Source organism: Loxodonta africana, chromosome 19 (assembly GCF_030014295.1).
Source record: "Loxodonta africana isolate mLoxAfr1 chromosome 19, mLoxAfr1.hap2, whole genome shotgun sequence".
NCBI lineage: Eukaryota > Metazoa > Chordata > Mammalia > Proboscidea > Elephantidae > Loxodonta > Loxodonta africana.
This window is the reverse complement of record NC_087360.1, coordinates 72,357,612-72,501,790: the sequence shown is the minus strand read 5'-3', so window position 1 is coordinate 72,501,790 and position 144,179 is coordinate 72,357,612. Positions and strand designations below refer to the sequence as shown.

The 144,179-nt window shown below is 41.6% G+C and overlaps 1 protein-coding gene and 2 long non-coding RNA genes across 3 annotated transcripts; 2 read left to right on the top strand and 1 right to left on the bottom strand.

The window, feature by feature from the left end:
• Positions 1-43,077: 43,077 nt before the first annotated feature.
• Positions 43,078-51,308, bottom strand: LOC135228262 (uncharacterized). Its single transcript, XR_010318663.1, has 3 exons — positions 50,889-51,308; positions 47,504-47,983; positions 43,078-44,789 (listed from the first exon to the last, which is right to left on the bottom strand). It is a non-coding gene; the product is annotated as an uncharacterized LOC135228262 (long non-coding RNA).
• Positions 51,309-51,527: 219 nt separating this feature from the next.
• On the top strand, positions 51,528-90,988 carry LONRF1 (LON peptidase N-terminal domain and ring finger 1). Its single transcript, XM_064272845.1, has 12 exons — positions 51,528-52,173; positions 66,189-66,307; positions 67,911-68,033; positions 70,178-70,327; positions 71,421-71,661; positions 71,759-71,855; positions 73,758-73,872; positions 77,735-77,856; positions 79,821-79,979; positions 80,095-80,257; positions 84,887-85,039; positions 88,278-90,988. Exons 1-12 carry the CDS (start codon positions 51,528-51,530, stop codon positions 88,434-88,436), a joined length of 2,247 nt encoding a protein of 748 aa, XP_064128915.1. The 3' UTR covers positions 88,437-90,988.
• Positions 90,989-99,507: 8,519 nt separating this feature from the next.
• LOC111751296 (uncharacterized) lies at positions 99,508-139,583 on the top strand. Its single transcript, XR_010318662.1, has 3 exons — positions 99,508-105,807; positions 138,815-138,971; positions 139,084-139,583. It is a non-coding gene; the product is annotated as an uncharacterized LOC111751296 (long non-coding RNA).
• Positions 139,584-144,179: the final 4,596 nt, after the last annotated feature.

Here is a 144,179-nt window from a genome sequence, read left to right as displayed (position 1 = left end):
ATAAGTGTTCGTAGCCAAAAGATTCACAGTTCAAACCCACCCAGAGGCACCTTGGAAGACAGGCCTGGCCATCTGTTTCCAAGAGATCCCAGCCTGGAAAATGCTATGGAGCAGTTCTATGCTGCACACAGGGGGTCGCCATGAGTCAGAATCAACTCGATGGTATCTAACAACAATTGTAAGTTTGTCTAATTTAGTTTTTAATAACGGTTATGCTTAATCCCGGCTTGCAAAATTCCTGAAGATTTAACAATGAGCCCTCATGAGCCAGGGCAAGCTGGCTCAAGCACACCACTATTTTTGACCTAGAAATCACACTTCCAGGTATAATTCTAATAGTCAAATATCAGAAACAAACAAAGGGTCCATCAAGATAGAACAAATAAATAAATTGTTGCACTTCCATACCACAGAGTACAAGCCAGCAATAAAAATGAACAAATTGTGGCTGCAGGAACCTCAACAAACGGACTGTTGAGCCAAGTATGAAAGAGTATAGACTGTCTGATTACATACATTTGAAAAAGAGACAAAATTGTTCTACGGTGATAGAAGTCAGTATAGTGTTTTTTCTGGGGTGGCGTGGGTTGGGGGCGACTAGGAAGTAGCCTTAGAGAGGCTTCTGGGGTGCTGGCAAAATTCTGTTTCTTGTTCTAGTTGCCATCTCTCAAGGTGCACTTCGTAAAACTGTATTGGGCTGTTTGCTTGACATCAGTGCACGTTTCTTTTCTGTACATGTGTTTCATTTCATAGGAAAGTTTACAGTAAAAAAAAAAAAAAAACACTTGGGAAGTTATTTTTCTTCCTGCACCTGCCCTCCCCGTAACAGGGAATGTCATGTGATACTCCCTTCTTTAAAGGAAAGGAGTTGCTTTTAAGACAAGTTGATGGGAAAACTGAAAATGAGTGAAGCTGAGTCTCTGGAAGAAAGGAAAAACATATCCTGACCCTTACCTGGGCGCATCTTTCCCAGAGGGTGAAAAATGCTTTCTTTATAAGGAACGTTTATACATAGAGAAAAAATTTATAAGAAGAAATGTTAAATTAAACTTTAGGGAAAGCTGCCAAGACCACCAAAGACAGGGTAAGGATGCGGTCTCTACCGATGTTCTCAGAGATTCCAGACAGCGTGGGAAAACCATGTGGGATTATCACACCAGAAGCTCCATACAGCAGACCGCTTCAACACAGTGTTATATAGTATATACTTGTGTATATACTGTCAGTCCCTGGAGAAGGACATCGTGCTTGGTAAAGTAGAGGATCAGTGAAAAAGAGGAAGACCCTCAACGAGATGGATTGACACAGTGGCTACAACAATGGGCTCAAGCATAACAACGATTATGAGGATGGTACAGGACCAGGCAGTGCTTCATTCTGTTGTACACAGGGTCAGTTCTGACTCAACGGCACCTAACAACGAAGTCAGCTTTGAGATGATATGCCAAATCTCAATTATCCACATTAGCCACGTTTCTCTTTAAAAACCATAGCAACTCTGCTGTCAACCTAGAAAGGCTACAAGGCACTTCCCTCTATCTTTGTCCCAACCTTATGGGAGATATAGAAGCATTCTGGTTACCCTCATTTATGTATATGGAAATGTAAGGTAGATATTTGTTCAGACCCAACTTGGGCCTTCTTACTCCTAACTCAGAGCTCTGTCCACAGTGACATTCTGCTGCCCGACAGAAAATTAAAGATTGTTACTGTAAACACCAATTATTTCCCTGTATTGAGACAGGCTCACATAACTGACATAAGCACAGAAAAGCGTCTCTCACGCAAAACCATACCTCCATGCAGTCGTGGTTTTTCACATCCACCATGAAAGAATCTCATCATGGGAGATCAAACCTCTGTGTTTTTCCAAAGGCCCTTGGAAGGACATCCTGTCCTCCACAGGTCATCTAACCTTTTGTACAAAATGCTTCTAGCTTTTACTAGGACTTGAGAGATGGGCCAGCATCAGTCGAGAAATGACAATATTACTGGAATTCATGCTTATTGAGCAACACGCTCCAGACAGGGAGAACTTGAAAAATAAGATCAGGAAGAAAAATTACCTTCATGTGCTAATGCTACAGATATAAAATGTGTAGTTTGTCCTCAGAGATGGTCTCCAAATGCATTGCTGCTAAGACTAGGAGCATGTTTCCAAATTACATTCTTCAAAAAGCTAGCCCCATGAGCTACTCCTTTAAAAGCAGGTTAGCTGTCCCATGTTGTGGTTAGCTCTGACTCACAGTGACATTATGTACAACAGAATGAAACACTGCCCGGTCCCACACCATTTTACAGTCGTTGCTGTGTTTGAGCCTGTTGTTGTAACCACTGTGTCTGTCCATCTCATTGAGAGTCATCCTCTTTTTCTCTGACCCTCTACTTTACCAAGCATGATGTCCTTCTCCAGGGACTGATCTCTCTTGATAACATGTCCAAAGTACGTGAGATGAAGTCTCACCACCCTTGCTTCTAAGGAACATTCTAGCTATACTTTCCCAAGACAGTTGTCCTCTAAGTTTAGTACACACAGCATTCTCTTTCTCTGGGAGATTCACTATGTACATTTGCCATATTAAATTATCTGAGAAATATTGTGGTTAAAAGCATAGATTACATATGTATTCCAAAACCCATTGTGGTAAAGTTGATTCCGACTCATAGCGACCCTGTAGGACAGAGTAGAACTGCCCCATAGGATTTCTAAGGAGCAGCTGGTAGATTCGAACTGCCGACCTTCTGGTTAGCAGCAGTAGCTCACCGTAGCTCTTAACCACTGCACTATTGTATTTCCCCAAATTATTTGATCATGAAATCACTTTTTCTTATAACAAGCATTGTTGCTGTTGTTGTTAGGTGCCGTTGAGTCAATTTCAACTCAGAAGGAACCTGGGTGACAGTGGAACTGCCACATAGGGTTTTCTGGGCTGTAATCTTTATATGGGAGCAGATCACCAGGTTTTCTCCCGAGGAGCTGCTGGGTGGGTTTGAACCACCAACCTTTCAGTTAGCAGTTGGGCACTTAACCACTGGCCCACCAGGGCTCCTCAGCAAGCATTAATTTGAGAAATGGGCTATGATATTCCAAAATCTCATCCAATACACTAAAGTCGACCTGATGTAAGAGAAACTATGAACTGTTGGCTTTCCACATATAAACCCGTTGCCGCTGAGTCGACTCTGAGTCAAGGCAGCCCCATGTGTGTCAGAGTAGGACTGTGCTCCATGAGGTTTTCCATGGCTGACTTTTTGGAAGTAGATCACAAGCCCTTCCTTCTGAGGTGCCTCTAGGTGGACTTGAACTTTCAACCTTTCAGTTAGTAGCCAAGCATATTAACTGCACCACCCAGGGATTGTACTGTGTGAAGGATTGGCTTAACGGGAGGGTGCTGCTCTTCAGAAGAGGCAGCACACAAGGAAGCTCACTGAATTACTTAGGATGAGGTGCGGCTTAGCGGTTAGAGGCCTGTGCAATTTGATTGAACACTTTAAGGAAAAGAATTCAAAATGACCATGTGAACACAAGGCTAAATTTCCTCCTCAGACCTTGGAATGGTCCCAGGCAAGTGTTACTGAAGCTTAAACTTCATTAGCTTCATGGAAAATCCATTTCTGATTAAAAATATGGTTGACTATATAAAATAGGAACTCAAAGTAAGAGTGTATAAATAAGGTAGAAAAGTATTTCTTTCTTACATAATAATCCAGAGATGGACAATCCAGAGTCAATAAATTTCTGTTCTTTAAAGTCACCTACTTTATGGTATTTTGTATGGCAGCCCTAGGAATCTAAGACACTTTGATTCCTAGGGTAGTGCCTTTGACATCAAGTCCAAGGTCCAGGCAGCAAAATTGAGGAAGGGTGAGAAGAATGGGCTTTCCCTGGGCTTTGGGGACAGGGGCTAGAAATCTGTTTACGAAAACATCGGCCATGGAAAACTATGGAGTACCACTTTACTCTGACACACAAGGGATCGCCATGACTCCCAGTGGACCCTACGGCAACGGCTACCGGTAATGGTACCGTCCAGCGAGACACGCCTACAGCTTCTTCTCACCTCCCATTGGCCAGAATTTAGTCACGTGGCTGCCCTCCGTTGCCAGGGGACTTAAGACACATAATCTCTATTACAGGTGGTCACGTCTCTCAGTGAAATGTCAAGGATTTTATTATCGTGGAAGAAGAGGAAAACCAAAGTGAGCTGGCATTTTTGGTCACTTTTTTTTTTTTTGTAACTTTTAAATGTATAAACTCATAGCTTTATTGCCTAGCATTAATATCTTGTACACTGAAGCATTGAGGTTATTAAAACCTTCAGAGCAGGCTTATCTTCTCTGATCTTGTACAAAATTACAGGCTTTTTGGAAGAAAGCAAAATGGAAGAGATTCAGGGGCTGCAGGGGTCCCAGGTTCTTTGTAAGCCAACGATCCTTTTCCCTTCCCTTGGAGGCCCCAGAAAACATGACTGAGCATGCGGTCAGGGAGACGCCAAGCGAGCTGGGAGCAGACGCTGGAGGCACCAACTGCCAGCTGCGGGCCCTTCCCCACCCCCAGCCCGGAATCCAGGAGAACCTGGGGGCTGAGGGGTGGGGGGCTGACACCAGTTGGCTTCAAGAACCCTAAGGCTTCTAGTTTTTCCGGGTGGCGGAAGAGCAAGAGCTGAAATGCTTTATTGGAGAGAGATTTTTTTTTTTTTTTAAATATGCACTCAGATTGTCTGGAAGAGAGAAATGAAGTGGAGGACGCGCTGAGAAATTTGAGTAGGTTGATTTCGGACCATCTGAGCTGTATATTCCTATTAAGAGTCTGATCTTTCCGCTCCAGAGCCTGTCAGCACTTCAGCCGGCAGCGGAGGATTCCCGGGAACCATCCCCGGGGGTTTGGCAGGCTTGCCGAGAACCGACTGTCTGCCCCTGCAGCCTGTTGGCTTTGGAACCTCTCTTTAAGACGTGCTCTCCTGGAACAAAGAGACCCTGTTTGCATCTTCCACGTTCTGGAAGATTCCGTGCCTTTAAAAGATGGGGTACAATTAATGCCATGCAAACTTGCTATACTCAGAGTTTTGTTTTGTTTTTTTGAAACTGGGTTTAAGGGACATGTGGTTAAAAGTAATACGGACTTACAAAAGGAGTCTGTGTTTAGAGGTCATTTCCAGCCAGGATGTGGCAAAAACCTTTGGTGGTGAAAGGAGAAAAGGCACAGGATATGACCTATAAAGTTTGCTGAATTTATTAAACTATCTTTATAAGAGGAGTGTTCTCTAACAGAAAAATCAGATCAAATCCAAAGAAAATAATTTATAACCAGACCAAAACCAAACCAAACCAAACCCATTGCCATCAAGTCATTCCGACTCCTAGCGACCTTACAGGACAGAGCAGAACTGCCCCCATCAGCTTTCCAAGGAGCGCCTGGTGGATTCCGACTCCTGACCTTTTGGTTAGCAGCCAAGCTCTTAACCACTGTGCCACCAAGGGTTCAACTCACAACTCGTGGAGAAGATAATTTTGGCAAGATTTGAACTTCTGGCAAAGGCCAATCAAAAGTTCAAATAAATGATTAATAGGTTATAACATTTAAATGAAGCACTTTTTAAAAATATGTATAGATGTGGTATGTACAAAACTATAAAGTTAGGTAATCTGGTATTTTTTTTTAAAGAAATTAATGTTTTACAGTACCGATTCGTTCATTCATATGGTGCCCTTGTTAGGTAAGTAGCAATTAATGATCTAGTACGATCTGAACTGATGCAGTCAAGTCCATTGTGGCCCATTTAAATCCGTTCCTTTGTCGTGTGCGCTGTACAAGACGCCAGGGTGGGGATGGAAGTGACGCAGAATTGAGGAGTTATTATTGCTGCCTCGGCAAGTGAATAAGCCCAGGAGGGGGGTCATTCAGAGCCACACGTAAATATAATTCACCACATTTTGTAACTGGTGGTAAGATAACACCTAGAAGCCGTAACAGTACCAAACCCAAACCAAACCCAGTGCCCTTGAGTTGATTCCGACTCACAGCGACCCTATAGGACAGAGTAGAACTGTCCCATAGAGTCTCCAAGGAGCGCCTGGCAGATCTGAACTGCCAACCCTTTGGTTAGCAGCTGTAGCACTTAACCACTAAGCCACCAGGGTCTCCCCATAAGAGTACATACCCCCCCAAAATACCAAACTTACTGCCATTGAGTTGACTCCGATACATAGTGACCCTATGGGACAGAGTAGAACCGCCCTATAGAGTTTCCAAGGTTGTCATCTTTATGGAAGCAGACTGCCACATCTTTCTCCTGTTGAGTGGCTGGTGGATTCAAACCTCTGATCTTTTAGTTAGGAGCCAAGCACTTAACCACTGGGCCACCAAGACTCCTTGTTCTTCTGAGAGCCCACGGTATATTCAGGGCAAAGAAAGGAGTGTGAAGCGAGGAGGAGAGGAGAAGATGTTTATCGATCAGTCCCAGGAAAGATTAAATGCTTGGATGGTCAATGCTTAGGGGGGTGTGGTGTTGGGGAAGCAGACTGGAAAAACTTTCTGGCTTTATATATTTTTAGTTCCATATGCAAAAGAAAGAAAAATTTCCAAAATTCAGTTTAATTTTACGAACAACACTGGGGCACTTAGCACATGCAAGATAGTGTTCTAGACATTGGGGGTGGGGTGGACACAGAGACAAAAGAGATACAATATCTTCCCTTAAGGCACTAAAGTACAAGGCTTAGTGAATTTAGTTTGTCATCAAAGTTTAGTAGGGAAGTTCACTTCTTCCAATTTATTGCAAACTCTACAAAATATCAGATGACAAATTGACTCATAAGCACTTTTAGAAGTGAGAACTGGGAGTCTTCCAGAGGGTTATATAAGACAATAAGTTTTTTTTTTTTGGTAGTTTTTCTTGATTCTGGAAGCTTCAATTACCCTTTCACCTTTGATAACTTTTTAAAATCATGCAGAGATGCTGCCCCACAAATACCTAGTTAAGCAATAGGCAGGTCACTCTTCCGGCCCATGATCCAATAGAGACCCTCTCTTCAAATCTCATGACAGGTAAAGAGAACACAAATGTGCAAAATAAGTGTAAACAAAGGAACAAGTAAGAGATTTCCAGAAGTTAACTTTTTTTTTTAAATTAGATCTAAGAAAACACTACTCCAATTGTTAGATTTATCTCCGTTTAAGAAGATAACCTTTAAAACAGCATGACTCTGGAAAAGCCTTTGAAATGGCCTTTTGTGTACTGTTCAGTGGCGACTTTGCCTCCGGTATATTATGCTACCAAACAGAATATAAACTTCGTACTTTATTACAGATAATATCTACAAAATGTTACAGGCATATCTCTAATACGTTTTGCTGGCCGTAATGTTTTTCTCATGATAATTGTGAGATTGATTCATTGTTTTCCAAGCAGCTCCAGTGTTCCGTGACTTTAACTTACTTAATAACTTCAGGAAGAATCTGAAACTCAAAAATTATGAGGGCTATGAGGGAAAATGAAGGAGTCCCTGGGTGGTGCACACGGTTACGTGCTTGACTCCTAACTGAAAGGTGGGCGGTTTGAACCCACATAGAAGCCCCTCAGAGGAAAGACCTGATGATCTGCTCCTGAAAGATCACAACCTTGAAACCCCTAAGGTGTTTACACACATAGGGTCACCATGAGTCGGAATTGACTGGACAGCCACTAGTTTGGTTTTTGGTTTTGAGACAGAATGGAACATATTCAAGACTACGGGGAATTTGGACAGAAAAGGCAAAAGCAGATTCCATTGCTTTTTGTTTGACCCGTTGCTATCGAATTGATTCACACCCATAGTGACGTTATAGGACAGAGTAGAACTGCCCCATAGGGTTCCCAAGAGTGGCTGGTGGATTTGAACTGCTGACCTTTTGGTTAGCAGCCGTAGCTCTTAATCACTGTGCCACTGAGGCTCCATTAAAAAAAAAAAAAAATGCTATTTTTACACACTTGGGTGGTGTCTTAGATATCGAGTGTTTCTGTAACAGAAATACAACAAGACATGGCTTTAACAAAGAGAAATTTATTCTTTCACAGTTTAGGAGGCTACAAATCTGAGTTCAGGGTGCCAGCTTCAGGGCAAAGCTTTCTTTCTCTCTGTTGGTTCTGGGGCAAGGTCTTAGTCATCAACCTTCCCCTGGTATAGGAGCTTCTCAGCACAGGAAGTCTGGATCCAAAGGATGCACTCTGCTCTGAGCTCTGCTTTCTTGGTGGCGGGAGGTCCATCTTCTCTCTATTCACTTCTCACTTTTGTATCTCAAAAGAGATTGACTCAAGATACAACTTAATCCTGTAGATTGAGTCCTGCCTCATTACCAGAACTGCCTCTAATCCTGGCTCCCTAACATCATAGAGGTAGGATTTACAACACATAGGAAAACTACATCAGATGAACAAAATGGTGGACAATCACACAATACTGGGAATCATGGCCTAGCCAAGTTAACACACATTTTGGGGGGACACAATTCAAATCATGGCAGGTGGGGAAACGTGGTAAAGGCACAATTATATTAAAGGGACTAGATGGAATCTAACGGAAGAGTATCAGAGTCATGTGAGTTTTCTAAGAAATGCCTTTATTGGTTCACAGACCGAGGATAACCAGTGATATTTACCATGCAGTGTAAGAGACCAAAATAACCCAAACCCATTGCTGTCGAGTTGATTCCAACTCACAGAGACTCTACATGACAGAGTAGAACTTCCCCCACAGGGTTTCCAAGGAGTGACTGGTGAATTCGAACTGCTGACCTTTTGATTAGCAGCCAAATACTTAACCACTGTATCACCAGGGCCCGAGTGTAGCAGAGTGGCCTTTTGTAATCCCAGTTCTTCCTACCCTGGAGCAAATACAAAGGGAACTTCCTACTGTTTCCCTGGGCATGAATTGATGGCACCTAAAACACTGCAGAATTTGGTTCTTACAAGGGAGAAAGAGGACACTAAAAGGGAAAAGAGGGCCTTTTTACACTACCATCAGATGATATTCTATGGCTCAAAGAGTGCTTTTACACTGAACAGAAGAAAATCTCTGGTTGACTTCAATGGTGCCTTTAGGTAAAGGAACAATATAGAAAGAGAATAAGGTTACTGTCCTCCTCACTACTTTCCAAGTACCACTGCCCCAACTCTTTACCTATTCATGGCCCAGTAAGGACCCCTGGCACCCCTACCTTTTCTCTGTTGGACCCAGGAAGAGATGTCCTTAGTGATGACATAGGTTCCTAGGGCCATGATCTCTTCGCAGCAAGATTAGACATCGAGTAAACCAGAACCCAACCCTTACACTGTATACACACAAAAAAACAGTTCAAAATGGATCAAGGACCTTAATTTGAAAGCTGATATCATAAAACTCATAGAAGAAAATGTGGGGACGAAGCTGTGGGACCTGGGTTTTTGTGATGGGCTATTAGATATGACAACAAAATCATAAGCAGCAAAAGACAAAATAGACAAATGATACCTCACATTTCTGGAGTCCCTGGGTGGAGCACATGGTTAAGGGCTCAACTATTAGCCAAAAGTTTGGTGGTTCAAACCTACCCAGAAGTGTCTGGGAAATCAGACCTGGTAATGTGCTTCTTGAAACTCACAGCCTTGAAATGGAGCAATTCTACTCTGCACACATAGTGTTGTCATGACTAAGAATCAACTTAATGGCAGCTAACAACAAGGTAAAAAAAAAAAAATGACTTGAAGCACTTAGTAATGAAGATCAAAGACCACAGCCTTCAGTATGGATTACACCTCAACATAAAGAAAACAAAAATCCTCACAACTGGACCAATGAGCAACATCATGATAAACAGAGAAAAGATTGAAGTTGTCAAGGATTTCATTTTACTTGGATCCACAATCAACAGCCATGGAAGCAGCAGTCAAGAAATCAAAAGACGCGTTACATTGGGCAAATCTGCTGCAAAGGACCTCTTCGAAGTGTTGAAGAGCAAAGATGTCACCCTGAAGACTAAGGTGCACCTGACCCAAGCCATGGTATTTTCAATCACATCATATGCATGTGAAATATGGACAATGAATAAGGAAGACCGAAGCAGAGTTGATGACTTTGAATTGTGGTGTTGGCAAAGAATGTTGAATATACCATAGACTGCCAAAAGTACGAACAAATCTGTCTTGGAAGAAGTACAACCAGAATGCTCCTTAGAGGCAAGGATGGCAAGACTGCGTCTTACATGCTTTGGACAGGTTGTCAGGAGGGATCAGCCCCTGGAGAAGGACATCATGCTTGGCAGAGTACAGGGTCAGCGGAAAAGAGGAAGACCCTCAACGTGGTGGATTGACACAGTGGCTGCAACAATGAGAGCTCATTGTTGCATAACAACGATTGTAACGATGGCTCAGGACCGGGCAGTGTTTCGTTCTGTTGTGCATAGGGTTGCTATGAGTCGCAGCCGACTCGACGGCACCTAGCAACAACAACAACATGAGTCGGAATTGACTCAGCTGAGTTTGGTTTTGGCACATATTTGCTTATTTTATATAAGTGATAAGTGATACCATACAGTATTTGTCCTTTTGTGTCTGACTTATTCCACTCAGCATAATGTCCTCTAAGTTCATCCATGTTGTGGTATATAACAGGACCTCATTCCTCTTTATGGCTGAGTAAGACTCCATTGTATGTATGTACCACATTTTGCTTATCCATTCACCAGTTGATGGACATTTCATTTACTTCCACCTTTTGGCTATTGTGAATATACTACAATGAACACTGGTATATATGGGTCTGTTAGCATCACTGCTTTGAGGTCTTCTGGGAGTGGCATTGCTGGATACTATGGTAGTTCTATGCTCAGCTTTTTGAGGAACTGCCAAATTATTTTCCATAGTGGCTACTCCAATTTACATTCCCACCAGCAATGGATGAGGGTTCATTTCTCCACAACTTTGCCAACACCTTGTGTTTTCTTTTTTTTTTTTTTGGATCATTGCCATTCTTATGGGGATGAGATAGTATCTTGTGGTTTGGATTTGCATTTCCCTAATGGCTAGTGTCTACCAGCTGCTTTCTGGAAACCCTATGGGACAGTTCTACTCTGTCCTATAGGGTCACAATGACTCAGAATTGACTCAGCACCAGTGGGTTTGTGGCTAGTGACTTTGACCATTTTTTCACGTGCTTGTTGGTCATTTGAATATCTTCTTTGGTGAAATGTTCGTTCATGTGCTTCACTCACTTTTTTTAAATTGGGTTGTCTGCCTTTTTTTGTTGCTGATAAGTTGTAGAAGTATTTTATAAATTTTGGATATTAGACCTTTACTGGATATATGGTTCCCCAAAATTTTCTCCCAATCTGTAGGCTGTCTTATCACTTTTTTGGTGAAGTCTTTTGATAAGTAGAAATATTTAAATTTTTAATCTGTTATTTGTCATATAAACCTTTTTTTCATGTAGTTTACCTCATCCCCATAAGAATGGCAATGATCCAAAAAAAAAAAAGAAAACACAAGGTGTTGGCAAAGTTGTGGAGAAATGAACCCTCATCCATTGCTGGTGGGAATGTAAATTGGAGTAGCCACTATGGAAAATAATTTGGCAGTTCCTCAAAAAGCTGAGCATAGAACTACCATAGTATCCAGCAATGCCACTCCCAGAAGACCTCAAAGCAGTGATGCTAACAGACCCATATATACCAGTGTTCATTGTAGTATATTCACAATAGCCAAAAGGTGGAAGTAAATGAAATGTCCATCAACTGGTGAATGGATAAGCAAAATGTGGTACATACATACAATGGAGTCTTACTCAGCCATAAAGAGGAATGAGGTCCTGTTATATACCACAACATGGATGAACTTAGAGGACATTATGCTGAGTGGAATAAGTCAGACACAAAAGGACAAATACTGTATGGTATCACTTATCACTTATATAAAATAAGCAAATATGTGCCAAAACCAAACTCAGCTGAGTCAATTCCGACTCATGTTGTTGTTGTTGCTAGGTGCCGTCGAGTCGGCTGCGACTCATAGCAACCCTATGCACAACAGAACGAAACACTGCCCGGTCCTGAGCCATCGTTACAATCGTTGTTATGCAACAATGAGCTCTCATTGTTGCAGCCACTGTGTCAATCCACCACGTTGAGGGTCTTCCTCTTTTCCGCTGACCCTGTACTCTGCCAAGCATGATGTCCTTCTCCAGGGGCTGATCCCTCCTGACAACCTGTCCAAAGCATGTAAGACGCAGTCTTGCCATCCTTGCCTCTAAGGAGCATTCTGGTTGTACTTCTTCCAAGACAGATTTGTTCGTACTTTTGGCAGTCTATGGTATATTCAACATTCTTTGCCAACACCACAATTCAAAGTCATCAACTCTGCTTCGGTCTTCCTTATTCATTGTCCATATTTCACATGCATATGATGTGATTGAAAATACCATGGCTTGGGTCAGGTGCACCTTAGTCTTCAGGGTGACATCTTTGCTCTTCAACACTTCGAAGAGGTCCTTTGCAGCAGATTTGCCCAATGTAATGCGTCTTTTGATTTCTTGACTGCTGCTTCCATGGCTGTTGATTGTGGATCCAAGTAAAATGAAATCCTTGACAACTTCAATCTTTTCTCTGTTTATCATGATGTTGCTCATTGGTCCAGTTGTGAGGATTTTTGTTTTCTTTATGTTGAGGTGTAATCCATACTGAAGGCTGTGGTCTTTGATCTTCATTACTAAGTGCTTCAAGTCGTCTTCACTTTCATCAAGCAAGGTTGTGTCATCTGCATAACACAGATTGTTAATGAGTCTTCCTCCAGTCCTGATGCCCCGTTCTTCTTCATATATATAGTCCAGCTTCTCGGATTATTTGCTCAGCATACAGATCAAATAGTTTTGGTGAAAGAATACAGCCCTGACGCACACCTTTCCTGACTTTAAACCAATCAGTATCCCCTTGTTCTGTCTGAACAGCTGCCTCTTGATCTATGTAAAGGTTCCTCATGAGCACAATTAAATGTTCTGGAATTCCCATTCTTCGCAGTGTTATCCATAATTTGTTATGATCCACACAGTCGAATACCTTTGCATAGTCAATAAAACACAGGTAAACATCCTTCTGGTATTCTCTGCTTCAGCCAGGATCCATCCGACATCAGCAGTGATATCCCTGGTTCCCCGTTCTCTTCTGAAACTGGCCTGAATTTCTGGCAGTTCTCTGTTGATATACTGCTGCAGCTGTTTTTGAATGATCTTCAGCAGAATATTGCTTGTGCGTGATATTAATGATATTGTTCTATAATTTCCACATTCAGTTGGATCACCTTCTTGGGAATAGGTATAAATATGGATCTCTTCCAGTCAGCGGGCCAGGAAGCTGTCTTCCATATTTCTTGGCATAGACGAGTGAGCACCTTCAGCGCTGCATCTGTTTGTTGAAATATCTCCATTGATATTCCATCAATTCCTGGAGCCTTGTTTTTTGCCAATGCCTTCAGAGCAGCTTGGACTTCTTCCTTCAGCACCATCGGTTCCTGATCATATGCCACCTCTTGAAATGGTTGAATATTGACTAATTCTTTTTGGTATAATGACTCTGTGTATTCCTTCCATCTTCTTTTGATGCTTCCTGCGTCATTTAATATTTTCTCCATGGAATCCTTCACTATTGCAACTCGAGGCTTGAATTTTTTTCTTCAGTTCTTTCAGCTTGAGAAATGCCGAGCATGTTCTTCCCTTTTGGTTTTCCATCTCTAGCTCTTTGCACATGTCATTATAATACTTTACTTAGTCTTCTCAAGAGGCCCTTTGAAATCTTCTGTTCAGTTCTTTTACTTCATCAATTCTTCCTTTTGCTTTAGCTGCTCTACGCTCAAGAGCAAGTTTCAGAGTCTCTTCTGACATCCATCTTGGTCTTTTCTTTCTTTCCTGTCTTTTCAGTGACCTCTTGCTTTCTTCATGGATGATGCCCTTGATGTCATTCCACAACTCATCTGGTCTTCGGTCACTAGCGTTCAATGCGTCAAATCTGTTCTTGAGATGGTCTCTAAATTCAGGTGCGATATACTCAAGGTCATATTTTGTCTCTCGTGCACTTGCTCTGATTTTCTTCAGTTTCCACTTGAACTTGCATATGAGCAATTGATGGTCTGTTCCACAGTCGGCCCCTGGCCTTGTTCTGACTGATGATATTGAGCTTTTCCATCGTCACTTTCCACAGATGTAGTCAATTTGATTTCCGTGTGTTCCATCTGGTGAGGTCCATGTGTATAGTTGCTGTTTATGTTGGTGAAAGAAGGTATTTGCAATGAAGAAGTCATTGGTCTTGAAAAATTCTATCATTCGATCTCCGGCATTGTTTCTATCACCAAGGCCATATTTTCCAACTACTGATCCTTCTTCTTTGTTTCCAACTTTTGTTTCTGACTCATAGCAACCCCATAAGACAGAGTAGAACTGTCCCACAGGGTTTCAAAGACTGTAAACCTTTATGGAAGCAGACAACCACATCTTTCTCCCAAGGAGCAGCTCGTGGGTTTGAACCACTGACCTTTTGATTAGCGGCCAAGCACTTTAACCACTGCACCACCAAGGCTCCTAAACAGACATGTATAGAAACCAAAAATAAATAGTGGTTACCAGCGAAGGGAGAGAGCAGGAAACAGAGGAGTTTTGGTTTGGAGTACATTGTAGATATGTTAAGGGTGGAGGGATAGTTTGGAAAAAAGAGCGGAAATGGGTGTATAACTTGAAGAATATAATCGTTATTACTGAGGTGTACATGTAGAAACTGATGAAATGTTGTATGTGTTGTTGTGTGAATATTAAAAAAAAAAAATAGACCTCAACAGTCTCACCATCTTTAAAGACTAAACCGAAGCCTCTCTTGGTCCAGCTCCTCACCCACAGTAGCAGAGACTTCATTGTCCCTGATTTTGAGGAAACAGCTCACAGAACAATGAGTCGGTCTCCATTTAGCTTCATTTTCAGCTGTATATCTGGCTTCCTGCTTTAAGCCCTAGGTCTTCAGTGACCAGTTCTGACACTGTGCTCCCAGAGACTTTAGTGTCTTGAATCTCACTAGGGGCTGGATTTTTCTGCTGTTTACCTCACTCTCTCCTTACTTATAGCAAGCCTTACCCTCTCAATGCCAACCACCCACCCACTTGGGCTAAGCATTTGACTGCCAACTGAGAGGTCAGCAGCTCGAACCCACCAGCTGTTCTTGCGGGAGAAAGATGTGGCAGTCTGCTTCCATAAAGATTATAGTCTTGGAAACCCTATGGGGCAGTACTACCCCATTCTGTAGGGTTGCTGTGAGTCAGAAGCAACTCGATGGCCATGGGTTATTAGTTTCAAATTTGTTCATACCTTTTATGATTTCATATCTGTTTCTGAAAAGCACTACCACTGCTGTACACATCAGTCACTCTCTTTGTCTGTATCAAATACAGGGAGAGCAGTAGGTTCAGAGAATGATGGAGTAAGAGAAATTTTATTATGCATGCCAATAAAATGTAATAAAGGTATGGTTTGATCAAGGCAAACATATATAAAACTGAAAATATTTTTATATGTCTGATACCTACAGTGTGATGTAATGAAAAGAAGATAGACTTAAAAGTCAGACAGATCTAAGTTTAAAATCCAGCTCTGTTCTTTCCTTTCTGTGTGGCCTCTCTAAATCTCAGTTTCTTCATTTGTTATAAAAAGAATGTGAATAGGTATCTTGAAAGTCTGTTGCTGGAATTACAAGTAATAATAAAGCACGTAGTACTTAGTAGGTACTCAATATATGGAAGTAATGATACTAATAGCAACACTGTTTTGGTATATCTCATTTGGAGATTCTCATTCAATAAAAAACTAAAGGGGGGAGCTAAAGATATTACAGTTTTCTTTGGTCTTGGTATCACATAGGCAGAACTCTCAAAGGAAACGTGTTTTAGCCCTGCACGAATATAGTAGCCACTAGTCACGTATGGTTATTTACATTCAGATTTTTAAACTGAAAATTCAGTTCCTCCGTTGCACTAGCCACAGTTCAAACGCTCAGTAGCCACATGTGGCCAGCAGCTACCATATTGGATAGAGCAGATAGAGAATATTTCTCTCATTGCAGAAAGCTGAATTGAGAAGTGTTGGTTTGGACCCAGAGATTCTCTGTAGTAAAAAGTCCCACATAAAGCAATAGTTTAGGGTCAGGCAGCCCTTCACACTGCTGGGAGCAAGCAATGCTTGTTTCTGGCTCCTTTTCACCATCCTATCTATTGACTTCTCAGTCCCTACTCCAGTGCCTCACCTCACAGAGCAACAAGGTACATTTCCCACTGCCCTTATTTGCTGGAAGCCTTGATTCAAGGTATCTGCTCACTAAACTCAGTTCAGACTTTAACATTTGGAAGCATAATGTATAAAGTTTAACAGGGATAACTACATGGTCAAATTCAAAGTAATGATTGAAATGGCAGCTCTCATTATAGAATTTTGGGAGGAGAAATTAGGGAACAGAGTTTTCCCTACACTGTTTAAAAGCCACGGTGTTGAGTGGTCACCTATTTCTCTTACATCCATGGGTGGCTATATCCAGGCTGCCCTAAACAGCTAGATTAAAATATGAACTATCTCCTGTTGTTGGCGGCGTTAGTTGATGTAGGGTCAATTCCATCTCATGGCAACCTTATAACGCGCAGGGTAGAACTGCTCCAAAGGGTTTTCGAGGCTGTGACTTTTCGGAAGCGGATCACCAGGCCTTCTTCTGAGGTGCCATTGGGTGGGCTTAAACCACCAACCTTTTGGTTAGTAGCCCAGTGTTAAACCATTTGTGCCACCCAGAGGCCTAAATTTCTCCTAGAGAAATCATATTTTAGGAAATGGACAAATACGGCAGTTATAGTCAAGTAGCACATTATTTATGGAGTATTTGTTCATTTATTCAGCACATACCATGTATCACGTTATGCTAGTGGAGCCCAGATACTAGTGAGAACAAAGTGATTAAACAGTGAAACCTTGAGGTGGTGCTGCCAGGGAGAGCATTTAATGATGTTTCGCTGCAATTTATTGTGGTTTTAATTGACTTAAAACATGGAGATGTCCTATCTGCCCGGATCCAGACAGGAACTTAGTCTTTCTGCACAAAGTTGCTATGTCTTAATTGTTTCTATTGCCTTAGTAGGGAAGAATACAGAAGTTTGAGTCGGAGAGAGGTGCAGGATCACATAAAAGAGAGAAGAGGCATTCCTGTCGTGTGGCAGCATTTAGCAGGGGTCACTGGAGGGAAGTAACCCCTTTCTATATAACTAGTGAAGACTGTATCTAAAACCAGCACTTTGAACATTTATAACATAAAAGTCTACTTTCTGCATTTAATATATGGGAGTGACAATCTCAGCACAGGACAGCCTGGGGATTAGAATCATGCACAATATACATAAAAGGATCAAGAGAACCTGGAGGCTTGACATAAAATGAGAATGCTGACCAGAATAGAACAGAAATGGTAGTCATGCCTGAGTCATAATGTGTAATGTTCTACAGGAACAACTAAATTGTCAAATCCCAAGTAATAATTGAAATGACTCTCTTTAGAGAATTTCAGGAGGAGAATTTAGGGAAGGGAATTTTCTCTACGCTGGTTGGGTCAACACTTGCTGGGAAGAAAAGGTTATAAATTGGCATCAGAATTCTCACTAAAAAGATTGTTCAGTTCAATTATTAAATGAACTCTATAATTAAATGTAAATAGTTCATGCTCTACAGCATAAATTAGTCTTTTTCAATTAATTATCTTTTTTTTTAATCCTAGTTAAAGCTCATCGCCTTCTATTTATCATATATAGATATTTGAATGGCTGAACTCAGTTGATACTTGGAATTGTATTGTCCTAAACTGCAAGTTGAGGAAAAAGGCATCACACCCAAACATATCTTAATAGGCCTTGTTTCTGATTAGCCAAGTAGCACAACACCTTTGGTATTGGAGGGAATACAGGAAGGTAACACAACGCTTCCAGAATTTAGCGCTCTAGAGAAGCAGACTTAGCTATAAAGACTCACAAAGTATTCCAGTTGGCTGTAAGGGAAGTAGCTACTATTCAAAAGCAAGCTTGTTTAGAGAAAGCCATTTTGTCAAGTGATTAATTCTTGAAAAGCCATTTCAGCAAAAATCAATGCACTGTGATCAACTGTTAAATTACTGAGGGGTTTTTTGTTTTGTCGTTTTGTTTCGATTTAATTTCCCTTCAACTTGAGAACAGTCATCTCACCAACTGAACGTGAGTTTCAAGTGAATTTCCAATTTCAGACACCAGGGTAGTTCTGTCATGTGCAGCGGAAAAACATGAGATTCATGTAATGGCAATATATTTTCTTGGCTAATTTTTGATGACTTATATCCCATCTCAGCTCCTTCCCATACAATTGCCTCTGCTTCTCGAGACAAAAAATACCAAAAGACTTGGTTTAAGATATTTGTCTCTCAAAGGTAGTTTGCTCAGTTGGTTAGTTGATCATTCAGTGAACTGACTTTTAGCAACTGAGTCATCTGGTGAATTGGTCATGAAATGATCACAGGGAATTGAATAGAATCAGCTTCAATTTTTTTCTCATTTTGAATAGAATGTAGCTTGGGAGCCACCACCAAGAACAATTTAAACAACTCTACATGTACAATTCAGTGACATTGATTACATTCTTTAAGAGGTACAACCATTCTCATTCTCCTATTCTGAATTGTTCCTCCATCAAAATTGTTCATCAGTTAAGATTGTTCCTCCCTCATTAACACAAGCTCACTGACCCCTAAGTTTCCTGTCTCATCTTTTGAGTTGCTGTTGTCAATTTGATCCGTGTAGATAACTCTTAAAAGAACACAATTCTCAAGGCAGACATTCTTTACAGTAATTAAGCTAACCTACATACTGTTTGGTTTTAAGAAGACTTCAGGAGATATTTTGGGTTTAAGATTTAAAGATCATCTCAAGGCAATAGTTTCAGGGGTTTATCCAGTTTGAATTCTAGGAGAATTTTAAATTCCATTCTACATTTTCCCCCCATTCAGTAATAGTAGCCAGACAAGATTCAGTTCTTCTGATCTCAAGGCAAAGGAGGCAGTTGTTCATGGAGGCAACTAGCCACACATTCCATTTCCTCCTTCCGTTCCTGACTCTCAGTCTTCCTCTGTTGCTCCAGGCAAATAGAGACCCATTGCTGCTCCTTGGATGGCACCTTGCAAGCTTTTAAGACCCCGGGCATTACATAATGTACTAGAAGGTAGAACAGAAGCACTAAACACATTATTAGGCTAATTAACCAGGATGTCCCATGAAATCATGACCCTGAACTTCCAAAGCAAGCAAATCCCATGAGATGTTCGGTTGTACATAAGCAGGGGCAGCAGCAGCTCTTTTGCTGTTGTTGTTGTAAACATATCTCTCACACAGCATTTGCCCAATCAACTTCCTACAGATATACAATTTATTAATATCAATTACATTAATCAGCTGTGCAACCCTTACTGTTAGTCAATACAGTTTTTCCATCAATGTAAACCAAAACTCAGTGCTCCATAAGCAGTACTCCCCCTTCTTGCTCCCTCCCTCCTATCGCTGGTAACTACTAATAAGCTTTGGTTTCTATACATTTGCTGGTTTTTGTCTTTTTATAAGTAAGGTCATAGAATATTTGTCCTTTTGTGATTGACTTATTTCACTGAGCATAATGTCTTCAAGCTCCGTCCACATTGTAGCATATATCAAGGCTTCCTTTCTCTTTCTGGCTGAGTAGTACTCCATTGTATGCATATACCACATTTTGTCTATCCGTTCGTCTGTTGATGAGCATTTAGGTTGTTTCCAACTTTGGGCTACTGTGCATAAGGCTACAGTGAACACTGGTGTACAAATGCCTGTTCACGTCGCTGCTTTTACATCCCTTGCGTATGTTTAAAAAGCTTCGGTTGGTTCTAAGTGTGGCCAGGATTGAGAACCACTGCTCTAGATCATTCCCTTGTAGTTGGTTCGATGAGGGCAGGTACTGTGAGGGGCTTGTTCATCCCTGCCACTACAGTAGTAGTTGGAGCCCTGGTGGCACAGTGGGTGAGAACTATGGCTGCTAACCAAAATGTTGGCAGTTGGAATCCACCGGGCACTCCTCGGAAACTCTATGGGACAGCTCTACTCTGTCCTATAGGGCTGCTGTGAGTCAGAACCAACTCAACAGCAATGGGTGTTGGTTTTAGAGTGATAGCTGGCACTGAGTCAGAGTCCAATTAGTTACTATTCTATGAAGAGAGGCAGGAAGGAGCTAGAACACCCACCTGGGAAGAAAAAGACCGTTCATCAGTGCCCTGCATTAAGGTGTGGTAAGCCACTGAGACAAAGACTAAGAGGGCTATTCTAAAAGACAGGCCTCAGGATGAAGGGATTAAGATTTTCCTTGAAAATTGTATCTTTTTTTTTTTTTATGCTCCCTCATTGCTACTCTTTACCCTTGTGGTCCAGACAAGATCTCTGAGACCAAATCTACCTCTGCTCCTGATTTCTTCTTTGTCCTTGAGCAGAGTGGCTTAACTTCTAACAGCCTCATTTTTCTCACTCTAATAATAAGAAAAATCAAATTCCTGAGCCAGCTAACAGAATTGCTAGCCCTCTGTGTTGGCGTTATACACTACAGATGGCCTAATAAATAATGCATTGTTTTAAAAAAATGTATTCCATTAATGCCTATGTTCCTATGAGAGAGTAAAGAAGTAGCATTAGTTATACCAAAGCTTCCCCTCCCTTTCTCCTTCACGGCTCAGCCTAGGCGTACTCCAAGACAATGTGAGCTTTCACTGTGTTGGCAAGGGCATTCATAAATGTGTGTGTGTGTGTGTGCGCGCGCGCCCCCAAGCAATTTAAAAATAACCTAAGTGAACTAAGTAAAGTAAGTGTACGCCGTGCTTACCAAGAATATTAAGAAGCAAAGGCCCTTAAATATCTGAATTAGCTCTGGCAGGGTTTCAGGAAAGAAGTGGCTCACATCTCTTGCATAAGACTTACGTAAGAGATTAGATGTGGTGCCTGAACTATTCCAGTTATTGACAGCACAGGGGAGAAGAGAAGTATGCTGTCACATTGTTGTTACTTGCTTAGCTGTCTCAGTTTCAACAAACTAGTTTCTCTGCTTGTAGAAGTAAAGCATCTCTGATTCTTAAAAAAAAAAACCTTAGCTGTTCTAGTCTTTGCCACACAAGCAGATGTAGAAGTAAACCCCAAACACCAAGCTGCAATATAGGCAATAAGTAATTTAGAATTTGGATACATATTTAGGTTTATGAATAAACAATAACGAGAGTAGCAGCTTTGCCATAAAATTTGAAACAAGGCTATGTTCAGCGCAGAGCTATTACATGTAACTAAAGAAATAATTAGATTTTCCCACATCTCATAAAATAGCTCTTCAAAATTTAGCACTCGCAGTTCATTCTCCTAATTATTATATTCCAAAAGAGATATTTATATCATATCTGATTTCCAGATATTTTCTTCAAAATAAAAATGAAGGTCAGACGTGGCCCGGGTCCCCTTCCCTCTATAATAACATTCATCTTGGTTTTCCATTTTTGAATTTTAGAATCAGACCGACCGGCTTAGGTACAAATACCAGTACATTTGTATATGATGCAGGAAAATAACCTAATTACTCTAAGTTTGTATCTTCAACTGTAGAATGAGAATCATTATATCGAAATCTCGGAGTTGTGAGGACTCAAATTAAAACAACCAATGTGTCTTGAGCGCTTACTATGTACTAAGCACGTTTTCAGTACTTTATCTGAAAAATTAATTCATTTAATTCTCATATCATTCCTATGAAGTAGGTATAATTATTATTATCCCTCCTTTCCAGATGAGGAAACTGAGCCCCCAGTAACTGAGTCTGTGAGTGGGATTACAGGGTTTGAGCCAAGGTTGTGAACTCCAGAACCTGCTAGCTTACGAGATAAATACGTAACACTTAGCAAGCCGTGTTATTATTGTTAGTTGCCATCGAGTCAGTTCTGACTCATGGGAACCCCATGTGTGCAGAGTAGAACTACTCCATTGGGTTTTTTTCAAGGGTGTGACCTTTCAGAGGCAGATCACCAGGCCTGTCTTCCAAGGTGCCTCTGGGTAGGTTTGAACTACCAATGTTTCAGTTAGTAGTCCAGCACCACAGGCCCCTATTAAATTTTTCTGAATGATCATTACACTTACATCCCCTTTTTTCAGGAAAGAAATTTTGTAATGAGAAAATACACATGTTCCGTGAATCTCTAGTGTCACTACTAAGCCGGGATGTAGCCTTAGCTGGAGTTTATCATTTACTCTGGTTTTTTTTTTTTTTTTTTTTTTGTATTACCAAGTAAGCCCACCAGGGCCCGGGCACCAAGGGTTACTCAGGCCTCACATGGTTCAAGGGCTGGGAAATGACTCTTCCATACAAAACATTTTGAAAAATGTAAGGTAGGAAGAATTGAAAGCAAATTTAGTGATCTACTAGAAGGAAAAAAAAAAAAAAAAACCCATTGCTGTTCAGCCGGTTCCAACTCATAGCAACCCCATAGGACAGAGTAGAACTGCCTCGTAGAGTTTCAGGGGATTCGAACTGCCAACTTTTTGACTAGCAGCTGTAACACTTAACCACTATGCCATCTACTAAAAGCTGGAATAATTGAAACAAGACTAAAATCTGCATATAGGGGAAGACTCATGCTTTACAGTAGTTGCTGGTGAAAAAGAAGTCTGCAAATATCTCTGGCTCACATGAATTATGATGTCACGATCATTGTTTAAGATGAGGCTTGGTGACAGAGCCATGAAAGTTCTTTAAAAACATTGTGTTGTGCGACAGACAATGCATGTAAGCTGCTAGCCACAGCACCTGCTGGAGCAAATACTGAGTCATCTGTCATTATTTTAGTATCAAATTTTGTTTCGTGATATACAAATATTTGAGAAAGTATGGCTGGGATGAGGAACTCCTAGGTGAGAGGGAGGTTTAAGGTAAACTGCACTGATTCCAAGATCTTAATCAAAGTCAAAACCAAAAAGGTCTTCCAAACCATCTGCTGTAGAGTCAACTCCAACTCATGACAACCCCGTGGGACAGAGGAGAACTGCCCACTGGGCTTCCAAGGCTGTAAATCTTTACTGAAACAGACTGCCACATCTTTCTCTCTTGGAGAGCGCTTAACTGCTGTGCCATCAGGGCACCTTAAAACTGCTGCACACACCTGACATAGGGTTGAAAGTTACAAGACCTCACACTATTTCTGAGACATCAGCTTCCACGGAACCAGCCTATGAGGACTAAGTTTCAGGACTCCCTGTTTCTTGGGACTCCCTTGGCTTTCATGACTACTTAGCATGACTGTAATTCCAGTATAGGTATTTTCCCAATTATGAGGAACCATGTGCAATTAAAAACTCTTTTAACCATTTGCTCTGCTTGCAGATTAGCAAAATAATTACTACTAGGCTCCACTGAGAACTAGTTCTGCCACCTTTGGTTTCTTTTGATTTGAATGGCTTGAAGGCAACATCTAGTCATGGGCTCATTGCTGTAGTCTTGGGATATGAAGTATTTTTACACTTGTTTTATTTAGTATTAGCCCTCCTTCAAAATGGCCAGACACATCCATTGGTAAGGATCACCCCATTTAATTGGCCAGTAATCTAGGACTTTCATCACATGGTCCATAACAGAAATATTTTAACAAAGAACATCATCTTTTAGATTAGAAACAGACCAGCATTGACTATATATTTCATGATTACAATGTTTCCCAAAGTTGGCCATCTTTAATTTTTCTTGCAAGACTATCATTAAAATATCCCTGTCCATGAATCACTAAAATACAAATATTATTATATATAAATCTTATACAAGTGTGACTGAACTCATATTCAGAAACACTCATCATTAAATTTTGTGAAAGCTTTTAAAGGACAAGAGTAAATATGAGTAATTCTCACTGCAAAAAATTGAAAAATTTGCCTTCATATTTCAGATGATTAATTTTTACATGTCTTGTTGATCATGATAGCTTCATTCCATCCCCAACTAGTGTTCCAGGGCACAATATGTCCCAAGGATGAAGTTTTTTGCTAATGATATTGGATATAAATCCATACTTCAAACAGTCTTGATAATTTTTTTTTTTTTTTTTTGGCATTCTTCTTGGAATTTTTCACAGCTTGAGATCATTGTTGTTTTTAACCTCATAATGTAGGTGATGACAATCTTCAGCCGGGAGGTGAAATGTCAATTTTGCCTTTCTTTCCTTGTTTGCTGATAGTTACACTGTTTTATCTTCATACTTTGTGGAAGTCCATTTATGCTGCTAGGAGTCCCTGGGTGGTGCAAAAGGTTAATGTGTTTGGCTCAAGTCCACCTAGGGCACCTTAAAAGAAAGCCCTGACAATCTACTTCTGAAAAGTCAGCCATTGACAACCCTGTGGAGCGCAGTTTGATATATGTCAGAGTTGACTCAATGGTAACCAATTTTATTTGTTATTTGTCCAATTAGTGAAGGTTTGTTTAGTTAGCAGGACTAGGTAATTTAATTCACAAACCAACGTAACTAACCCGCTGCTGTCCAATTGATTCCGACTCATAGCAACCCTATAGGACAGGGTAGAACTGCCCCATAGAGTTTCCAAGAAGCACCTGGTGGATTTGAACTGTCGACCTCTTGGTTAGCAGCCGTAGCACTTAACCACTACGCCACCAGGGTTTCCATACACATTCAACAGCGTTATCTCCAAATAGAAACCAAAAAGGAGTGTGTCAATGAAATGCACAGTGGCACCCCCTCTTTTCCTCAGGTTCTTCCAGTACAGCAGGCCTCACGTGAATGGCTGACATGCAGCCTGAGGGATGGGACCAATGTCAACCTGTATAGTGTGTGTATTAGTAAAGCTTACTTTCCATTGCATATTTGGATGAAAAATAACTATAAATAGTTTTCTATGAATTTTCTTGTGCACACCCAGAGGAGCGTACACCACCTTGGACAGCATTGCCTTGAGTCACAGCTATGGAGTCACAGGGTGCTAAACCTAGTTAGTACTCCTCCAAACCTGGTGTTTTAGGGTTGATGTATACAAAGCATCTCCAGCTCTTTGCACATGCCATTATAATACTTTACTTTGTCTTCTCAAGACGCCCTTTGAAAAGAGCTGGAGATGAAAAACCAAAAGGGAAGAACATGCTCAGTGTTTCTCAGGCTGAAAGAACTGAAGAAAAAATTCAAGCCTTGAGTTGCAATAGTAAAGGATTCTCGTTTAAAATATTAAACGAGGCAGAAAGCATCAAAAGAAGATGGAAGGAATACACAGAGTCATCATACCAAAAAGAATTGTCGATGTTCAACCATTTCAAGAGCTGGCATATGATCAGGAACCGGTGATACTGAAGGAAGAAGTCCAAGCTGCTCTGAAGGCATTGGTGAAAATCAAGGCTCCAGGAATTGATGGAATATCAATTGAGATATTTCAACAAACAGATGCAACACTGGCGGTGCTCACTCGTCTATGCCAAGAAATATGGAAGACAGCTTCCTGGCCAGCTGACTGGGAGAGATCCATATTTATGCCTATTCCCAAGAAAGGTGATCCAACCGAATGTGGAATGATAGAACAATATCATTAATATCACATGCAAGCAAAATTTTGCCGAAGATCATTCAAAAACAGCTGCAGCAGTATATCGGCAGGGAACTGCCAGAAATTCAGGCCAGTTTCAGAAGAGGACGTGGAACCAGGGATATCATTGCTGATGTCAGATGGATCCTGGCTGAAGCAGAGAATACCAGAAGGATGTTTACCTGTGTTTTATTGGCTATGCAAAGGCATTCGACTGTGTGGATTGTAACAAACTATGGATAACACTGCAAAGAATGGGAATTCCAGAACATTTAATTGTGCTCATGAGGAACCTTTACATAGATCGAGGCAGTTGTTCAGACAGGACAAAAACAAGGGGATACTAATTGGTTTAAAGTCAGGAAAGGTGTGCGTCAGGGCTGTATTCTTTCACCATACCTATTCGATCTGTATGCTGAGCTAAATAATATGAGAAGCTGGACTATATGAAGAAGAACGGGGCATCAGGATTAGAGGAAGGCTCATTAACAACCTGTGTTATGCAGATGACACAACCTTGCTCGCTGAAAGTGAAGAGGACTTGAAGCACTTACTAATGAAGATCTAAGACCACAGCCTTCAGTATGGATTACACCTCAACATGAAGAAAACAAAAATCCTCACAACTGGACCAATGGGCAACATCATGATAAACAGAGAAAAGATTGAAGTTGTCAAGGATTTCATTTTACTTGGATCCACAATCAACAGCCATGGAAGCAGCAGTCAAGAAATCAAAAGATGCATTGCATTGGGCAAATCTGCTGCAAAGGACATCTTTAAAGTGTTGAAGAGCAAAGATGTCACCTTGAAGACTAAGGTGCACCTGACCCAAGCCATGGTATTTTCAAACTCATCATATGCATGTGAAAGCTGGACAATGAATAAGGAAGACCGAAGAAGAATTGACACCTTTGAATTGTGGTGTTGGTGAAGAATATTGAATATACCATGGACTGCCAAAAGGATGAACAAATCAGTCATGGAAGAAATATAACCAGAATGGTCCTTAGAAGCAAGGATGGCAGGACTGTGTCTTACATACTTTGAACATGTTGTCAGGAGGGATCAGTCCCTGGAGAAGGACATCATGCTTGGCAGAGTAAAGGGTCAGTGGAAAAGAGGAAGACCCTCAGCGAGGTGAATTGACACAGTGACTGCAACAATGAGCTCAAGCATAACAACGATTATAAGGATGGCTCAGGACCAGGCAGTGTTTTGTTCTGTTGTGCATAGGGTCTCTATGGGTCGGAACCGACTCGACGGCACCTAACAACGACAATATATACAAAGCAAGTATCCTTGAAAGGTTTTCACAGACTTATTTATCTTGCCTCCTCAACAAACACTCCCTGAAAGTTACAATTTAATGCGATGGTGTTTTTCAGCTATTTTTCTCATCCTGGACCACTTGGAGAGGCCTGGTGGCACAGCGATTAGGAGTTCAACTACTAACCAAAAGGTCGGCAGTTCAAATCCACGAGCTACTCCTTGGAAACTCTATAAGGCAGTTCTACTCTGTCCTGTTGGGTTGCTATGAGTCAGAATTGACTCAACAGCAACAGGTTTCATTTATTTTTTTTTTTTTAATACCATTTGGGAGTTTTTCTACACAAGATTATAGAGCTGGCTTGTTATACCTGTGAGCCTGTGGCATGCCAGTAATGGATGGACTGGTCTTAGCATGTGATACGTTTCAGTTTGGCACATACTTATCACTGAAGTAGACCTCCAGTCTGCAGGGAGCATTAGACTGCATGGCCACAAAAACAGTCCAGTTGTGGGTCAAATCTATTTTTACATACAAATACCAGCCATCTTAAATTTATTTAGATAGGCTAGGATCAGTATATTTAGGTTTGATTAAAATAATTTTAAGTATATTTTGCAATAAGAATAGAAAAATTAGGAATCATCTGTCAAGTTTATGCAAATATAATTTTATTTAGTATAGGAATTTTTTATTACATGGTTTTAGAAGCAGTGGACAGTACGTTTTGTGGTTGATGGAGTAGCAAAGTAATAAATATCTCAAGGTCTTTTAACTCTTGATGGGATGGATTTTCCTCTCATTAAGACTGGGTTTTCAAACATACGAAAAAGGTAAAGGAATAACACAGCAAATACCTGAATGCCCATGTCATAGATTTAATAATGTTAACATTTACATCTTTACCTATCTATCATCTCTCGATCTATCATCTATTTTCTCTCCATATATTTACACACACACACACATTTTTCCAATATGCATTGATGACCCTTGCCTAACTGATTATTTCACTGGTGGTTGTTAAATGGTGATTTTTATCCCATCACTTCTGCAACCTTCATTGACTGACATTCTTCTGAAACGAAGAGCTTTCACTCAGCAACTGGTTGTTGTTGTCATGTGCCATCAAGTCGGTTCCAATTCATAGCAACCCAATAGGCAACCGGTAGTGACTATAATTTCTCCCCAAAATGTGGGATAAATGCTAATTTTTTTCACTAGAAAATTTCAGAGTAAGAAGTTGGCATATAGTAGTATCTAATAGTAGTATCTAGTGGAGTCCTGGTAGTGCAGTGGTTAAGAACTCAGCCACTAACCAAAAGGTCAGAAAATCCACCAGTTGCTCCTTGGAAACCCTGTGGGGCAGTTCTACTCTGTCCTGTAGGGTTCCTATGAGTTGGAATCAACTTGACACCAACAGGTTTTTACAGTGGTAAATACTTCTTTTTTCTTTCTCTTTTATTTTTCTTCCTTCCTCTCTTCTTTTTCAGGTATCATTATGAGCTCATAGATTTTTTTTTTAATTCATTGGATTTCAAACAATTACAGTCATTTTTCTTTTTGAGGTTCAAATTTTCCCAGTTTTGACCAGTTGGAGGTCTTTGAACTGACTCTTAAATCCTTTTTTGTTTGTTTGTTTTCATTTTCTTTTTTTTTAATTTGTATTGTGCTTTAAGTAAAAGTTAAACCAAGTCACTCTCATACAAAAACTTATCTACACCTTGCTGTATATTCCTAGTTGCTCTCCCTCTAATAAGACAGCACACTCCTTCCCTCCACTCTCTATTTTTGTGTCCATTTGGCCAGCTCTTGACATCCTCCCCCCGCCCCCCCGCCCTCTCTTCTCTTCTTCAGACAGGAGCTGCCACATAGTCTCATGTGTCTACCTGATCCAAGAAGCTCACTCTTCACCAGTATCATTTTCTATCCCGTAGTCCAGTCCAATCCCTGTCTGAAGAGTTGGCTTTGGGAATGTTTCCTGTGTTGGGCTAACAGAAGGTCTGGGGACCATGACCTCTGGGGTCCTTCTAGTCTCAGTTGGACCATTAAGCCTGGTCTTTTTACAAGAATTTGGGGTCTTTATTCCACTGCTCTCCTGCTCCCTCAGGGGTTCTCTGTTGTGTTCCCTGTCAGGGCAGTCATCGGTTGTAGCCGAGCACCATCTAGCTCTTCTGGTCTCAGGCCGATGTACTCTCTGATTTATATGGCCCTTTCTGTCGCTTAGGCTCATAATTACCTTCTACGTTTGGTGTTTTTCGTTCTCCTTTGCTCCAGGTGGGTTGAGACCAATTGATGCATCTTAGATGGCCACTTGCTAGTGTTTAAGACCCCAGATGCCACTTTCCAAAGTGGGATGCAGAATGTTTTCTTAATAGATTTTATTATGCCATTTGACTTAGATGTTCCCTGAAACCATGTTCCCTAAACCCCCGCCCCTGCTACGCTGGCCTTCGAAGCATTCAGTTTATTCAGGAAACTTCTTTGCTTTTGGTTTAGTCCAGTTGTGCTGACCTCCCCTGTATTGTGTGTTGTCTTTCTCTTCACCTAACGTAGTTCTTATCTACTATCTAGTTAGTGAAAACCCCTCTCCCTTCCTCCATGCCCACTCTCGTAACCATCAAAGAATATTTTCTTCTCAGTTTAAACAATTTCTCGAGTTCTTATAATAGTGGTCTCATACAATATTTGTCCTTTTGCAACTGACAAATTTCACTCAGCATAATGCCTTCCAGGTTCCTCCATGTTATGAAATGTTTCACAGATTCATCATTGTTCTTTATCAATGCATAGTATTCCATTGTGTGAATATACCATAATTTATCTATCCATTCATCCATTGATGGGCACCTTGGTTGCTTCCAACTTTTTGCTATTGTTGAACACAGGCGTGCATATATATATGTTCACGTAAAGGCTCTTATTTCTCTAGGATATATTCCAAGGAGTGGGATTGCTGGATTGTATGGTAGTTCTAGTTCTAGCTTTTTAAGGAAGCGCTAAATCAATTTCCAAAGTGGTTATAGAATTTTATATTCCCACCAGCAGTGTATAAGTGTTTCAGTCTCTCCACAACCTCTCCAACATTTATTATTTTGTGTTTTTTTGGATTAATGCCTGCCTTGTTGGAGTGAGAAGGAATCTCATTGTAGTTTTGATTTGCATTTCTCTAATGGCTAATGATCATGAGCATTTCCTCATGTATCTGTTAGCTGCCTGGATGTCTTCTTTAGTGAGGTACCTGTTCATATCCTTTGCAACTTGGTTTTTTTTTTTTTATTCTTTAATTGGCAATTCTTTAATTGGAATCGACTCGACGGAACTGGGTTTGGGATTCGTTGAGTTATTCGTCTTTTTGTAGTTGAGTTTTTGCAGTATCGTGTAGATTTTAGAGATTAGATGCTGATTGGAATGTCATAGCTAAAAGCTTTTCCCAGTCTGTAGGTAGTCTTTTTGCTCTTTTGGTGAAGTCTTTGGATGAGCATAGGTGTTTGATTTTTAGGAGCTCCAGTCATCTAGTTTCTCTTCTGCACTGTTAGTAATGTTTTGTGTACTGTTTATGCCATGTATTAGGGCTCCTAGCATTGTCCTTATTTTTTCTTCCATGATCTTTTTCGTTCTATATTTTATATTTAGGTCTTTGATCCATTTTGAGTTAGTTTTTTTGCATGGAGTGAGGTATGGGTCTTGTTTCATTTTTTTGCAGATGGATATCCAGTTATGCCAGCACCATTTGTTTAAAAAAAACTGTCTTTTCCCCCATTTAACTGTTTTGGGGCCTTTGTCAAATATCAGCTGCTCATAGGTGGATGGATTTATGTCTGGATTCTCAGTTCTGTTCCATTGGTCCATGTATCTGTTGTTGTACCCGTACCAGGTTGTTTTGACTACTGTGGTATTATAATAGGTTCTAAAATCAGGTAGAGTGAGGCCTCCCACTTTGTTCTTCTTTTTCAGTAATGCTTTACTTATCTGGGGCTTCTTTCCCTTCAATATGAAGTTAGTGATTTGTTTCTTCATCTCATTAAAAAATGTCATTGGAATTTGGATTGAAATTGTATTGTATCTATAGATCGCTTTTGGTAGAATAGACATTTTTACAATGTTAAATCTAGAAGATATCAATGATCAAGGTATGTTTTTCCACTTATGTAGGTCTCTTGGTTTCTTGCAGTAGTGTCTTATCGTTTTCTTTGTATAGGTCTTTTATATCTTTGGTAAGATTTATTCCTAAGTATTTTATCTTCTTGGAGGCTACTCTAAATGTTATCGATTTGGTGATTTCCTCTTCAATGTCCTTTTTGTTGGCGTAGAGGAATCCAATTGATTTCATTTTAATTTTTGATATAATTTCAAACTTACAGAAAAGTTGCAAGAACACTGGAAAAACTTCCTTATTTCAGGTACTCAGATTGTCCGGTTTTCAACACTTTACATTTGATTTATCATTTTCTCTCTTTTGCTGTTTTTTTTTTTTTTTTTAAATTGATGTTGTTTTTCTGGCCATTTGTGAATTATAGTCATGGTGCCCCATTATCACTAAATACTTCAGTGGGCATTTCCTAAAATCAAGGCACTCCTCTATATGACCGTAAGGTAGCTACCAAATCTGGAAATCAACATTGATACCATACTAGCGTCGTCCCCAACTGCTTCAGCCGCCGCCTCACTGAGAAAGGAATCAGTGCTCACGTATTGGTGGAAAGAGGCTGCCTGGAATTTTAACAACACGCAGGCTAAAATCGAATCCTCTCTCTTATTTGTGTTTGCAATCCCAGTAACTGTGTCTAGAAGTGGAACAGTATCTCCCTGAATACACTGGCATCAAGGTTTTGTCAAGGAAGATAATTGAGAGAAGAGAAATTAGCCATAACTCATTTCACTTTTTGTTTTTCTCTGGCAAAATACATTCTTTTCCCATATAAGGATATAAACAACTAAAAATAGTTACAGAGATATTCTTAAAGAGTGAAAGTTAAAAAAAAAAAAAAAAAGACCCCAAGGCATAAGGTCATGCTGACTTAAAAACTACTTTTACTGTACTTGTTGATCTTTAGAACTGCAAACTTAGTTAGAACTTACGTGTAAGTTTTCAGATATTGTAAATGGGCTCTAGATCTTGGTCTGTGCACAACTGACTGCAAGACACTGGAAGTTCTCGTGTGCGAAGTCTTCAAAAAAGTCCTTAGCTCTCAGAGGACTGTAAAATTTGAATGTTGGGGCTTGCTTTTTCCGTGTATTTTGTATTCTACCTCCCACATGCTAATTTTTTTTAAGGCATACTTTTTATTTAGTTTCTGAAAATAGTGCTTTTTAAAGACAAGACCCAATCTGAACAATGAGGCCGTTTAAATACTTACTAACATATTCTTGTGAGATTCTTCAAATATAACTGATACATATTGTTAAACTATAGATTAAACATTATGATGCTTGTTTTCAACTTGAAACACTTCATTCACAGATAATATATTTATATGTTATAGATTCTAGGACTATTCTACTTAAAACCCTTCACATGACTGCTATTTGTATAGTTGGCGTGGAATAGATGCTCACGTAGCACTTCAGATTTAGGGTTTTATTGTTTTTGTGGCTAAAAAGGTTTTTCCTTCTGTTTTCAGTGGTGGTAACAGGAATTTACCAGACCTTTGGACTGTCCTCTCTTCCTTTGAACCCTTCTTTTCCTCAGGTGCTAACCCAAAGGTCATAAATATTATGACATCCTCGTCAGGTCTTGACCTGCGAGAGGTAATTGCCTTGCTGGCTTCTTTTCAGGGGGCTTCTTTACTCAGCAGCATGTATCCAAGTCAGTTAAACCTTCAGGAATAATTAGATCTCCAATCTTCCAATCCCTTACAGCCTCGACCTAGTGGGAGAAGCCAGCTCTGTTTTGATGGCTTGCCAGTTGCTCTGCCTTTAGGGCTAATTTGCTATTAGTCCTCTCATTCTAGTCCCAAAAAGTCGAGTTGATTCTGACTTGCAGCAACACTAGAACTGCCCCATAGGGTTTCCAAAGCGGTAACCTTTACAGAAGCAGGCCGCAGCATCTTCCTCCTGAGGAGCAGCTAGTGGGTTCAAACCACCGACCTTTCAGTTAGCAGCCAGTGCGCCACCAGGCGCCACCAGGGCTCCTACATTCATATTTACTTATAGTGACGTAATTTATTTGCACTCCAAGAATGCGAAAACCAGTTTAAGTGTCTGTTTAAAAGGCCTTGTTAATTTTTTTTTTTTTCCTTGGAAATCCTATTCTTTAGAAGCGATACAAACCCATTAAGAGAACATTCTACGTAAACCCTGATGAATGATCTCAAGTCACTGCTAAGGTTAAATGACAGTTCACCTGCCAGGAAATGTATTTGTTTGGGTAGTTAACTCCCTGGCTTACGTGTGTTTCCAGCCCTCCCATCCGCTGCAGAAGACGGTGAAATATAAGGGATATGACTCATGTAACCGAAGAGGAGAACCAGTCTTTTCCCATCTGCATAGATACGTCCCAGCCCTGCTGCCTTGCACGTATACAACTTGAACTTCTCTACTTCCTGAACTGAGCAACGATTATTTTTACGTTTCAATGACAGCCTATCTCCAAAAAGAATTTGAGGCAGCTTGCAAAATTGATGAATAGCCACTGGAAAAACAGACTTCAGGGCCAAAGCCGGGTTTTATCTGGAAGAAAATTTCACCACACTAAGCACAACAGTTGATCAATGCCAGGAGAGAGCTAAAAATTGCAGAGGAAGACTCATTAATGCTGGTTATGTACTTTTGGGGCTCTGCAATACAAAGGCAGTTTTAAAGTGTATAATATAGCAGGTGACGTCAACCTAGACGAATTGCAATTATGAAAATGTTGGCAGCTTCAAAAATAAAGGACATCCGTGTAAGAAAATATACAAAGCTTGCCTTTCAATAATAGCCACTCCCTGCCTAGATGGGAATTCAGTCCAGCTACAAACAAAATTTTCCTATGAGAGAAAATGTGAGATTGGCTGATTTGTTTTTCTGCCAACCTGAGGAATTACTGTGCCAGGAAGAATTTTCTTTTTTTGGCAGGGGTTAGGGGTGGGAGGGACATGTACACAAAAACAGACAAAGATTTCTCCTAAACAAGACATATAACTTTGGGATAGTAACTGTCATGGATTGAATTGTGTCCCCCCAAAACGTGTGTCAACTTGGCTAGGCCATGGTTCCCAGTATTGTGTGATTGTCCACCATTTTGTCCTCTGAGGTGATTTTCCTATGTGTTGTGAATCTTGTCTCTATGATGTTAATGAGATGGATTAGGGGCAGTTATGTTAATGAGGCAGGCCTTGATCTACAAGATTAGGCTGGGTCTTAAATCAACTAGTTTTGAGATATAAAAGACAGAAGCAAACAGAGAGATGGGGGATCTCATACCACCGAGAACCTAGAGCCAGGAGAATAGCAAATCCTTTGGACCCAGGTTCCCCGTGCAGAAAACCTCCTAGACCAGGAGAAGATTGATGACGAGGACCTTCCCCCAGAATTGACTGAGAGAGAAAGCCTTCCTCTGGAGCTGGCATCCTGAATTTGGACTTCTGGCCTCCTAGACTGTGAGAGAATAAATTTCTGTTTGTTAAAACCGCCCACTTATGGTATTTCTGTTATAGCACCACTAGACAACTAAGACAGTACCTTATCTTCCTACGTGATGTATGTTATTATGGGGGCCTTGAACTGTTTTGTGTGTGTGTGTGTGCTTTAAGGAAAAGTTTACACATCAAGTCAGTCTCTCATACAAGAACTTATACCAACCTTGCTATGTTCTCCTAGCTGCTCTCCCCCTAATGAGACAGCAGACTCCTCCTCTCCACCCTGTATTCCCCATGTCCATTCAACCAGCTCCTGTCCCCCTCTGCCTTCTCTTCTCCCCTCCAGACAGGAGCTGCCCACATAGTCTCATGTGTCTCCCTGAGCCAAGAAGCTTACTCCTCACCAGTATCATTTTCTATCTTATAGTCCAGTCCAATCCCTGTCTGAGGAGTGGGCTTTGGGAATGGTTCCAGTCTTGGGCTAACAGAGGGTCCAGGGGCCATAACCTCTGGGGCCCCTCCAGTCTCAGTCAGACCATTAAGTCTGGTCTTTTTAAGAGAATTTGAGGTCTGCATTCCACTGTTCCTCCACTCCACGAGGGATTCTCTGTTGTGTTCCCTGTCAGGCCAGTCATTACTTCCCACCTCAGGCTGATGTGGTCTTTGGTTTATGTGCCCCTTTCTGTTCCTGGGGCTCATATTTACCTTGTGTTTATGGTGTTCTTCACTCACCTTTGCTCCAGGTAGGTTGAGATCAATTGATGCATCTTAGATGGCAACTTGCTAGCATTTGGGCCTTGAACTGTTTTGAATTTTTCAGAAGAATAAATTTAAAAATACATCCAAAATCTGAACATCCTAGTCCAATTCCTACCATTTTTTGCTTAGACCATTGCAGTAGCCTTCCCACTGGTCTTTTTTCTACCCTCACCTCACTAAAGTCTGTTCTCTGTAGACTACCAGTATAACCTCTGAAGGCAGAAATTTTGTCATGGTACCTCTGCTCAAACTGTCCAAAGGCCTCCCATCTTACTAAATGACGTGACTTTTTTTTTTAACCTCCCAAGCCTCCCCTCAGTCCTGCTGCTCTGACCCTGTCTCCCACCCCCTCCCTTTGCTCTGTTATTCCCACGACTTCTTTAGCCTCACTACTGTACTTCCAACATACTCAGCCTGCTCGTCCTGTAGGTTCTTTGCACTTATGCTCTCTCTACCTGGAACGTGCTTTCCCAGCTACCACCGTGGCTTCCGCCTCACTGCCTTCGGGATTCCGCTCCAATATCCCCTTACCAAAGGGGACCTTCCCTAACTGGTCATCTTATATAAAATAGCACACCCTTCCTGTGACAGTCTCTATCCCTCTTTATTTTTTCCTCAAACACCATACTGCCATCTGACATGTTGTACATGGATTTTTGTTTGTTCACTGTCTCTCACCTCCACAAGAGTGGAAGCTGCAAGAGATCTGACATGTTGTACATGGATTTTTGTTTGTTCACTGTCTCTCACCTCCACCAGAATGGAAGCTGCATGAGATCTGACATGTTGTACATGGATTTTTGTTTGCTCACTGTCTCTCACCTCCACCAGAATGGAAGCTGCATGAGATCTGACATGTTGTACATGGATTTTTGTTTGTTCACTGTCTCTCACCTCCACCAGAATGGAAGCTGAATGAGAATAGGATTCTGATTCTTCCCTTTCATATACCTGTTGTTGTTGTTAGATGCTGTCAAGCTGGTTCCCACTTGAGGCAACCCCAAATGTGCAGAGAACTGCTCCGTAGGGTTTTCAAAGCCGTGACCTTTCTGAAGCAGATAACCAGGTCTTTCTTCCAAGGCACCTCTGGGTATGTTCGAACTGCCAACCTTTCAGCTAGTAGTCAAATGCTTAATTGTTTGCACCACCCAGGGACTCGCGCACTAAGTACTCACTGTTGAATGAACAATTACATTTACCCACAAGCTGAGATATGACATTTGTCTGTGTTTGCCTGAAATTCTAATTCAGCCCAATAACACCAGTAAGATCACGCTGATCAAGAGTTCTAATTAGATGTTGAGTTTTTCTCAAACTTTTTTTCATTATTGTCCTCCTAAGAAGCCTTTTTAGACGTTTTTTCTAATCACACCAGGAGACTTTAATACCACAGATACCGTGTACCTTTTCATGTACTTTATGTGTATCTGTGCTCTATACATAAAGAGTAGTATTTTTCACCCTCCCTCACAAAAATCAGCGGCTGCTAACCAAAGGGTCGGCAGTTCAAATCCACCAGGCGCTCCTTGGAAATTCTATGGGGCAGTTCTGCTCTGTCCTATAGGGTCACTATGAGTCGGAATCGACTCGGCAGCACGGGGTTTTTCGGGGTTCACAAAAATCAACTTTCTTTCCCATTGACAATGTACGATCTATATCTACATTGAGTAGAACTGAGAGAACTAATTTATCACATAGGATGCTAGAATTAAGGAACCCTGGTGAAACAATGGTTAAGTGCTCAGGGTACGAATCAAAAGGTTACCAGTTCAAACCCACCTAGTGGCTCCATGGGAGAAAGACCTGGCAATCTGCTCCCAGAGACTACAGCCTAGAAAACCCTCTGGGCAGTTCTACTCTCTGGGCTTGGTCGGATGGATATTCAGTCATAGAGACATCTTTCCTAGCACGTGCCCCATTGCCGGATCATGTGATCAGTTTGTTTGTCTCGGTGAACGCCAAACTCTATACCAGTGTGATGGTATCTGTCTCACTCAGAGTTGGGGCCCCAGCACCTGGCAGAATGCCCGAGCCACAGGAGACGCTCAGTAAAATTTATAGAAAGAATGGAAAGAAAGGTCTCTTTTGTATTCAAACATGAAGCGTCCTTTTCTTTTTTGTAAAGTGAAGAATCATTTTTAATGTAAAATGCTATCTCTCCCAATTTAAGCATTAAGGAAGTTCAGACTTTTGTATATCTGATGTTCTTAAAATACAAACCTACAAGGTAACTGATGGACACAAAAGGGCTCTCAAAATACTTGTACACATGGGCTGGGAAAATGAAGTGTCACTGATGAGATGTGAGTGAAAAGGGGGCGAGTCCAGGGCTGAAATGAAAAAAGAAATGAGGAAGTAGGTAAATTAACATAACCCAAAATAGCACATACATTTAAACTGTCTTTAGCCTCTTTTTTTTTTTTTTTTTTTTAGCCTCTAGATGCAGTGGAATCTTTTACAAATGAATGCTCGTTTAAATGTCGAATTTCCTGTTTTTAACCTGAGCTCTAAAGAGACCACATGGCCCTTTGATTACAAAAATAAGTAATTGGAAATGTTTTTCGCTGACACAAGAAACCACCCAAGTTATGACTTGTATGTAGGAGGAGTCATTCAGGTTTAATTCCTGAGAGCGACTTCCAAAGCTACAATAATATCATTAATTGGCTTGGAATTTTTATTGTCAGTCAAAATCAGTGTGTATGTGTGTGTTCACAATAACCTGCTAGGAGTTTTGAGGCTTGTAGAGGAAGAAGACGTATATCTATCCTTTAAAAAAAAAGCCTTTCACTGTAATAGAAGGAGTCAAAGCAAGTCAGAGCTCATGCAGGAGGTATGCACAGATAATTATACATTTATAAAGTATACATAAATACTAATTAAAATAAGTACCGGCGTGGTGAGGGGTGACTAAAAGTTATCTGGTCTTAACCACGAGCAGGTTCAATGAAAGAGTATCCTTTAAAGGCGGTGATCTAATGTCAATTTATAAACTTTTCTGACCTAACGTAATTACTATTTCTTTTAGCATGAATGGAACGCAAATCTACATGATTCAAAGTGAGCCCTTTAGATCTAGCAGGAAGCTCTGTATATACCGTTATAAATCTTTACATCCAAAATATCTCAAAACCATGAATTCATACCAGAGACCTATATGAAAATGACCAGATACTCAATTTTTTGAACTTCAAAGGATCTTATAATTCCTTAAATCAAAACCTAACTAATCAGTGGACGTCAGAGACAGCCAGCAATAAATCCTAAAGAAGCAATAAAAGTAAGTGGACTGAGATCTACAGAAACCCCAGTGGCGCAGTGGTTAAGAGCTACGGCTGCTCACCAAAAGGTCGGCAGTTCAAATCCACCAGGCGCTCCTTGGAAACCCTATGGGGCAGTTCTACTCTGTCCTATAGGGTTGCTATGAGTCGGAATCAACTGGACAGCAACAGGTTTGGTTGGGTTTGAGGTCTACAGGAGGCATGTGCTCCAGGTGAGCAGTCTCTTATCACTAGATACCATCTGAAGGAGGCACTGCCCTGATGTGCTGAGCTCTGCAGCAGCCTCCTGTTCCCATCAGTTAGCACGCCATCATCTGGCTACTGCTTTGGGTACTGATGTTATGTAACATAAACACGCTTATGTAAGGAAAGGGAACAACCACCGCAGACAGTGCTGGCTGCTGATAAATGCCCTTCAGCGCTTGCACGTTGGATTGTGCTCTATGTACAGTACAAGTAATATTCCAATTCGTTTGTGCTCTTTGGAAAGTGGCATCAAAATACACTGTGTGGGCTTGTATTATTCCACTTTCTTTAACTGGATCGTCATGTCCTATTACAGGGATCCATCTGGATTCTCACTAGCCCCTAATGGTATATGCTTATGGGATACCTGCCTGAATTTTTTCCCTCTGAAAGAAAATGGTCTCAAATTGTCTATGCTCTGATTAAAGTCATGATTTACCTCCCTGTTAGTATTGTACTTGGAGGTCATTGTCCTGGGTCGCCTCTCTTCCTAGTCCCTTCTCTCAGGAATACACAAATTGCCTGATTGCTATTAAGAACACTGGCTTGGGTTTGCATCCAGGCTTTGCTTCTTACTAACTGTGCAACTTTGAACTAGCTACTTAGTACACCTAAGCCTCAGTTTCCTTGTTTGTAAGATGTGGACAGTAGTACTTATCTCAAAAAGTTGTTGAAGTGGTTTAAAGGAGAGAATGTGTGATGCATAAACCAGTAAAGATGGTTGCTATTGAGTTGATCCCAACTCATGGTGACCCCGTGTGGGTCAGAGTAGAACTGTGCTCCACAGGGTTTCCAATGGCTAATTTTTCAGAAGTAGATGGGCAGTCTTTCCTTCCAAGGCATTTCTGGGTAACTCGAACCTCCAACCTTCTGGTTAGCAGTCGAGCACGCTACCGTTTGTAGCACCCAGGGACTCCATGTGGCACACAGTAGCTAATAAAGGGTATCTACTTTGATCATGGAGCCCTGGTGGCACAGTGGTTAAGTGTTCAGCTGCTAACCAGAAGGGTGGTGATTCAATCCACCAGCCGCTCCTTGCAAACTCCAAGGAGAAATTCTACTCTGTCGTAGTGGGTCACTAAGAGTTGGGATTGCCTCGACGGCAACGGGTTTAGTTGTTTTTTGTTTTTGTTTGTTTTACTTTGATAATAAGGATAATAAGGAATAATGCTTTTGATAATAAGCCACCAATAATAATTGGTTGCTCAGTGGTTAAGTTCTCGGTTGCTAACCAAAAGGTCAGCAGTTCAAACCCACCAGCCGTTCCCTGGGAAAAAGATGTGGCAGTCTACTTCTGTAAAGATTTACAGCCTTGGAAACCTGATAGGGGAGTATTCTACTCTGGCCTTTAGGGTTGCTATGAGTGGGAATCAACTCCACGGCAACAGGTTTGGTTTTTTTGGTTTACTTAGATAATAAAGAGCCCTGGTTGCTCAATGGTTAAACAGCTTGGCTGCTGACTGAAAGGTCGGCAGTTGGAACCCATCAGCTGTTCCAAGAGTGAAAAGACCTCACGATCCACTCTCATAAAGATTAAACCAAACCAAACCCATTGCCATCGGGTCGATTCCGACTCATAGAGACCCTATAGGACACAGTAGAAATGCCCCATAGAGTTTCCAAGGAGCACCTGGTGGATTTGAACCGCTGACCTTTTGGTAAGCAGCCATAGCTCTTCATCACTATGCCACCAAAGTTTCCTCCTATAAAGATTAAAAAAAAAAAAAAAAAAGATTACAGCCTAGGAAACCCTATTGGGGTGGTTCTACTCTGTCCTATAGGGTCGGTATGGGTCGAAATTGACTCGATGGCACAAAGTCACAATAACTTTGATAATAGATGTCCCTGGGTGGCAAAAGCAGTTAAGCGCTCAACTAGTAACCTAAAGGATGGTGGTTCAAATCCATCCAGAGGTGCCTCCGAAGACAGGCCTGGCGATTCGCTTCCAAAAGATCACATCCCTGAAAACACTATGGAGCAGTTCTACTCTGCACACACGGGGTCGTCTCGAGTCGAAATCAACTTGACAGCAACAGGTTTGTTCCGTTGTTTTGGGGGGGTTGTACTTTGATAATAGAATACCCGGTTACATCTGATGTTGTGCCAACAAGTCTTTACAGGCCACGGCAAGGTAGCAGTCAGGAAGCACTAAAGCATTGTCCCAAGCAGGAGCAGAGGCCAACCACAGAACCCCAGGCTGCCTGCTGTGGATCAAAGCCCTCTTCCCTGACACGTGCTGGCCTCGCCTCCCAGGTCATCCTTCACTCATCAGAACCTTTACTGGGCCTGCGTAGCCCTTCCCGGCTCACCGCATGACACTACAGTGTAGAAATCATGCCTGGGTGGAAATCCCGAAGGGGCCCTTACTGTCAACGCGCAGTTGGATCAGGGCAGTGACTTGATGGCCATTACCTCTGCTCTCTTCCCTTTTTCTTTCTCACTCATACCTTTCCTCTGGAGCCCTGCTGCTAATACCATGATCCCTGCTGTCCTGCCTCCCAGGAGTTTAGCCTTTATTTTTTGTTAAGCAAATCACAGGTGTTATCCACTCCTAGGAGCCTGGTGGCACAATGGTTAAGAGCTCAGCTGCTAACCCAAAGATCGGCAGTTCAAATCCACCAGCCGCTCCGTGAAAACCCTATGCGGCAGTTCTACTCTGTCCTATGGGGTCGCTAGGAGTCGGAATCGACTCGATGACAACGGGTTTGGTTTGGTTTTTGTTATCCACTCCTAATCCATACATAAATATGTCGGAGGCCTTCTATCTTGTGTTTCCCCAGCTTGCTTCCTGAGAAATGATGGCTCCCTCACCCAGTATTGGCTGGTTTCTGATCTTGCTAGTGGCCCTGATAACCTGTGACCTCGCGGACAGACACTGTGTAACTAGCTTTACCACCTCTTACCGTCAGATCGATTCTGACTGATGGAAACCCCTTGTGTGCAGAGTGAAACTGTGTTCCCGTAGGGTTTCAAATTGCTGAGTTGTCGGAAGTAGATTGCCAGACCTTTTTCTGAGGACCCTCTGAGTGGGTTCAAATGGCCAACATTTCAGTTAGCAATCCAGCACTTAACTGTTTGTGCCACCCAGGGACTCGGTAACTAGCTCAGCATTCATGTTTTTACTGTCAGTCTATGACAAGGCCAGGCTGTAATAACAAAAAAATATCCTAATAGATCACTTTTGCTGGCTGTCATGATGTTAGTGAGAGAATACTTCATTTCTAATGTTCTTTCTAAAATGACCCACGAATGTATTTTATTTAATGTATAAGATTTTACTTTGTTTTAATAAGGATTCTATTTCAATGGGTAAAACTTGTCAACACTGTGAACCTCTCATTGTTTTTTTTTTTAATTTTTATTGTGCTTTAAATGAAAGTTTACAAATCTAGTCAGTCTCTCACACAAAAATTTATATACACCTTACTACATACTCCCAACTGCTCTCCCCCTAATGAGACAGCCCTCTCCCTCCTTTACTCTTTCTTTTCGTGTCTATTCCGTCAGCTTCTAACCCCCTCTACCCTCTCATCTCCCCTCCAGACAGGAGATGCCAACATAGTCTCAAGTGCCCACCTGATCCAAGAAGCTCACTCCTTACCAGCATCCTTCTCCATCCCATTGTCCAGTCCAATCCCTATCACAAGAGTTGGCTTTGGGAATGGTTCCTGTCCTGGGCCAACAGAAGGTCTGGGGGCCATGACCACCGGGGTCCTTCTAGTCTCAGAAAGACCATTAAGTCTGGTCTTTTAACAAGAGTTTGAGGTCTGCATCCCACTGCTCTCCTGCTCCCTCAGGGGTTCTCTGTTGTATTCCCTGTCAGGGCAGTCATTGGTTGTACCCGGGCACCTTCTAGTTCTTCTGGTCTCAGGCTGATGTAGTCTCTGGTTTATGTGGCCCTTTCTGTTTCTTGGGCTCGTAACTACCTTGTGTTCTTGGTGTTCTTCATTCTCCTTTGATCCAGGTGGGTTGAGACCAATTGATGCATCTTAGATGCTGCTTGCTAGCGTTTTAAGACCCCAGATGCCGCTCTCCAAAGTGGGATGCAGAATGTTTTCTTCGTAGATTTTGTTATGGCAATTGACTTAGATGTCCCTTGAAACCACGGTCCCCAAACCCCTGCCCCTGTTATGCTGGCCTTTGAAGCATCCAGTTTATTCAGGAAACTTCTTTGCTTTTCGTTTAGTGCAGTTGTGCTGACCTCCCCTGTATTGTGTGTTGTCTTTCCCTTCGCCTGAAGTAGTTCTTATCTACTATCTAATTAGTGCATACTCCTCTCCTACCCTCCCTCCCTCCCCCCCCTTCTCATAACATTCAAAGAGTATTTTCTTCTCTATTTAAACTATTTCTGGAGTTCTTATAATAGTGGTCTCATACAATATTTTTCCTTTTGCAACTGACTAATTTCAGTCAGCACAATGCCTTCCAGATTCCTCCATGTTATGAAATGTTTCACAGATTCCTCACTGTTCTTTATCAATGTGTAGTATTCCATTGTGTGAATATACCATAATTTATTTATCCATTCATCCGCTGATGGGCACCTTGGTTGCTTTCATCTTTTTGCTATTGTAGACAGTGCTGCAAAGAACATGTGTGTGCAACCTCTCGTTCTCTCGATGTAAAATCAGAGCAAATGAATTTTGCAAAGTTGACTATGATTTGCTGAAAAACTTTCTTTTTTAAAACTGCTGCATGCCGCACCAGAGCTACGGGATGCTAACCAAAATGTTGGCAGTTCGAATCCACCTGGTGCTTCTTGGAAACCCTGTGGGGCAGTTCTACTCTGTCCTGTAGGGTTGCTATGCGTTGGAATCGACTCCACGGCAATGGGTTTATTTTTTTGGTTATTTTAGCATGCTGCACAAGGGTGGGACAAGATAATATCGTAAGAAAGGAGCAATTACTTAGGATCCTAAGGCAATAAGGTGTTTTATCTCTTTTCCTGAAATATGGTGACTTTCTAGCCTTGCAGTATGTTACTGCGGATATGCTCACAAGTCAAGAGGGAAGAAGATGGGTTTCTCTGTCCCCAGTTTAGATACAGAAATATCTGTCTTTTCCTTAGGTACTGTGCAGTCACTATTTCACAATCAACTCACCATTCCCACCCCATTGTTGAAAACCGGTTGTCTTTTCTTACATATTTTGTGGCATATTTATTTATATTTATATTTTTGGCAACATTAGAAACCCTTGGAAAATGAGTGAACTTCCCGAACTTCACAAAGGCAATTCTCAGAAGGATACAGCTAAAGAGGGCCATTGTCTTCTCCTCTCCAGCCCCTTCCCTCTCCTTTAGGGGCAGTGATTATACAGAATTCACCCATACAATGGCCTATCAGGCAGCAGTTAAAAAGAATGCCTTAGGTCTGTATATGTTGTTGTTGTTGACTGGGTTCCAACTTATGGTAACCTTGGTTATCACAGAAGGGAACGTTGCCCAGTCCTGTGCCATCCTCGTATGTTTGAGTCAGCCGTTGTGGCCACTGCGTCAGTCCATCTCATCAAGGGTCTCTCTTGTTTTCACTGGCCCTCTACTTTACCAAACATGATGTCCTTTTCTAATGGTTGCTCTTTCCTGATGACGTGTCCAAAACAAGCCAGTTGACGTCTCAGCATTCTCGCTTGTAAGGAACATTCATTCTGGTTGCATTTCCTCAAAGACTAATTTGTTCATTCTCTTGGCAATCCACACTATACTTACTATACTTTGCAGTTTAAACACATCAATTCTCCTTCTCTTTTCCTATTTCATTGTCTAGCTTTTGAATGCACATGACGGAACCATGCGTGAAAAGACCATGACTTGGGTCAAACACACTTTAGTCATCAAAGTGACATCTGTGCTTTTTAAAACTTTAAAGAGATCTTTTGCAGCAGATTTGTCCAACGGAATACATCATTTCATTTCTCGATGCTGCTTCCACAGACGTTGACTGTTGATCCGAGCAGAATCAAATCACTGACGATGTCAATGTTTTCTCCAGTTCTGTGTGCACCATTATAAACATCAGACCTTAAAGAAACCAAACAATACAACTAGCACGGCACCTAAAACAGTACCTGACATATGTTGTTGTTGTTAGGTGCTGTCAGGCCAATTTTCAACTCAAGTGACCCTATGTGACAGAATAGAACTGCCCCATAAGATTTTCTAGGCTCAGCTGCTAACCAAAAGGTCAGCAGTCCTATAGGGTCACAATGAGTCAGAATTGACTCGATGGCAATGGGTTTGGGTTTAATCTTTATGGGAGTAGATTACTTATCTGGTCAAGACGCTGCGTGAATTCAAATTGTCAGCCTTTTGGTTAGCAGTCAAGCACTTAAACATTGTGGCACCAGGGCTCCCGACACATGGTAATTTCTTATTCCGATAGTTGTAAAGGAATGAATATCTACAGCGGCATAGTGTCCAGCATCCTGGCAACACATGAGCCACCACAGTGTGACAAACAGACCATGGTTGCTACTTACAGTGAAGGGGTTGTAATAGATATTTCTAAAGTTCCTTCCAGCTCAGGGAGACTGTAATCTCTGAACAAATTTTGATAATTCTGATAATTTTCCAGTGGAAAATGAAGGCAATTTGGGCCCCTGAAGTGGAATCTCATATTTTGTATTTGAAAAAACCAAAACACTTACAGGCTCACCATGGGAGTGGTGGGCCCTGCCCTGGGTTCTTTCCTGTCCTGGGGGAGACGGGCTGCCCTCAGTTGGCTGTGTGGTCTTGCTGTGTTTGGGGTCGGGGGAAACAGACCATGTCCCTGCCCTGAGGAGAAAAAGGGCTGTGTTGCACGGCAGGTCACACTGGGGCCTGGTGCAGGCCCCAGAGGGAGACAGCAGTTGTGGATTGAGGTTGAAGCCCAGGGGTCACTGAAGTGAAGGCATCAAGAAACAGAGGCTGTGGTGAAGGGCGTGTAGGGTTGTAAAGTGTGTAGGGCAGGAAGCGCAAAGGCCTTGAGCTATGAACCTTGGTGAAGAGGCTAGTGAGCCTGGAGAGGAGTGAGGAACAAGGATACCAGGGGGAGGTAAGATCAGAGGTGGAGGGTGGAGGCAGACTTAAGCGCCGACTTCTGCGTCACAGCTGGGACTGCAGATTGTCTCCTGAGCTGTGTTTTGGAGAGCAAGGGAGTTTATGCTTTAAGATGATCACGGTTCCTGACTTGACAATGGAACAGAGGGAGAAATGAGAGAAACAGAGGCCAGGCAGGAGTCTGTGGCAGTAATTCAATTGGTAGATGCTGGTAGCCTGGAACAGGGAGGTGGCAGGGGAGAGGAGAGAAGAGGCTGACTCTGGGTATATTCTGAAGGTAGAACCAAAAGGATTTTCTGGCAGACCAGATGTTCAGTGTGAGAAACAGAGAGGAGAAATGTAGGAAATAAAATTGTACCAGTGTGTTAATCCACCACCGTCTGTCAGTTTGTCATTCTGTAGAGGCTTCTGTGTTGCTACAATGCTGGAAGCTACGCCACTGGTATTTCAAATACCAGCAGGGTCACCCATGGTGGACAGGTTTCAGCACAGCTTCCAGACTAAGACTAGGAAGAAAGGCCTGGTGATCTGCTTCTGAAAATTAGCCAATGACAACCTTATGGATCACAATAGAACATTGTTAGATTTGCTTGCTTTGGACACATCACTGGAGGGGGACGTTGTGTTTGGTGAAGTGGAGGTCCAATGAGGGCAAGGAAGACCCTCAGTGGGATGGATTGGCACAGTAGCAGGACTAATGGACTCGAACATGCCAGTGATTGTAAGGATGACACAAGACCAAGCAGCATTTTGTTCTGTTGCACATAAGGTCACCAAGGGTTGCAGTCAATGCAATGGCAACTAACAACAACAACAACAACAGTATGTTAGTGACTTTTTGTCACTAAGAAGAATGAAGAGTACTAGGTGATGTCTTTAATTTGTGTAGCTATTAGTTCAACAGTGATTCTCTACTATCTTCCCCATGCCCTAGGTGTTAGAAACCCATTGGTGAACATGATGGGCAGGACTTTACATTCTTAAGGAAGAAAAATACATATAAATGTCAGATGACATTAGTGCCAAAGGGTGGAAAATACAAGGCAAGAAAACAGGAAGCACTGGGAGATTTTATTCATCAGTTCTTAGAACTTGCTAAAATAATGGCATGTATTCCTTTGTCTATTTCCGTTTAACATCTTAATATTTGCAAATGCATTCATCTTCTCGATTTGACTCCCAACAAAACAGAAGACAGGATGTTCTTGTTGTTACTAGCTGCTGTCACGTCGAGCCCTGATTGAGGGCAGCCCCATGGACAACCGAATCAGATCGTTGTGACCCATAGGATTTTTTCATCCACTGATTTTTCAGAAGTATATCACCAGTCTTTTTTCTCCAGAATATAGCATATGCATTTAGTATACCTAGATTCTTCAGAGTGTTAAAGAAGAATTCAGAATAGTATCCTCGGTAAGGGTATTGTCCCTTGAGCATTTTCACAGTATCCCTTGTGGGATAACAGTGTAGTTTAACAGTGAGCTGTACTTGGTGAGACAGAAGTCATTGTAAGAAATTAAGTTTAGGCTTCTACTTACCATCACCTCTATTTAACCTATTCAGGTTATCCTCATTCGGGCTCTTTGCTGAGAACACCATTATAGCAATCATATACTGTGTATTTTTAGCATCTTATATAAACTTTCTCACAAATGCCCAGATTATATAACCAGCCACTCCTCCCCCCAGAGGCTTACCTTCAGCCTCTCACAGATCTACAGTAGGGACAAGGAGGGGGGTGTGTGTGTGTGTGTACGTGCACGTGTGAGTGATCCCTATCCAACCACTGAAAAAATTTACGTTCCAGAGTTTGATTTCCCCTCTGCTGAGCAGGGCTGAGAGCTCGCTAAAAACAAGTGTGCTCCTTGGTTCCCTCGTCTATTCTCAGCCTTCATCTTCTGCTGTTACATTTTCATCAGGTGTCACATTGCTGTGTTCCTGAGTCTGGGAGGCTCTGCCTCTTCTCACTGGATTCCGACAAATTCCTGGGGCTCAGCTCCAGAGGTGGAAGGGACCTTAGAGATCCTTCCAGTTCCCTCAGATGGCAAATGAAGCCCAGCGAAGCCAGGTGAGCTCCTCCCAGGTACAGAGGCATCAATACGGTCAGCACCACGTCCGGATGCCCTCTTCGGTATGCCTTCTAGTAAACCAGCAGCATCTCGGATCTTAGCTGTCTCCTGTATAAAATGAGGGCTGTGAAGAGGTGGTCTCAATGCCCCTCCCATCTGTATATATAAAAACACTATTGGTATGTACTGATGAAACTTTAGAGTTCACTGTTTTCAATATATCGTGTAGAATGTTATCCACTGAAATGAACCAGAGGAAGTGGAGGTAATTTTGCTTGGCTCTTTTTCTTCATGGCTTAAACTCAGTCTCCCCTTTTTAAAGATAAGATGTGAAGAAACAAATGATAAATTCACCCATGTAAAAAAAAAGAGGTTCCAATGCACATGTTCGGCTAACTTATGTACAAGGAAAGCCCTGTTACATTACTGCTAAATAGAGTTTACTTTAACTACATCAGAACGGTCTTCTTGTGGCGTGGTGGTGGGGGGTGGGGGACAGGGATAAGCAGGAAGGATGGTGATAAGCATTTTCCAAATTAGGAAACAGTTATGTGTTTCTTGGTACTCTCTTACATAACTGATCTCATTTTAGAAGACAACACTAAAAAAACTGAGATGAAATACAAATCTCCTGATTTCACTGTTTTGTGAGCAAAGAATATCAGGAGAGAATAATGCTGGAAGGAAAAAGAGGCAGAGCTTCGCCCCGTCACTCTCCTCCTGGCCAAGCGCTGCTTCACAGAATTTCCTCCTCTCCCCAGTGAGTCAGAAACCAAAGTCTAAATTTTAGAAAATGAATGAAGAAAGACACCAACTTCTCTCTCTTTTGAATTTAAACAGAAACCACATTCAAGTGCATATCTCTTTTGGGTGACACAGAATAACTGGAGAATGACCCGTCCTATCGCCGAGACTGCCTTGCCCCACACTGACTTGCCGCTTCAGAGGGAAGGTGTGCGAGGCACACAGACCACAGCAGCAGCACAGCCTCTTACATAAATAAGTTACATAAATGCGAAGGAGTTATGTAAATGTATAAACCAGAAAACATCAATTGTAACCATTCACAAATGCCAAGGAGAACATGGCTAGATTCCTCCTACAGCCCCCCCCCTTTTTTCTCACATTCTCATAATTGTGCCATTTTATTTCACAACAGAATTAGATTTGGAGATTTGTCATACCTATGAGGGAAAGAAACTCCAAAGGACAAATGCTACTTCACAGTCTTTTCTGAATCACACATTTGACTTTGGGGGGAAATTCCCTAATACAACCGGAGTAATCTGTATTTGGTAATTTATGCATATGTATCAATGTCTTATACTCCTTGTGTGACCATAAAAACATCTATTTATTAAATATTTACCACTGTACATTGTTGCAAGTTGCTCTTGATGACAAGAATGCACCCTAAAAGTTAATGTTCACAAGCATAGGGATATTTTTTCTGGGACTTACGGTTTCAAGTCTCAAATGAGTGTGTGGGCATCTGACTAACGTCATTGTTTTGCTAATTGAGAGAAGGTAGCAATGTAAAGAGTTGGGATTAGATTTGAGGTTATGATCATGAATTAATCACACTAACCCCTTCCCCCAAATAATTAGGAGTTGCTATTTTTTTTTTTTATAAACCCTGGTGGATACCCCGGTGGCATAGTGGTTAAGTGCTACGGCTGCTAAACAAAAGTTTAGCAGTTCGAATCCACCAGGCGTTCCTTGGAAACTCTATGGGGCAGTTCTACTCTGAATCGACTCAATGGCAGTGGGTTTGGTTTTAGTGGGTTATAAACCCTGGTGGCTTAGTGGTTAAGAACTACAGCTGCTAACCAAAAGGTCGGTAGTTCGAATACACCAGGTACTCCTTGGAAACTTTATGAATGTAGTTCTGCTCTCTGCCCTATACGGTCACTATGAGTCAGAATTGACTGGACAGCTATGAGTTTTATTTTTTATAGGGTTGCTATGAGTTGGAATCAACTCGATGGCAATGGGTTTTTTTTGGGGGGGGCGCTTAGCCATAATTTGCTTTGGGTGCCATGTGAATGATAACTGAACTTGCTTTCCTCTGCACTGTGTTGAAGCAGGAGCCTCAACTTTTTCTCAGTCAACTCTTCTTCCTCATACCTTCTGGGGAAACAGAGCTACACCTTCTCTGAAATTACATGATTTGCTCAGTGTGTAGTAAAAACAAACGGGATTGAGAACGTGGTTTTGAGTCCTAACTGCTGTTGTGTGTAGAGGGGTATTAATTAAATATTAGCCAATTTCAGACAAAGCATGCTCAGGTTAACATTCCAGTAAGCAACTCCCTTTACTTTGGAAATCTCGTGTAAATTATTTCTAGAATCTAACGTAGGAACATAATAGTAGAATGAGAATTAGATGACCTTAAAACCTCTGTAGAATATTAGCCGTGTGATTTGGGGCAAATAACTTCCCCTCTCTGGGCCACCATTTTCCATTTGAAAAAGGACTAAAAGTTCTCCAGTCACTTCCGGCATTGACAATCTAGTATATAATCAAATCTATAAAAGTTTTCAACTGAGAGCTTTAAACTTGCTACTGTCAAGTTTAATTAAAGTCAATATAACCCATTATATATAAATCAGGTCATTTTCTTCTGTTGTCAAAATGCAGACCCTGCTTGGGTCATAGTGATATAGTAACTGCCATATGAAAAGCATTTTTTCCTCATTTCTTTTTAAAACCACCCACTATAGATCTTTTTTTTTTTTTTTTTTTTTATAGACCTTAGCCGGCACTGGGGGCAGTGACTGAGGTGTGGCGAATACAGCTGGCATCCCAGAAACCTGTGGGCTTCCTCCCTCGAGCTAGGGGCTGGGTTTTAAACAGGAAAAGCAGTAACTTGGCATCAGGGCTAACTGCCTTGCTCTCTGGAGGGCAGTCGCCTTAGGAACGTGGCTGGTTTTGTTTGTTTGTTTCTAAAGTTTTGAGTCACCAAGTCATGCGGCTGACTTGACGCATCCCTAAGCCCTCTGCCTGTACATACCATCTGTAACTTGGGGCGTAAAGCAGAGCTGCACCTGACGACGGCCCCACCACGCGTGCAGGCTCCCACCAGCCAGGAATTGGGGGCGGATCCTCGGGTCCCCACCCAGGTGGGCGGGCGTGTCAGGGGAAGGTCGGTCCTTCAAGCCTCAGACCCGCGAGGCTGGCTGCCCGGCCGGAGGGCCGGCCGAGCAGGGGCTGGAGGAGAGACGAGGGCAGAGGGCCTAGCAGGTGGGGAAGTCCGGCGGTTAGGGAAGGGGAGGGAGGTCCTTTGTTCGCCAACAACTAGCCGGGCCCTTCTTTCCTGAGAAGCCAATTGGATCGGCGCTGGGGGATCATCTGACCTCGGTCCTCGCCAGCAGGGGCTCGCGAGGGGCGGGGGCCGCGCGGTCGGTTGTCGCCGGCCAAGGGGGAGCCGAGCTCGGCCCCGCCCCGCCCCGCCCCGCCCGGCCCGGCCCGGCCCGGCCCGGCCCGGCCCGCCTCCGGGGCTTCCCGGGCGCGCGCTGCCCGCCGTGTCCGCGCGCCACGCCCCCCTGCTCGCGGGCCGCGTGCGGAGCCGCGCGCCCCGGAGGCTCCGGGAGCGGGGCGGCGGCGGCGGCGGCGGCGGCGGCGGCGGCGGAGCAGCAGCCGTCCGCGGGCCATGTCGTCTCCGGCGGTGGCGAGGAGCGGCCCGGGGGGGAGCCGCGAGGTGGCCCCGCGGCGCTGGGCAGTGGGCGGCGGCAGCGGCGAGCGGCTGGAGCGCGGGGAGCTGCTGCTGCGCCGCGGCGAGCTGCTGGCGCTGGGCGGCCACCTGAAGGGAGCGCTGGAGGCGTACTCGGCGGCGCTGCGCCGCGGGGCCCCCGGCAGGCCCGAGCGCCTCGGCACCTTGGTGGACTGCCTGGTGCTCAACTACCGGCTCCGGCACGGGCTGCGCTGGAGCGCGGCCCCGGCTGCGGGCGCCCAGGCCGGCGCCGCCGGGCTCCTGAGCTGCCTGGGCTGCCGGGGCTTCCTGAGCGAGCCGGTGACCGTGCCCTGTGGCCACAGCTACTGCCGCCGCTGCCTGCGGAGAGAGCTCCGCGCCCACTGCCGCCTCTGCCGGGCCCGCCTGCCGGCCGCCGGTGCCCAGGGGCCGCCGCCCCCGGCCGCCGCCTCGGGCTTCAGGACCAGCGTCGTCCTCAACCACCTGGCCGAAAAGTGGTTCCCGGGCCTGCGGGAGAGGGCCCGGGCGGCCGGCCGGCTCGGGGAGCTGCTGCACCAGGGGCGCTACCGGGAGGCCCTGGCCGCCGCCTGCGAGGCGCTGCGAGCAGGTGACCGCGGGGAGCGGCGCGGCCCGACCCGCCCTCCCTCCTCTCCCGTCTCCGGCCCCTCGGGTCCCGGGGTCCGCGCGGGTGTGGGAGGGGCGGCGCCCCGGAGTGCTTCGGTCACAATGGGGATCGCCCTCGGAGCCGACTGTGACGCGGCGCGGGGAGGGGCGCACGGGCGCGGAGTTCCCTCGCCGGCTCCCTCGGCCAGCGGCCACCGCCGGGCGTCCGGAGCGGAGCGGGGGCCCCGGGCCGAGGCGGCCGAGCGCGCGGTGGGCAGGGAGGTGGGCCAGCCCGAGCGGCCGCCCGCTTCCTGCCGCGCTTTCCGGGAATTGGCCGCCGCCGCGCGGGCCCTGGGGAGCCCGCCGCGGGGAACGACAGCCGGGGCGGGAGAGGCCCCCACCTGCGGCCAGGCGTGCAACGTTTACCTTCTTCTCCCACAAAAGTCACCCGGGCAATGGGAGCCGCGGGAGGGCGGAATTGCATAAGCTTGTGGGGGGGGGGGAGTTGTGTAACGGGTGACGTCCGGTGGGCGTGGCGGGAGCTCCTCTGGCTCCGGCATCCCAAGGCTCCCCTGCCGGGCCCCGGATTCGGGCGATGGAGGCGCTGGCCGGGGCGGCCACCCCTTGCCTGAAAACGCCTTCAAAATTGGTCGCTCTTCTTGAAGGTTTCCACCTTCCTGTTTCAAATCATCTATTTCATATACGCATATGTTTGTTTTCGAATGCACCTAGCTCGTCGTTGTAAAGACAGAGGCAGCCTTTGATGGAGTACTTTGCCATGCTTCTGTGTGCCTTTCCACTCTTGATCAAACTGTGGGGAGAGCTTTGTAGCTCTGTTGTCTGTTTCTTCATCTCCTGGAAGCTGCTTCTGTCTTCTAACTTAGGCTAACACTTTGCTTAAGGTACCCTTAGTCTGCTGGAAGGAAGCAATGTCCAACGCCCCTCCGTAAAATGAGCTGTTCTTCTAAGTCGATGTTTCTCAATTGGAGGCAGCTGGAGGGGGGGTTCTTCAGGACAGTTGGCCACCAGGATAGACTTTTGGTTGTCATAACTTGGGCTGGCACAGGTGGTACTAACATCTAGTTGATTAAAGTCAGTATGCTGCTAAGCATCACAGGACAACCACCCACCACAAAGAATTATCACGCCCCACATGTCAGTAGTGGCGCTGTTGATAAGCCTTGTGTTATATAAGCGTATTTCAAGAGTTTAGTGTCTATATATTGGAGTAAGGAGCCCTGGTGGTGCAGGTGCTTAAGTGCTGGACTGCTGACCCGAAAGGTGGGAGGTGAGCGGTTGGAACCCACCAGCCACTGTTGGGGAGAAGATGTGGCAGTCTGCTTCCATAAAGATTATAGCCTTGGAAACCCTATTGTCCTATAGGGTCCTGATAAGTCAGGGTCACTGTGAGTCAGAGTTGACTCAATGGCAATGGGTTTGGTTTTGTTTGGATTTGTATATTGGAAAGGAATAATACTTAGGTGCGTATTTCCAAGAAAATAAGAAGACATTTAAAATACAATGTTAGGAATTAGGTAAATTTATGAACGATGTACCTGAAAGTCTATTCTGGTTCGTCTTTTCCCTAAGTGCTTAGTCATTTTGAACTAGTGACAATAACTTGAATAATTTAACACTTTCAGGGTTCAAAGCGCAAAGTCAACATATTTTCATTTTCGTTCAGTATCGTTTTGAAGAGTAAGCACTTATAAAATAGAACGATAGACTCAGAACAGATGACATCTATCTGGAGTACAGAATTCGGGTATGCAGGGCTCTGCCTCTTGGAGGGGCTAGAGGGAGAGTGGGGAGTGATAGACTCAGAACAAATGACATCTATCTGGAGTACAGAATTCGTGTGCGCAGGGCTCTGCCTCTCGGTGGGGCTAGCGGGAGAGTGGGGAAGCTGGTCTCAGCTGTGCAGCCCATGTAGTATCTCGCCATGGGCCTCATTTTAAAAAGGAAGAAGCAGGAGCCCGGCAGTGAAATGGCTGGTCCACACCCAAGCAGCTAGCAGGTCTCCTAACTGTTCTGCTCAGTGTTGGTCCTCTTCTCCTAAATGTTGGTCCAGGATCCATAGCTGCCTTTGTAGCTCATCCAATAAAAATGTTTAATATAAATTTCCAAAAAAAATTTTTTTTTTTGGTCACCAGTATAATTTTTTGAGTATAAATTAAGAGGATGCAACTTACCAACAGCACTATTCAGTATTAACTACTACTGAACTAATGATTATAACCTTCTCTTAAGTTAATAAGTGTACATTCTTGCATCCCTTGAATTCTTAGGGCGAAGTAGGACAAAGTCTTAGAGCCAACAAATGAGTCGATAAAGTGCAGACAATGTGCTTCACAGTTTATGGGCATAAATAAAAACATTAACTAGTAAAATCATATATTTGTACAATTGTTAGATTTCTTGAGAGTTGATTAGATAACCAAAACCAAACACGTGGTTGTCGAGTCGATTCTGACACATAGTGACCCTATAGGACAGAGTAGAACTGCCCCATAGGGTTTCCAAGGAGCGCCAGGTGGATTTGAACTGCTGACCTTTTGATCTTTTGATAGACATTTGAAATTTATTTATTGTACTGTTGTAGCTATTTAATAATACTTTCATTATTAATAATGAAGGCCTTCACTATAACTTATTCATAGAATTGTTGTAATGTAACAAGTAAATACTAGCTAGAAAGAAAAAAATCGCCTCTGCAGTTAGCCCACACATGATTAATCCGTCAACCAGAAGGTTTGAAAACCTTTGCCAAAATCACAAGTTTCCCATTGAGATTACATAAGTTTCTGTTGCATTGAGGTATATTTAGAAAACATTTAATCCATTGATCTTTTGGTATTAACTCTCAGATGTTTCGTAACTTTCTGCCTTCTTAGTGTTCAAGGATGTTATGTAAAAGTCTTTTCTACATTGAATCTTTAGACTTAACAAGAGTCTATTGAAATGATCCCACAATGCTATGTTGTTTGCCATTTATTTTAAATGGATTTTTACACTGACTTGGCACCTCCCTGTATACACCCCTTTTCCCCCCCAAAAGGCAATAAAGCAGCATAATTTACAGCTCGAGCCAGTTTTTAAAAAATACAGGACCTTAGGGAGAACATTTTATGTAAAATTCTTAAAACCCAGTGCCCTTGAGCCTATTCCGACTCATAGCGACCCTATAGGACAGAGCAGAACTGCCCTGTAGAGTTTCCAAGGAGTGCCTGGTAGATTTGAACTGCTGGCCTTTTGGTTAGCAGCTGCAGCACTTAACCACTAGGCCACCAGAGTTTCCATGTAAAATTCTTGGGGAGGGAAATTTTTGTCTTTAATGTTAATTATATAGTCCTTGACTCTTACCAAGTATTGTTACATTGTTTATATCATTTGATCCTCACACAGAATCCTGGGCAGTCTTATCCTTACAGCAAAATTGAGGCACCCCAAGAGTGCTGTGCAGTACAGCTTGGTGATGAGAGCTGTGGATGCTGGAAGCCACCTACCTAGTTTTCAGTCTTACCGCAGCCTGCCACTAGCTCTCAGACCTTGGGCCAGCTGTCTGACCTCTCCTTATTGTGGTTTTCTCATTTAAAAAGAGACAATTGTATCTACCTCATAGAATTGCTTTGAGAATTGTATCAAAGCACATGAAGCGCTTTGAATGGTGCCTGACACAGTAAAAGCACTAAATAGGAATTAAAATATTTTTAAAATGTACAAGCTGTGCTGCAGCTAGCTGAGTTAAAATGTAGACCTTAGTGATTTCACATCTTGTCCTTTTCTCTCTCCCACATTCATGGTATTTATTACCAGAACGATGGTTAAATCCTGACCTTGCCTGCACATGTTATTTAGTACAGGTAGTCCTCCATTTGCAACGTATTTGTGTGAAGGCAAACTGCACTTAATGACTTTTTTTTTTTAGTGAATTTATTGTTGGCAATATGTACTACATACAGTGTGGCAGCGTGTAATTTGCCGATGTTATTCTCAGATGTTCACTCTTAGATGTTTATAGGTAATGTTTCCAACCCCCAAAGACAAAGATCAGATTTATAAAGATACTGAAAATAAAAGGCAATAATAACAAAAACTGGAAAAAAAAAAAGTGTTTCTTACATCAGAAGGGACTTACTAGGAAGTCATTGGAAAGGAGCCCTGGTATAAGTTGGGGCTACCTGTAGTAACATTTTAGTACACATCAATAAAATATAGATATTGCAAAGCTTTAGTTATAAAGATATTGGTCAGATCCTAGGTAAATACTGAATACATTTAAAGAAATATAGGGCTTTTAATATCCTTAGCCACTTAACTAGATTCAGTGAAGAGATTTGAATTTAGTCAATAAAATTCATATCCTAACTTATTCCACAAAGGACTTGCTTGAAACAGTAGACACTGGCATTTATATGATGTTTTATAGTTCACAGAATCCTTTAGCTTCCATTATCCTAACTGAGCTTCATATAAGATCAAGTCAGGTAGGATAGCAAGTGTTCGTACCCCTAATTCACAGATGGGAGAGAAAAGCTACAAGAGCCCTAAGTGACTTTATTCAGGCAAGTCAGTAGCCAGGCTTGAACTGAACCAGGAAACCAGATGTGTGGCTATTGTCTCTAAACATTAAATTGATTTTTAAAATTTACACGTAAAGCATAAACCTTAGCTATTTTTACCATCTATTCAGTAACCAATAGCCAGGCATTGTTTTAGGTGCTGGAAAACAGAAGTGAACAAAATTAAGTCCCTGTCCTTATCTACTTTGTATTTTTGTTTTTTCTATAATTTCACCAAACGGATTTTTCTTGGATATCACTAGAAAATGGGGCTTACTGCTTAATTAGCTTCCAATTAATTAAGGCTACATGTAGTACATCTCACATTTATCTTTTAATTCCGAAGACACTTTAAGAATTTTTGCTGTGACTCATGGTCACCATAATATCAGTTATGATGGCACATTCTTACGTTGTTGTTGTTGTTAGGTGCTGTCTTGTCGGGTCCGGCACATAGCGACCTTGTGTACAACAGAATAAAACACTGCCCGGTCCTGTGCCATCCTCACAATTGTTGCTATACCTTTTTATAGAACATGAAGAAAATGGGTTCTATAAAGGCTATTAAATACCCTGCTTTTTATGAATAATTTGCATGTTTTTGCCTATTTTTTATTTATTAAGCCAATAATACAAAACTTAGCAAAACCCAGCTTTCTGAGATTTCTAGTTATTTGTACATTGACTTCCTGTTTGTTCAGAATCTATTTTATATTTAAGGGAATATTTTTTTTTGAAATATTCAAGTATCATTTTAAACGAATTTGTGTGGTGTCCTGCTTCTTGACTGTGCAAAGGTGTTTTTTAAAGTTGGAATTAATTATGTTTTACTATAGAGTGTGAATTGCCTACACGCGCTCTAAAATGCAAGACAGAAGCTTCTGCTCATTTTTTTTCTTTGTTTTTGGTAGGATAGAACCAGTTTTCTTTGTTTTTTTCCTTCCCCCTCCTTGCTTGACCCGCTGTTTTACTTAACTCCGTGCTACTGTTGTTGTTAGGTGGCATGGAGTCTCATTTTTGTGTGTGTGTGTGTGTGTGACTCTTGGCAACCCCACATGACAGAGTAGAACTGCTCCATCGGGTTTTCCAGGCTGTAATCTTTACTGGAGTGGATCACCAAGTCTTGCTCCAGTAGAGTCCCTGGGTGGGTTGGAACCGCCAGCCTTTTGATTAGCAGCTGAGCACTTAGCCTTTGTGCCACCAGGGCTCTGTATTGCTGACCCATAAAGTAGGTATTTCCCATCTGAGCTGAGGTTTGTTTGGTTAAAAGAAGAAGTGGAAAACAATCTTTTAATACCTTGCTTCAAGAGTTAATCTCATTTCTTTATCAGCTTGTTTTGAAATACTGTTTAATATTGTCGACAACTGCAATATTTCTGGAGCACTTTTTGTGTGCGCGCTTATTGAACAGGCATTATCTTAATCCTTCCTCACAGCGGTCGGTAGATATTCTCAGCATCTTGTAGGGGAGGAAACACATTCAGAGAGTTAGGTAAACTCCCATAGGGATCAGAACCTAGATCTGCCGAATCCAGTGCTTATGATCACACTTACTATGCCAAATAACTGTGTGTAGACTTTATTGTTCAGTCTTTAGTAACTTGTCAATTGGCAGCTTCTGGTTTAACAACCAAGCCCCTACCATATCAAACTTAATAAAGTAATAGAAGCAGAGGAACTTGATATTTTGGTTAGCCCTTGAAATTTCTGAAATAGCTTGAAATGTAAATGTAAGAAAAAGACGCTCAAATAGAAAAATGAGCAAGGCTATGAACAGGGAATTTTATGTATACATGGACACAGAGGCAATCCAAATAGCCAATAAAAATACAGTTATAAAGGTCAGATTCAGTGACTAGTGAAGAAATGCCTGTTAAAATAATGATGCTCCTTTTCATTGTATTTTTCTGGTAAATACACAGCTTGTGAAAGTGTAAAATTAGTAAAAGTTTTTATCAAAGGTGGCTTAGCAGAATGGATTAAAAACTGTGTATATCTCCATGACTTTCTATACAGCCCTTCAGCTTTATAGGGAACTATTCTAAGGAGATAAGCAGATACGCAGAAGTGTATGGGTAGATGTCTCTTGTAGTGCTTTTTATTCTACCCAAAATTGGAATGAACTTCACTGTAGAGTACGGAATTGTTAAATAGACTGTATATAGTAGAATACTGTGTGGACGTTAAAAATAATGAAGACTAGTATTTAATTCCATGAAGAAAAAAAAAAGCAGGTTGTAAACAAGCATATATGGTGCCATGTTTTATAAAATTATACATGAATAGGAAACTCTGGTGGCGTAGTGGTTAAGTGCTACAGCTGCTAACCAAAGGGTCGGCAGTTCGAATCCGCCAGGCGCTCCTTGGGAACTCTACAGGGCAGTTCTACTCCACCCTCTAGGGTCACTATGAGACGGAATTGACTTGACGGTGCTGGGTTTGATCTGTTTTTTTTTTTTAAATACAGTAATAATGTAATCTTCACACGTAGAATAAAAGTATAGGTTATACACCAACACTAGTTATTTCTTTCTGGTGGCAAAATCATTTTTAATTCTTAATTTTCTATATTTTTCAAATTTTATACAGTAAACATTTTATAACTTCTGTAATCAGAAAGTTTCTTGAAGGTGGAATGAAGAAACCACTTTAAGACTACCATTGCTAGCCACAGACCCCTAAGAAGTGGAGTGAAGATGGGGAACCATGACTCTGGAGAACTCAGTCTCCTCAGCTTGTGAAATACCTGGGGCACTTTAAGACTGGTTTCCTCGGATGTGTAACAGAATTTTATTTTTTATTTGCCTAATGACTCACTAGTAACGGTAACGGGTCCAAGAGAAAAGGAGGTGGCAGCATGAGTTGTGCAGCATAATAAGGGGACAAATATGGCAGAATTTGTATTTCAGCAACCAGTTATCAAAGCCTGGATTTGAGGATACAAAGACAGGGCCTAACGGGGGGAGTGAGTCTCAAAAAGAGATTTTAAAAAATTAGATGAATAAATGCAGTGCAGATACAGTAGAGGAACATAATCATAATTGCCAGCCCTTACATAGTGCTTACAACGGGACCAATACACAACTTCATGATAAACAGAGAAAAGATTGAAGTTGTCAAGGATCTCATTTACTTGGATCCACAATCATCACCCATGGAAGCAGCAGTCAAGGAATCAAGTGATGCATTGCATTGGGCAAATCTACTGCAAAAGACCTCTTTAAGTGTTAAAAAGCAAAGATGTCACCTTGAAGACTAAGGTGCGCCTGATCCAAGCCATGGTGGAATTTTCAATCGCCTCATATGCATGTGAAAGCCAGCCTATGAACAAGGATGACCGAAGAAGAATTGATGCCTTTGAATTGTGATGTTGGCAAAGAATATGGAATATACCATGGAAATGTTCCTGCCAAAAGAAGGAACAAATCTGCCTTGAAAGAAGTGCAACGAAAATGCTCCTTGGAGACGAGGATGGTGAGACTGCATCTCACATACTTTGGATATGTTATCAGGAGGGACCAATCCCTGGAGAAGGACATCATGCTTGGTAAACTAGAGAGTCAGTGAAAAAGAGGAAGACCCTCAATGAGATGGATTGACACAGTGGCTGCAACAACGGGCTTAAGCACAGCAACAATTGTGAGGTTGGTGCAGGACCGGGCAGTGTTTCATTCTGTTGTACACAGGGTGGCTATGAGTCAGAACCGATTTGACAACACCTAACAAGGACAACTATGTGCCAAGCTCTGTTCTAGGCCATGCGTATGTTATCTCATTCTCTTGAGCAACCCTGTGAGGTAGCTACTGTTAAACGTAGCATAGTGGTAAACGTTAAGAACTGTGGGGCCAGACTGCCAAAGCTAGAATATTGGCTCCACCACTTACTAGCTGTATGATCTTGGGCACATTACTTAAATTGTCTGTACTCAGTTTCCTTACGTACAGACATGGGAAATACTAGTTGCACTCACATAAGATTGTTCTGAAGAGAAGTGAATTTGTAAAGCATTTAGAACAGTACATAGTAAGTGATGTGTTAAGAAAAAAAAAATACGGTTGAGGAAACTGAGATACAGAGGTACTTAGTATTTTACTCCAGGTCACGGCTAGTAAGTAGAAGATCCAGAATGTGGAGCCAGGCAGTCTGACTTCAAGATTCATGCTGATGACCCCTGTGATACGCTGAGTAGGAGGGAGACTCAAAGGAGAGCATCTTGAAGAGGAGATTGGTGAGCTGAGTCTTAACTGGACAAGAAAAAGTCCAGACAAAGGGAAAGTAAGAAGAATAAAGACCAGTATGACAAAGAGGGAACTCTACGAGCAAGATATGGAGGCATGGAAAAGACTGGTATAAACGGGGCAGGATGAGCACTGGGCATTACTAGAACTTAAAGTGGGAGGTTGATAATGATTGGAAGGAAGGCTGGGTGGGAGCCAGGCACGGAGAAACGTATACGTTGTATTAATACTACATACTTTATCTTGTGAATGGTAAGGACATAGGTAGGGTGTTATCTGGGGTTGGGGAAATGAGGACTGATGGATAGCCTGAAGAAAAGTTCTGGAAGGCTGAATTAGGGCTGTTAGCAGTAGGACTCGAAAAGAGGCAGAGTTGAGAAGTACAGGAGGTAAAACTGACAAAGGAGGATTCTGATTTGCGAAGTCGGTGGTGTCACTAAGAGAGAATACAGTGAAAAGGCGCTTTGTTTTTTTGTGGGGAACATGCTGAGTTTGAGAAGTACAGCAGGCAGTTGGAAATGGGATGAATCTGAAGTTCGGGTGAAAAATCAGGACTGAAGATAAAGATCTGGGAGTTAAATTCTGACAAAAAAAAAGCAGACGTGTCCCTGAGTGGGGTGAACAGCGAAACGAGACCACAGATACTAAGTGACTCGGCGTGAGGGCGCATGATGAAGTACCACAAATCATTATACGTAATTTAATTTTTTAACCCCATACAATCCTTTCTTTATATTCTTTCACTTTTTCAACAAATTAGAAGCTAATAATGTGCTAGCATTTGTGAGCCTGACTATGGATACCTCTAGAGCCCTAGTAGCACAGTGGTTAAGAGCTCAGCTGCTAACCAAAAGGTAGGCAGTTTGAATCCACCAGCCACTCCTTGGAAACCCTATGGGGTAGCTCTGCCCTGCCCTGTAGGGTCACTATGAGTTGCTGTCGACTCGATGGCAATGGGTTTGGGGTTTTTTAAAAAAATATCTCCAGGCCTGAGTGGGACAAGTGGTGAAATGCTGGTCTGCTAACTGAAAGAGGTTTTAATCCACCCATGGGCACCTCAGAAGAAGGGCCTGGCAATCTACTTCTGAAAAGCCAGCTTGCTGAAAACCCCATGGATCACAGATCTACTGTGGTCCATAGGGTCACCATGAGTAGAAGTCAACTCGACAGCAGCTGGTACAGGTGTCTCCAGGAGCGGAGTGAGGATCCTGCTCTGACGGTGGGCACAGTGAGGTGACTTGTCCACAGGTGTATCTGCAAGCCCAGGTGGAGAGGCTGGGACAGCATGCACAGTAAATAATTTTTCAACCTTCCAGACCAGTAAATGACACAGTCAGGGCTGATTGCTCTTTTTCACAGTTGTCTAAAGTTTACTCAGAGGGCAGACTTTGTGTGCTTTGATTATTCAAAGGGCTGTAATTTATTATACATGTCATATTAAAAACCAGTCCATTTTGGTTCTTTTTTTTTAGAAGTAAGGAAGATTTTAAGTAAATAAGTGGGGTAGCCTTAATCTTTTTTTTAAGCATTGGAAGTTTAAACTCATCAAAAAATTTTTTTCTATTAGTAGTTTAAAATTATTCCATGAAGAACTATCCCATTAAAAAATTATTCCATTAACATTTGAAATTCTCCATAAATACCTGCAAGGAGAAAGAGTTAAAATATGGCCTTCTTGTCATCTGTTCTTAGAGTATACCTCCTCTTGCCCCAATACACACTAACTTCTTAGGACCCCCTTTAGGTGGGCAGGGTTCCAATACCCTGAGTATTAACTCCTATATTGTAATTGAGAGAAGAACACCAATCTTTTCTGCTTTGGTCAGGGTGGAGAAATTGTATAGGTTGACTGGAGTTTTCAAAGACGGAGCCCTTTCAGTCACTTCCCTCAGTGGCGTTCTTAAGAACCTGCGAAAAGCTTGAGCAGTGAAGGCTTGAAGAAAAGAATGTGATATTCTGCAGTTGTGTTGAGTCAAGTGTGAAGCGGTGGGGATGAAGGTTTTATAAAACAAGTGAGGGATCTGAGAATGGGGTAGGCTCCTGCTGTAGCCTGCCTCTATATTGCTGGAGGCGTGGGATCCAAATCTCTTATCTCAAGGACGCTATTGAAAAGCACTCCTGCCTATCCTGGGCTGCAGTCCTTTACAGCTGGGGGTTTTAGATGCTGATTCTCTTTCAGGACACCCCACTGTCTTCTGAACTCCGCTAGTACCTGCGGAGTCAGTATTGCATGGTGCTGCTTCACAGTAAAGCCTTTTTATAACTAGATTGTAAGCTCCTTGAAGACAGGGATAATGTAAAATACTTTTGAAAACCTACAGTGACATTTTGGAAGCAGATTTCCAGGGTGCCTCTTTTTTTCTGGGTGGGTTCGAGCCACCAACCTTTTGGCGGGTAGTAGAGCATTTAGTCTTTTGCACCACTTAGGGACTCCAGATTTTGCTAGGACCCTTAGTTATTGCTTACTTGATTATATTGAGCATTTTTGTTCAGAAATAATGGCTTCCAATTATATTGCTTTAGGAAACAAAGGCATTGTAAGGAAAAGTGCTCTAGACTTGTCTTTTTCATTTAGGAAGTAAGTAGAAATATTTTCATGAAATACTAATCTCATTCTTTAGAATTTTGTATTGGTGCAGATTTGAAGGAACAATATAATTCCAATTCTCATGTACCAGCAACTGGAAAAAGCCTGTCTAATTGTTAAAGTGAGTTATCTATAGAGGAAAACAATCATTTAAAAACTAGAATAGGGGACTTCCGAGGCGTTTTTTTTTTTTTTATTAACTTTTATTAAGCTTCAAGTGAACGTTTACAAATCCAATCAGTCTGTCACATATAAGTTTACATACATCTCACTCCCTACTCCCACTTGCTCTCCCCTTCTTGAGTCAGCCCTTTCAGTCTCTCCTTTCTTGACAATTTTGCCAGCTTCCCTCTCTCTCTATCTTCCCATCCCCCCTCCAGACAAGAGTTGCCAACACAATCTCAAGTGTCCACCTGATATAATTAGCTCACTCTTCATCAGCGTCTCTCTCCCACCCGCTGACCAGTCCCTTTCATGTCTGATGAGTTGTCTTTGGGAATGGTTCCTGTCCTGTGCCAACAGAAGGTCTGGGGACCATGGCCGCTGGGATTCCTCTAGTCTCAGTCAGACCATTAAGTCTGGTCTTTTTATGAGAATTTGGGGTCTGTATCCCACTGATCTCCTGCTCCCTCAGGGGTCCTCTGCTGTCCTCCCTGTCAGGGCAATCATCGATTGTGGCCGGGCACCAACTAGTTCTTCTGGTCTCAGGATGATGTAGGTCTCTGGTTCATGTGGCCCTTTCTGTCTCTTTAAAAACACATTTTTAAACATAATGCCTCTTTAAAAACACATTTTTAAAGAGGCATTATGGATCTTTATGCCCTTCTCCCGGTGAATAACTTTTTTAGCAGTATACCTAGAAATTCAGTCTGCCTTATCTTACATGTTTTGAAGGTTTCGAAGATGAGTAACTTTTTAAAAAGTCAAGTTAATATTGCTTATAAAAAACCCATTGCTGTTGAGTCGATTCGGTTTCCCAGGTGTGACTGGTGGATTCGAACTGCCGACTTTCAGTTAGCAGCCGTAACTCTTAACCACTGTACTATATATTGTCTATAGATAAAGTTAAATATATCTTGCTTAGACTTCAGCTTCAGAATCTATTTAAATCTACTACAGTAATTAATTATAGTATCACAGGTGAACAAGCTAAGTGTCTGAAATCCTGAATGCAGCATGATAATATTTGGTTTTTCAAGTAGAGACGTAGGAACAAAGCCTTTTTCCTCAGAAATAGTGAAATGAAATCTCTTTTAATTTGAGGTGGCCCAATACCATTCTTGGAATCCTTGGTGGAATAGTGGTTAAGAACCATGGCTGCTAACCAAAAGGTCGGCAGTTCAAATCCACAGGCGCCCCTTGGAAACCCTATGGGGCAGCTCTACTCTGTCCTACAGGGTCGCTAAGAGTCAGAATCGACTCTATAGCAATGGGTCTTTTTTTTTAAAACACCATTCTTGCTAGTGACAGAAATTAAAATTTTGACCTCTTAAAGGCTGACTGTTACCAGCCTGTTTCCTTCAGAATCAGAATTACTGAATACCCTCAAGCCTTGTTCAGTTCCCAGTCACTCCGGGAATCCCATGTGCAGTAGTTACACATATGGTTGTTTCATAAATGAGGATTTAGAAACTAGGGTGTAAATAAGATTACTATAAAAAGGCAAACTCAATCGACATCTAAGACATATGCCTTTTAAATTTTTATAGAATGCCCTATTTTAAGAAAACAAGTTTTCTTAAGGATGATTATTCATATTATAAAAATATTTCCAGTATTCTTAAAAAATAATTTGCTCCACTAAAGAGTGTTTACACAATCTCCTCACAATGATTTGATATACTAATAACTTACGGATAACAGTTGTTGCCAGATTAGGGTTTGTGCCCAGGAGCAGTCGAGCCAATGAAACGTTCTCCAACTTCTCCAAGTCAGAAAGTGTGAGAAAGTTTATTTAGGAGATGTGTACACCATCAGAAACCCGACAGCAACACAGGCTGTCTCTGTGGAGTCCCAAAGAGCAGTTTTACAATAGAGCTCATATAGAATTTTTACAAGGGTTAGAAGTGTCTTTGTAGCCTGCAGATGACATGGCCGGAGGAGTTATTTTCTTTACTGGAGAGTGACAAAAGACTGCTTATCAGACTAAAAAGATACATGCTAGACATCTCTTTATCAGGCTAAAGATACACAGATCACACACCTGGGCTCAGATTTCCCTGTGGGGGAAGTGTAAGTCACAGGTGGTTGGACAGAACAAAACAACGTTATTTGCATCAGATCAAAACAAAGAACAAAATCATTAACATTAGATCGAAACAAAGTCATTAACAAAGGTATGTGAAGGAGGAGGAGGCAGAGGAAGGAGAACTTACAGGTTCATCATGGCATTAGCTATGTCAAACTTTCAATCGCCCATTTTGAAAAGTAGAAAACATGCTGGGGAGTATCAGGGTCACAGAGTCAACAGGTAAAATGGGTCGCACCTACACCGTACTTGGTTTATGACCATTAGTGTGGTGGGTTTTGACTCGGATCATGAAGTCATTTCTCAATCTAGTCTGATCTATTTTGTGAATGATATAGTAATTTTTTTTTAATAATAAAATGATTATAAAATATCTATTTCAGAGCCCAGCGACCTGACTCTGAAAGTTTACAGAGCGGAATCATATGCTGGTCTCCAAGAGTTTAAAGCAGCAATGGAAGATTTAAACGCAGTTCTCTCTCAACTGCCAAACTGGCCTGAGGTAAGATGACTATTTTGAACTTGAATAAACCTTAAAATTTCAACTATAGGAAACATGCGTTCTATGATGGGTATGTTTTAGCAAAATGGATTGGTTAACTCTGTAAATATATGGAGTTCTAGAAATCTAGGCTCAGTGTTTTGAGTGGATGAATGTCTCTTGACAATTTTTTTTAATTATAAGAAGTCTTTTGTTTCATAAGAACAAACTGAATTCAAAGAACAGGAAAAAAAAAGTAGAGACTTATTAGACAAAATTTTTATGTTGATAGCAAAGAAATAACAACTTGCCATATTGTAAAGCTGGATCCAAATTGGATTTCTTTGATCAAGGAGGCTCTTTAGTGGAAAGAGAAGAGACCCTTGAGGCTGGAAAATTGAGGCTTCGTCATGGGAATTGGGTGATAAGGCAGTGCTTTGCTACAGCAGATGGGGGAAAGGAGGTTGCCTTGCTCACATGGTTTTAAAGAAGACTTGAGACATTTAAGCCTCTTAATTAACAACCAGCTTATTAATTTTTCTTTTTATCAAATTGCAAAGGGAAAGTAGTCCCTTTCTCCATCTCCATATATGCCCTTCGAGGGAAAAGTTACTCTTTTCTTTGACATTTCTTTTTTCCTTTCAAAACTGCCTTAGAGGACAACATAACGGTGCTCTAAAAGTTACACATTAATAAAGAAAATCAATCCCATGATGGCATGACTGGTTAGTACCAAGCACATATATACTGAGAGTAAGAGAGCAGATAGTCTGTGTGGATAACTTTAAAACTTGGAAGACGTTGAAAAAAGGAAGGAATCCTTTGGACCGAAGTGATGTATTTGGAATGTGGTTTTTTCCAGCCATTTGTAAGGTAGCTAAAAAAAAAAAAAGAATTGTGTTTGACTAGAACATTCTTAGAGTCCTCTGTTACTATTTAACACTAATACTTATAAAACCTATTGCATTCTAATCACAGGAGCAAGGCCCAGGGAAGGCTTCCCAGTTGATACTTTGTTTCAGGCTAGTGGACTGACTCACAAATGGAATGTCAGGTTTACCAAAGATGATAAGTAGGGTGGCAGTTTTTGTTATAGCTGAACTCATGTCAGGAAGGAGAAAAATAAAAGATAGGCTACAGAGATTTAAAGATGAAAACTGTCCTAGCTGTAAGTACTTTGCTTAAAAAATAACACTCATGTACCCTAATAATCTGGGAGGCATTTACCATATTGCCTTGATTCTAAGATGAATGGTTTTTTACATTTTAATGTTTCTTTAATCTTGATGTGTCTTAAAGTCAGCATACGTTTTACATATTTCCTTTCCCCCCAAACAGCTGTTATTGAATCAATAATCTTTCAACCAATGATATCTTAAAAATGAGGCAATATGGTATTTCTGGTCTTTTCCAAGCTCTGACTTGCTGTGGAACTTTGGCTTAGTCATTGCCTGGGCCTTGAGGTCAGTGCGAGTATATACCTTTCATAGCTTTGGGCCCCTCAGAGTCATTCCAGGTTTCAAAATGAGCATTTCTGAGCAGATCATCTTTTTTCTTTACTTGATATTGATTTTTTCAAAACAGTTCTACTGGTAAAGGTTTTGTTTCCATGCTTTTGTTAAAGGTCTACTTCAGGAAAGGGAAAGTACTCCTCGATGCTGGCTTTTTGGGGGATGCCTTACAACTGTTCCTTCAGTGCTTAGCTCTGGATGAAGACTTTGCAGCCGCAAAGCTGGAAGTAGAAAAGGTAACCTGTGGACAAACTCTTGACAGTTCAAGGCAGGGCTGAGACACAGGTCTTTTTACAAATGCCAATCAGGAAAGCATGAGAAGTGCATAAATCCAACCTAGTAGCAATCTGACATGTGAGGTTTAGTTTCATATATTTAGCGTCTTGAATTCTTCTGAACTCAAAACACTTCATTCACAGATATTTAAATGCAACAGTTTTACTTAGTAAAATTTGGAAGCTCTCTACTAGTTTTTTCAGTCTGAGCCAGACTAGATGTCCTTAAGGAAACATTGCTGTCGTGATATTCCTGCTCAGGAATCGTCATTGGCCAGCCTTTTACCTTTTACTTCGAGTGAAAACTTTGCTTGCTTTCCGTGGTGGCCAATGGTATTGCCCCAGTTAACTTATTTAACCTTATTTTTTCTCACCACTGCATACATTACTTTCCAGAGTTTGTTCTGTGGTGTGGGTAATAGGTGTTAATAAAACAAGGGGAGAGGGGAAGGCTCTCTGGTCTTAGGACTTTAGGAAACATTGGGTTAGACCAGGTTAAATAGGTTTCTCCATGTTTTTATATGCCATCCTGAAAATAGCACCCAGCTTTTCTCAGACCTATTCATAGAATATCTGGATGACTAGTGTCTTTGGGGAGCCCTGGTGGCACAGTGGTTAAGAGCTACGGCTGCTAACCAAAAGGTCAGCAGTTCAAATCTACCAGCCACTCCTTGGAAACCCCACACGGCAGTTCTATGAAGGTGATAAATAACGTGGCATGTTTCAAGGGTGAAGAGAAGAACATCGTGACTAGGGCATTCAGTTTGTATTACAGTAGATTTTCCCAAAGAGTGACCCTATAGGGTCGCTATGAATTGGAATCGAATCGACGGCACTGGGTTTGGTTTTTGGGTTTTGACCCTATAGGACAGAGTTGCTGGGTGATAGGGTAGGTGTGTATTTAATACTTTTTTTTTTTTTTAACCAGAGAAAATGTAAAAACTTATACAGATTTTAAATCTTTGTTCATTGATGGGTACTGATTGAACACGTAATAGGAATGAATGCACACCTTTACTTACATTGAATTTATTTCCTTGCATTGAATTATGAATTATTCCACGTTTTGTGTATTTGAGCGATAGATCAAATGAAAAAAATAAATCTCCAAATTTACGTTTTAAAAAATGCCCTGCTGTACATATAAGTACAGCATATTGGACAACCAAACAAATTAGAAATCCTCACATTTCCTTCTAACCAGGTTCTCCCCCATCTTAATATACTCTCTTTTTTTTTCTCAAAGTTTTAGGTGTATTCCTAATTAAAAAAACCCAAACCAAACTCGTTGCTGTAGAGTCAAGTCCTCCTCATAGTGACCTTATAGGACAGAGGAGAACTGCCCAATAGGGTTTCCAAGGAGTGGCTGGTGGATTCGAACTGCTGACCTTTTGGTTAGTAGCTGAGCTCTTAACCACTGCACCACCAGGGCTCCTATTCCTGCTATAAGCACCCAGAAATTTTCGTGCTGTAGCTGTCTCCATGTTTAGCCGCTGTTATGAAGGCAGGTGCCCTTTAGCCTCCTGGTCAAGTACTGGGTTCGATTGACTGCCCCATCATGCTGGTTGTTCAGTGAAGAGCTAAATTCAGTGTAAATACAGGGAATTCTAAAGATTTTTAGAGGCCCAGGTTCTTTAGTTCACATAAACAAGTCTAAGTACAACCAATATACAGTTGGTGTAAACCATGACTTATTTGACAGAGGTAAATATTGTCTGCTTCTCTGAAGAGCTTTTTTTTTTTTTTTTACAGTCATCATATTGAAAGGTCACCCTTTACCTTGGGCACCTTCTCAGGCTGCCAATCAGCTATTCCTTTGCCTTCCATTCAAAGTTTAAGTCGTTTTCTTGAGGTGATCTGTCTTTCTGGAGCCTGGTGGTCTCTCTCTCTTGCTTCTCTGGCAACCAGCATGGCGAGTCTAGTTTTTCAAGATTTTTTTCTTCGGTCTGGCATTTAGTTCTATTTATTGTATTACCTAACCTGTTCTTCCCTCGCCCATGAAAAATAATGTCTACTACAACCTTTCTAAAAATTCTTAAATATTAGGTAAATTTAGATTGTTATCCTGAACCAAATATATTATTTTTATAATATTTCTCTTACAGATTTTGTGTGACTTACTATCCCCTGAAAATGTAAAAGAAGGCCTGAAGGAGTCTTCCTGGAGTTCATTCCCATCTACTAAAAACAAAGCTTTTGGTTTCCCGTCAGTGATGGAGGAATCGCGTTCTGCTGGTGAGCTTAGCCCAGAGCAGGTAAGGGGTGAGAAGAGATGGTCATGGGTGTAGCATACCTATTTCTTTACAAATCAAGGTGTTCACTTTCCTGATTTCATGTACAGGTAGTCCCCGACCGAAGACGTGTTTGAGTTATCGTGAACAGCACTTATGACTGTCTTTTTGTTTTTTTGCCTTTTTTTTTTTGTGCATCTCGTTGTTAGTAATTTGTACTACATACGGTGTTGCAACGTGTAATTTGCTGATGCTTCCATTCTCAGGTGTTCACTCACAGATGTTCAGTGTTATGACTTGTAAATATACTGGTAATGCAAGGTAGTAAAATAATGAAAACTTAAAAAACAAAAAAAATAAGGTATTTGATTTACATCAGAACTGACACCAGAGTCATTGGAATGGAACCCTGTCATAAGTCGGGGACTACCTGTCCTGGAACTTGGGTTTTTAACCTGTTTATTCAGTTACCATGGAGTTGGTTCAGGCTCCTGGCGACCTCACGTGTGTCAGGGTAGAGCTGTGCTCCATAGGGTTTTCAGTGGCCGATTTTTGGAAGTAGATCGCCAGGCCTTTATTCCAAGGTGTCTGTGAGTGGACTCGAACTTCCAGCCTTTTGGTCAGCAGCCGAGTGCATTAACCATTTGCCCCACCCAGGGATTCCTTTAACCTATTTAGCATTGTCTTAATATAATTTCAACGGTAGCCTTTTATTTTACAGTACAAACTTTTGTGTAAAATATTTGCTCATTAGTCACAATTTTAGGTCACCTGAATGGCAGAACACTTTCAGTCTCTTAGAATTTATAGAACATTGTGTTTATTTTAGCTTTCTCAGGGTAGGGACAACTGTATTAACATAATTGCTTAAGGCTCGTTATAAGTCAGCTTGATAGCTGGTGCTGTGTAGGTGCTGGTAAAACCATTAACTTGCCAGAGTTTTAGAATTAAAGCGTAGGGCTATTAAAATGAACACAATAAGGCATTAAAATTTGACTTCAGTTTGGTTCCTGGTGAGAACAATATTCTGTTATTTAAAGGGTAGGGTCACCGTGAGTCAGAATGGACTCCATGGCACACAACGAAGACACACACTTTTGTCGATTGTGCCTTGTAGAGTGAACCAGCTCCCGAGGTGGCTTCAGAACCTGTCAAAGGAAGCTTAAACCGTGCACAGTCCGCACAGGCTATCAATTCACCAGAAATGCCTGTCAGAGAGGATGGTCTAAAAAGAGTTTCTTCAGAACCGTTACTCTCAGTTCAAGAAAAAGGTGCTCTGCTGAAGAGAAAGCTGTCTCTTTTAGAACAGGATGTGATCGTAAACGAAGATGGGAGAAATAAGCTTAAAAAACAAGGAGGTAAACGTTTCCCTGTGTTTCTGTATAAAATACATTCATTTACTCAGAATGACAGTTCATTTTTTCCTAATGAAGAAAATACTGTTTGTTTTAATAGAACCGCCTGGTGAAGTCTGCACGTTATCCTTCGTTTGTGGTGACATCCCGGAAGAATTAATAGACGTCTCAGATTTTGAGTGCTCTCTCTGCATGAGGTAAGTATATAAAATTTTATAAAAGGTGCATATTTTATATTAATGTCAATAAAATACAACGATAAAGGCAATAATAGGCAATGTAACATAATAGAATACTGGACTAAAAAATCAAAAAGATATGAATTTTAGTCCTGGGTCTGCCCTTTCACACCTTGGGTAAATTACATTCTCTCTGAACCTCGGTTTTCCTTATCTTGAAAATGGGGTCAGCATTTGCGTAGCCCATATCACAGAGTTGTGAGAATCTAATGGCTCAGGTATAGAAAGAATCTGGGAAATTGTGAAGTACCGTAAAAGCTATTATAGTACCAGGTGGCACAGTGGTTATGAGCTTGCCTGCTGACCAAAAGGCCGGCAGTTCAAATCCACCAGCCGCTCCTTGGAAACCCTCTGGGGCAGTTCTACTCTGTCGTATAGGGTTGCTATAAGTCAGAATTAACTTGATGGCAACAGGTTTGGGCTTTTTTTTTTTTTTTTGGTTTATAAAAGCTGTAGGTATTAAGCTTAGATCTGTAGGTAAGAAAATTACCTACTGTATGTATGTATGTATATGGTTCCATCTTGTTTATGTATTTTAACCATAAAATCATTTTTAAGTAATACGGGATAGGGATTTCCATTGTGCAGACTACTTAGACTGCAGATTTTACAAGATCACTTTCCACTACATGAAATGTGGTTGGTAGAGTCAGAGGAACATTGCGTGAAGGGCCAGGAGACCCTGTGTTTACCAAGCTCACCTGGCGGTGACGAGGAATGACCCTGAGACTGTCCTTTGCCTCTGAACTTCAGAGGTGAGGCGATTAGACCAGGCGATTCCTAACATATATTATACATCTAACAGTATTTCTAGGATTCAGAAGCATCAGGAAATAATTGTAATGTAAGTAAGAACTCATTTTTACGCGTTGTTTGAATTTTATACACAGTGAAACCTGTGAGAGCTGGAACTCCACAGGACGGCTTTGTTTTTATGAGTCTCGCAACTTTTCCACCTTTGACCGCTTTTCTGTCAATCCAGACCTGTTGCTGTCTCATCAATTCCGACTCCTAGAGACCCTACAGGACAGAGTAGAACTGCCGAATAGGGTTTCCAAAGAGTGGCTGGTGGATGCGAACAGCTGACCTTTTGGCTAGTAGCCAAGCTCTTAACCACTGTGCCACCAGGGCTCCTGTCTGTCACTTCATTTATTGGAAAATATTTGGAGTTTTCCACCTTACATGGGTTCCGGCTTTCACAGGTTTTGCTGTATAATATTAAGGATTATTATTTAGGATTTGCTATGATATTTATTAAATTATTCTTGTCAGTGAATTTTATATAGTGAGGCTATTAAACCCAAAACCAAACCAAGTGCCGTCGAGTCGATCCTGACTCATAGCAACCCTATAGGCCAGAGTAGGACTGCCCCATAGAGTTTCCAAGGAGCGCCTGTTGGATTCGAACTGCCAACCCTCTGGTTAGCAGCCGTAGCACTTAACTACTACGTCACCAGGGTTTCCAGTAAGGCTCTTAGTAATGATATATTTTACGTTATGTATTTCGTACCAAGTCTTTGAATCCTGGTGTGCATTTTACACATACTGAGTGCACATCTCTCAGTTTGACTAGCTACATTTCAGGTAACCAGTAACTGTCATGTTAGTTAGCACGGCTCTAAGCCCTTGGCAGGGCACCTCTATTGATAGAAAACTTTTAAGAAGTTCAGGAGGGTGTAACTGCATTTATCACTGCCCATTCCATCCTATCCTGTCTGCTGGGCCCTCCTTCTTTGTCCTTGTTGTTAGGTGCCGTCGAGCTGGTTCCGATCTAACGTTACGGTTCCATTATTAGTTTGTTCACATGTTTCCAACTGGTAGTTTGATGTAAAAACTAACGTGTATTTTGGTTGATCTCAGGTTGTTTTTTGAGCCAGTGACAACCCCTTGTGGACATTCATTCTGTAAGAATTGTCTTGAGCGTTGTTTAGACCACACACCGTATTGCCCACTTTGCAAGGAAAGCTTAAAAGAGGTAAATATTTGTGTATGCATCTGCTTATTGCTCTTAAATTTGGCAGCATGGTTTGATTTCTACTCAGTCATGGAAACAGCCATTATCATGTTTAAAATGAATTGCATTATATACACCAAGTGACAAAGAAGGATAATATTTTATTACTCATGTGCTAGGGTTGTAGAAAACAGAGAGAGGAGGGGTTGGGGAAAAAAGAGAAGTTCTGGAGACCAAGCCTCTTGTACTTTGTTTAAAAAAGGTGGGGTATGCTCAGATCCCTGGTCAGGAATACCTTCAATTTTAATGATGATGGTATTGGGGATACCCAAGTGCCATGGCCCACCTGCACCCCACTCCAGTAAGAGCCCTGATTTGAGGCCTGTTTCATCCCCTTTAGTTTCTAGACCAGTGCTATCCAATAGAGCTTTCTGCATTAATAGAAATGTTCTGTATCTCTGCTGTCCAATATGGTAGCCTCTAGCCAGGAGTGGCTGTGAAACACTTGGAATGTGGCTAGGGTGACTTGAGGAACTGTATTTTAAGTTGTATTTAATTTTTAATTAAATTTAAGCAGCCATATGTGGCTGGCAGCTATCACATGGGACAGGACAGTTTAGAACATGGTAGGCTGGGCAGAAGAGAGGGAGGCATAGTGATGATGGGTCTTGATAACCTATAAGAGGAAACTGTGTAGATCTGAGGGGGGTATACAGATAGAGATCTGTAACTGATAGGAGGACAGCAGCCTATCCATCATGCTTGAGCAACTGGGATCAGCTAGAGTGAAGCTAAATCCTTACCGTTCTGAGCGGAAACTGCAGAGGTAGCCTTGGCTAGGGAAAGTGATGACAGGGTTGTTTGAAGAGAAAAAATATCTTCCAAATATGAATAAAAAACTAGTAAACCCATTTTATTATTGAATATGCATGAAGTTTTTTCTATATAGAAAACCCTTCCGTGTGGATATTATATTAGCCTGTGTGGACTGTTACATTTAGTGTCTTATAATTTGTGAAACGTAAAACCATTTACAGAATGTTTACAAAGTTAGGAAATATAAGATAAACTTACTCTTAGAAAGGTTTTTTCTTATATTTTTGACTAATGTGATCAGCGTTTTAGGTGAAGTACTCTGATCATGCTATTTTTACTGTATTTCAGACATTTTAGATGTTCTCTAATATATCTACTGCAAACCCTGGTGGCATGGTGGTTAAGTGCTATGGCTGCTAACCAAAAGGTCAGCAGTTCGAATCCACTGGGCGCTCCTTGGAAACTCTATAGGGGCAGTTCCACTCTGTCCTGTGGGGTCACTATGAGTTGAAATTGACTCGACAGCAATGGGTTTTAATATATTTATTATGCTTTTTTTTTTCCAGATTAACAGATCCATTGCTTTAAATTTAAAGCTATGTCACCTTAAAAATGTTTGGAGTTTGAAGAAAAATATATTAAGCATATTATTTGAAAATATAACTAATACACTGTTTAAAAATAAGTTTATCCTGTGTCCCAACTTTGAAAACACACGAGACACAGTGAAACCTGTGAGAGCCAGAACTAGATGGGACTGCCTTGTTTTTCTGGATCTTGCAAGCTTTCCACCTTTGACGGGGTGCAGCCGTACCACTTTTCTGTCGCTCATTTTCGTGGAAAATATTTGAGTTTTCCTTCTCTGACAGGTTTCTGCCTTACACAGGTTCCGGGTTTCCCAGGTTTTACTGTAGTATAATTTGTAAAAATATAAATATATATAACTTTAAAAATAAAATTGGTATGCTCTACATAGTTTTATACATTTTCTACTTATTTTATTTTTCTCAATTTTTCATTGAAATGTATCTTAAAAACATCATTATCACAGCTGCATAACATTCCAGTGATTTAACATTGCCTTCCTTTTGGGTATGTGAGTTGCTTTGATCTCTTTTTTTAATATACAGTGCCTTAATGAACATCATTTTAAATTAACGACAGATCTGTCTTTGACCATTTCCTTAGCATAAATTCCTGGGAAGTGCATTCCTGGATCAAAGGCCTTGTATTTACAGGACTCTTAAAACCAATTGCCAAGTTGCCTGCTCCCTTCCCCACAAATGCACAAATTTAATTCCCATCAGCCATGTAAAAGGCTCTGTTTCTCCCTATTTAACACATGGGTATTAATTTTAAAACACCTTTATTACTTTAAAAGAAAATGTGGACTGCTTTTTTAATGTCTGTAATTTGACAAATTTTATAAAAAAAAAAACAAAAACTCAAGTTATCTGTATGCAGATTATCTGCTCAAGGGCACCCTCTCCACTCCATAGCCCAGTGGTTCTCACAGCGCGTTCCCCTGGCCAGCAGTATCTGTCACCTGGGAACTTGTCGGAAATGCATATTATCAGACCCCTCTTCAGACCCACTAAAGCAGAACTTAGGGGGTGGACCTCAGTAGTCTGTATCTTAATAAACTCTGATTCATGCTAAAGTTTGAAAAACACTCCTTTAGACAAATTCCCTACCTCTCCCAGTTCCTGATCTGTTCTTCACTGGACAATGACAAGCCCTTACTTTTGCCCATTCTACAGATTAAAGGATGGCTTCTCTTGATCTTGTCCTGTGATAGCTTCTCAAGAGCTTTTCCTCACCAGTTTTATTAATACTTACGGCATTTCTCTTGCCCAGAGTTCTGTGCACATGCTCTGACCTGGCCCCGGCCCTAAGCAATTTGCAGTTGGGTTGCAGGGCTGTGACGTATCCATGTCCATATAATTCAGCGCATGGTACGGTGAGTGCCGTTTTTGTGGCACAAACGGCAAATACCCTGACACTTTACCAAACCCGTTGCTGTCGAGTTGATTCCGACTCACAGTGAACGTATGAGACAGAGTAGCACTGCCCCATAGGGTTTCCAAGGAGTGGCTGGTGGATTTGAATTTTCAACCTTTTGGTTAGCAGCCGGGCCCTTAACCACTGCACCACCAGGGCTCCAAAACCTGTTGCCTTCAAGTCAATTCTGACTCAGAGTGACTCTATAGGACAGAGTAGAACCGTCCCGTAGGCTTTCCAAGGAGCAGCTGGTGGATTCAAACTGCTGACCCTTTGGTTAGCAGCCCAGTTCTTAACCACTGTGCCACCAGGGCTCCCTGTGGCCCTTTAGGGAGCTGGAAAAATAATTAAGGAAGGCTTTATGGAAAAGGTGAAATTTGAGCCAGACTTTAAAGGACAGACAAATAGACAGGGCTGAGGCTGGTGGCTTTTAGCAGTTGGAACAAAGAACGGCACAAAGGCATGAGGACAGCGCTTGACAAAGAGCTTTCAGGGAGCGGTGCAGAGGTGCCATTTGGTTTAGAGCAGGGGGAGTGGATCCTGTAGGCAGAGCAAACTCTTGACATAAGGGTTTAAGTGACGGCGGAGCAACAGTGGTCATGGGAAGAAAATATGCAAGAAAAATGATCAGAAGAGTTTGCCATTGACGTTGGGAACAAAGAAAAGAGAACAGCTTTACTTTACTTAAATAAGGCAAAATATATTACGTTCTTATCTAACTTTTGTTTCGCAACTAGGATGGTAGTTTCAGGTGCCCAAGTGCTATCAGATGGAAATCGGCCTTTGGTGTGGGAGATGGCAGGGGCAGGGCTAATTGCTGCTAATAAAGGATTGCTTGGCTCATGTCGCAACCAGTTGTATCTGTAATGCTCTTGAGCAAAGTCCCAGAGAGGTTTACCTGATGAGCGCCGTCCGTCGTAATGTTTCCCCTTACTAGCGAAAACAATTCAGAATTGACTGTATACATATATAGTAAAGGCTTTAATATTTCAGCTCAATTGTTTTGTCGCTTTATACTGTAGGAGGAAAAAAAATGACTGGATTGTAAAATAATATTGTCTTTTAGTATCTAGCAGATAGGAAGTACTGTGTCACTCAGCTGTTGGAAGAATTAATAGTGAAGTACCTGCCTGGTGAGCTGTCTGAGAGAAAAAAGATATATGATGAAGAAACTGCTGAGCTATCACAGTAAGTTCCTTCTAAAAATTAACATGATCAAATTATGAACGACCACCCTTTAAAATAGAGGAGACCTTCTCACAACCTGGACCTGATCTTTAGTTCCCTTCAGTCTCGTCAGAGGCACGTTTTTAGGACGGATTGGTCCATTTCCCATGTCGTCAACCGACAGAGTTTTTTAACCTTCATTTAGTAACACCCAGACTGGTCCATAGGGAATTATTGATTTAGCTCCCTGGGCTGAAGCAGTATTTTATTTCCGTGGGGGAGGAATTTCCTGCAGTGATATCAGGCAGCAGAATTGGAAACAGAGAGGTGGAGCTGGAAATAGTGATGTGAGCAACCTCATGTAACGTGGCAGACAGGTGAGGATAAAGGGCCTGGATGGGCAGGGGACTTTAGCCAAGTAGAGAGTGGAGGGGCGTCGGACCTTGAAGCCTGAGGCTGAAGTTGGAAGGGGAGAATGGGATTTCAAACCTTCAGTTAATGAAAATGTTGGTAGCAGGATGAAGTTGGTGTTAGGAAGATGCAAACCTGAGTCAGTATGAGGTAACACCGGGGTCTAATGGTACATGCTGCTGCTAAGAGGACTTAAAGGTGGTAGAGTACACTCTTAAAAAGACTTAAAGGTGGTAGAGTACACTCTTAAAAAGATAGAGAAACTAGCACTTGTATTTTTAAACATGTTTTTATTAAACATTACTTTTACGTAAGTAATTTAAGGTCATCTTGGAGGAAAGCTAGAAAATATAGATGAACAGGGGGGAAAAAAAGCCATAATCCTACAATGCAAAGGGAGTCCCCCTTGGGATACTGGCATATGTGACTTCTAGCCTTTAATATATATAATTATATTGTAAACAAAGATGGGATTATATTATTGTACTATTCTGTAGACTTTTTTCTCATTACTATACATTTTTTTCCAAGTTAATATTGGAAAAACATCATTTTTTAATGGAAACAAAGTATTCCATTTTATGGATATAAAAAACCCACTGCCTTCGAGTAGATTCTGACTCGTTGTGAACCCACAGGGTTTCCAGGATGCTAAATCTCTACGGAAGCAGACTGCCACACTTTTCTCCTGTGGATCCGCTGGTGGTTTCAAACCACCAACCTTTCGGTTAGCAGTCGATTGCTGTAACCACTGTGCCACCAGGGCTCCTTTTTGTGGATATGCCGTAATTTATTTCATTAGTTCTCTCTTTTTGCTTCTAAGTATTGGCACTATACACAGTGCTACAGTGAACATTCTTATAGTACTTGTAGAATTATTGTTTAAAAACAAATCTGTTGTTTCAAAAGATATATACATTCTTTAAAGTTTTTAATGCATGGAACCAAGTATTTTTATAGCAGAGTTGTACTGTTTCAAACTGTGCCCCCACCTTTGCCAAAGCCGGACGTTACCTTTATCATTCTTTGCAACCTTTGCCAATCTGATAATGAAAAATATTATGTCATTTCAGTTATCTGAAAAAACATTATCTCTTTGAATTATGTTTTTCAACAGTGCATTTGAAAATCTTTTTAATGCCTGCGAATTTCTAATTATTTGTTTTTTGTCTACGGTGAGAACTTTTTTTTCTTATTGTAATCTAAGAGTAAATAAAAGATTCATAGAAAAAGATACTTAACCTTGTGCGCTACAAATATTTTAAACAGGTTTTTAATATAGAAATATTATAATCAAGAGATCTTTGACTCATAAAGATACGAGGCTCTGTGTGAAGCCCTGGTATGTCCAAATTCAGGTTCACTCATGAATTAAGAGGATCACAGATGGATTTTTAGTGTTAATATTGTGTTAGCATTAGTTTAAAGAAAGTGGTCTTGTTCTCGCCAAAAATAAAAAATCTCCTTATTTAGAACTAATTTTTTTTTGTTTTACATTAATTCATGACTCTTGTAAACTTCACTCATTTTGTTATATGTTTTATCGTGTAATGATGAAGCTTTTCCTTCCTTAGCTTGACCAAGAATGTTCCGATATTTGTTTGCACTATGGCCTATCCCACTGTGCCTTGCCCTCTTCACGTATTTGAGCCAAGATACAGATTAATGATTCGAAGAAGTATACAGACTGGAACGAAACAGTTTGGGATGTGTGTCAGTGACGCACAAAAGAGGTATGGTTTTTGCGTACTTAGATATCTTATTTATATTGGAACGTTTCTTTGACTATCATTAAAAATTTGCATACCTGTACTTGAAGTTTAATACTAATCAAGGTTTTTCATTTAGTTTTGCAGACTATGGTTGTATGCTACAAATTAGAAATGTGCATTTCTTACCTGATGGAAGGTCTGTGGTTGATACAGTTGGCGGAAAGCGGTTTAGAGTTCTAAAAAGAGGAATGAAGGATGGATACTGCACTGCAGATATTGAGTATCTGGAAGATGTTGAGGTATTGAAAAATGTTCCTCTCCTGGATGCTTTGGTAGACTTTGTCCCAGGAATACAGGCTAATAATTTCTAGGCACGTGAACCAGTTCTTGCTTTCAGAGACCCTCATCACTACCACTTAGAAGAATTACCTCCAATTTACTTTTTCTTATCTTGATTTTAAATCATTCTCCATCTCCAGAGACTTTGGGTGGCCAGAATCTAGATTCTCGTCATTTCTCCAGGCTCAGCAACCAGTGCGGTGCCTACAATGTTTGTGTGTGTATGTGTGTACGTCCATGTGTGCCTAAGTATAGGCAGCACCTAATAGTAGCAGATGAATTTCATTGAATTTATAGCTTATCTGAGTTTCGAAAAGCTGCCAATCCCTACCTTGTTTTATTGAATTTAATAATAGTTAAAGCTAATGTAATCGGAAATTTGATATACAGATAATAACAAAAAATGCTCTTAGGAATTGTCTACATATAAAGATTGTTCCTGTGTCTTAGATAAACTAAGCAGAGCTGGATACTATATGTAGACTCTAGGGCATCGCATATGAAGCACCCTGTCAGTGTACTTACATGTGGTATCTTATCTAGATAGAGTTGTCATGATATGTTTCCTGGATAGGGTTAATGTGGCCCTTTTGATGTTTCCAGTACCTAATTTACCATCTAAAGTCCCTGGGTGGTGTAAACCATTTGCACGCAGTTGGTAACCAAAAGGTTGGTGGTTCGAGCCCACCCAACAGCACCATGGAAGAAATGGCCTAGTGGTCTGCTTTTGTAAACATTAACCAAAAACCAAACCAAACCTATTGCTGTTGAGTTGATCCTAACTTAAAGCGACCCTACAGGACAGAGTAGAACTGCCCCACGGTGTTTCTAAGGCTGCAATCTGTGGAAGCAGACTGCCCTATCTTTTTCCCTTGGAGTGACTGGTTGGTTCGAACCACAGACCTTTTGGTTAGCAGCTGAGTGCTTAACAATTGCATATTACAGCCAAGAAAACCCAGTGGTGCAGTTCTACTTTGTAGCACACATGAGGTCGCCATGAGTCTAAATCTATAGCAGTAATTTACCATACACAGTTAGTTTAGTTATCAGATAAATGACTTATGGTGGTGCAATAAATATCATGTTAAAGGCAGTTACTTTTGGAAAGGTATTATAAAAACATAGATCTTATGCTATCACTTCTTCATTGATAAACTTAGGCCCTTCATTTCAGTCATTATTTTTTGAATGAGTACCTGGTACTAAGCATTTTCACAAATGTTAACTCATTGAATCCTTACAACTCTATGAAACATTGTTGCTGTTTGGTGTCCTCCTATGTACAATAGAACAAAACACTGCCCAGTCCTGTGCCATCTTCCCAATAATTGCTGTGTTTGAGCCCATTGTTGTAGCCACTATGTCAGTCCATCTCGTTGAGAGTCTTTCTCTTTTTTGCTGACCCTCTACTTTACCAAGCATGATGTCTTTCTTCAGGGACTGTTCCCTGCTGATAACGTGTCCAAAGTATGTGAGACGAAGTCTCGTCCTCACTTCTAAGGAGCATTCTAGCTATAGTTCTTCCAAGACATATTTGTTTGTTCTTTTGGCAGTCCGTGGCACATTCAATATTCTTCACCAATACCATAATTCAAATGCATCAATTCTTCTTTGGTCTTCCTTATTCATTGTCCAGCTTTCACATGCATACAAGATGATTGAAAATATCATGGCTTGGGTCAGGCGCACCTTAGTCTTCAAGGTGACATCTTTGGTTTTTAAGACTTTAAAGAGGTCTTTTGCAGCAAATTTGCCCAATACAATATGTCATTTGATTTCTTGACTGCTGCTTCCATGGCTGTTGATTGTGGGTCCAAGTAAAATGAAATCCTTGACAACTTCAGTCTTTTCTCCATTTATCATGATGTTGCTCATTGATCCACTTGTGAGGATTTTTGTTTTCTTTATGTTGAGGTGTAATCCATACTGAAGGCTGTGATCTTTGATCTTCATCAGTAAGTGCTTCAAGTCCTCTTCACTTTCAGCAAGCAAGGTTGTGTCATCTGCATAACGCAGATTGTTAATGAGTCTTCCTCCAGTCCTGATGCCACATTCTTCTTCATGTAGTCCAACTTCTCGAATTATTTGCTCAGCATACAGATTGAATAAATAAGTATGGTGAAAGGATACAACCCTGATGCACACCTTTTGAAAAAAAAAATTTTAAACCATGGAGTATCCTCTTGTTCTGTTTGAATGGCTGCTTCTTGGTCTATGTACAGGTTCTGCATGAGCACAGTTAAGTGTTCTGGAATTCCCATTCTTCCCAAAGTTATCCTTGATTTGTTATGATCCACGTAGTCGAATGCCTTTGTGTACTCAATAAAACTCAGGTAAACGTCTTTCTGGTATTCCCTGCTTTCAGCCAGGATCCATCTGACATCAGCAGTGACATCTCTGGTTCCCCACAGGTTGGAAGGCACTCAGAACATGACCGGGGAACAGCTGTCTCCTCAAAGTGGAGTTGACCTTAATGATGGAGAGAGTAAAGCTTTCTATGAAATAGTATGAGGAAAATAAAATTCAGAGGTGTTATTTGCCTAAGATCCTATATACATTGTGCAATAATAAAAAAAAAAAAAAGCCTACTCTCTGACTCCAAGTTCTGTGCTTTATCTTTATGCCGTATTGCTTCTCTGCTGATAAACTCAATTAGTCTGATATCACCTGTCCTTTCTGACTATAAAGATACTATGGGGGTACTTGGCTTTGTGCAGTTGACCAAAAGCATTGTGTGACTTGAAATTTTCAGTTGATTGATACAGCCTGTGTCTTAGGCAAGCTTGGTTAATGGAATTGTTTGCTAAAGGCAATATTCTTTGTTAAATTAATAACCCTATTTTAGTTTTATGTAATTCGCATCTTCATATATCAGGTTTAATGACAAAATCCCTTGATTATGTGGTTACACATTATTTGACTATATATATATGCTTATATATATATGTATGCATAAATATAAACACCTATGACAATAGAAAATAGCATGTTGGAAAGCATTATGAATTTGATGAGTTCTCTATGCCTTTTGATCTTAGGAATATCTAGTGATTTTCGCTCATCTTAGTTTCCTAATCTGTATAGTGATTTTCTTGTGCATTGTGGAAAAACTTCTCAAATTTGTTTTTTTATATCAAAGTCCTTTTTTTTCCTTACTGTAGTAATTCTGTTCTGTGACTTATAATGAAATTTTAAGTCCTGTTGTATTATTGTAGTAAGGTCCCTTAACTTTAACATCTCGCTTTTTAAATTTCTGTCTGCTTCAGAAATCAAAACAAATCAAAACAAAAAACCCAAACTCATTGCTGTCGAGTAGATTCTGACTCATAGCAAACCTATAGAACAGCGTAGAACCACCCCCCAGCATTTCCAAGGCTGTAAATCTTGATGGAAGCAGACTGCCACATCTCTTTCCCGCAAATCAGCTGGGGGGTTCAAACCACTGAACTTTAGGTTAGCAGCCAAGTGCTTAATCACTGCGCCACCATCCGATTCTTATTTTTGTCATTTCTTGTTTTGTATAGAGCATGGTTTTTTCCTTGAATTTTGTTGAGAGTGCAAAGCTGATACTTTTTTAAACTTAAATTTTTTATCTCAAACCTTTTTAAAGTAAAAAGTATGCTCTTTTGTTCCTGTGTGCTAGAGTCTTACCATTCATATTTAAAAATGTTTTCAGAGTTTTTCTGTTTAGTCATTCTTGAGATGTGAAAGGCTAGGTCAGGCCTGGTGTTTGTTCAGATGAGTTAATGGATGGTCTATGAAACAGAACACTTCCTGGCACGTAGTATGTGGGATAGAAGCGTTTGCTAAAGAAAGCAATATAAGATGGGTCGGTCAGTTGACTTTGTTCCCGCCCACTTGCATTCTGTGAGAGTACTCTGGGATCCTAGGCTGGGAGGCTGCGGATGAGTTTATGTTTCCATCTACAGTTTGGTGACCCGGTAGTCTGAAGGGTGTATGGAGGGATTAAGGCAGGAACCATAGCCTTGGGCCTATAAAGCAGGAGAAGCTCATCATTGTATAGTTTCTTCACTAGCTTTTGGTTTATATATCAGGTTAGTTGCATTTTTGTTTGTTTGTTTAAACTCTGTTTCCTGGTAAAAGATGTAACGATGCCTGGCCTCCATCCTTTCACTGCCTTCTGCTGTGTCATCTGCACCCACCCCTATCTTTCCTTTTGTTCTTGTACCGGTATTCTTCTAAGTCACTGCTGTCAAAAGCCATTGGTCTATAAAGGCAGAAGGATTTCCAAGTTTGCTTAGACGTTTGTCCCAGGACCCACTCTCAATCTCACCCCTCCCAGTTGGGCCGTTGGTAGGGTTCTGCAGAATTGCACTGCTAACTCAAGGCAAGGTGGAGGTCAGGCCTCACTGTCATTCTTTGGTCTGGCCCCACTGAAATTGTGTAAAACAGAAATATATGCTTCCTATAGCATTTTTTTTTTTTATAGCATAAGATAATCGTCTCTGACATTCCAGCACCAAAGTAGGTATCCCCTTCTTTTTCTGACCCTTTTTTCATTTCTGTAGGGTTGGCGATAGGGGAAGTGAGATTAAACATAGAAGTCTTACTGACTGTTGTGTTTCTAGGTTGAGAATGAGGATGAGATAAAGAATCTCAGAGAGCTTCACAACTTGGTGTACTCTCAAGCCTGCAGCTGGTTCCAGAACTTGAGAGACAGATTTCGGAGTCAGATTCTTCAGCACTTTGGATCAATGCCTGAGAGGGAGGAAGACCTTCAGGTACGATGGCTTTGATACTGCTTCCAAAGTCTCAGTCACTTTTTTTGTAAACTCAAATTAGTAAATTTTTTTCTTACTTTCTTTTTCTAATGTTCCCTTTTTCACAGCACCTTCTTTGAGCCCCCTGCCTTTAGAACCATGACTGTATTCCCTAGAACAGTGGTGTCCACTACAGTTTACATAGGTAGAGGATGCAACGGGTCTCAGCTGGGGTGCCTATAGGCATGAATCCCAGAGAAGGAGAAGGCCCTAACTAAGAATTTTATGGAAGGAGGGATGAGGAATTTAAAATGGGACATGGGACCATCTAGTAAATCGTGACTGTGAGACAGCTGTACCTTTGAGCCAGCCAGCTGTTGTGTTATTTTTTGGTAGTCATTGAGAGACGTATATGGCATTTTCTGTACTTAAAAAAAAAAACTCTTTCTCCTTATCTCCAGCTTTTTACCCAGCCACTTTCAATCATTTTTGTCCCTTTGTATTTAGTACTTCACTTCTAATGAGACCGTTACTCTTACGGCCTTGCGCAGGTTCATAGGTTTTATACTTAGGCTTAATTCAGTAAGTGTGTATCAGGTGCGCTCTATGGAAGCAGATCTGTGAGTAGGCACTGCAGGAGGCAAAAAAGAAGAGACTGTGCTCTGGAAAATCTGATTAGAGACTCAGCACAGCACTAACTTTTAGGCCATAAGCATTTTCAGTTGAATACAATGTTGTGATCAGAAGGTGACAGATTTCATAAAGGACTGCTGTAAACAGGTAAACGGGCAGATGGGAACAGGGACATAATAAATCCCACTGTGATGCACACTGCCCTGCCTTCCAGTTCCCAGAGGTTGGCCCCAGTCGGAATCACAACCGAATCCTTCACCTGGACTTGAAATTTCAACAGTAGCTTCTCCAATTTGAGCACTTACTCTGTGTTTAGCATATTATCAGTCGCCACATGTTTGTTTTATCCCAGCTACCTGAATCTGATTGAACCTGACAGAAATAGCCTTTGATGAGCACGAACTTATATAAATAAATTATGAATGTTAATGAACCAGTTTATAGAAAACTTTAACAACATTTTCCCATCTGCTTTACCACCCATTTTTTTTTTTTTTAGTTAATCAGTTTTCTATCACTGCTTTCTATTAGTAACATTCTGTAAGTCAGGATTTTCTCAAGCAAGCACAAGCAGCCACTCGGTATATTCCAGGAATGAAGGGTTTCAGGTAGGATTTAGGGTTTTGTACAACCACTGGAAGAACTAGAGTTGCGAAGGTCCGGAACATTACCAGCAAAGAGCAGGGAGGCTGCTGCCACCAACCTCAGCTGGGAACAGCAAATCAGACAGGTCCTCAAGAGCCTGCAGGGAAGCAGCTGTCAGGATCAGGAATCACAGGGACGTCTCCACCAGCATCCCAGTCTGCAGCAGTGGAAAGACCTCTCTGGAAAACTTCTGTGAACCTCACATCAGCTCACCCTTCTGTCCACAGCAGTCTCCAGATAATAATGGGTTCTTCTCTTCAAACTTCCAAATCTCCTAGGAGCGCCTCTTAATTGCCAATGTCTAACCTGGAACTAGAGTCTCTGGGTAGTGCAGACAGTCAAGCACTGAACTAATAACTGAAAGATTGGTGGTTCAAATCCACCCGGGGTGCTTTGGAAGAAAGGCCTGGTGATCTGCTTTCAAAAGCCCACAGCCTTGAAAACCTTCTGTAGTGCAGTTCCACCCTGTAACACATGGGGTTGCCATGAGTTGGGATCAACTCAATCCAAACCAAACCATACTCGTTGCTCTCAAGTTGATTCCATCTCATAGCGACCCTACAGGACAGGGTAAACCACTCAATCCAAACCAAACCATACTCGCTGCTCTCAAGTTGATTCCATCTCATAGCGACCCTACAGGACAGGGTAAACCACTCAATCCAAACCAAACCATACTCGCTGCTCTCGAGTTGATTCCATCTCATAGCGACCCTACGGGACAGAATAGACCTGCCCCCGTAGGGTTTCCAGGGAGCGGCTGGTGGATTCTAACTGCTGACCTTTCGGTTAGCAGCTGATCTCTTAACCACTGTGCCATGAGGTTGCCATGAGAACTCAGTGGCAACTGGAAAAACCTGGGACTGTATATGGGGAAGAAGATTCTAGAAATGTAGCTTCTGACTTCTCCATTGTGCAGGAGAGGCTGGTACTGATGCCAAGATGGGAAGAGGCAACACACAAATATAGAAACCTAGTTTGACTCTAGAAGGCACTGACTGAGATCAATACTGATGTCCTAGCTCCATTTGTCATTCTGAAACTTCGTGTTCTAGATCCAATAAAAAAGCAATTGAATGTACAGTCAAGTTTACTTACAGATTATTTTATTTGAATTCCTAGTTCGTTCAACAGCCAGGAGTCAGCCCTTGCAGCATCAGAGGGACTTTTTGCTGGAGATAGGCTTATTTTTCAACCAAAAATAGAAGCTGAGACCATTTTCTGATCTCTTTCCTAGGGTTTCCATAACTCTTTGAAGACATTTTAATATTAACTTTTCCTAATGCTTCAGTCTACATTTTAAGACAGTGATTCTCAACAAGGGGCAATTTTGCCCCCATGAGACATTTGGCAATGTAACCTGGAGACATTTTTGGCTGTCACGACTGGGGGGTATTGCTACCAACGTCTAGTGGGTAGATGCCCGGGATAGTGCTCTTACAATGCGAGGGACAACCACTTGCAACAAAGAATTATCCAGCTCAAAATGTCAATAGCCCTGATGTTGAGAAACACTGTTTTAAGGCAGTGTGGTGCAGAGGAAAGAACATTGGCCCCGGACTTGAATCATGGCTCTCTCACATACGAGTTGAGAAATCTTAATTTATAATTTATATTACATTTTGAATTTCATTTCCCACTCTTAAAAAAAAGAAAAAACACCAAACCCATTGCCATTGAGTCCTTTCTGACTCATAGCAACCCTGTAGGGCCACACAGGGTTTCCAAGGAGCGGCTGGTGGATTCGAACTGCTGATCTTTTGGTTAGCAGCTGGATGCTTTACTACTGTGCCACCAGTGCTCCTCCCCCTTCCTCTTAGGTGGGCATAATAATAGCCTACTTTACATGATGGTTAAGAAAATTGAGAAAGAAATCGACACACAGTAGTGCAATCAAGAAATAGTAGTTTTTAGGAGGTGTGTTACTGTTGCTACATAAGTGTTTGTTTTATTAATACTCTAAAATGTTGATTATTTTTAGGCAACCCCTAATGGACCCGCATGGTGTTGGTGGCTTCTTGCAGTTCTTCCCGTAGACCCCCGATATCAGCTGTCCGTTTTGTCAATGAAGTCTTTGAAAGAACGGTTGACAAAGATTCAGCATATACTGACCTATTTTTCTAGAGACCAATCTAAGTAACCAGCTGCTTGGAGCTCCCTTTAAACAGTTACCCTAACCTGGCTGTGTGGACGGCCAGGTTGTTCACTGCCTTGGCACATCCAGTGCTGGTTTGAGAAATGTAAGGAAGACCGTAGTTTGCGTTTTTGTGTTCTTCAACCTCCTGAATCATGTGGTTCTGCAAATGAACACCTTCGACTAGGACCTAGACCACTAAGAACTTGCACAGAAAAACACGCACTGAATGTGTGTTCAACCTCTACGTCGTGATGAAGTTGCACTATGTACCATATCCTAAACTGAAATGAAAACTCTGTGCAGGTGTGGGCTGTGTGTGTGTGCGTGTGTGCGTGTGTTTGTGTGTGTGCATGGGTTGTACGTGCGCATTTTCTCTGGCTTTAAAATTTTAAAAAGAAAAAAAAAACAAAGCCATAGAGAGCAGAACTTGCCGAGGGGTCTGTTGTTGCCCAAGTTTACAACAGTAACGATACAAGTTTTTGCAAATTGAATTTGCCTCCGATTTATCTGTCCCAATGCTTCGATTTGCACAAGTATGTACAATGTGGTCTTGAGTATCACTATTTGTTGGGAAGACTGCTCTTGCTGAACTGTCTAGACCATTGACTATGACACAGTTTCTATTTATGTAAATACGCACATCACAGTGCCCTACGGGCATCGGATGTAGAACCTAGAGCCAGTTTTCAGGAACAATTGCAAACCTGACATGGTACTGTACATCTATTCATAAAACACTTAAAACTGTGAAAATATGGTTTACATTTAATTGTACATAAAGGCAAATGGCGAACTCAGTTCAGTACCAATTAGTTTGTACATTATAGGGGCTTTCACATTAATGGCCCGTCTCTGTAATTTATAGTTTGACATGATGTGTTTGTTTTTAAAACAGTGACATAGTAGAAGCTCGTTGAGGAACTAGGGGAAGAAAGGAAGCTTACAATGTAGAACTAAGCTTTTAAAGTGTTTTTTTTTTTTTTTTCCTGTTCTTGGTTCAAATGTTAGTTATGCCTTATTCATATCACAGTTAGATCACCATGCTATGGCATGGTTTATACTCATGCTGCCTAGATACTTCTGTAACTATTTGTTGCAAACTTGTGACTGTCTCTATTTACTTTCTTTTATGTAAAGTCATTTGTAAAAGTTTCTTACAAATTTTGCTTTTGCTTATTTAATTTTGAATAAAAGCTAAATTCATAAGAACTTTACTTTTTAACTGTAGGTCAGTGTCCAGAAAAACATCATTGGTGGAACCAAGGTGCATATAGTAAAGCACAGATGAGTTTTGCTTCCTGTTTTGTGACATGAGACATAAGCTATGGATTTTCAAAGTACTGTTTTTGGCCATTTTTTAATCAAAGAATGCAGTGTCTGAAGGAGGCTTGGGCCCTAGAACCTCCTCTAAAGCCCTAATTTTCAACCTTTTGCAAATCTTTGTCCTTTTAGGATTCTTACATAAACACTACCCCATTGGAGACTTTCTCTGGTAACACAGACCTGACCATTTTAGCCCCAAATTTCCCAGCTAAGATTTTCCAAATATAAAAATGCTGAGTTCTAAAACAGATTCAGAAATGATCTCCTTGAGGGCCTCCCTAACGCCCTCAGTTGTGCCAACTGAGAACCTGTTGAATAGTCCTACAGAAAACATTGCCTGGAGAATGGGCCACCCCTCAAAAATGCCTTATAGATAGTTTCTGAAGTGTTAAACTTTCTTGTAAGAAAAAAACTATTAAATGCCTATTAAACAGTAACTCATAGTGTAAATGAATAGTTCACCTATGTATTTCTCAAAATATGCACCGGATGGTGGTAGGAGTTTTCTGGTGTTGAATCCACATCTGTGATATACACACACACACGGGCATTGAATAGTTTACATATATACACATACTAATGGACATTTATGGTCCTATTTATCATTTCACCCCTAATTTTGTGATAGATGAATACATAGGTCTCTGACAGTTTCCAGTCTGCAGATTAAAAAAATCTCTGGAAATTTTTTCCTACTATATCTTCCATACAGTTTATTAAAAAAAAAAAAAGTAAATGGTTTTTTCCCTTAACAGTGTAAGTATCTAAGTCCTGTCATGAATTCTACTTTTCAAGCCAAAGTAGCTAGTTGTAAATTCTCTTATACACCTGCCTGCATGTCCAGTTCTTCCTCTTCAAGGTCCAACTCAGAAGTCTTAAGTCAGCTGAAAGGACTCTGAGTTCCCAAAGCACTTACTTTATACTTGCTACGGTGCTTAAGGGAGATAACTGAATAAAATACATAAACTCTATCCTGAGTATTAAGACTAGTATCTGGCAGTTTCAGACAGATAAGTGCCAAATCATAGACTGACCACTGAGCAAAGCTGAAAAATGAATGCCAGTTAAAAAGGGAGGTTGGATAAAGATGGTTACCAACCCCAAATATCAAATCCAATGCCATAGAGTCAATTCCGACTTGCAGTGACCGTATAGGACAGAATAGAACTGCCACATAGGGTTTCCAAGGGTTGGTTGGTAGGATTCGAACTGCCGACATTTTGGTTAGCAGCCAAGTTCTTAACCAATACTTTTGACTTCTCCTTGCTTCTTAAAAAAAAAAAAAAAAAAGGAAATGAAACCTAATGGTCCATCAATTGACAGTACTTTTGAGGAGTTTCTGATATACATAAACAGGATTAAATATATAAAGTTAGGAGAAAGTGCAGCTGTTCAGAAATGGAGGACAGGAAGCCAAATGGGAGTGGTTTCAGGAAAGTTCCAAGCTCGGAGGGTCCGGGGAAATTTGGGGAGATTGCTTGGGTGGGGGCAGCACTTGAAACGGGTGTGTCATTCAACTCTCTTCCTAATGGGCTAGGTGGTAGGCAACAACAGCAATTGTGTTCAGGCCTAAGCACTGGATGTGGGCATTGGGCCAGGGAAGATCCCCAAAACCTACAGATCCCCAATAGGATGGGGAGCCCACATGGACAGACAGCAAGCTAGTGACCTACCCCACATAGCAGTATGTCCATCATTCCCCTACATCAACACAGGCAGGCTACCTTTGATGGAACCAGCAGCCACAAATGGATGAAGAGGGATCCCAAACAACTTCTCCCAGAAACAGGAGGAAAATACACAGTATGAAAGAATTGGCAGACTCAGACTTGAAAATGTTGGGTTCCAAAAAAGATCTGGGAATCTATAAAATATTTCTCAGACAGTCCCTGGCACCATAAAGGCATTCAATAAAAGTTGATTGAATCAATGAATGAATCATGGGAACAAACTCAGTAGATGAGCTGAATTGAAGAATGACTGCAGATAAAGAATGAATTAATGAGGTGGAGGATTACATCAGGGGCACTTTCAGCAATACGGTGTAGGAATATCAAGAAAATAAAGGCATGAGGGAAAAACTGAGATTTGGAGAATACATTCAAAAGTTTAACAACCATCCAGTAGAAGTTCCTGAAGGAGAGCAGCAGAGGAGAAATAAATACAATAATTTTCCCATAGCTCAACACCAATAAAAATATTCTACTTTCCTAGGGACCAAATCCATCCATTCAAAGGGAAAAAATTAATACAAGCAAATTTATACAGGTGAACTGAAGGACAACCACACCAATTATTTGGTTGTCTGACATTGATCAGCAATCAGATGACTGAATTTTTTTCAGAAGCCAATTTTTAAATGCCAATGTCCAATTACAAAATTGTTAAATATTTTGTCTTAGGCTGGGTTCTCCAGAGAAGCAAAATCAGTAAAGCATATAAATACATATAGAGAGAGATGTATATCAAGGAAATGGCTCATGTAGTTGTAGAGGCTAGAGATTGGGAACTTACCAAGTGCGTGGGTCCGGCTGGAAGCTTCTCCTGATTCACGTAGTTGCCGGGGCTGGCAAACCCAAGATCAGCAGGCCAGAAAGCAGGGCTGTTGCTCACATGCTTCGAAGATTGATGAATCCCAAGACCACAGGTAAGCTGCTAGCTCAAGTCCTAAGAACTGGAGGTCAGATAAACAGGAACCAGCTGCAGGATCCAGAGAGAACAAAAGCCTGTGAGCCTTACCAGAATGTCCACTTATATTTGATGCAGGCCACACACCCAAGGAAATTCCCTTTCCACTGATTGGCTACTCACAGAAGATTCCGTCATGGGGGTGATCACATTATATCAAATCTCAACATGGAAGTGATCACAACATCGTACGACTGCCAAACTACTGAGAATCATGGCCCAGCCAAGTAGACACAATCTTAACCACCACGCTTGTACAGAGTAAGACGTTTGGGACTGAACTTAATGATAAACTGTTTTTACAGACCTGCCTCTACATAACTTTGGACTTTTCGCCAAAATTAAATCTATCCTTAAGAATTGTGTTGTCATAATTTCGGATATTGAAACAAACATAGGCTTCATTTCAAAAGAATATACACTTAATTTTAACATTTGGTAGGCAACACCTTTAATCCTCAGAAGAACCGTGTGAAGGAGGCATTATCCTTGTAGAGATGAGGAAACCAGAACATCTAAGTAGTTAATTTGTCAAAGGCTCACATAGCTAAAATGTGCTGGTGCTGACTTTGAACGTAGGCAATGTGGCTCCAACTTACTGCTCCATCCAGTTATAAAACATCCGAGCAGGTCAGATGAGTGAAGAGTTTGAAAATGATTGATTTGATACTCCGGTACTGCAGGCTTTACCTATGATGGGTACATTTTACAGCTACAGGATTAGAACATGTTTTTAAGTATCTTGCTGAGATTTGTGGGATAGTTCAATCGGGCTCAATCCTATGTTTTTGTGAGCAGTATGAATTGATAAAAATCTTTTCAAAAGTAGTATCGCAGTATAAGAAAAACAAAAACTAAACCCATTGCCATCAAGTCAATTCCAACTCATAGTGACCCTATAGGACAGAGTAGAACTGCTCCATAGGGTTTCCAAGGAGCACCTGGTGGATTTGAACTGCTGACCTTTGGTTAGCAGCTGAATGCTTAGCCACTGTGCCACCAGGGCTCCAATATCACAGTATTGGTTCAAAAATCATCAAAATCTTCATTCTCTTTGACCCAATCTCGTATTGGAGGAATTACCTTAAGAAAATAATTCAAAGACCAAAATCCTCATGCATGAAGATATTTTTTTCCATGTTTCCTAGAACAGCAAAAACTTAAAAATAAACAGTACCTGCTATAGGTGACAACTAGAGAAAACTCAAGTGAGTATGGTGCAGCCATCAAAAATAACTAAAGAGACTCATGAGAAAAAAAAGCACAATCAAAACTGTTGGTATACATGATTACCATGCCGTATGCATATAATTAAAGAGCAGAAGATACTATGCAAAAAAGAAATCAGTAAGAATGACAGGTAACATGTTTTTCTTTAGAATCCCTGCACAGCTTTCCCACCTAGAGCTGATCTGATTGATCAAAAACCGTATTACTCAGGAGTTTGGGCATCTGAGATAGTCACCATACACTAAGCCAATGGGGACATCATGGTTATATACTGATAAACTTTGTTATGTCTGACATACATAAAAACTGGAAAACTTGAAGGCCTGGGCTGAAAAAAAGCAAAATGGTAAAGAATTATGAGTAGGCATACACCTTTAAAATATCCTGATGATATTATCCTTTCACTATTCAACATTCAGAAATATAAAGAGAAGCCGGTTTGAAAACCTGTTATAGTCATAAGAAAGTTAAACCGTAGGAACCTGAATGTCACTTTAGAAAGATTACAAGAAACATCTTAATGAGTAGAAATAAATTACTGACTTTATAAGGGTGACATTTTTAGAAACGAAAAAACCAACAGCTTCATATATTAAGTTTGTTCTTGTTGTTAGGTGCCGTTGAATCGATTTGGACTCATAGCAACTCCGTAAGACAAAGCAGAATTGCCCGATAGGTTTTTTTTTGGGGGGGGGGGGCTGGAATCAGGTCTTTCTCTCACGGAGCGGCTGGATGGGTTCAAACCACCAACCTTTGGTTAGCAGCAGAGTGCGTAATTGTTTGTGCCACCAGCGCTCCTTATATTAAATATCGTATGTTCTTTTTTATTCCCAGCAGCTATATTACAGAGAATATCACTGTCAGTGACTATGGGGCTAGTCGAAAGAACTTAGTTTAAATTCTGGTTCCTTCACGAATTCACATCTTTTCTTTAATATAAGCTTCAATTTCCTCTTCTTCAAAATGGGGATTAGAGACGACGTATATAAAATGTGCCACAGAATAGTAGATACTCAAATGAGAGCCATTATTGCTGTAAATCTGTAACAACGAAACTCTTAAGATGGATTTCTACTGAATCATTTATATAAGTGAACACAGAAAGGGTAGGAATATAGAAGTGCCTATTTTTTTTTAATAGGAGAAAGCTCTATGCTATCAACCTGGGATTTAAGAAAATTTGTATACGTATATACATATTTGGCCATTCAGTTTGGCATTCGCTGGATAAACTTTGAACTACCTTCAAGGGAGAACAGAAAGCAAGAAATCTGGGACTGATTCAACAGTCATTACTCACTATAGTCTCTACAGGTGGGAAATGTCCAGAATAGAGGCAGCAAGAGGATTAGTGGTTGCCAGGGATCGGGGAGAGGAAGGCGGGTGATCGGTAAAGGTTACTGTGTTTCTTTTGGGGGGTGATCAAATATTCTGGAACAAGATAGTGACGATAGTTGCACAATTTTGTGAATATACTAAAAACCACTGACTTGTATACAGGTAGTCCCCAGGTGATGAACAAGATCGGTTCCGAGCTGTGTCTTTTAAGTCAACTTCATAGTTAAGAGGCAACAGGTGCCTATGGTTCTTATTTAGCCTTACTTCAGTGCAAGAAGAAGCTTGAAGCCTTCTCAATAATTTAAAAGCTGCATGTGCAGCAAGATAAAGTGATTGTGACACAGAAGTTGTTTCTAACAGGGGTCGATTCAGTCGTTTCAAAGTGAGGGCAAATTTACGTGACATTAAAGGGCAAGCACAGGTTGTCCGTAAATTCAACATTTGTAACCTGGAGACTGCCTGTACTACAAAGAGTGAATGTTGTGATAAGGGAATTATATCTCATTAAAAAAGAAAAAAAAAAGTGAAAAAGAAAGTTGAAGTCCGTCACAAGTTGAAGGATATTTGGATTGTACAAGCTTTTACGTGAACATAGTGTTCATTTCTCTCGGATGAGGACCTAGGAGTAGAACCGGTGAGTCATATTGTAAGCGTATGTGTAGCTCTGCAGGAAATTGACAAACTGTTTTTTTCCAAAGTGGCTGTACGGTTTTGCTTCCCACGACAAACGAGAAAGTTTCCGTTGCTCTCAATTACCATTAGTAGCTGGTATTGTCGGTTTTTCCCCTCCCTCAATCTTTCTTTTAAAAAAATTTTAGCTATTATAATAGGTATGTAGTAGTAGCTGATGATGGTTTTAATCTGAATCTTCCTAATGTCTACTGATGCTTCCTTACTGAAATATCTGTTCAAATATTTTGCTCATTTTTTAATTGGGTTGTTTTCTTATCTTTAAGTTTTGAACGTTCTTTATATATCCTGGATACAAATATTTTATCAAATATGTCATTGGCAGATATTTTCTCCCTGCCTTTAACTTGTCATTTTATTCTTTTCAAAATATCCTTTGAAGAGCAGTGGTCTTTAGTTTTTTGCAAATTCTCTAAACTTGTGTTTGTCTGTAAATATCTTAATTTCGCCTTCATATTTCAGAGAGAGTTTTGCTGGATAGATGATCCTTGGTTGGCAGTTTTTCTCCTTCAGTGTTCTGTATATGTCGTCCCATTCCCTTCTTGCCTGCATGGTTTCTGCTGAGTAGTCAGAACATATTCTTATTGATTCTCCCTTGAAGGAAACCTTTCTTTTCTCCCTGGCTGCTTTTAAAATTTTCTGTTTATCTTTGGTTTTGATGAGTTTGATGATAATATGTCTTGGTGTTTTTCTTTTTGGATCAATCTTAAATGGGGTTCGATGAGCATCTTGGATAGCTATCCTTTCGTCTTTCATGATGTCAGGGAAGTTTTGTGTCAGGAGTTCTTCAACTATTTTCTCTGTGTTTTCTGTCCCCCCTCCCTGTTCTGGGACTCCAATCACCCGCAGGTTATCCTTCTTGATAGAGTCCCACATAATTCTTAGGGTTTCTTCATTTTTTTTAATTCTTTTATCTGATTTTTTTTCAGCTATGTTGGTGTTGATTCCCTGGTTCTCCAGATGTCCTAGTCTGCATTCTAATTGCTCGAGTCTGCTCCTCTGACTTCCTAGTGTGTTGTCTAATTCTGTTATTTTATTGTTAATCTTTTGGATTTCTACATGTTGTCTCTCTATGGATCCTTGCAACTTATTAATTTTTCCAGTATGTTCTTGAATAATCTTTTTGAGTTCTTCAACAGTTTTATCAGTGTGTTCCTTGGCTTTTTCTGCAGATATCCTAATTTCATTTGTTATATCATTAAGCATTCTGTAAATTAGTTTTTTATATTCTGTATCTGATAATTCCAAGATTGTATCTTCATTTGGGAAAGATTTTGATTCTTTTGTTTGGGGGGTTGGAGAAGCTGTCACGGTCTGCTTCTTTAAGTGGTTTGATATGGATTGTTGTCTCCGAGCCATCACTGGGAAACTAGTTTTTCCAGAAAATCCGCTAAAAAAAAAACTGCAGTCAGATCCCTATCAGAGTTCTCCCTCTGGCTCAGGCTATTCAGATGTTAATGAAGCCACCTGGGGAGGGTGGGGGAGGGAACAGAGAGATAGGAGAGTAGCACCTCAGAATATAGCCAGAGTTGCTTGTCTTGCTTGGAATGACTGTTATATCTGAGATTCCCGCGGGCGCGTCGCCTATGTGTGCTGGCTGTGTGGAGATTGCCCCCAGGGGGTCTGGCCCGCTGGAGTCACGGTCAGATCCTCCGCTTCCAGCCCCACGCCCAGCGTCAAGGCTCCCCTACTGGGACGGTGCACTCTCGACTCCAAAATCAGTCGCTGCCTCCCGGGGACTTCTCGTCCCTCCAGCCACATGGCCGTGCCACCTCCGAGAACCAGTTGGGCCTCCTCCCGGGGTTAGTTCAGATGGGTGGAGTAGCTCCCCATGCTTGTGCCGTGACCAAGTGTCCTGGCTGGGACGCTGTTCTCCCCGCTCCAATACCAGTCGCTGCCTCCCGGGGACTTCTACCGGCTGCGTCCCACGCCGCCCGCGCGACCCGGCTGGTCCCCTTCCGGGGGTTAGTTCAGGGGGGTGGAGCAACTCTCCGTGTTTATGCCGTACCTGCGTCCAGTCCAAATCCCTGCGGGACGGTTCCCCAGCTCGGATGCTGCTCTTTCTGCTCCAAGATCAGTCACTGCCTCCCGGGGACTTCTCCTACCGGCTGCGTCCCATGCCGCCCGTGGAACCGGCTGGTCCCCCTCCCGGGGTTAGTTCAGGGGGGTGGAGCAGGTCTCTGTGCTTGTGCCGTACCTGACTGGTACGCTGGCTCCAGGCTCTGGAAACAATCGCTGCTTCCCCGTATTAGTTCGTTCTCCGTCTCTAAATCTGTGTTTGTTGTTCAGGGTTCGTAGATTGTTATGTATGTGATCGATTCACTTGTTTTTCCGTGTCTTTGTTGTAAGAGGGATCCGAGGTAGCGTCTGCCTAGTCCGCCATCTTGGCTCCGCCGGTCTTTAGTTTTGAAGAAGTCCAATATATCCATGTTTTCTTTTATTAATTGTGCTATTAGTGTAATGTTTAAGAAATCCTTTGACCATCCCAGGATCACAAAGATTTTCTTCTAGAAGGTTTATAGTTTTCGGTTATAATTTTGTGTTTTACATTTAGGTTGTAGATCTATTCTGAGTTTTTTTTTTTTTTTTGTATATATGGTACAAGACAGAGATTAAATTTTTTTACTTAGGTATATCCAATTGTGTTAGTGTCATTTGTAGAAAGGCTAACCTTCTCTATTACATTGTCTTTGTGCATCTGTGGAAAATTAATTGGCTATGTGTGTAGGTCTATTTCTGGATTCTCTGTTCTGTTCATTGCCGGTACCACACTGTCTTAATTACCACAGCTTTAGAGAAAGCTTTGAAATCAAATAGTGTGAGTCCTACTGGTTGGTTTTTTTATTTTCAAATTGGTTTAGTTATTCTAGATTTTTTTTCTTTTTTGATTTTCCATATAAATTTTAGAATCAGCTTGTTAATTTTCCCAAAAATTCTGCAGTGATTTTTATTGGGGCTGCATTGAATTTATAGATCAATTGGGGGAGGGAGGGAATTGAAATCACTTTTCCTTTTTTGTGCTAAGGGGTCCCTGGGTGATGCAAACAGTTAATGTGTTTGGCTGCTAACTGAAAGGTCAGTGGTTCTAGTCCATCCAGAGGTGCCTCAGAATAAAGGCCTAGTGGTGATATGCTTCCGAAAAATCAGCCATTAAAAATTCTGCAAAGCACAGTTCTACTCCAACATACATGGGGTAACCACGAGGCAGAATTGACTCAACGAGGTTTTTTTTCTTTTGTGCTATTGTTGACATAATTTCCTTCTTACATATGCTATAAACTCACAATACATTGCCACTATTTTTAATTTAGAAGTCAATTATCTGTAGAATGAGTCAAATAAGAAAAATAAATATCTACTCTTTTGAACTTCATTTTAATCATTTTCAGAGATTTTCTTTTTTTTTGTATATTTCGAAGTTTTTTCTCATATCATATTCTCTCTGCCTAATTGGATTTTTTTTTTTAATTGGATTTTCTATGACACTTCTTGAAGTGCAGTTCTGTTGTTAATGAATTTTATGTTTTTATTTGTCTTAAAATATCTTTATTGCACCTTAATTTTTTTTTTTTTTTGGCTGAGTATCGGTCTTTTAGCACCTTAAAGGTGTCACTCCATTGTCTTCGGACTTGCATAGTTTCTGATGAGATGTCTGCTGTAATTTTGATCTTTTGTCCTCAGTATGCAGTGTGTCTTTGTTTCTCTGTATGTAGTATGTCTTTTTTTCCACTGATTGCCTTCAAGATTTTCTCTTTATCTTTTAATTTCAGCAGTTTGAATATGATGTGCCTAGGTTTTTTTTTTTTTTTAATTTTCTGTTTGTTTTGCTTTGGTACTTGTCTGTCTTGAGATTTATCCTACTTGAAATTCTCTGAGTTGTTTGGATCTGTAGTTTTATGTCTTTGATATTTTTGGAAAATTTATGGCCATTATTCTTGAAATATTCCTTCTGCCCCATTTTTTTCTCTTTCTCTCCTGGTATTCCAATTACATTTATGCTAGACCATTTGATATTCTCTCATGACTCTTTTGTTTTCCCTTTCTATTCCTGTTTGTGTTTTAGCTTAGATAATTTTTACTGATCTATCTTCAAGTTTGAGGATTGATTTTCCTGAGGGTGTTTCTCAATGTTGCTGTTCCACCCTTAGCCTTTGGCCTTCCCTGATGCCTGTGCCTCATAAAGCATCTCTATCCAGGCTCTTGTCCTTTTCCCCACAGCAGTGGTAGACTGCTATTGATAATTTTTCAGTTCTTTCTAGCCTGGTTGTGTAGGGAAGAGAGTTCCTTTGTTATCCTGACTCCCTTTCAAGCACTCCACTCCCACATGGCCTTCGAAGCTGGCTCTGCTGGTTTAGTATGTTTCTTCCCCATTTCCATGTAAATTGAAATTTATAGTGTTCTAGTTATGCTGTAAGCATGGGCCATGTCTGGTTTTATTTGCTGTATTGTTTTGGGAGGGTGTATGGAGAGATTTGGATTTAGGTGGATGCCATCTAACCTGCTGAAACTCAGATGTCTTCTGGTGCAATTTTTGGATGAAGGTTTCAAATAAGCCTTGCAAACATAACATGGTCTATTCATTGCTATGGTAGAAAGTTTATCTGTTTGAGAAATTTGCACATAGGTATTGATATGACTTATTTAGAACAATAGGTAGAAGTGACAAGTGATTGTTTCATCTTATTCTGGAGAGAGGAACACCTCAATAAATGTGTGGTAAGTGATGGGAGAGCATCAGGTCTATGAAGTAGGATTTGGCCAAGGAACTTCCACAATAGTTAGGGAGATAGTGGAGGGAGAACATTCTCATCTGTAGAGCCAGGCAGACCTAGATCTGGATTTATCAGCTCTACCTCTCACTAGCTGTGTGACTTTGTCTTGGAGTCAGTTGGTAAAATTAGGACTAGAAAGATTACATAGTAAAAGCAAAAAACCTTAGCACAGTGCTGGGCGTGCTGGTGCTTAATAAATATTAGTATCTTGTTTTTTTTTTTAAAGCCTCTTGCAAAGTGATTGTAAGAGCAGGATAGGGCCTCAGCATAAGGCAATTATCAGAACAGAAACTCAGGAACAAGAAGTAAAGTAGAAGCCAAATAATAAGAGCTGAAACAGAGAAGACTGAGGCTCTGAAATGAAGCAAGAATTCTATTCTCAGAACTGGCCATGACATTCATTTCAGACTAACAGCAAGGGTGATGATGTAAAGCCCATGTGAAATGAGGCGAAACTAGTTGGAAACTTCCTTTTTCTGATTACAGTGATCCTAAGAACTGGAGTTGGAGAATTTGTATGTAGAGGTATAAAACAAAACCAAACCCACTGCCATCGAGTCAATTCTGACTCACAGCAACCCTATAGGACAGAGTAGAACTGCCCATAGAGTTTCCAAGGAGCGCCTGGTGGATTTGAACTGCTGACCTTTTGGTTAGGAGATGTAGCACTTGACCACTGCACCACCAGTGTTTCCAGGTAGGGGTATAGCTGTCCAAAAATGACTTATGAAAGGGACTCAGCAGCAAATCAGTAAATCAGACCCAAAATAATTGTCTTTAGTTCCAGACACATTTATTCACAAATCCAGCTAGACTAGCTAGTAAAAGTGAGACACATAGACTTGGTCAATCTATCCTCCATCCCAAGTCAAGATATCTGATTGATTCAAGTACCTCACACATATGGTAGTTACTCAATAAATATCTATAGAACAACTGCCTACATGGGTATAAATATAAACAAATGATTTCATGTTATCTCCAACTTTGTAAGATTTCTGAAATTCAAATGTCAATGGCACCTACCGGGAAATAGAATTTTCATAAAGTCAACAGGAATCCATGTATTTGCTAGGATAATGCAATGTGTTTTTTAGTTATTTTAATTCTTAATTTTATAGATTGTTGTGCTACTTCTGCAACATAGTTTTGACAATATATAAGAGTTATGAATTCCAAGCAGAGAAAATTTAGATCTCTTTAAATAAGAAGGTACTGCATTCAGAGTTAGGTTTTTGGTTCAAAAAATATTTATTAGCATCTACCATATGCCCGGAACCCTGGTGGCACAGTGGTTAAGTGTTTGGCTGCTAACCAAAAGGTCGGTGGTTTGAATCCACCCGCTGATCCTTGGAAACCCTATGGGGCAGTTCTACACTGTCCTTAAAGTTGCTATGAGTTGGAATCAACTTGACGGCAACAGATTTTGGGTACCATCTGCCCAGCATGGGGACAGGTGTTTGGGGTATTGGTTTCTGCCATTGAGAAGCTTAAAGTGTAGTAGGGGAAACAGACATGTACACAAGCATGTTCAATGCACGGTCAATGTTCCATTAATGCACAAATGGTTGTGCTGGCTGGGGAGTAGGTGGGACCTGTGAGGTAGATGAAGAAGTGATGCTGAGAAGAGACTTGATAACAAATAGGATTGGGCAGGTAAAAAACAAAATGGGGGAGGGGCCTGGTCCATGTAAAGGGATCATCACAGTATCAGAGAACCACAGGAAGCTTTGTATTGCTTACAGTATGGCCAAAAGAAGGGTAGGGTGAGGAGGAGAAGTTGGCCTAGATGAGGTTGGAATGGTGAGCAGGTGTCAAACTACAAAGGAATTCAAAAGAGCTAGTACTTTATCCCACAGAAAACATCCCTCATCAAATATTCATTTCAACCAGATTTTTTACACACATGACAGACCACAAAAAAGCTACCTCACATTAGACCTAACTGGTGTTACTGATGTTATTCTCCCATTCCAAAGTCTGTAACAAAATCTGCATAGCCAGAACAAAGTTCGTTGTGTGAGTGTAACAAATTTATTTATTCCTTCTACTGTTGGTAGGCAATTGGGTTGTTTACAGTTTTTTGCTATTATGAATAATGCATTTGGGCACATGTCTTTTGGAGGACACTCAAACTAAACTCAGAAAACCAAACCCAGTGCCGTTGAGTCGATTCCAACTCATAGCAACCCTACAGAACAGAGTATAACTGCCCCATAGAGTTTCCAAGGAGCGCCTGGCGGATTTGAACTGCTGACCCTTTGGTTAGCAGCTGTAGCACTTAACCACTACACCACAAGGGTTTCTACACCTGAGACCTCAAAAAATCCCTGAATCTTAGTGTGGTGGAGTCATTCTCAACTAGTGGGAAACCCAGGAATTGGTTGGGGGGTGGATTTTGGCAATCTTGTGTTAAATTAATGGAAGATTGTTTTCTAGTATACCCAAGGTCAGGAAGGAAACAAATTGTTTTTCATTTATGGGGAAGGGTGAGGAGAAGAGCAAGTCTGGATCCGTCTGAGTTTTTAACAGCATGGATCAACCAAAAGCATTGGAATGACATGAATATGTATACATTATGCACATTTTAGGGAGCCCTGGTGGCACAGTGGTTAAGTGCTCAGCTGCGAACCAAAACATGGGCAGTTTAAACCCACCGGCAACTCCATGGGAGAAAGATGTGGTACTCTGCTTCTGTGAAGATTACCCACAGCTGTTGAGTCGATTTCAACTCCTAGAGACCCTATAGGACAGAGTAGAACTGCCCCACAGGGCTTGCAAGGTTGTAAATCTTTACAGAAGCAGACTGCCCCATCTTTCTCTCATGGACCGGCTGGTGGGTTCAAATTGCTCACCTTACTTTCAGTTAGCAGTCAAGCACTTTATCCACTGTGCCACCAGGGTTCCTCTTGGAAATGCTATGGGGCAGTTCTACTCTGTCCTACGTAGGGTCTCTGTGAGTTGGAATTGACTCAATGGTTTTTTGTTTTGCCTGTGAACATCTACACTCAGACTTACTTTCTTGCCTCCCACTGGTAACAAGAAAGACTCAAAAATACCATGAAGAATACTTCCCAAACCCTAAAACGCTAAGTTCTGCAACTAGCTGAGGGTTAGGCTGACTGATTGCCACACTTCTCTCGTGTCCACTAAACACACTGATTTAGATAATTGTCTCATTTTGTTTTAGTGTAATTACAATTCTTGCCCTTCTTCTCTCCATCCCAATTATCCGACCTCATAAGCAGTAAATCTCTGTTCACTGTTGAGACACGTTTTTAGACAGAAGAGCGTTGCTGGAGGTTTCTTCATACTAAACTGGTAGAAAATCAGAAACAACAACGCAGCAGGAAGCACCATCTGCCACATTTCCTCATTTGTAGAAACAAGCCTCAATTAACAAATCTAAAAATACCTCTGCGAGCTTACAAAGTTCCAAAAGTTGTCACAATTGACACAAACCAATGGTATGAATAAATCCCAACTTTGAAATGTCATGCTGACAATTAAAATGGCACCATTTAAAGAGTGTACGTGGCATATTTTTACCCTTACCAAAATCTTTTACTAATTTATCACGCGTTTGATTGAGACTTTCTTGTCACTGATGTTGAAGTATGAAAAATCAGTGTGAATCAACTGTCAAATTAGACTTAAAAAAGAATAAAAAGTTTTCTGGCCTCAAAGAATATGTATCTCTGTAAACTAGTGTATCAATTAAATTCTCTCCTTTTACTACATTAATACTCTTGACTGGGCCTCAGTTTGGGGCTGAGGGGTAACCACAGCATACATCCTCAGTGATTTATTACCATGTTCATGTCCATTTATGTCACTTAAAGATTGTGACTTTATGTCACTGTCACTCCTGGGCTCTATACCTGGAACTTGTTACATCCTAAATTGAAGTCAGTCACCTTGCCCATGCTCTTTTCTGGGGTAACTGAGCCAAAGAAAAGACCTCCAGGTACGGCCACCTGGGAATCCCCCATTGAGAAAGCTGGTTTCAGACCTGATGAGTTTTCAGTGAAGCCAACACTCAATGAACTACCTGGCCCAACTCATTTTCCGTAAATATCATTGAGCTATTCCTCCGAGTAGGGCTGTGGCCAAATGGGGGAAGAGTCACAGCACAACAGGAAGAATAGGTTAAAATATACTGGTAATATATTGAATCAGTATTCTACACATGACCACAGAAGAAGGAAGTCTATGTTCTTTGAATGGGGCATCAGGATTGGAGGAAGGCTCATTAACAACCTGCTTTATGCAGATGACACAACCTTCCTTGATGAAAGTGAAGAGGACTTGAAGCACTTACTAATGAAGATCAAAGACCACAGCCTTCAGTATGGATTACACCTCAACATAAAGAAAACGAAAATCCTCACAACTGGACCAATGAGCAACATCATGATAAACGGAGAAAAGTTTGAGGTTGTCAAGGATTTCATTTTACTTGCATCCACAATCAACACCCATGGAAGCAGCAAAGAAATCAAAAGACACATTGCATTGGGCAAATCGGCTGCAGAGGAACTCTTTAAGGTGTTGAAAAGCAAAGATGTCACCTTGAGGACTAAGGTGTGCCTGACCCAAGCCATGGTGTTTTCAGTCTCCTCATACGTATGCGAAAGCTGGACAATGAATAAGGAATACCGAAGGAAGAATCGATGCCTTTGAATTGTGGTGTTGGCGAAGAATATTGAATATACCATGGACTGCCAAAAGAACGAATAAATCTGCCTTGGAAGAAGTACAACCAAAATGCTCCTTAGAAGCAAGGATGGCAAGACCGTGCCTCACATACTTTGGACATGTTATCAAGAGTGATCAGTCCCTGGAGAAGGCTATCATGCTTGGTAAAGTAGAGGGTCAGTGAAAAAGAGGAAGCCTCTCAATGAGATGGATTGACACAGTGGCTGCAACGATGGGCTCAAACATAGCAGCAATTGTGAGGATGGCGCAGGACTGGGCAGTGTTTTGTTCTGTTGTGCATGGGGTTGCCATGGATCAGAACGGACTTGACAGCACCGGGTGTACTCTTCCAAGACAGACTGTGTGGCTCTTTCACATTTAGTGAATCTCAGGTCTTATCTGCTTTATAATTTCCTCAGCACACCACACAGTCCAGTTTACTTGAAGAATGTCTATCTGTACTTTCTATTAACATAAATAGACCATAAACCAAAAAATAAAACCAGTTGCTGTGGAGTTGATTCCAATTCATGGTGATCCCATGTGTTTCAGAGTAGAACTACACTTCTTCGGGTTTTCCAGCCTGTCACCTTTCAGAAGCAGCTCACCAGATCGTTCTTCCAAGCTGTCTCTGGGTAAGTACTAACCACCAATTTTTTGTTTAGTAGTTGAGTGCTTAACTGTTAACGCCACCTCAGGAGCCGACACTGACCGTATTCCTTACAAAATTATAATCCTATCCCTATTCTGCTAAAGATGGATTGGCCTCTTTCCTGAACTGGCTTTCAATTAGAAAGGGTCCTTATCTGAAAACGCTTCTTGATGTATCATCAGGATTAAACAGCATGGTCCTAAAATTCTTCCCTTGGTAAGTTCAACTTGCCACAACAACTTATGGTTTTGTCCATTTAACTGAATCCTCCTATATGAATTCGGTAAACGAGCTCTTCTCTTAGATCGTTGTTGGCTGCCAGCAGTCAGTCGTCTAGTCCTGTGCCAGGATCATTGGTGTGTTTGAGCCCATTTTTGTGACTATTGTGTCAATCCGTCTCATTAAGGGTTTCCCTCATTTTCCTGACTTTACCAAACATAATGTCCTTTTCTAGCGATTGGTCTTTCTTGATGGTGTAAGCAAGTTGAAGTCTTGCCAATCTCTCTTCTAAGGAACATTCTGGTTGTATTTCTTCTAAGACTGATTTGTTCGTTCTTTTAGCATAAGTTGATGGTATATTCAATATTCTTTGCGAGCACCACAGTTCAAATGCATCAATTCCTCTTCGGTCTTAATTTTCCATTCCCCAAGCTTTGCGTACACATGAGGCAATTGGAAGGACCATGGCTTGTGTCAGATACACCTTAGTCAACAAAGCAGTGCTGTGTAAACTAAAAAAATTTTAAAATAACAAACAATATATAAAGAAAAAAAAATATAAAGAGATCCTATAAATCAGTAAGAAAAATATAAAAAATTCAATAAAAATGTTCAAAGGATATGAATGGCCAATTCACAGAGTAAGAAATACAAATGATTAATAACTAAAAAAGTTCAACCTCAGAAATAGTCAGGAAAATGCAAATTAAAATAACAATGAGATAACAATTTATTCTATTCGACTGGAAAATAATTTTAGAAGATCATTGACATCGAGTATAGGCTACGGTATGATGAAATGGGCACCCTCAGGTGCTGTTGGTGGAAGTGTGAATTGTGAGGAAAGAGCAACTTTTGAATTTTAAATTGAAAATGTTCATATGCTGAGATCCAGAAATCTTGTTTTGGAGAATATTGCTTGAAGAAAAACTCAAACATCTGCGATAAAAAGGATTACAGGATGCTTACTGCAGCATTGTTTGTAATATCAAAAAATAAAGAAAGCACCTAAACGCTCGTCAGTAAAGGAATGAGTAATTTAACATGCTACTTAGTTCTGGAGCCCTGGTGGTACAGTGGTTAAAAGCTCAGCTGCTGACCAAAAAGGCTGGCAGTTCAAATCCACCAGCTGCTCCTTGGGAACCCTATGGAGCAGTTTTACTCAGTCCCCTAGGGTCACTATGGGTGGAAATCGACTTGACAGCAATGGGTTATTTAGTTCTAGATAATAGAATATTACGAAGCTTTTTTTTTTTTTTCTAATGAGCTCTATTTCTGCTGATACGGAAAGCTCTCCAAGAGTATTTCCCAGAATGGAATGACACAGTTTCTATTGAAAGGCCTAACATAACCCGAGTGGGAAACACTCCACCAAGGTAGGTCATTGTGAAATTATACACCACTTCCATATAATTCTCTCTTTCTGTAAGTTCTATTGGACAGGAGATTTTCACCACTTAGATTTGTCCTCAGCTTCTGGTTTTCTTTCTTCTCCAATTTGTCATCTACTTTGTTTTCTTATATTCAAAGTTCATGGAATTTCCTCAATTAAACTCCCCCCCCATGGAAAAAAAAAAAAAACCCATTGCTGTTGAGTCAATTCTGACGCATAGCAACCTTTTAAGACAGTACAACTGCCCCATAGGTTTCCAAGGAGCAGCTGGTGGATTCAAACTGCCAACCTTTTGGTTAGCAGCCAAGCTATTAACCACTATGTCACCAGATCCCTCCTCAACTTTAACTGTCAAAATTTATAACAAATTGCTACTTCGGTTGCCAATTTTATAATTTCCAAAGAGCTCTTTTATTCCTTATGTTTTTTCATAACATTCTCTATTACCATTAAAAAAAAAAAAATACACACAATCTCTCAACTCTCTGAGGATATTTTGTAGCCTCCTCCTCCCGCCAAACCTTGCATCTTCTGCCTTCAAGTCTTATTTTCTCCTTTGTAGCTTTTGGTCTTCATTTTTCATGTCTGTGGCTTTCCTTGAATGTGTAATGGCCATTGTCCATGTCTTCATATATTAGAGAGAGACCCAAGTAAGAGGGCCAGGTGGTTTGTTAGATGCTGGCTTCACTAAAAACCTGTCAGGCCTGAGCCAGCCTTCTTGCTTGGGGTTTTCTGGGTAGCCATATCTGAAGGTCTTTTCTCTGACTTAGTTTCTCCACACAAGAGCATGGAAGCAGAGCACGGGAAGGAGGTTGAAGACCCAGCATTTGCTGTGTGGCTTTCGCTTTAGCCCCGCAGCCTTCATCCTCTTGCCTATGCTAGGCCTTGTATCCCTGAGATCAGAACCTCTGAGTTCAAATCCTTCAGCGTGTAAGCCTCCTGATTTCTGGTGAACAGATTTTTTGACCCATTTCCGTATTTCCAGCACCTTGACTCATCCCTCTTTTCTTAGAACATAGGTCCTCTAAGCTTTGAACCTCGCAGGGGCCCTGTGAGCAAGTCAACACAACTTCCTCCGATTACCCCCTCCGCAGACCATGGCTTTCACGTCCTCTGCTCTGCTGGGCCAGTTGCCACCCTCTGTTCTCTTTCTGTGTTCTGTTTGTTGAAGCCTTTTGTTCCAATGGACTCGTCTCTGGCTCTCTTTGTCTCTGTGGGTGAATACAATTTTTATTTCTTTACCGTATTTTAGTGCAATCATGGTCATTCTACTGTTTTTAATTGGAAGCCCAAAATTAATCTGTCACCCTTAAAGACTAGGTGGTCGTCAAATGAAGAAAAACCAATAGCTCAGTGGATGTCTTCGATGCACCACTAGATGGTGCTGCCACATCTATAAGATGAAATACCAGCCATCTTAGCTTCAGAGGGGGAATTGGGCAGATCTGTATTCCAAAAAAAAAAAAATTTTTTTTTTTTTTTAGTATTCCAAAAGGAAGCCCTGATGGTGTAGTGGTTAAGTGCTATGGCTGGTAACCAAAGGGCCAGCAGTTCAAATCCACCAGGTGCTTCTTGAAAACTCTATAGGGCAGTTCTACCCTGTCCTATAGGGTCACTATGAGTTGGAATCAACTTGATGGTACTGGGTTTTGTTTTTTTTTTTTTTTTGGTCTTCCAAAGAGTAACCTTAAGACTTCGCTCTTATTTGGACAAAAACATGCATTCTTAGATTAGGCCGTCATGCATTTAAAATTTATTCTATTTTAGAAAAAAAAAAAAATCTCTTTTAACTGTAGCCTCTTACTGATATTTACTAGATGTGAATCTTAGACGAGTTACTTAACTTTTCCAAGCATTAGTTCTCTCATCTATAAAATGGTGAAAATCATAACCATATGTTGTATTTTTTAGGATTTAAGTATTTATGGTGTGTCTCATAGGCAGCATATAGTGGGTACACACATACACACACAAAATGGTATCAATGACAGCTTTGTTAGAATAAACTTAAGATGACCTTTTCAAAGGGTCAATGTGTAATTCCTGACATAACTGGTTTAAAAACAAACAATTTCTTCTCATTCCTAGGCATGACCTACTCCAATGGTAAAAGAGATTTTTTTTTTTTTAAGTTTCTATTGTAGTTTAGATGGAGTTTTACAGAACAAACTAGTTTCTCACTGAACAGTCAGTACACACATTGTTCTGTGACACTGGTTAACAACCCCAAGGCATGTCAACACTCTCCTTTTTCAACCTTAGTTTCCCTGTTACTGGCTTTCCTGTTCCCTCCTGCTTCCTAGTCCCTGCCCCTGGGCTGTTGAGCCCTTTTAGTCTCATTTTGTTTTGTGGGCTTGTCCAACCTTTGGCTGAAGGGTGAACCTCAGGAGTGACTTCATTACTGAGCTCAAAGGGTGTTTGGGGGCCATACTGTCCGGGTTTCTCCAGTCTAAAAGAGATTATTTTTTAAAGTGAAACGATGACTGTATTTTTTTAAAAAATTGGAAATGGTTATGTGTAAAAGTGCTCAGTATACTGTGAAGGACTCCATAGTCAGTGACCCACTTGACCTATCAGCACTTTGCAGAATGGGACCAGATCTTGCACTTTCAGCAGGACATACAGTAGACATTTCTGGGGCTGTCTGCCCAGGTCACACTGACTTCCCCTTCTTTGGGAATTGTCTGAGGATCCTCAGAAAATATGCTCCCAACATCTGGCCTGGTTATGCAATTGTTCCTTGAGTTCTGTTAAAAGCCAGCGTCCTTATAATATTTCTTTACCCTGCTTCCCACGGCTTGATTTGGTTTCTATGACTTACAACCAAATGAATCTTAAGTAACGCAAAAAGGTGAAATAATAAATTATTTTAACGGTACTAGAATTTCTTTTAATTAGAGAGCTGTTTTTTCACCTGAGAAAAATACCTTGAAATGTAGCTTAGAATTTACGGTAAAACCACTAAAGCACAAGTTGGCAGGAGATAGCTAAACTATTACAAAAGAAATAAGCAGAAATTTGAGGGTGGGAGAGAGCAGTACAGTTTGTATGTTTGTGAGCAGCTGTGTGCCATGTCGGGACCAAAGTGGAGGATAGGAGTGATATAGGCAATACAGATACCCGCAAGCTGAACAATTCAAGAGAAATGGACCCAAAAGTGACCCCAAAACCCTGTAAACCAGGCTTCTTTGCCCAAATCTGAAGAGAATTAGAGTAACTCAGAGCTATGAGTGCATATCGTATAGATGGAAAGGTTTCACTTTGACTTCAAAGTTAGGCTATCTCAGCTGAAATTAGGATTATACCACTAGGGGAAATGTTCATGAATTTTCTGGTTTAGAAACATCAGTTGTTAGTATATTGTCAAACCCTATGTTTGGAGTACTCCAAATTGCATCACAATTACTATTTTCTCCTAAACCTGTTACTTCGATTGACTTCTCTTACAAGAGAGACAGACATCTCTCTCTTAAAAGATTGACTTCTCTCTAAAAAAAAAAAAAAATTAAGATTTGCAATTGATTTTATACTAAATGAAACTTTCGTTGTAAAATTTTTTATTTTCTTCCATTTTCCTCCCCTAAATTTCTCACTTAACTGTAACTCCTTAGCAACTATCTCAAATATCCATCTAATTGACTAAACCAAATATGCTCACTCAACACCTACGCTTTCTTTCTTTCTGAATTTGCAGAGTTGAATGTCGCCTGTGTTCATAGATCTTAAAGCCTAGTTGGAGAGAGAGAATATCTCCAACAACAAATAAGTAATTACAAATTGTGGTAAATGCTATAAAAGAATCAAATAGAATGTGGATGTAAAAAACAACAGGCCTGGGTGACCTATTTTAGAAAAGGTGGTCAAAGAAAACCTTTTTGATGAGCTTGAGAAGCAGCTAGGCATGGGAGCAGTGTTTCAGGTGGAAAGATGGTATGTGTGAAGGCTCTGAGGTGGGAAAGATCTTTCATATTTGAAGGCCAGGAGGTAATGTTTTGGAAACGCAGTTCCGCTGATGAGGCGTGATGGATCACTTTTGTGTAGTCTTTCTAGCCATGGTCTTGTAACTCACACTCAAGTGATTGAGCAGGACTGTGTAATACGTTCATTGTGGCCCAACAAAGTGATTGGTCAGTTTTGCCAACCTGGTGGGCTTGAAATCAGCCACCCCAGAGGCATGAGAGAGAAGATTCCACCACCACCAAGGAAGAACAGCCAGGAGGCAACATGTCATTTGGACCCGGGATCCCTGAGCTGAGAAAGGCGAGAGAGAGAGTGATCTATAACCCTGAAGATGGTGAGAAACAGTGGTGGGAGAGACCTGGCAAGAGAAACTGGTAGCAGAAGACAGTGCGGTGGGCATCCTGGCTCATGGAGAGAGAAAGCTGAGTGGCTTTGGGCAGAGGCCTAAGGCCAGGGAGAGGCGTGCATGTGAGCACAGCTAGGAAGAGGCTGTCCTGATGGAAGAAGTGTAAACTTGAACGTTCCTGAGCCTGAATTGTAACCTGTTACTTCCTTAATAAGCCTCATAATTGTGAGTATGGTCTGTGAGTTCTGTGTGGCCATTGCAATGAATTATCAAACTCAGCAGAGAAGCAGAGAGTGCCGTGGGAGGGACGGTTGGTGTCAGAATTAGTAAAGACGGTGGAGAGAGAAGGCACGTCTGACCTCCGCCTCATAGGAATCAGCCTTGGGCTGTTGATCTGGATTCTCCTTCCCCCTCGTGAAGTTGAAGGGGGCCAGACTCTGCCCTCATGCAGTTTTTACATCTGAGTCAGAGGGAGAGGGTGGTCTGGTGAGAAGGTGGCAGAGGAAGCCCTTCGCAGAAATTCCCCTCATTCATTGAGCAATTAGATCACCCTTTAGGCATGGTGATAGACATAGCCCCTATCTTTAAAACACTGTTCATACCAGGCGTAAACACTTACTCTAGCCATTACTTACTCCCTGTGTTTCCCATAACTTGGCAAGGGTCTGGCTTGAAGAATTGACTTCACACAAACATTGATTATTTACTCTTTGCATCAAATAGGTTCTTACCTGACTCTGCATGAAATGCATAGGAAAGCCACGCCCACAAACCTGCATGCGCTGAATGTACTGAGGCTACGAGGTGAAATGTGCTGTGACAAGTCCTTGTTCCTTTTTTCTTCTAGAAACCATATGTGAAAAATGACCTCATTCTGTTTTAGGCATACCTCAAAGCTCACAGAAACACTAAACATGAACATAACCACCGCATAGGCAAGGCAGCTACCATGGGATACTTTTCATTTCTCATGAGAAAGGAAGAAATTACCAGGAGCCAAAACTGAAATAAATCTTTGTTACAGAGGGGAAATGAAAGGAAACCTATGGGTATGACAATAATTTATTGATGGAAAAGATGTTATTTGTCTTTTTTGGCAATTCTACAACAGTCGGCTTGCGGAAAACTAATGGTATTAAAATTCTCAAGTTACTAAAATGGAGCCTTATTCTTCATAAGGGAAAGTGATAACCACTTCTTCAATGCCTTACCGGAATTTTTATTATCTGATAAATTTTATTATCTGAAAAACTTTTAGTTGATAAGCAAGACATATGGGTCTTCTCCAAGATATATGATCTTGGGCAAATCTTCATTTTCTGTTTACATTTTTCCCATTCATTTAATTAAGGGTTCAGTTTAAATGTTTTCTAATATCTTCTCTAGTTCTAAATATAACAATACTGTGGGGTCACCATGAGTCAGAATAAACTCAATAGCAATTAACAACAACAACATGGAAAAGCAGAGTGAAGTAGTAAGTAGATGGTAATGATGGGATTCAACAAAGCTCTATTAAAGTTTTGGCTTTATCGCTTAATGGTTGTTTGAGAAAAATGCTGAACCTTTTTAGCCATAGTTTCCTCGTCTCTAAAATGGAATATTAAAAATAATATATAATTGCATTTGGCTAAGTTCAGATAAAATGATGGATGTGAAAATGTTGTAAACTACAAAGTTAAAGACAAATGTGAGTTTTATTATTATAATTATGATGAGGAAAATAAAAATCAACAATACCAATCAACATTTATTTATCTAAAGACTGTGCATGTGTGGTCTCTTAGTTTTCACAACAATCCGATGGGATATCATAGTTACTATTACCGTTTAATAGAAAAAGAAACCAAGGCAGAGGGAACTAAATGGCACGCAACTGACAAAGAGGTCACACAACTGGGTTGTGGCAGAGCCAGGTGGTCTCGGTAACCTTAACCCTAAAATGCCTGATGCAAAGGACCATCAGTCACAGACTTAATTTAACCCCAAATGATGGTTAAGTTCTACTTTTATACCTTTTACTCCTTCACCTTCATTATTGCTGTTGTTAGTTGCTGTAGACTTGATTCTGATTCATGGTGACCCCATGTGTGCAGAGGAGAACTCCTCCATAGGGTTTTCAGGGCTGTGACCTTTCAGAAGCAGATGGCCAGGCCTGTCTTTTCAGGAGACCCTGGGTGGGTTTGAACTGCCAATCCTTCAGCTAGTAGTCAAATGCTTAACCATTTGCACCACCTGGGGACTCTTATGGAAACTCTGGTGGCATAGTGGTTAAGTGCTATGGCTGCTAACCAAAAGGTTGGCAGTTCGAATCCACCAGGCACTCTTTGGAAACTCTATGAGGCAGTTCTATTCTTTCCCACAGGGTTGCTATAAGTTGGAGTTGACTCAATGGCAACAGGCGGTGGTGGTGGTAACGGTGTGGGGACTCTTAAGCCTTCATTTGTTGTTGTTAGGTGCCGTTGAGTTGGTTTCCACTCATAGCGACCCCGTGCACAACAGATCGAAACGCGGCCTTGTCCTGCACTATCCTCACAATCGTTGCTATGCTCGAGCCCATTGTTGCAGCCACTGTGTCAATCCACCTGGTTGAGGGTCTTCCTTTTTTTCAATGACCTTCTACTTTACCAAGCATGATGTCCTTCTCCAGGAACTCATCCCTCCTAATAACATGTCCAAAGTATGTGAGACATAGTCTCACCATCCTTGCTTCTAAGGAGCATTCTGGTTGTACTGCTCCCAAGATAGATTTGTTTGTTCTTTTGGCAGTCTACGCTATATTCAATATTCTTCGCTGGCACCACAATTCAAAGGCATCGATTCTTCTTTGGTCTTCCTTATTCATTGTCCAGCTTTTGCAGGCATATGAGGCAATTGAAAACATCATGCGTTGCTTGGGTCAGGGTCATCTTAGTCCTCAAGGTGACATCTCTGCCTTTCAACACCTAAAAGAGGTCTTTGCATCTGATTTGCCCAGTGCAATACGTCTTTTGATTTCTTGGCTGCTGCTTCCATGGGCGTTGATTGTAGATCCAGGTAAAATGAAATCCTTGACAGTCTCAATCTTTTCTCCGTTTATCATGATGTTGCTCACTGGTCCAGTTGTGAGAATTTTTGTTTTCTTTATGTTGAGGTGCAATCCATACTGAAGGCTGTAGTCTTTGATCTTCATCAGTAAGGGCTTCAAGTCCTCTTCACTTTCAGCAAGCAGGTTGTGTCATCTGCATAATGCAAGTTGTTAACGAGCCTTCCTTCAATCCTGATGTCCTGTTCTTCTTCATATAGTCCTGTTTCTCAGATTATTTGCTCAGCATACAGATTGAATAGGTGTGGTGCAATGATACAACCCTGACACACACAGTTCCTGACTTTAAACCATGCAGTACCTCCTTGTTCTGTTCAAATGACTGCCTCTTGATCCACGTACAGATTCCTCATGAGCACAATTAAGTGTTCCAGAATTCCCATTCCCCACAATGTTATCCATAATTTGTTATGATCCACACAGTGGAGTGCCTTAGCATAGTCAATAAAACACAGATAAACATCTTTCTGGTATTCTCTGCTTTCAGCCAGAACACATCTGACATCAGCAATGATATCCCTGGTTCCATGTCTTCTAAATCTGGCTTGAATTTCTGGCGGTCTCCTGTCGATATACTGCTGCAGCCACTTTTGAATGATCTTTAGCAAAATTTTGCTTGCATGGGATATTAATGATATTGTTCGATAATTTCCTTTCTTGGGAATAGGCATAAATATGGGTCTCTTCCAGTTGGTTGGCGAGATAGCTGTCTTCTAAATTTCTTGACCAGACCCACAAGCACTTCCGGCGCTGCATCCTTTTGTTGAAACATCTCAATTGGTATTCCGTCAATTCCTGGAGTCCTGCTTTCCATCAGTGCCTTCAGTGCACCTTGGACTTCTTCCTTCAGTACCATCGGTTCCTGATCATATGTTACCTCCTGAAGTGGTTGAACACTGACCAATTCATTTTGGTATAGTGACTCTGTATATTCCTTCCATCTTCTTTTGATGCTTCCTGCATCATTTAATATTTTCCCCATAAAATCCTTCAGTATTGCAACTCGAGGCTTGAATTTTTTCTTTAGTTCTTTCAGCTTGAGAAATGCTGAGCGTGTTCTTCCCTTTTGGTTTTCCATCTGCAGCTCTTTGCACGTGTCATAACAATATTTTGTCTTCTTGAGCCACCCTTTGAAATCTTCTGTTCAGTCCATTTCAGCTCACTAATGCCTGGGATATCGATCTTTATGTGTTCCATTTCATTTTTGAAACCTGTCTGCCTGCCATGGGTGACCCTGCTGGTACTTGAATACTGGTGGCATAGCTTCCAGCATCACAGCAATACACGAGCCCCCACAGTATGACAAACTGACAGACACATGGGAGATTTTTCAATTTAGAATATGACTAATAAAAAAAAAAAAAAAAAACCTTCATTAGTCATATTCTAAATTGAAAAATCATTTTTTTGGTAAAATTTTCCAAAATGACTCACATATTCACAATCTTGCAGCAAAGCATATGGTTTTAAATTTTTTTCCTACAAGTTATGTATTGAAAGAAAGTAGAATGGCCACCAAACAGAGCTATTTGAAGAGAAATTCTAGAAAGGGAATGTAGCAATCTTAAATATTGTTTGTTAGCTGCCATCAAGTCATTCCTGACTCACATGAGCTTAAGCACACAGTTCCAAAGTCTGAAATAAATTTAAAAAAGCAAGGAAAATGCATGAGTGCCCAAGTCTTTGTATATACAGCCTTAAGCTCTGTAAAGACATTCCACTCGCATCACGTCCTCCCCAGGCAAGCACTTAGGAAAAACGCCTGGGTGCCAATTCAGCCAGTCCTTCAGCACAAAGGCTGTGTGAGTGGCTGGTGCAATTCTATGGCAGAATTTCAAAAGCAGCAGGCAACAATCTAATTAGCTCTAATTCAGTACATCTTCACAAACCCCAGAGAGTCAGTAAATCATAGACCTCACCAGCAATTATCAGCAAAAGATTATTCATAGAGAGCAGCGATGCCTACCGTTGGGCAATACCAACGGTAGAAGATTTATAATTTTTCTGAGAATGACCACCAGTTGAAGAATGGCATTAAAATGCATCAGGATTAATTCTGTTCAAATCCTTGATTTAGAAAGAGCTCACAGAAATGGATACAGAGACCCAGGAAAAGCCCCCAAAGGATAAATGTCAAAGAAGAGACAATTCACAAAATAATTTCCCAGCCACTTGGTGAAGTGTTTCTCAGAGAAGTGACTGCATGGATATTTTAAGTTAGACAATGTTAACCCTGGTAAAAGCAGGCCACACTGGCGTTACTCATATGGGTATATACATAACTACTCACCCTATAATTTTCTCCCTTGAATAATCTTTACCTTAAGCAGCTTTTGAAATCTGCCCCCAGATGTCATTTATGGTGCTAAATTCTGCTTTGGGTTAAGAGGTAATTTTAGGCTGATGGAAGTGTTCTGATTTGAGAGTTTGTGAGAGTTTTGAACAAAAATCTTAATGAGAGAAGGCAGCTGAGCCTGCGTCCCAGGCACACAGCTGCATCTCCCCCAGGACACACACGCACACATACCCATCAGATACAGGTCCAGTACAATCCCAGTCCAGGAAATGCACCCTCTTCATTCAGGGCTTACTCTGTGACTACCCATAGGAAGGATTTCTCCCTACAAAGTCACAAAAATAACTTTAAATGTTGGAAAGAGTGGAATGCTGTCACTCTTGCATTCTTACAGAATCACTCTTACTGCCCTATTGTTTTAGGGTTTTCACCGCCCGCTTCTCTGACTTTGCAGATCAGCAGAGATTAGGCTTGACTGTGAGAGATGAAAAGCCCAAAATGACATAGAAGCGCGCAAGCTGGGTGCTGTCAAAAGGATTCCGACTCACGGCGACACCGTGTGTGTCAGAGTAGAGCTGTGCTCCGTAGGGCTTTCGGCGGCTGATCTTTCTGGAAGTAGACCACCAGGTCTACCTCTGAGGTGCCTCTGGATGGTCTTGAACTTCCAACCTTTCAGTTAACTGTTTGCACCATGCAGGGACCCCAGAAGAGTCCAAGTAGGAGGTGAAGGAATGGTGGGATGCTCCACAATGATCCAGAGCCCTTCTGGCAGACCCACTGCCATCAAGTTGGTCAAGTCCTCGTTGGCTATTTGTCAGTGCTCTGTGCCAGTTATGCAGCTTAAAAGGAATGTGAAGGGTGTGAAGAAAGCCTGGGAAAAATCTAGCCTATAGGGTTCCCGAGGAGTGGCGGGTGTATTTGAACCGCTGACCTTTTGGTTAGCAGACAAATGCTTAACCACTGTACCACGAGGGCCATATTCTAGGCAGCAGATGACAGGGAAAGATAAGAAAAAGAGCTCAAGTATATGCACTGTCTTTAGAGAAAAAGTTTTTGTGATGGCTTTAAATCCCTTGACTCAACTCTCATCAAAAGGTGGTATCTATGTCCCCTCCCTTTGAACCCGAGCAAGCCTTTAGGATGTGGCAGAAGTGACCAAAACCAAACCCACTGCCTTTGAGTCGATTCCGACTCATAGCGACCCTATAGGACAGAGTAGAACTGCCCCACGGTGTTTCCAAGGAGCGTCTGGTGGATTCAAACTGCCCACCTTTTAGTTAGCAGCTGTAGCTCTTAACCACTGCGCCACCAAGGTTTCCCCGAAAGAAGTGAAACTAGGTAGAAAAAGGCACCAAACTTCTGCCGGTTCCGCTTAGTATTCTTACCCTTGCAGCCTTCAGCCCCCATCTAAGAAGCCTGACTACCATGAGGTCTCCATGGAGGGGAAGAGGGTGGGAGGAGAGAGAGGCGAGAGAAAAGGAGGGAAGAGCGAGAAAGGAGAGACAGCAGAGGAGAAGAGAAAGGAGAGAGAGAAGAGAAAATGAGAAAGTAAGGGCGGTGAGGAGAGAGAGAAACTAAGAAAGAAAATTACCATTCTGGGCAGTTAAAAATCCCACTGCTATGGCAGAAAGAAAGAACAACTATTAGGGGACAAAGAGCAGTTTCTACCACATGTGTGCAGCAGTGTAGCAGTTTTTATAAATGTTCATGTTTTATTGCAATTTAGCAGGGCACAAAGTCCTATTCCAGGGCAAGCAGTATCATCAGGTGTATAGATGTCAAACGCTAACCACTATTCCAATTGCTTTGGGCAGAAATTGCTCTTGAAATGTTTCCGTCTTTTTTCCCAATTCTTTCGAGACTTTTTTTTTTTTTCTTGAAACGTGTTTTTTAATAAAGGCAATGCATACTAAAAACCCGTTGCTGTCGAGTCGATTCCGATTCCTAGTGACACTATAGGACAGAATGGAACTGCCCCATAGGGTTTCCAAGGAGTGGCTGGTGGATTTAAACTGCTGTCCTTTTGGTTGGCAGCCGTAGTTCTCAAACCACTGTACCACCAGGGCTCCAAACCACATCAAACCTTCCAACGGTAGAGAAAATCCAAAATGAAAAACAAAATCTTCTTCCCCTGTGCCCTGCCAAAAACCTCAGTTCCTTTATCCAGAGGGAACCACCGCTGGGCATTTTTTGTGAGTCCTCTCAAAGATTTCATTCAATGACCAGATGCTACGTGTATCCCTTAATGTGGTATACTATAAATGCTGCTATAAGTCTGCAATTTTATTCCATATAAAAATATATTTTGGAGATCTTTCCTTGTAAACAGATATACATAACTTCTTTTTATTGATATAAAAATGCACATATTTAAATTGTAGAATTCTATAATACATGTAATTTTACAATGTATTTAAGTGTATATACGTATATTCATGGAACTATCACTATAATCAAGATAATGAATATATCTACCTGTAAAGCTTTCCTCATGGCTCCTCTCTTGCCTGCTCCTGCCACCCTGGGCAATTGCTGATCTGCTTTCTGTCACTATAGGTTAATTGGCATGTTTGAGCTCTTTATATAAATGGAATCATATCCTATCTACTCATTTTGGGGGTGGGGTTAAGGTGTCTGGATTCTTTTGCTCAGCAAATTATTTTGAGATTGATCCATATTGCTGTACATATCAGTACTTCCTTAGAAATTGCTTCATTGTATTCTATTATATAAATGCGCCACAGTTTGTTTATCCATTTGCCTGGCAGTGAACATTTGGCCTCTTTCTAGTTTTTGCTTATTATGTATAAAGCGGCAGTGAACATTTGTGTATAAGCCTTAGTATGTGTACATGCTGTCATTTCCTGTAGGTAAATAACAAGAAATAGAAAGATTGGGTCATATGGTATATGTACGGTATGTATGTGTTCAACTTTTTTTTTTTATTATACTTTAGATGAAAGTTGTCAGAACAAATTAGTTTCTCATTAAACACTTAATACACATATTGTTTTGTGACATTGGTTGCCAACCCCACGACATGTCAACACTCTCCCCTTCTCCACCTTGGTTTCCACATTTCCGTTTGTTCAGCTTTCCGGTCCCCTCCTGCCTTCTCGTCCTTGCCCTGGGCTGACGTGCCCATTTAGTCTTGTATACATGGTCGAACTAAGAGTGTTACTGTTTGTTTTATGGGTCTGTTTAAGTCAGGAGTGACTTCAACACTGAGTTAAAAACGTGTCCATGGACCATACTCTCTGATTTTCTCTAGTCTCAGTCAGATAGAAGTCTGGTCTTTTTTTGTGAGTTAGAATTTTGTTCTACATTTTCTTCCAGCTCTTTCTGGGACCCTCTATTGTGATCCTTGTCAGAGCAGTAGGTGGCGGGAGCCAGGCTCCATCTAGTTGTGTTGGATACAGTTTGGTGGAAGCTGTGGTAGCTGTGGTCCATTAGTCCTTTGGACTAATCTTTGTGTTTTTGGTTTTCTTCATTCTCCCTTGCTCCAGACAGGGTGGGATCAGTGGAGTATCTCAGATGGCCGCTCACAAGCTTTTAAGTCCCCGGACACTACTCATCAAAGTAGAACGTAGAGCATTTTCTTTATGAACTATGTTACGCCAATGAGCTAGATGTCGTCTGTGACCATGGTTCCCAGCCCTCAGCCCAGTGCGTTGGTCCCTCAGGGAGTCTGGATGTGGGTATGAACCTTCTATGACTTCACCTTGGTCAGGTTGTGCTGACTTCCCCAGTATTATGTACTGTCTTACCCTTCACCAAAGTTACCACTTTGTTTAACTTTTTAAGAAACTGTCCAATTGTTTTCCAAACTGATTGCTTCATTTTGTCTTCCCATCAGCAGTGTATGAGAGTTCGTTTCCTCTACAGTCTCACCAACATGTGATATGTCCAGGCTTTAACATTTTAGACATTCTAAAAAGTGTGGGGTGTGACTTCATTGCAGTTTTAGTTTGTATTTCCATGATGACTGTGCTGAGCATCATTTTATGTGCTTACCTGTCTTCTATAAATCTTTGATGATGCATGTTCGTTCCAATATTCTTCCCATTTTTAAACTGGGCTGTTTGTTTCCTTATTATTTTATGTTTGAAGTCCTTTGTATAACCTGGATACTCATTGTCATGGATTGAATTATATCCCCCCAAAAATATATCAGCATGGTTAGGCCATGATTCCCAGTATTCTGTGGTTGTCCTCCATTTTGTGATTATAATTTTATGTTGAGAGAATTAGGGTGGGATGGTACCACCACCTTTACTCAGGTCACCTCCCTGATCCAAGGTAAAGGGAGTTTCCCTGAGGTGTGGCCTGCAAGAGGTAAAAGAAAAGGGAAGCAAGCAGAGAGTGGGGGGCCTCATACCACCAAGAAAGCAGCACCAGGAAGCAGAGCGCATCCTTTGGGCATGCGGTCCCTGAGCCTGAGAAGCTCCTTGACCAGGGGAAGATTGAGGACAAGAGCCAACAGAGAGAGAAAGCCTTCTCCTGGAGCTGACGCCCTGAATTTGGACTTGTAACCTACTAGACTATGAGAAAATAAATTTCTCTTTCTTGAAGCCATCCACTTGTGGTACTTCTGTTATGGCAGTAGTAGATGACTAAGACACTCATATTACCATATAAAGCGAGAAGTGGCATTTTAAAAAGTACTGTATACGCTTCCATGGAGCATGGAGGTAGGCAAAACAAATGACAAAATCGAGGATCCCAGAAAACCTCCAAGATGGCGGAACCTTTGACTGGACCCAGAAAGGCCTCCTCTTTACAATCCCCTAGAGTCACTGTGCTCTGAGTCACTGTCTCTTTCTATTCAGTCCCTTCCCCAATGACTCCCTCTGCTACCTTAGCCCCGGCAAGTGGCAGGGAAAGGGAGAAAAAATTTGCATCGGCGGAGCCATTTTACATCCCAAGGTATTACATCTGCTGATGCGGACACAATGACCTTGGTAAAAATTACTTTCAAAACTAAAATATAAAGTCACCAAAGTGATCCCAAAGCATTTAATATCATACTTGTTTCAGTAAAAGGCTGCAACCAAGTACAGCGTGTGAAAGCCACAGTCCCACTGTGTACAACAGTGCCTTCCTTCTGCAAAATAGATACTCAGGGGCCATTTGCTGCTTAGAATTAATATCGTCAGCTAAGGCTAGTCAAGGAAAATCACTATTCAGAGATTGTTAGCACACTCACATACACACAAAACCTAAACACATTGCTATCAAGTCGATTCTGACTCATAGCAACCCTACGGGACAGGGTAGAACTGTCCCATAGGGTTTCTAAGGAGTGGCTGGTGGATTTGAATCACTGACCTTTTGGCTAGTAGACCAACTCTCAACCACCACACCTATCGGAATTGACTCACTGGCAACGGGTTTGGTTTAGTTTTGTTGTTAGCACAAGGTGACTATAAAATGAGACCGTTGATTTGTGTTTAACACCCAAGCAGCTACAGTTGGAATTAATGATTTGTACAGTTAAATGTTCGGCTGCTAACCAACAGGTTGGCAGTTTGAGTCCACCCAGAGATGCCTCGGGAGAAAGACTTGGCAACCTACTTCCAAAAAAATCAGCCATTGAAAACATTATGGGGCATAGTTCTACTCTGACATACATGGGGTCACCCTGAGTCTGAATCAACTCAATGAAACTGGTAACTTTGGGAAGGTTAACTCAACATAAGCTGCAATTTGGGGGATAAAATGACGAAGATAACAAAAAAAGCTGTCTTATTAAATCAAGAAGAGAAGCAAGAAGGCGTAGGCTGAGGACAGAAGGAAGCAGTGGTGGTCTTGCCACTGACTATAGGGCATCCTTCCTGGTGAAGAAGTAGGGGAGACAGACTGAGAGTTCCTTAAGCCTTTAGTGGAAGAAGGAGGCAGAGATGCCCTTAAATAGCTCCAGAACTGAATAACTAGCTGAAGGGGCTCAGATTGGGACCATTCCAGCTGGGGGATCTTCCCTGCTGCTAGCTGCCGTGGAAGTGGCCACTTCTGGAAAAGGGTACCTGACCAGGAGTGCCTTCCCACAGCCTACTCCTCTTTCATGCATTTAAACCCACGGCCGTCCAGTCAATTCCAACTCATAGGGATCCCATAGGGTTTACGAGGCTGTAAATCTCTACAGAAGCAGACTGCGGTATCTTTCTTCCATGGAGCCACAGGTGGTTTTGAACCAACGACCTTCTGGTTAACAGTTGATCACTTTAACCACTGCACCATCTGGGAAGCATTAATCAGGTGCCTATCATGTCCTGGGCATTTTGCTTTGTCTCGGTAGCTCAGTCGCTGGACTTGAGCTCCTCTCAACCTACTTCTGGGTTAACTAGAGGTATATTAAAAGTATACTCATTATACTAAGGTAAGTTTTTGCTCTGGAAAATAGCTTTGGCTCTATCTGCGATGGCTTGTAAGAAGAGTCACTTTTTAGAAGACATTGTGGAGTCTGATCCGCTGTTTTATTAGCAATAATCGTTCCCATTAAAGTCCTTGAGTAATTGCATTTACAGTCAATTTGTAAAGTAATGATATTTTTAGAAAATAACATGTTAGGAATTGAATGATTCTTCAAACTTTGGGACCATAGTTAAACCATCCCGGTCAGATGATAATTTATTATTATCATTATTTTTCTGAGAATGCAGATTTCACACTGTTTATAGCAAATAATTTCTGGATTAAGTTTCATGGTAAAGGCATTTTCCTAATAATTTTATAGCTCTTTTGATGCTACGGAAACCCTGGTGGTGTAGTAGTTAAGAGCTTGGCTGCTAACAAAAGGTCGGCAGTTCAAATCCACCAGGTGCTCCTTGGAAACTCTATGGGGCAGTTCTACTCTGTCCTATAAGGTTGCTATGAGTCGGAATTGACTTGAAGCAACAGGGTTGGTTTTGATGCTACAACATAAGCTCATTCTCTTGCCTCATTTTGAGAGTGACTAGGCCTGGAAAACAGCTTCTCCCCTGCAGCACACATTTCTGGCTTAATAATTACCTTCCCTGAGTTTATCCCCCTCAGAGACTTTGCCCTTTCTTCCTTGGTGCCCATTGGCCCAGAACGTAATTCCGTCACACTACCTATGTCAAGTTAGTGAATATAATTGTTTACATGCCTGCCTCCTCTAAGGAGACTGTAAATTCTATCCCAGTGGGATTGTGTCTCTCATTTTTGAATCTCTAACATCTTTTTTTTTTTTTTTAACATCTAGCTCAGTTCTTTAATAAATGTTTAACAAATATTCACTGAAAAAAATTGTCCCTAACCATTGCTTATAACTTTATATTCCACCCTTTCCTCCTCAGTTTTCCGGCCCTATTTCGGGCCTTTTCTAAGCTCTCCAATAGTTCTTCAGTAGTGAAGAAGATCAAATTGTTCATTTTGACAATGATTGTTGTTAGCTGCGGTTGTGTTGGCTGCGACTCATGGCAATCCCCATATACAATGGGACGCAGACTGTTGTGGTCCATAGGGTTTTCACTGGCTGATTTTTGGAAGCAGGTCACCAGGCCTTTCTTCCTAGACCGTATTAGTCTGGAAGCTCCCCTGAGATCTCTTCAGCATCAGAGCAACGTGCAAGTTTCCACTGACAGATCAGTGGTTAATGATGACCTCTGTTCCTAATTTGATCTCTGTTGCTTTATAAATGAGGATTTCCAGTGGCTGCTCCTTTTAACCATACTTCCCCCCAAATTGCATATTTGCAGGTTTGTTTACAAACAGTATCTCATTTGTTTTCCCAATGAGCCTGAGAGGTAGTCACGTATGTAGGGAAGTTGTCAGGTTCTGTCTCTCTCTCCCTTTTGCTTCCTGGTGTGTGACTTTGGAGACTGCCTTCATCTGTGGGTTCAATTTCCTTGTTTTTAAAATGATAAGTTTGGATTAGATGGCCTTTATCACCTTGCTCCCAAGCCTCACCGGCTCTGATTTTATTGAGGCTTCATGGGGGAAAGCTGGAAGGTGAATATCTATCCTCAGACTGCTGGCCCAGGGATCTTTCCAATGTACAGATCAGTTGTTTCCCCTTCCTGCATTTACAGCGTTTGTACAATTTAAAGCAAATTAGCTTTGACAGTGTGGCGTCATATCACTAATTAAAAGGCATTTGCCACTAGTTCCGCTAGGACTCCACTTGCTTGGTGTTTCATCGTCACACTTGCTTATAGCAAATGTTCCTTCTCTCATTTTAAGTTTCTCCCCCTTTGAGTATGCTGTTTTTCCTTTTAGTTAATTTAGTTATGTTTCTGCTATTTTCCGATTCACTGAGTTTCCTTTCAATTAGAAGCTTAAAGATATTGTCTACAAACTCCATGAATATTGCACTCTGTTTTATCATCCAGGTCACTGGTAAGAATATGATACTTAAGGTTTCAGAATAAATGAAATACAGCTTCCTGAAATATATTCCTCGTGTTATTCTCTACAAAAAAAAAAAAAAAAAAACCTACATTATGTTTTCCTTATCTTGAAGCCCACAGGATAATGACAAGCTCCTAGGCTTCCCTTCCATCTTCTGATACCACAATGCCATATGTTTGAACACAGCTGTGCAAAGACCCATTGGTGAGGGAGAGAAGGCTGCATCCAGGAGCTGCCAGTTATTCAGAATGTCTGGGAAGAGCATGAAAAATGAAGCTACAGAGGTAACTAGACAAGACTTTTATAAAGGAGCTTGTATCAAAGATGAGAAGTTGAATTTTGATCAAAGATTCTACAGAAGAATCCTGATTAAAAAGGGGAAAATGCAGAACAGAATTTCAAGTTCTTATGGAGTCCAGACTTTCTAGAGCCATAGAGGCTGGTGAACCCCTGAATATTATTGCCCTGGGATGATCTTTAAACCTTAAGTGAAAAATATCCCTTGAAGTCTTCTTAAAAGCAAACAATAGTTTAGCCTAACTAGTAAAGAATGTCTGCCTTGAGCCGTGTGCTCTTTCAAGATCTATCTATATGGGATCAAACTGACAACAGCAACTCGAAAGGTTAGATAGGAAACTTAGGGGGCAATGAGTTTATGTTAACAGGGGAGGAACGATTCAGAAAAGGAAGGTGAGAATGGTTGCACAACCCAAAGAATGCAATCAATGTTACTGGATTGCACATGCAGGGACTATTGAATTTGTGTATGTTCTGCTGTGTAAATTCTCAACAACAACAAAATAAAATAAATTATATATTAAAAAAAGATGAGAAGTGTAGGTACTTGGTTAGATCAACATGAGGATGTCTGCGAGGAGGTTGTTTGGAGGGTGAGGAATTCTAAAAAGGAATCTTATCAGGGCACCCAAATTTGAGAGTCATGAACAAAAGGGTGGTGATGGAAGCCAGGGGATCTCGCTGAAAAGCTATCTAAAGAGCGAAAAAATAAGTACTCAGGACAGAACCCTGAAAGACTCGGGCATTTGTGGGATGGACAGACTATGAGGAGCCCAAACAGAAACTTGAGTAGGAAAGACCATACAAGTAGGTAAGTATGAGGAAAGAAATGAATTTTTCGTTCGTTCATTCATTCAACAAATACAAAGCACTATTTTAGGCCCTGGGCATCAACGGGGATGAGACAAACATGTCTGCTGTCCTCAAGTTTGAAATCTTGAGGGGAGACAGACATTAAACATCTAATTGCCATTTACTTAATTACTGTTTGGATAAGTACTTTTAAAGAGATAAAGAGCTTACATGAAGGAACTGGACACCCTCTAGGGGATTTGGGAGGGCCTTCCTGAAGAAATGATGCTGGAGCTGACCTCTGTTGGATGAATAGGCATTACTACAAAGGGGTGAGGGAAGACGTGTCAGGCAGACAAAACCTCATGTAGAAAGTAGACATCATGAAAGGACTGAGAGGACGGTAGGGCTGAAGGCCAGAAAATGAGGGGAGAGTGGCTTGAAAAAAGGCTACAGAGTTAGGGATAGCATGCTCATTGAAGACTGTTCTTTTATCCTGTGGGCAATGGGTGCCATTGAATGTTTGTATGCAAGAGAATAACATGGTCACATTCTGATTTTAAAAGGTCAGCGTGACTGCCATGCTGAGATTCTTGCCTACAGATACTATATATAATCCCTTTTTAATATACTTCGTACTGCCTAGCACAGTACTATGAGTATTGTGATGAAGGAAGGAAGAAGCAGCGGGCCCAGAACTGGCCTTGGGCACACACCATTCATCACCCATTTCTTTGGCTGCTAACCACCCTGAGGCCCCTTAAGCGATCCTCCTTCTTCTGCTTCAGCCTATGTTGATTAAACGGAAATCCATTTGCAGTAATGTGCTTAGTAACATGCGCTGTAGTTACAATGAATTTGTTCTTTATTTTCGCCTAAGAATAAAACACAGTCAATGATCTTTTTGTTTTTCCCCTTCAGTCAGCAAAACCCAAACCCATTGCCGTCAAGTCGATTGTAACTCATAGCCATCCTATAGGACAGAGTAGAGCTGCCCCATAGGGCTTCCAAGGAGTGGCTGGTGGATCTGAACTGCCAACCTTTTGGTTAGCAGCTGTAGCTCTTAACCACTGCGCCACTATTTTTTTAATCACCTACTAGGTTCTAGGCATTGCACTTGCCTTTAGGAGCTGAAAGCCACACACACACACACACAAATTACTTCACTACAATGCAACAATTGTGTTTTACTAAGAGTCTGTGTGATGGATTGGATTGTGTCCTCCCCCACCCCCCAGCCCCCAAAGCATATGTTAAGGGGAGACAGACATTTAACATCTAATTGCCATTTACTTAGTTACTATTTGGATAAGCGCTTTTAAAGAGACACAGAGCTTGCATGAGAAAACCTGACACACTCTAGGGGATTCGGGAGGGCCTTCCTGAAGAAATGATGCTGGAGCTGACCTGTGATTGATGAATAGGCATTACTAGAAAGGGCTGAGGGAAGACATGCAGGCAGACAAAACCGCATGTGGAAAGTAGACATCATGAAAGGACTGAGAGGATGCAAGGTTGAAGAGCAGCAAGTGTCCCTGTACCTACGGATGTGATCCTATTTGGAAATAGGGATTTTCTTGTGTTATGTTAATGAGACTATTCTGGAGTGGAGTGGGCTCTAAACCTAATCATTTCTGAATTATAAAAAAAGCAGCAGAGAAACACACAGGGGAAGAGGAAGACAGGCAATGGAAGCAGGTGCTCTACAAGCCCAGGAATACCAACGATTGCTGGCAGTGAAGAATATTGACTCTGCCATGGACTGGCAAAAGAACAAACAAATCTGTCCTGGAAGAAGTACACCAGAATGCTCCTGAAGTGAGGATGACGAGACTTCATCTCATGTACTTTGGACATGTTATCAGGAGGGACCAGTCCCCGAAGAAAGACATCATGCTAGATAAAGCAGAGGGTCAGAGGAAAACCCTCGATGAGATGAATTGATACAGCGAGTACAACAATGGGCTCAAACATAGCAATGATTGTGAGGATGGTGCAGGACTGGGCAGTTTTTTATTCTGTTGTACACAGGGTCACTATGAGTCAGAATCAGGTTGACAGCACCTAAGAACAAGAACACTAGAAGCTGAAAGGACCTCCCGCCTAGAACCATGCTTCTAGAATTCAGAGTTCTAGCCTCCTGAACTGTGAGAAAATAAATGTCTGCCTTTTAAAGCCACCCATCTGCAGTATTTGTGTTACGGCAGCATCTGGTAACTAAGACAGGCTGTACGTGGTACATATTTTTAGGAACTCTCAATGTAGTTTCTATAAAAACTAAATTTCAGACCAGTCCAGAAAATCTTGTGTAACTTGATGGTGGTGACAGAAGAGCCCAAGTTCCCTTCCTTGTGTGTATCTTTTTCTGATAAGGAGGTTGTAGAATGCTCTACCGTTTTCTACATATGGAGTTTTCAGTTAAAATTTTGAAATAGATGGGGTTTATCTTTGGCCTTTTCCCATTGCCCTTTTGTCCTCTGTCCTAGCAATGCTCTCTGTCTGGATCCCCAGGTAGCCAGCCCTCTCTTGCTGCTGCAACTCTGAGCCCAGCTCCTCTGTCTCCAGATAGCACTGCCTTCAGGACTATCCTATCCCCCAGAGAGGTCCTGTCTGTTCCAACCTCCTTAAATGTATCGGATTCACTCCTGTCACCTGGTGTAGAAACCAGATAGATGGCTGGGCAGAGGTGGGAAATGAGGCATAGAGCTTACAGAGATTATGTTCTGCAGAGAAGACAGGTGTTGAACAATTACCACCTTATAGTTGGGATAAGTACAAGAAGTTTAGGGTGTGATAGGAGTGGGATCAACCAAGTCTGGGACGTAGAAGTGGCATTTAAGGCAACTCATGAAGAATGAGTCTATATGGACTCATCTCTTTGGACTACCGTTTTATCCTCATGCAAATCCCTGGTTCCTGTTGTCTGAGGCCTCCGGAAGCACCATCTTTACCATGCTGACCCCAAGACAAGTTTATGGACAAGGTTTCAGCCACCCTGAATTGGGATCCTCCAGGATCATCAAAGCCCTCTGCACCCACGTCCATGGTCTACCACCTTCTTACCAGCAGCCAGATTAATCATACCAGCCAGAGACTCAGAATTACATGTGTTAGGAAAACAGGCTTAGGAGTTGGGCCACTTTGGGTTCAAAGCATACCCTAACTAAGGAGCTGCATAACATTGGAAAAATTCCTGCACCTCTCTAAGCCTCAATTCCCTCATTTGTAAAATGTTTGCTTATAGAGTTTGTATCAGTTGGGGTGATTTGGCTGCACTAAGCAGAAAGCCACTGTTGCAACTAGCTCAAATAATAAGGCTATTTGTTATCTCATAGAAAAAGTAGTCTACCCCAGGTATCGTATATCAGAACTCTGGTTGCATTTCTCTGCGATTCTCTTGGTCTATCTACTCCTCCTGTGGGCTTCAAACAAGCAGGCAATGAGCAGGAAGTTCCCCTGTGATTCTCTTGGTCCATCTACTTCTCCTGTGGGCTTCAAATGAGCGGGCAGACAGGGAGCCAGAAGTTCCAGGAATTGGATTTAGGCATTTAAGGGAGCAGAGAAAGAGGAGAAATTCGATCTTCTCACAGCTCTCTCTTAGGAGTGAGGAAACACTTTCCAGAACCTGTGGCATACCTCCCCTTCAGCCTTGTTCGCCATATGCTCATTCCTGAAACAGAAGCTGGCAAAACCTGGACAAACCAGGGCCACCCTAGAGCTGAGCGTGAAGTGAGCTTCTTCTGAGGCTGGAAACTGGGGGAGAAGGGAGACAGAATTGGGGCTCTGTGGAAAAGAAAAGCCATCCCTGGCTGGTGAAAAGTTTAATGTGCTTGGCTGCTAACCAAAAGATTGGAAATTGAAGTCTACCTAGAGGCACCATGAAAGAGAGCCCTGGAAGTCTACTTCTAAATACCAGTTATTGAAAACCCTATGGAGTACTGTTGTATCCTGATATATATACATAGGGTCATCATTACTCAGAGTCAACTTGATAGTAACTGTACTTTTTTTTTAAAGAAGAAACGGGTCATGGGTGCTGGGATGGTCTGCTACAGAGTGTTGGAAGGATTCGGTGCAAATCTCGTGTAAGCCTTTATTATTGTGTTTGACCAATATTATTAATTAATCAACATTAGCTTAGTAAAAGGGCAGCCAGGGAAGCTTCTGCCACTCTACAGAGACCAAAATACCTAGTTTATTCACCTCGACTCAGTAATGTTTGCTGTAACAATATACTTCTCCTTCAAGAATATCCCATTCTATGTTCTACATTCTATTTTGGTGAGTAGCATCTGGGGTCTTACAAGCCTGTGAGTGGCCATCTAGGATACTCCACTGGTCTCACCCCTTCGGGAGCAAGGAAGAATGAAGAAAACTAAAGATAAGAGGGAAAGATTAGTCCAAAGGACTAATGGACCACATCTACCACGGCCTCCACCAGACTGAGTCCAGTACAACGAGATGGTGCCTGGCTACCCCCACTCACTGCTCTGACAGGGATCATAATAGAGGGTCCCAGACAGAACTGGAGAAAAACGTAGAACAAAATTCTAACTCAAAAAGAAAGACCAGATTTGCTGGCCTGACAGAGACTGGAGAAATCCTGAGAGGTTGGCCCCTTGGCACCCTTTCAGCTCAGTAATAAGGTCACTCCAGAGGTTCACCCGTCAGCCAAAGATTGAACAGACCCATGGAACAAAACAAGACTGAAAGGGCACACCAGCCCTGGGGCAGGGGCTGGAGGGCAGGAGGGAACAGGAAAGCTGGTAATAGGGAACCCAGGGTTGAGAAGGGACAGTGTTGACATGTCATGGGGTTGTTAACCAATGTCATAGAACAACGTGTGTACTATCTGTTTGATGAGAAACTAGTTTGTTCTGTAAACCTTCATCTAAAGTACAATTAAAAAAAAAAATCCTATTCTGTAACAAGCGGCCTGGCAGCTGGTCAGTACCTGAGGGAGCTATGACTCAGAGAAAACCAAACCCGTTGCCATTGAGTCAATTCCAACCCATAGTCACCCTATAGGACAGGGTGGAACTGCCCCATAGGGTTTCCAAGGAGTGGCTGGTGGATTTGAACTGCCAACCTTTCGGTTAGCAGCCCAGTTCTTAACCATTGTGCCACCAAGGCTCCTGACACAGAGAAAGAACTCTATAATCCCCTGTGGTGTGCTAAGGGCCAAAATAAGTCATGAACTGATGGATGTCCTTCTCTGGGGGAGAACATCTCAGTGGAAGAGGTTGGTTCTTCTTCAGACTCCTACTGACCTGTCAGCTCAGAAACCAGGGCACCACTTCGGCCCTGCAAGCTGCTGCTGGCCACCAATCCCGTGGCTTTCTCCCTCCAGCTTCTCTCTTCTGAAAACATCCACTCCATGGTCTACAGATCTCTGCTACACTCAGGCACTGTCCCACAGCTGACCCTGAGCTGCTGGATTCGCGACAAGAGCTCCAGTCACTTATCCACTGTGGCAGGACAGGCAGCAGGAACGACACGGGAAGCCTCTTCCCACCCAAGACAGGAAGCTCCAGACTTCTTCGGAGCCTTCGACCAGGTACCTCAGGGGAAACCCCAAAGGAGAATGTCGGTGTGGCAGAGGTGGAGGTACTGCTAGGTCTATTTTAGTTCCTCTAAATGCAGTCATGGAGCCCTGGTGGCGCAGCGGTTAAGAGCTGGGTGGCTAACCAAAAGGTCAGCAATTGGAATCCACCAGCTGCCCCTTGGAAACCCTGTGGGGCAGTTCCACTCTGTTCTATAGGGTTGCTATGAGTCAGAATCAACTTGATGGCAATGGGTTTGGTTTTGGGAGTTTTAAATGCAGTCAAGGCCCCTAGGCGGCACAAATGGTTTGCCCTCAACTGCTAACCTAAAGGTTGCTGGTTTGAACCCACCCAATGGTGCCACGGAAAAAAAGTCCTGGCGATCTGCTTCCGTGAGAATTACAGCCAAGAAAACCCTATGGGACAGTTTTACTATGTAACATATGGGGTCACCATGAGTCAGAATCAACTCGACGGCATCCGACAACAACAAACGTAGTTACGTACCCTCAAAACCTGCCTCCTCGGGACCTGCCTGAAACTTTCACTCTGTGGTTCTCTTCTTTTTTGTTTTTCTAACCCATTTGGCGTCTTACTTTAGCTTCCTCTCCTTCTTTGGCCCCTGGGATTGCTGACCTAGTTTATAATGCTTATTTTGGCTCTGACTTTGCATTCCCTCAGTGACTTGACTTTCGGTGTTTACCTGTCTCTACACTGAATCACAGCTCCCGGCAATAGCTGCCTCGTCCCTCTGCCCCACCCAATTCAAAGGCCGAGTGCACACCTTTGCTGGCACCACCTGACGCAGGAGGGAAACTGCAGCACATAGTCAGGTATCATACTCCTTTCCCTCTGCCTCGTGAAAACTGCTGGTCCTTCGGTGGCCTGAAGACGGCGGAGGAAAGCAGTCCGACTGAATTGATTCCATCTCATGTGTGAGTTACGTATGAGGTAGAATCATATGTGAGTTAACACATATGTTGGATCTTAAGTATATTTCTGGTTTTTAGAATTAAGTTAAACGTAATAATACAAAGTGAGATATTCAATATTTGGAGTGGTAGGCGTGGTTAACATTCACTCACTAATCTTGTTTTTAAATATAATAAAACTATTATATTTAAAATGTAATAACTTCTACATTTTAAACATAATAAAACTATCAAGGTTAGTAAGCTAATAATCACCCTGGCCATTACCAGGCGATGTCTGGCTGTACATGTGAACCACATGCTGCTCCCGAATCAGAGATGTGTATGGAATTTTCAGTGGTTTTAGAAAATTTAAGGGTAGAGAGGGAGCCCTTGTGGTGCAGTGGTTAAGAGCTAAGGTGAGCTACCAAAAGGTTAGCAGTTCGAATCCTTCAGTTGCTCCTTGGAAACCGTATGGGACAGTTCTACTCTGTCATATAGGGTTGATGTGAGTCAGAATCAACTCGATGGCAGTGGGTTTTTGGTTTGAAGGGAGTAGAAATGTCTATAATTAACCATTATCTGTTCTCACCAAGCCATTATTGAGAAGGCCTCCCTGACCCCCAAACTCCACAATAACAACAACAATAACAAACCATTGCCGTCAAGTCAGTTCCAACTCATATAGGAATATAGTAGAACTGCCCCATCGGGTTTCCAAAGAGGGGGTGGCGGATTTGAACTGCCAACCTTTTGGTTAGCAGCCAAGCACTTAACCACTGTGCCAACAGGGCTCCAACTCCATAACACCAAACCAAAAAACCAAATGCATTGCCATCAAGTCGATTCTGACTCATAATGACCCTATAGGACAGAGTAGAACTGCCCCACAGAGTTTCCAAGGAGCGCCTGGTGGATTTGAACGGCCAACTTTTGGCTACCAGATGTAGCTCTTAACCACTACACCACCAGGGTTTCCAGCTCCATAAGATGAGCCTTTAATACGATCTGCACAACCAGCCCTCTCAGTAACTGCCAAGTCCACGCCTACTAATGACTAGTGGTTTTTATAAAACTGATAAGTAAAAGGCTTGAATTAGTGTGGGTAGCTTTCTACCACATGTAACATCTGTGTAACTCTTGTAACCTCAATGGGTGTGATGATACTACGGAAGCAAACAAAGGAAATGAAACTGTTGTGGGGTCCCATTAATGTCCATTTGCAAGGATACTGGAACCCCAGGCCACTTTCCGGTGTCTATTCAGGAGTATGGTCTAGTGACAGCAGGTTGTACATGAGGTCAAGGTTTGTATCAACATCAAGTGACACAAGTTGCCAGTTTATTTAAAATAGCTGGGCCTCAAGTTTGAGAATATGTACATTCTTGGTGTAGGACTTTTAGCTTCCTTCTTAGAGTGCCATAATTTTGTTGTTATCTCAAAAAAAAAAAAAAAAAAAGGATAAGTTCTGAAACATTTATCTATTTCCGTGGCAAAGCCAGGAAATATGCCTATTGACATTCAAAATAAGAAACCCAACTGTAGCTAGGAAAAGAAAAATAAGTTTCCAAAAAACGAATGCCTTTCAAGTCTTCTATGGATTTTGTTTAATTCGAGCCACAGACAGTAGTCAACGTTTGTGCCCAGTTTGGGAAGCACAGAGTGAGAAGCACCCAAAGATATTTAGCATTACGTGTTTCTCCTAATTAAAGAGCAGGCTAGTCCGATTCAGGGAAAGGCCTGGAATAGGGAACCCATTATAGGAAGTGCAATTTATGGTAGCCTCTGACAGGGAACAGGGGAATCAAACTGAAGCCTTGGAGAATTTTTAAAAATTTTAATAAACTGAAGACTAATCACTTGTAAGAAATTCATTATATAAAAGCCACTAGTAAGTTTTTTTTTTTTTAATGCATTTGCCTTAGCACTTAAGTAGACTAAACACGTCCCTTTGATGATCACTGGCAGTGTGGTCTGCCTGGAAGGATACCAAAGTCCCAATTCATGGAGCCCAAATTAATAAACTACCCTGGCTTTGTTTATCATGCCGGTTGGAGATTTAGCAGTTGGTAGCTTTACTTTTAGTTGGAATCGACTCGAGGGCACTGGGTGGCTTTACTTTAAAATTTTTTTTAACATGCCCAGAAAAAGAATTTACAGCTTTAGGACAAAAAGGACTGTACATCTCTACCATGACCACCAGAGGGCTACTTACCACTACAAATACCCCAGGCCTTGCTCCTCGTAAGGGCTCCACAGACACAGTGAAATGCAGAATCTCCGGCCCCACCCCGACTTCCTGAGCCGGGGCCTGCATGGCAACATCCCCAGGTGATCCACGTGTACGTTCAAGTTTGAGAAGCAGGGCTCTAAGTCACTGGAACCAAGCTTTTCAAGGTCAGTGTAAGATCAGAATTACCCCATTCAAAAACCCAGAAGAATTTGTGATAGTTTCCAAGCTCAATCTTCTGTCTTTGGGTCACCTGGTTTTTCCCACAGGATTACAACTCAGAAATGATTCTCTTCTTAAAAACAGCTTCCCTGAAGTGTCCTTTCAAGACACGTTTCTATTTCCATCAATTCTCACAGTCATGGATGTTTCTTATTTAATCTCTGATTTACAGACTTCTGGAAATGAAAGAATCCTTAAATGTTATCTAATGGTGGTCTAAATTTTCTCATTTTATAGACGAAACTCCTGGACAAGGAGTTTTTCAGAATAAGGGGATATGAAGTAAATCTCCCCTCCCCTCCCCGCCCACCCACACCACGTTCAACTCCAGGCTATTTGCTTTTCAGAACCAGGGCCTATATAAAAAAGGGCCTATAAGGGCCTATAGTGGGTATAAATGAAGGCTCCAGCTCTCTGCAGAAAGAGCTGGCGCTGAGCTTTTGGCTTTCTGTCCCTGGGTGATGGAGATGGTTAAAGCGCTCAGCTGCTAACTGAAAGGTTCCACTAAGAGGTTCCTTGGAAGAAAGGCCTGGTGACTTTCTGAATGTCACACACATGGAGTTGCAACGAATCTGAATCAACTCACTGGCAACTGGTTATTGAGGGGCAGGGTAAAGTGGGAGAAAAGCACAGGGCTTGCCAACCAGAGTTACGTAGAGGCCTTGGGGTAGAGTGTCCACTCTGTCCTACTTGAGGGCACCAGGATTACCTAAGGATCTAAAGGTTTCTATGAGTCCTCTCTCTCCTGGGGCTAGGAGAGTCCAGGGTATCTGCCTGTCTGTCACCTGCCCTCATTTTTCTGTTACAGTCCCAGTTTGACTTGGGTGATATATGGTCACCCAATTTATAGGCAATCTATCCTTTCTCTCTTGCTTTTTTAAGGTATTCTCCTTGTCTGTGGTGGTCAACAATTTTACTATATGTCTTGGCACTGAATTTCTTTTTCTTTACTCTTTCTGGGATTGCTTTGGCTTCCAGGATCTAAGACATTTCTGGGAAATTCCCAATCATTGTCTTTCCAAAGTTTGCCTTTCTTCCTTTCTCTTTATTCTTTCCTTTAGGAGGCATTAGATACATGTTAGACCTTTTTACTCTATTCTCTGTATCTTTTAATCTCCAAGATTTCCCATTTGTATGTTAGTCTATACTAAACAAAAACCAGACTAAACCTGTTGTCATTGAGTTGATTCCGACTCATAGCGACCCTAAAGGACAGATTAGAACTGCTCCATTGGAGTGGCTGACGTTTTGGTTAGCAGTGGAGCTCCTAAACACTGTGCCACCAGGTCTCCCATACATATGTAGACATTCACATATGTACACACTTACATACACATAAATCTAGCATCTTTATGTGAATTCTTCTAAAAGAGGCTTATCTGACTACCCTATCTGCCATACTGCCAGAAATGGTCTTTTGTTGCTTGCATGTGAACAAAGCTTGTTGGTTTCTTTAAGGAATTTTTTTAAACCTTTCATGAGAACTCACCGGACAGCATGAATGATCTCAGTGCCTCAGCCGAGCTGCCTGGCCTCTTATCTTCCCTTCTACCCCAGCCTCATACCCTGAAAGCATTCTAAGATAGATTTTGACTGAATTTCTGTCCCACCAAGTAGCAAGAATCCAGAGGCTGTTCTCCAGGAGAAATACTAGATGAGAAACACATGCTTCAGTGGATTTATGGGCAATAGAGTAATTTATTAATTGTATTAACTAATGAAGGCCTGCAAAATACAGAAATAAAGTGGAAGCATGAAAAGAAAAAAGAAGCACAAGTCTGTGACCTAAAGAAATAGAAATTTCTAAGTTGTATAGGACACTGAGATATGGATCGTTAATGACTGATTGTGGTAGGCATTAGATGATTTTAAAATCACAAACAGTGTAAAGTCATTTGATGTATAATTAAAGTAGGGAAAAGTATCACCTATCTTGTGCCACACCCTTGATTAAGAAAGTCAGTTAGAGTATTACATTAATAGTGTTTTTTAATAAAGTCATTGTTTGGGTTACATTTAAAGTTGTTTTAGTCATCTAGTGCCGCTATCACAGAAATACCACAAGTGGATGGCTTTAACAAAGAGAAATTTATTCTCTCTCTGTCTAGTAGGCTACAAGTCCAAATTCAGGGCATCATCTCCAGGGGAAGGCTCTCTCTCTGTCAGCTCTGGAGGAAGGTCCTTGTCATCAGTCTTCCCTTGGTCTGGGAGCATCTCAGTGCAGGAACCTCAGGTCCAAATGACGTGCTCTGCTCCTGGTGCTGCTTTCTTGGTGGTATGAGGTCCCCAACTCTCTACTTGCTTCCCTTTCATCTCTTGAGAGATAAAAGGTGGTACAGGCCACATGCCAGGGAAACTCCCTTTATATTGGATCAGGGATGTGACCTGGGTAAGAGCTGGGTTACAATCCCACCCTAATCCTCTTTAACATAAAATTGCAATCACAAAATGGAGGACAACCACAAATACTGGGAATCATGGCCTACCTAACCAAGTTAGTACACCAATTTTTGGTGGGACATAATTCAATCCATGACAAAGGTCTTCATTGCTTACTCTGAATTTCCTTACTGTTATGGATTGAATTGTGTTCCCCCCAGAAAAAGTTATGTTGTAACCCTTATGCCTGTAAATAGGATCCTGTTTGGAAATAGGGGTTTTCTTTTTATTATGTTAATAACAGCATATCAGAATAGGGTGGGTCCTAAATCTAATCCCTTCTGAGTGATGTCTTATAAAAACAGTAAGATATTCCATTGCGTATATACACGTGTATATACCACATTTTGTTTATTCATTCATCTGTTGATGAGCATTTGGGTCGCTTCCCCCTTTAGCAGTATATTGTGAATAGTGCTGCAGTGCACATTGGTGTACCTGTGTTTGTATCCATTGTTACTTTCAAGCATCTTGGGTATATACCGGAGAATGGAATTGCCGAGTCATATGGTAACTTTATGTTCCACTTTTTGAGGAAGCACCAAGCTGCCCTGATACACACTGCTGCATGACTGAACCTTGAAAACATTATGCTGGGTGAAATAAGTCAATCACAGAAGGACAAATATTATATGATCTCACTCATATGAAATACCTAGAATGAGCAAAGGTATAGCAACAGAGTGTGATAGGGGTTACCAGGGGCAGGAGGGAAGGGAAAGGGGGAAATAACTGTTTGGGAAGCATTGAGTTTCTGTTTATGGTGATGGAAAATTTGGCAATGGGTATTGGTGATGGTTGCACAACACGATTGATATAGTTGGTCTCACTGAATTGTACACACAAAAAATGTTGAATTGGCAAATGTTGTATCTGTATTTTTACAGCAATTAAAAAAGAAAAAGAAATAGCAAAATGGACTCAGACATCTACAGGGAAGAGACCATGTGAGGAATTACAAGCCAAGGAATGCCCGGGGCTACTGACATGGAAGGACCCTCTCCAGAGCCATTGCTCTGATTTGGACTTCAAGACTCCAAAATGGTGAGACAATTCATTTCTGTTCTTAAAGCCACCCACTTGTGGTATTATTTGTTACAGCGACACTAGAAAGCTAAGACATTTTTGTTTGTTCTTTATGTTCTAATTTCCACAGTTACTCAGTATACTTTCTGTCTGAAGCCACCTCAAGCTAATTGTGTCGTCTACGTCTGCATTCTATGGGTACCAGTTGCCTTCAAGTTGACTCTGACTCATGGGGACCCCACGTGTGTCCAAGTGGAACTGGGCTCCATAACATTTTCCATGGCTGGTTTTTCAGAAATGGATCACCAGGCCTTTCTTCCAAGGTGCCTCTGGGAGGACTCAAACCTCCAACCTTTCAGTTAGTAGCTAAGTGTATTAACTGCTTCTGTCTGCATTTCAAGGTAATATTTGTTCATTATATTTTCACCACTTTCTTGAATCACATGTTGTAATGTGCTTGTCTTTGAGTGACTTTATTCAGAAGAAATTTGTCTGCGAATGTTATTTAGTATATTCTGCAGATTCATTTGTGTTCTTCATTTCATCATGTGCTTTCTGTAAGAAATATTAAAGTCAGCATTTTGGAGCAGAGCAGGCAGCTCCAGCTTCTCTGCTGCAGGCTGGTGCTCTTCCAGGGGGCCACGTGGACCAGTCCTAAGATGAGTCTTCATGCTTTCGCTTTGTGATGGGCTCACCACTTCAGGTCGACGAGGAACACTCATGACCTGTTTGCCCCCAGAAAACTCTGGGCACCCAGGCTGATTCCCAGCTCAGCGAGCTGTTACACTCTGCTATCAAAACAGTGAGTTCTGGCCCTTAGAGTCCTCAGACCTGAGTCAGATCCACATGCATGGTGCCTATCTAGATGCAGGGGACATGCATTTTCTGAGTGGTCCATTGAAGCCCCTTCTCTCTGCTTGAGGTGAGAGGCAGGCATGGGTGGGACTCATAGCACACCAACAAAGAAAAAAAAAAAAACCAAACCTGTTGCCATCAAGTCAATTCCAACTCAGAGTCACCCTATAGGACAGAGTAAAGCTGCCCCATAGGGTTTCCAAGAAGCCGCTAGTTGATTTGAACTGCCAACCTTTTGGTTAGCAGCCTGAGGTCTTAACCACTGTGCTACCAGGGCCCTACGCACACAGGCAGCTCTCTCCAAATAACTAATCTTCACAAATCCCCTTCAATATCCAACAGCCTGGCCCTTTTTTACCCTTACTGTGAATGAATCATCTACCATACTTCATAATTTCCATGGTAGGGTCAGTCTCACCACTCACATGGAACATGGCATCTACTGTCCTCGGCCCTCAGACTAAGACAGGAAGTGCTCTGTTTCTCCACTGTGTGGGTAAAGCACCCCAGAGATGGCCATGCTCAGTAATTGTCAGTTCCCTTGTCACTCTTCCCTCCGTCTGAACCCCAGTCCCCCAGTGTGTCTCCAAGTCGGGCCATCAGGCTCTCTGCCACAGATTTTTATTTTTGTATTTTTATTGCCCTGAGAATCTAAAAGGCGAGATGAACGCACACAAGTTAATGCACACACGTTCCCAATCTCCTCCTCTCCCCCATGGCGTTTTAAATGGCAGGGAGGGGCCGGCAGAAGAGAAGAGAACAGATCTGAGGGGAGAAGGAGGAGAACGGGAAAGCGAGGAACAGAGCAGCATAGCTGTGAGAAAGTTGTGTGGACAGAGGATGAGGCAGGGAGACAGGGAAGCTGCTGCCATGGAGACTCTGGGGAGACTGACTGGGCCAGAAGGATTTTAGGATGTTGTCTGTAAGCATTTAACCATTACATCCTCCTTTTAAGAAAGCCCATAAGAAACATCTACATCACTCTTCAGGGTTTCTGGAATAGTCTGTGGTGTGCTTTTTTTTCTTTGTTATTGTTGTCAAGGGGCAGGGTGGCATCAGAGGGCAGAAGCAGGCTTCAGGGTGCCCTGCTGAGCTCAGGCTGCATTCCAGGTCATCATGGATAAACACGAGCGTTATCACTTGATTACAGTGCCTGTGCAGGCCCTTCTGGTCACAAGTCACCTTTAGGTAGGGTAACTCATGTCCCAGCTGACTCAGAACAGTCCCTGTGATTGTCCTCTGTCCCAGCATAATAACAAATAGCACCCCCTTCACTCTCAAAGGAGCCCTGGTGGCGCAGTGTTAAGACCTCAGATGCTAACCAAAAAGTTGGCAGTTCGAATCCACCAGGTGCTCCTTAGAAACCCTATGGGCAGTTCTACTCTGTCCTATAGGGTTGTTATGAGTGGAGATCGACTCGGCTCGACGGCAATGGGTTTGCTTTTTGGTCGCTCTCAAAGGTTTCCTGGTTTGGACGGTAGATTATACGCTCACCCTTCCCTTAAGTGACAGCCTTTCATTTTATTTTCCACTGCTTATATTGCCTGAGATTATCATGAGTTTTATATCATGAAAAAAAAATTCATTAGTTATTTCTATTGACAAAAAGCGATTTGCCAACTTTAAAATAATTTTTGGAAAAACAAACAAAAAACCCGAACAGCTTTAAGAGGCTTAGTAACACATTTGTCCCTCGTGCTTTTAGGACCCGAGGAGTAATTTAATTAGCCTATATTGCAGAGGAAGCAATTGTGGTTCTACGTAAACGTAGCCCAAATGCTGCTTGGCTTCACCCGCCTGGATCGACTTTAACGTCAGGAAGCCAGAATTCCTATTTTGCCCACACTTCTACACACAGGCATTTCCTTGCAAAGCCGCCTCCCTGGCCCCCTCCTTCCCGGTCAAAATATTTCTGGGAATTTTGAAGTATTCATATGTGCTAACAAAATGGGCTGTCCACATCAGTCCCCGCAAGGCATCTGATATGTTACCTTCTTCTTTTCCCACTCTGTCTTTCCATGTTCCATGTCTGTTGCCTGAAAAGGTACTTGAAGGAGCCACATTCTTGCTACAGTGCATAGAGTCCCAAATAAGGCCCAACGATGTGCAAAGGAGCTCTTGCTTGGTACGCCCAAAGCCCCCCCAGCTTCAGGGGGTTGTGGCGGAGCTGGGTTCCATGCAGAACTGCAGCGAAAGGCTCTCTGTTGACCACCGTTAGTCAGTGGGTCCCACAGCACCATGCTTGTCGTCAGAGTCCTTGTTTCCTAAGCCTTTAATCCTTATTTGCCTTCGGGCTCCAACCAAGCCAAAGGCCTAGATGGGAGATCATCTCCATTCACTTTGTATCCTCTTTGTGCCACCTCCTTTTGGTCAAAATAAAGCTCCCGTACATATCACTCCATGTATATAGCTACTTGGTACAGGGGCTGCAACCATGGCCTCAGACACAGCAATGATTGTGAAGATGGCGCAGGACCAGGGACCAGGCAGTGTTTCCTTCTGTTGTACATAGTGTTACTATGAGTCGGAAACAATTCAATAGCACTGAACAACGACATGGATATTGGTGAGGGAGAAGCAAGCTGTTAGAAGTATCCCTAACCCAGCCCCATCCCATAAGGACTTTGTAATAATTAGAATACTGGAGATAGTAAAGTAGTGTGTGAATCTGGGCCACTCCCAGGGTATTATAGAAGGAATCCCTTCAATGGGTGACTTAGATGAAAAGGCTTCCAGGATACCTGCAATTCTGGGAAAAGTGTTATTCTAAATTAAGTTACCTACTGCTCCCTGACTTACTTAGAGATGTTAAAAAAAAAAAAAACAACTATCTGTAGTTCGTTTGCAGGAGCATTATACATTGACTAAAAAAAAACCAGTTGCGGTTGAGTTGATTACAACCCATAGTGACAACACAGGACAGAGCAGAACTGCCCCACAGGGTTTCCAAGGAGTGGCTTGTGGATTTGAACTGTTGACCTTTTGGTTAGCAGCCAAACCACTGTACCACCAGGACTCCTCATTGATTAGATCACATTATTTACTTACTAGAAAAGAGAAGTTGAGGCAGAGAGTGATTTTTTTTGACTATCAGAAATTCTTAATGGAGAAAGGATACATTTCCTAAGCAAAGCTAGGCCTTTGGCTTGCATGATTTTTTTTTCTTCTTTTCTCACTGTTGACTACTATTTTGGTTTGGAGAAGAAATTCCTTTTGGACTTTTTCGACTCTTGGCTTACCTACTTAGACCTGAATATCAAAGGCTTTCAGGCTCCCATTTTGTAACAGAGTGGAGGCTGTCTACAGCTAGGTGGTGATGAATGGACCCAGCCTCCTGCTCTGTGGGACTGCATGGCATGGTGCCCAGTATGCAATCACTCAACTGCTCCACCTTCCCTTTCAAGGAGATGCAGTTGTTCACCTGCATTTTATCACTTCCTTGTTTCCGGTCACATACTATTCATCAGGACAGCGTAATTGGCAGGATATATGCCTAGGTATGAGTAACACCCTTTTCCCAACAGCATCTAATCTTTTATTTGATTGCTGTTGCCATGTCATTAGCATTTCTCACCAGGGCAAGAGGTCTGCTTAGCGGAAGACCTGACACATCTGTGAGGAAATGGAGTCACAACCAACGTTACTATTTCAGTTCACTTTGCAAAAAAACTCAGGGCTTTGGAGAATCAAAGAAAGCCAAGAAAGTCTAAACAGTTTTTTGAATGCTTGCGTACACCCTCAGGCATTTAAAAATATAAGTTATGCATACGCAAACTGTGTATGATATCCATATCCATTCGTTCCTCTGTAAACGAAGGGGTTGTGGACAAAGACCCTTGTGCTCTCTCTCTACCCAACAATTTGATATGCATGCAAGCTTTACGAACTTTGAAATAATTCTGGAAAATGTAGCTAACACATTACAGTCATGTGAATGTGTTTATATATAAAATATTTGCATTTTCCCTTCAAAAACAATACAGTCAGATATTAAAAAATGCATTTACAGTACTGTCATAAGCAAATAAACTAGAGAGTGACTTTGCTGGGGTGGTGCATGGTGACATGAAAGCCTCCAACTAGCCGTGTCTGGCCAAGTTGCAGGCTGTTGCTTGATTCTCCTGTGTCTTCCCTAAGCCTTCCCTGTCACATTCCTATATTCCCTATCCTATTTCTAAAGTGGATTACACCTTAACATAAAGAAAACAAAAATCCTCACAACTGGGCCAATAAGCAACTTCATGATAAACTGAGAAAAGATTGAAGTTGTCAAGGATTTCATATCACTTGGATCCACAATCAACGTCTGTGGAAGCAGCAGTCAAGGAATCAAACAATGTGTAGCACTGAGCAAATCTGCTGTGAAGATTG

What these genes read in the sequence shown, in the direction of transcription:
- LONRF1 (XM_064272845.1), top strand. Translation starts at nt 51,528, where the DNA reads ATGTCGTCTCCGGCGGTGGCGAGGAGCGGCCCGGGGGGGAGCCGCGAG. An exon ending in AACTGCCAAACTGGCCTGAG is followed by an intron (nt 66,308 to 67,910) that starts GTAAGATGACTA and finishes CTTTTGTTAAAG; the next exon opens with GTCTACTTCAGGAAAGGGAA. An exon ending in GTGAGCTTAGCCCAGAGCAG is followed by an intron (nt 70,328 to 71,420) that starts GTAAGGGGTGAG and finishes TGTGCCTTGTAG; the next exon opens with AGTGAACCAGCTCCCGAGGT.